We start from the raw sequence: 128931 nt of genomic DNA, 5'->3' as shown, positions 1-128931 counted from the left end.
GAGGTCAGAGCATTATTTTACATTGCAGGTTGTTTCCAATCTCGTCTGACTGAAGAGGTTTTTCAGTTGCTCACACAGCGTTCTGACACGCTTCATGGAAATGACATTCCCACTCCTCTCCTCTCTCTAATGGGAGGGAATGTGCAGCCATTGGAACTTGGGGGAATATTGTGAGATTTCTACAGTGGTGGAACATGCTTCACTGGAAGCCCCCTCACCGCGCTTTTTACTTTCCAGTTCAAATGTAAAACGACAGTTATTCTACGGATGACTTGTATTGCGTTGATACAGAGGAAACATATCAGTGTTTTCATCCTGCCAAGCTTCTTGTAATTTAGCCTAATTGTTTTGAGTGCCAAAGTTGTTAGCCAGTGACACATAACCAGAGTCATACATAAAGGAAGGCTCTAAATAAAAATAATAATAATTGGTAACAAAAATAACAAAAATATTTCTTATTGAGTGAGATATGGCCTACGTTGGGCCTATGTGAATCCTATAAATACTTTTGAAGCACATCTCCTAATCAAGATATCACTTTTCCTTCCTTGCTGTGCCTCCAAAATGCTTGGGAGAACTGTTGGAATCATATCAATGGAATAGTGTTGTTTGGCATGAAAACTAATTAAAAAGCCAGGTAGGAGTTTTGACAGGGTAGAAACCGAAGTGTTAGTCAGTGTTTTCCAGGGCAGCATAATCACATTTGATTAATGTTACAGAACATGCCGTTGCACAAACAACATGCTGATCTACACCACCACTGGTAGCAATGAGCTAATGCTTGCATTAGAGCTATGTCATTTAGCTAGCAAGTTAGCGTTTAGCATTAGCAATAGCGTTATTATATTGGGAAGTCCAGTACGGAATGTGAATAAATTCCTTTGTTATGTCAAGATCACAACTTATTTATCTCAATATCACGACATAACAAAAGTTGTTTTGTCAAGATCACAAGATAAACTCTATAAATAGGAGTGTGGATACATTGATGACAGATTGATAGTATGGCTGAGGTAGCAGAGCCCACGGTGGATCAGTGCATACGTTTTTATTCATTGCTACACTAAGGGATGATACATTTCATGCTAACATCATGCTTTAATTTGTGGTTGGAGCTCATTACCAGTTTATAAGTTAGAATGTTAGCAAGCTAAATGTCCCTTACCTTGAGCTAAAAGCTCATGGGGCATAAAAGTCCTCATGGGGCATTTTAAACCCTGAACGATGCCTGATAGGCAGCACTGTCTCCCCGGCTGTGTGCCACCATTAAAACCACAGCCAATCGCATGCAAGAAACAATGCAGCTAGTCGAGAGAGTGAGCTAGCCATACTAGGGAGTCTTGTTAGCTAGCTAGCTTGTTATCTGTGCTGGTTGTTAGCTTGCATAGCTAATATGTGTATAATTGTAAGGGAAACTTCATGTTTTATGCATAATGTTTAGATTTACAGAGTGGGTGAGCTCCATTCCAGACATGTTGATCATTCAATTCCAGCCTCAGAGTTTGATCACATTTAAACCAACCTCAGATACTGACAAGTCAGGATGCTGCCTGTAGGCTGTCTGCAAGGTGCCTTACATATGAAACATCCTGATTTATCAGCCTCTTGAATCTGATCAGCCTGTCAGGAATGGAGCTTACCCACTGTAAATTGTAATATTATCCACAAAACATGACGTTTCCCTCATAATTACATATCAGTTATGGAAGCTAACAACCAGCATAGATAACATGCTAGATATCTAGCTAACAAGTCTACCTAGCTAACTAGCTAGCTCACAAGACTAGCCAAATTAGCTGCGTTGTTCCCTGCATGCAATTGGCTGTGGTCTTGGGGGCGGCATGCAGCCTGGGAGACCACTGCAGCCTGGGAGACCACGGCTGCCTGGGTGACCACGGCTGCCTGTCAGGCATCGTTCAGGGCTTAAATGGCCCCGCATTGCAATCAACTCAGCCACAGGGCTCCTTGATGAAGTGGTTATCGGGTATCTGAACAAATTAATGGATGATGCGTGATACTTTTGATTATCTCTTGATCTCGACAAAACAACTTTTGTTATGTAGTGGTCATGAGATAAATAAGTTGTGATCTTGCCATAAAGAGGGAACTATTTTTTAAATTCATATGTCCTCTCTAGACTTCCGTACTGTGGACCTACTTATGAATTGACTGCATGCTGAGGGAATAAACAACGTGGAGGAACTGTGTGCTGCCTGCTTGAGTGAAAGGGTCTGGGCTTGGTGTGCGTTGCCAGGGAACTGGAAACAAGCAGTGTGTCGCGGCAAAATATTCTTACTCTGTACATTTTATCTTGAATTTTCTTTTAGTCGCACTGGTGCACTCAAAATAAAACTCCAGGTTGCATATAATATTTTGTTGCATATGCAACCAAATTGGTCGCACTTTAGAGCGACCTGAGAGCATAATTCCCAAAGGATATGTGGAGGGAGAGAGTTTTGCCACCCAGTGAGAAATCTGTGGGTTTGGTGAACTTGACATGGATATGCTTTTTGCATCATTGTCCTGGACATGTCCCTTGATTGAATTACTTGGTGCCAGGCAGGCAGGAGCAGCCTTGATGTATATGCAGCAGGGGAACATTCTGTAACTAGCTTAGTCATTAGAGACAAACCCAAAGATAGAGGGAGGGGACAACCATAAAAATAGAATCACTAATTTCATTTCTATGGGGACAACGTTACCACTCACATTGTATATGAGCTGTGCTAGGGAATACTCTGCTACAATTTTAAAATCAACAGAAGCCACGCATTTACTGATTGCAGTCAATCAGTTCTCCCTCCATCTCTCTCCTGATCTCTTTCCCTTGCTCCCTCTCTCCGTTGGATGGCGTGGATAGAGGAAGCGTCAGTGTCCAAGGTGGAGGAGAGGCGTGTGTCAGAGGAGAGTGGACGGCCACCCCAGCTGGAGTCAATATTTGCTTTAGGAATCTCAATAACAGGCCACAGTCATCTGCATCTCTGATAATGGACAACCATATGTCTCTGTTGACCCAGTAGACTAGGGTTCTCTCTCGCTCTCTCTTTCCTCCCTCTCTCTTTCCTTTCCGCCTCTCTTCTGTCTTTCTCTCTCCTCTCTCGTTGTCCTCCCCCATCTCTCTCTCTCTCTATTATGAACGCAACATGCAACAATTCCATTGATTTTACTTAGTTACAGTTCATACGAGGGAATCGGTTAATTAAAATAAATTCATTAGGCCCTAATCTATGGATTTCACATGACTGGGAATACAGATATGCATCTGTTGGTCAAATATATATTTTTAAAAGGACTCGCAATGGGCCTCTGGATCTCCTCATGGTATTTTTGTGCATTCAAGGAGGCAGTTTATGGTAGAGAAATGAACATAAGATTCTCTGGCAACAGCTCTGGTGGACATTCCCGCAGTCAGCATGCCAATTGAACACTCCCTCAAAACTTGAGACTTCTGTAGCATTGTGTTGTGACAAAATTGCACATTTTAGAGTGGCCAAGGTGCACCTGTGTAATTATCATGCTGTTTAGTCAGCTTCTTGATATGCCTCACCTGCCAGGTGGATGGAATATCTTGGCAATGGAGAAAAGCTCACTAACAGGGATGTAAACAAATTATGGAACATTTCTGGGATATTTCAGCTCATGAAACATGGGATCAACACTTTACATGTTGCGTTTATATTTTTGTTCAATGTACATTCATAAAACCCGTGATATGACCTGCATGTTGTGCTGTGACCTCAGTTGCCATGGCAACCCAGCCTGTGATGTCCTCTCTCCTGGTTGAGTCAGCTGCATCTGGGGGCAGGGAGAAGATGACAGTGCAGCCTCACTGGCATCCTCACCCACAGCTCAGGTGATCTTAACCCATGTTTTTGGGTTGCCTGTATTCCATGGGTTTGAGCTTCATGGTTTCAGCCAGACTGTTCTCTCTCCCGCTCTTTCTGTCTTCCTCCCTCCCTCTGTGTGGTGAGCAGCTTGCCTGTCCTCAGGCTGCCCTAGGCCCTAGGCTCAGGTGCCTGTCAGCCTCAGTTTGAAACGGCTCCCTTTCAGCTATTCGTCATGCCTGCCTCAACCCCTGCTGTGCCAGCATGTGCCCAGTCCGTTCCATCTTAGCGCATCCAGTCCATTTTAGCCAACCAAACTTAGTCCAGCACAGCGCATACACATTCCCAGTAAAGCCCAGTTCCAGTCCCAACCCTTCTTCTCTCCACTGTTCTACCAGAGGGGCCTTAGCAACAACCTCACCACAGGCAGCAGTCCCTTAATGAGAGGGGATTGGCCCAGTGGGTTCCTAGAGTGGGGGCTAGAGCGGGGCTATAGTAAAGGCCTGTTTGGGTCCATTCTTGACTGGCAATTTGTTAGGCGCAGTCATCAAGAAGGTAGAAAGAGACAGCTAGCATAGTAAGTGTGGCAGGCATTTTGACCCCTTTCTGTTATTCCCAATGCTCTAACCTGACTGACTGACTATCCATCCAGCACCAGATTGCTCTACCTGCTTGGCACTCTGAATTTCAAATGTCTCCAATTTCCCCCCTGTCGGGTAGCATGGAGGGAGGGAGGGATGTCTGAGAGCGTATGAATGCCTCCAGCAGGGGTTCTGTTCTAGCACCCAGGAATGGGGGCCGGCAAGGGGAGCGTCATGCCTGTAGTGTGTGTTTATTTGTTGACTGCTTTCCCATTTGTGGCTGTGTGGCCAGTCTGATTGTCCTCTGCCTGCTACAGTGGTCTGGTTATTACTACTCCTCTGTCCACTGATGCTGCCTTTGTCTCTGTCTTTCTTATGTAGCTTCTTAATGTGTTGTGTTGATGTTTTGTCTCAATTTACTTTTTCCATTGAGTTTTTATTAGTTTCATTGGGCTGTATAAGTCAGCCTTTTTCTACGTCTCTTCGCTGTGGTTTTCCTTAACCCTGGCCCCAGCTATGAGGAGCGTGCGCTTTACCTGGAGGCCATCGTGCAGAACCACCGGGAGGTCATGACCTTTGAGGACTTTGCCTCGCAGGTCTTCTCCCCTTCAACCAGCTACTACCCAATGAGTGGGACAGGTCAGAATCCTACTCTGCTCCTCCACTTCCTCCTCTACTCCACAGCAGCACACCTGTTAGCCCTCCTCTTCAGACCCCTCCATCTCTATGTCCTGGTCCTTGTCTCCTCACACCCACACTCTGATGAATATCAAAGGCAGCAGGGCCAAGCTCTCTCCACACTGTCTGAGCAGCAGCATCAAAGACTTTACCGTGGCTCAGCAACTTAGTCAGGCCCTGCTCCTTGTCTCTCCGTGTTCTGTTTCATCTCACCCCCTCCTCTGTTTTTATCTCCCCCTCTCATTTAATTAGCCCGACAGAAATATACATGATTGAATGTGGGTTAAACCCGGTGTATGTGATCAGTCCTCTTATCAGACCGTTCATACCTGTACCAGAGATATGCAGTCTGCTAAACACTGGGTTCACACTGCTGTCTCCCAGAGGTCAGGAAGAGGGGAGACTGAGGGGGACTTCATTAAACAATGTCTCCTCTTCCTGCCCTGGCTTGGCCTAGATCTGATGGGTCTATAACAACAACAACACCGCTAACATCCAATCAGTACAGCGATGCTCTCATGCACTGATACAATTGGAAACCTGTGTACTTTTATTGTCATGACTGGAAACTTAATCTGTTATTGTGTGTGTGTCTTGGCTACGTGCGTACGAACATGTCTCTATGTGTGTATACGTGTGTGTATGTTGTGTGAGTATGTGTGTGTGTGGTCCAGATTTCAGCGAGCAGTCCCAGAAGGCAGGGTTGATAAGCAGACTGGCAGAGGCAGGAGGTAGTCTGATAAGCAGACTGGCAGAGGCAGGAGGTAGTCTGATAAGCAGACTGGCAGAGGCAGGAGGTAGTCTGATAGGCAGATTGGCAGAGGCAGGAGGTAGTCTGATAGGCAGACTGGCAGAGGCAGGAGGTAGTCTGATAGGCAGACTGGCAGAGGCAGGAGGTAGTCTGATAGGCAGACTGGCAGAGGCAGGAGGTAGTCTGATAGGCAGACTGGCAGAGGCAGGAGGTAGTCTGATAGGCAGACTGGCAGAGGCAGGAGGTAGTCTGATAGGCAGAGGCAGGAGGTAGTCTGATAGGCAGAGGCAGGAGGTAGTCTGATAGGCAGACTGGCAGAGGCAGGAGGTAGTCTGATAGGCAGAGGCAGGAGGTAGTCTGATAGGCAGAGGCAGGAGGTAGTCTGATAGGCAGAGGCAGGAGGTAGTCTGATAGGCAGAGGCAGGAGGTAGTCTGATAGGCAGAGGCAGGAGGTAGTCTGATAGGCAGAGGCAGGAGGTAGTCTGATAGGCAGAGGCAGGAGGTAGTCTGATAGGCAGAGGCAGGAGGTAGTCTGATAGGCAGAGGCAGGAGGTAGACTGATAGGCAGAGGCAGGAGGTAGACTGATAGGCAGAGGCAGGAGGTAGTCTGATAGGCAGACTGGCAGAGGCAGGAGGTAGTCTGATAGGCAGACTGGCAGAGGCAGCCTGATCTATTAATGTAATTACAGTCAACTCCCTTTACTGCAGAGGTGTAAAAAAACGAAACTGACCTCTATTGACCTTTCATCAACCATAATACTAAACAGGGAGTATTCTGTAGGGAGAGGGGAACAGGGAGAGAGGGGATGAGAGAAAGGGGAGAGCGAGAGGAAATGGGAGAGAGAATCTTGTGTGTGGGGCATTCATCTGTTCTCTGCTGGTGTGTGTTATTTGTAGTGGAGCAGGAGAAGGATAGCTGGTTGGGCTGATTGAGTCCTCTTTGTGATTATGGGATCATAGGTTAGTCTGACCAGACAATAAATGATTATTTTCTCTTATTGTTAAATGAGGATTGGTTTCACAGCGTGGTGCATCCGCTGTGTCTGATGAGAGCAGACATAACAACAAGACCTACTTTAATCACCCTCTTTAATCCTGTGGAAATGAATTTGGAACATCTATACAAATTGATGAATATACAAATAGATGGGCAAACATTCTTTTTGGGCTTTTTGGGCTAGCTCTGTCTGTCGTGACCGTGTGACCAGGACGTGTTATTTTGGAATCAGCTGGTCCTCTACATCAGCTGTTTTTAGCCACAGTACCACACCACAGAGATGCAGGGCAATTTCAGGAATCACTCTAGGTCTGCATGCAGACTTCACCTGGCAATCTTCTAAACAAGGGGGAGGTTAAATCCTAGTACACACAGATACAGGTGCTCACAGCTTCTTCCAGTGATAAACCAGGCATTTTTCTGAGAAGTGGTTCTTTATATATTTTTTAATGTCTTTTTTGTCAACATGTTTTCCTGTATTTACAGCGGCCGAGTGGATAGTGTACAATACATTTATGTTCTCTAATATTTAGTCTGTTTATATCCTGTGTATGGTTCTATGCATCAACACATGGCCACTGATATATAATCACAGAAGGCTGCTTAGTTTTGTCCCTTTGTTGTGTCTGTGACCTCAGACTTAAAAAGCTGCTCTCATTGTCACCCTTCTCAGATGTGCTGGTGTCTAGTAATACAGTGATTGGCTGTTGCCCTCTCATGTGTCTTTGTCGTGCCTGTGTCTCATGTTTCATATGCTGCTGCAGTGTGAGTGTGTGTGCTTGTCAACACCCCTGCTTAGGTTCATTGCTCCACTAATATGTCATCCATGACGTGCAGCGTGCCGGCGTTGGCCGGGGATGGTTTGGGACATGGAGTACCCTTGGGCCAAGCTGGACTGTAAGACTTCTGCCTGTTTCCTCTACTAGGCATGATGCCCATTGCCCACCCTCCACCTTAACCTGACCTTCACCTTTGACACCACAGCTACACCATCTCAGAGACCATCAATCATACTAACCTGCACCCTGACCCCGGACAGTTCTAATATCCCACTTCCTCCTGCATGAGTCATCTCTAACCTACAGTAGATTACCCCCATCCTCCCCGCTGTGGCCCTGCAGTGTGTGTCTACTGTCCGTGTTGTTTATGTGGTTTGAGTGTTTGTTCACACTGATATGTTGAAGTTTCTTTTTTTGGGCCAGGGGGATGGACTCAGTCAGGGTCTCAAATTACTGTAGAGAGTAAGAATAGCAGAATACACAAGGCGCAATTTGGAAATGTGGTTGTGCATCAGCAGTTTGTCAGTCACTCAATTAGCCCATGTCAGTAAAAAATATTTAGATTTGTAAGTTATTATAGTGGCTTAGTAAACTTAGGGCCCCCATTTTCAATTTTGTTGGTCGGTCTCACTCAGATATCATAATAAAACCCGCAAACATTTCTCTCCACCCTATAGACAAATGTGTAGAATTGCAGGGAATTAGCTGTAAAACTGCAAATTGTCCTGTCTGCCCCATGGAATGAGTAGAATTGCATGAAATGAGTTCTAATATTGTAACATTTTCTCTACTCACCATGGGAAAATGTGTAGAATTGCACGATTTAACTCCAAAAGGTAGAACTTTTCTTTCCACTGTCAAGAGGAGGGCTGCTTAAATATTTTGCTTGTAATTTGGTGGAGGGGGGGGGTACCCAATTGTCATACTTGAGTAAAAGTAAAGATTCCAGAAAATGACAAGTGAAAGTCAGCCAGCACAATAATACTTGAGTAAAAGTATTTGGTTTTAAATATACTTTTTTTTAATGTATATATTTTACCAATTAAAATGTATTTTTGATACTTAAGTATCAGAAGTAAAAGTATAAATCATATCAAATTCCTTATATTAAGCCAACCACACAGAAAGATCTTCTTTTCTTAATTTACTGATAGCCAGGGGCACACGCCAACACTCAGACATAATTTACAAACAAAGCATTTGTGTTTAGTAATAAGTCCACCATATCAGAGGAAGTAGGGATGACCTTGATAAGTGCATGAATGGGACCATCTTGATAAGTGCGTGAATGGGACCATTTTCTTGTCCTGCTTAGCATTCAAAATGTGATGAGTACTTTTGGGTGTCAGGGAAAATGTATGGAGTAAAAAGTACATTTTCTTTAGGAATGTAGTTTAGTAAATGTAAAAGTTGTCAAAAATATAAATTGTAAAGTACAGATGCCTAAAAACACTACTTAAGTAGTACTTTAAAGTATTTTTACCTAAGTACTTTACACCACTGCACACACACCACTGCACACATTGGTACACAGACCCGCGAGCAACTGAGTTCAGTTTTTTTGTGGCCCCCACCCCATCAAAGATGCCCATCCCTGGGTTAAATGAACATAGCTACAAGAGTCAACAATGAGGGAGATTCTCGCTCTTCAAATCTTTCAATGGATCCAGACAGTCCGTGGGACTGAAGAGCTCTCACCCCCCCCCAGACAGGCCTCCTTCTCTGACCCTAAACCACTCTGTCTAGAGACAGCAGCTCTTCACCTTCTCATACCTCTACAGCTTCATCTGATGGCAACAGAAGACCCTCTAACTTTTACTATGTGTCAGAGAGTGTCAACTAGTCAAGGAGCTGCCAGGCACACTGGTTTAAATGACTGTTGATGTCTACTCTACTGTGGAGCAGACTCTTGCCACAACTCTGGAGAAACCTGTGCCTGTATTGGTGTTGCACACAATTTTGTCTATCATGTTTTGTTACATTTTACTGGTCTCTTTATCTCATGGTGTTGAACTGGTTGAGAAGCGTTTCTGATAATCCAGTCTGTTCCTGCTCTATGATCTGTCCAACATATACACATTTTATAATAAGCAGTCATACCAACCTATGTGATGTCAAGTTACAGAAATCATTTACCCCTTTGAATATTGGCTGGACAGATTTTTAAAGGCATGGAACAAACTCAAACCAACTTTCAAGAGGCCCTCTATATTTCTGAAAACTGTCCCTGTCTCTTAACATATTAAATGCTTTATGTCTTGTATGACTTTGATCCTCACAGTGACAATAACCAACGACATACCACCACACAGGCTTTCTGGATGTCGCCGTCATCTCCCTTCCCTAGTACCCTCCCTGACTGACTGTCTACAGCAGGGCTGTGTTGTGTGACTTTGTCTTAATGTGACGCTCTACTGTCTGTTTTTCTTTTAGATGAAACAATGTTAAAGGTGTCATTGCGGTAATTGAAGAAGGTAAGCCCCGAGCGCCGACCAGAAGCTCGTGTGTCACCCAAAGGCCTCGCTCTCCCGTTTACTCATCCTCTCTGGTTTCTCCTTTATTTGGTACTAACACACTTTTTTTACCCACCTACCTACCGCTTTATGAAGGATGGTTGATATAACGCTGTATGGGGTGGTGATATAACGCTGTATGGAGTGATGATATAACGCTGTATGGGGTGGTGATATAACGCTGTATGGGGTGGTGGTATAACGCTGTATGGGGTGGTGATATAACGCTGTATGGGGTGGTGGTATAACGCTGTATGGGGTGGTGATATAACGCTGTATGGGGTGATGATATAACGCTGTATGGGGTGGTGATATAACGCTGTATGGGGTGGTGATATAACGCTGTATGGGGTGGTGGTATAACGCTGTATGGGGTGATGATATAACGCTGTATGGGGTGGTGATATAACGCTGTATGGGGTGGTGATATAACGCTGTATGGGGTGGTGGTATAACGCTGTATGGGGTGGTGATATAACGCTGTATGGGGTGGTGGTATAACGCTGTATGGGGTGGTGATATAACGCTGTATGGGGTGATGATATAACGCTGTATGGGGTGGTGATATAACGCTGTATGGGGTGGTGGTATAACGCTGTATGGGGTGGTGGTATAACACTGTACGGGGTGGTGATATAATGCTGTACGGGGGTTGTATTCTCTGTTTAGCCAGGCTGGTAATTGCGAGTGATGCTGCACGGTTCGGACAATTAGCACCCAACTAAGTAGCAGCATGAGCAATATGTACACACTTCTTTCTGCTTGTGCTTCTGCATGTCACGCCACACGCCTTTGTCTTTCTCTCCCCAGCGGTATCTTCCTTTATCTTTGTCCTTTTTTCTCCTCTTCACTCCTGTCCGAGTGTGGCTGTTGGCTTGGGGCAGAGTGTGACATTAACACCTGCCGTACTGGAAGAAAACGGCTTTGTCATTGAAGCTTTGTTTGAATTGCTGCAGGGGACCAATGGGGATGAGGCCCATTTACTCCCTTTTGTTTTTTTCACCTTCTAGATCTCTCTCTCTATCCTCTCTGTCTCCCCTCCCCTCTGTCTCCTCTCCCTTCTCTTTCTCCCCTCTCTCGCCCTTCTCTTTCTCTCTCTCATTCTCTCACCTCACACTCTGAGTATGAAAGGATCTTAAATGAGAGGCAGGGTGTGCAGGTCTCTGACACACCATGGCCTCTGTCAGTCTAGCTGTATAGGGGGAGCTGAGAGTGGAATGAACTTGCGTTATGATTTACCAGCCAGGCACGGCCAACTCAAGTTTTGGGAGATTTTGTTTCACCCTAGTAACTAATTGTGAATGTTTAGTTTTAATATTCAACTTAAATTTGTGTCATTTCCACATATGATATCATATATGCAACTAAAGTGTTGCAATTTAAAACACGTTTATTGTCATTGTTTAGTGGGTACTGTACCGAGCCCTCTGTCGATAGACGTGTCTGCTGCATGGGTGGGTGCTAGGCAGCATACTGGGGGAGTTAGTAAATATAAGGTCTGTATGGGCCTTTATCTGAGAGGGTTATCTGTGGCCCAGCGGCCCACTCCCCAGCTACCCTGCCCTGCCCCTCTCCATCACGCCATTACTATAGGAGAGGGTGGGGCTTGTCAGGGCCAGTGGGAAGTTGTTTGTTCTAGTGGTGGAATAGTCGAAGTGCAAAGTAGTGGAATTCTGGAGTTAGACTGTGCTTGTAGGGTTGGACTTGGGTTAGGCCTGCCCACACGTTTACTCACAGCCCTCCTCTGTTCTATTCATATGCATAATGAAGATAAACAAACACACAGCCTTAACCCTACCCCTCTCCCTCTGAATGAGTGGAAGTCAGTGATGCTTGTGTCCACTGGGCTGGGTGTGTGTTACTGCAGCCATCTGCTGTCCCTTTTAGCTATAGGAACTTGAGATGCTTCAGAGAAAGAAAATAAGCAACCAGGTGCCATCTTGAGTATAAGCAACCAGGTGCCATCTTGAAAATAAGCAACCAGGTGCCATCTTGAAAATAAGCAACCAGGTGCCATCTTGAAAATAAGCAACCAGGTGCCATCTTGAAAATAAGCAACCAGGGGCCATCTTGAAAATAAGCAACCAGGTTCCATCTTGAAAATAAGCAACCAGGTTCCATCTTGAAAATAAGCAACCAGGGGCCATCTTGAAAATAAGCAACCAGGTTCCATCTTGAAAATAAGCAACCAGGGGCCATCTTGAAAATAAGCAACCAGGTTCCATCTTGAAAATAAGCAACCAGGGGCCATCTTGAAAATAAGCAACCAGGTGCCATCTTGAAAATAAGCAACCAGGTGCCATCTTAACATAGTAGGAAAGTTTTTTTAAACTCGATGCATCGCAAAGATGGGATGGGGAGTTGGGGAGGAGAGAGGAGGGGGTGTACACAATATAGTTGCTCTTTCTGGCTTTTCACCCTCACTTATCACTGCTAGCAACCTCTTTGATTGTTTCTTCGGGATCCACAATGTTTAACAAAGGACACCCTCCACATGATCATGACATGCCTGTCTAGGTTAACATGATATTGTTTTTTTCTGTTACAGTACATTTCAAGTGTTGAAAAATCTATCCTCTTTATGTTGAACAACAAAGACAATTTTATTCTTAGAACCACATGGCTTAAAATATATGTTCTCTTTTTCCTACTCATGCAAGCATGTGCCATCCCAAATACATATTCAGCATCTCTCACTTAGCAGCCTCTAGTCAGCCAAGGCATGTGATGAAGACATGTTCACATTGAATCTGAATGTGTATGCTGCTTGACCTAGTCCCACACGTGTCACTTTTAAAACTGTGATGAACTCAAGGGTCAAGTGGATCAATCTGTACACCTGTTCTGTTTTTGGTATTATAAATTCGACCCTAGAGTGAGTAAGTGGTTTGGGGTGCCGGGGGTGCGTTCACGTGCATGACAGTCAGAGCATGTTGGAGTATGCCATGTCTTAACATCCCCATGTATGCCTGCCACGTCTCACCACTTCTCTCTATCTCTCCCCCCTATCTCTCCCCCTCTATCCCCTCTTTTTTTCTCTCTATCCCCTCTCTCTCTCTCCAGGCTCCCTCAGTGGCAGCACGAGTGCTGAGCTCAGTGTTTCCGTAGGAACGGACCATGTGGACCAGGTCTCTCCCACGATGCCCCGTGCCACAAAAAACAGAGTTTCCGGAAAACTCCGCCGATCAGCCAGCGCCATAAGCAAATCCTCCAACTGAGCTCTCTCGCCCAACCCACCCCCAAAACCTCCCGTTTGGCCTTCACTACCGGTCCTGTTTTAAACCGTCATACCGGCCCCTAATGACTACAGTTTGGGGGTGTGCTTTGTTTGTTTTGTTTTGTGTGTGTTGTTTAAACATTTAAATGGAGCATATTGCACATTTTAATTTGTGGCAATTATTGATTCTTTGATACACTTCCAGTTGTTTTGCTGTTGAACTGCATATTTGAGATGAAGCTATTGATGTTTTTTCCAATGTGGCTGCACTTTGTTTTGGAAGAATCAAAGCTTCCTTTTTAATTTATAACTGATAAATAGCACTACTCAGTACAGTGATAAAACGAGGTATGTATAGCCAGGGACTGGAGTGAAAGATCATGTTAGGAGACTTGAAGTCCACCTATCATGAACATTTCAATTTTGTTTTTTCATGCCATAGCTGTTGAGCTGGTAGTTGACACTGCTGTAGAGGAAAACTCTAAGAGGCTGAAATGCTAGAGAAATGGGAGACTGTCATAGATTGTATTCTTGTGAAGAGAAGCAGCTGCGCATATATAGTTAATATATACTGTAATAAAACATTTCTCATCGTCCATATGCATTTTGATATGTCAGCCTTTTGATTTTCTCATTGACCCCCCTTGTGATCCTGCTGTGTGAAACACTGATGATAGTCTTGCAATGCTGTTGACAGGACAGGGTGATTTTTAAGGGTGATGTTGTTGTTTGGTTTGTTGTTTTGTCCTGGGTCTTGAGCCATGGAAGCCTGTCTGTCTGTCTGGGTCATACTCATCCTCTTGTTGTGGAGAGGAGGAAGGACTGCGTCATAGGAGGTGCTGCTCTAGCATAATGCTGTACCGTACCACAATTCCTGTTTACGGAGTGCTGTGAGTGGGTGCAGTAGGAGTCTGTTTTTAATAGTTATGAACCTGGAGTGGACAATCAATGATGTCTTTCCAACCTGAGGTGAATCGAAGCTTGTTTTTGTTTTTCTATCTCTCTAATGTCCTTTTTAAATGGATTCTGATGGATTTTGTCATGCTTTGATTTATGCAACTCTGCTGGAAATGAGAAAATACTGCATTTGTAATTGTTTAGTGATGTTGCCCTGTGTAGGATTGTTTAACCTGGGTTCATAATCTGTAATCCAATAAATTCCATCTGTCTCTTCCTCTGCTATAATTTTCTTGATGTCTTGTAAAGCTACAAATATGACATTCCAATGTCCCTACAGATGATATTTTGCACTCACTGTCATTGAAAACTAGCATTGAATGTTTTTCTCTTTATTCTTGGATGTAAATTGCTTTACATTTTATTTGATGTGTTTGTTTCAGTGTGTGAGAGCATGCAAAGTCATATTTGAAGACTTCTTTTTGCTGTTGTGTTGTATAATGTATACATGTGCTGTTTAGAGGAAGAAGTAGCCGGAGCCTCAGGTGAATCTTAACCCCGTGTGTGTGTGTGTGTGTGTGTGTGTGTGTGTGTGTGTGTATTTCTGAAGGAGCTTATTGCAGTGCCTGTGTAATATGTCCACCAATATCCATTCCTAGACCCTACCACTGTTAGACATAATTTGATTTATTTAGGGTTTTTTTCATTCCAAGAAGCAAAACGTGGACAGCTAGCTTTGCCTTCCTGTCTCACATCTCTGTTAACTAGAGGGAGAGTGTCCCCCCCATTTGACTGTAAAGGTCAGTGTCTTGTCCTAGTCCTCACAAGCGTTTTATATGAACAGATTGACTGGGTTTGGCCCACTTTGTTTATTTGAGGAGGTGCTCTTTTCTCTCGGAATTGGAAACAAATGCCACCTTCTCTTTCCCATGATGCACCATGAGTAACCTCATGAGGCCGGTGGGGGTTGGGGAGTTAGAAGGCATACCAGCGCTGAGCTCTGGCGACCCTCCTAGCAATAGGCAGGTTGACTCTGTGCTACCCAAGCCCCCTCCTCCTCCCACCCAAACCTGCCGCTTTAGGTTGCCATGGAAGCCAGGTGTTACATACACATGATGGAGGGCTCTACACGAGCTGCAACACTGTCCGTCTGTTGCACTACTTTACCTTACCTGTACATCTCCATTTTCTTTCATTTTGTTCTCTCGTTTTTTTGTGTCTTTCTTTCCCAAGCAGTGATTAATAACATAGGAGGCATGAATGTCGAGTTTGTTTAGAGAGATTGAAGTCTGTTTTGTGCATTTGAAGAATGTATGCAAATACTGACCTGAGTCAGATCAATGCTCTCACTTTCCCAATAGCCACTGTAAAGAACTACCCAGATAATTTTACTGATCTTCTTATGGAGTTTAGATTGTAGATTTGATGTTGTGGATGGGATCCCTGTTATATATGGGAGAATATGGGCCTAAGGTGTTGTTTGGACCAGGGTAAGGATTGTGTCTTACTCAGACTGGTTCAACTCATGTAAAGCAACAGATTTAGTGTCAATTCTAGATTTTGGTTTAGGAATCCTGTACATTGTGTCAAATTGAGGGCTCCAGTCCTTATGAATATACATATATTAATGCCTGTAATATAATCTTTGTATAAGAGGAAGAGGACGATTTCATCTTTACTTGTTAACATATCAAACTGTTTTTAATGGCAGAAGTCATGCTATCTTTATTAGAAATGTGAAAATCGAAAATATTTCATTAAATCAATTTGAAATTCTCCATATTCTTTGTGTGTTGTTTGTTTGGGTCTATTGATTTGAATAGCAGTGGAGCAGAAGTAGATTTCCTTTAAAACTGTCGTTACAGAGATGGGCACTTACCTAACCATGTTATAGTAACGCTAGCCTAATATAGCAGGCCTAGAAAGACACCTAAGCGGAGTTCTCACTTCCGTTTTTCGGGAGTTTTGATGGGGTGGGGGATGACATAATGGTGCTGTTGTTTTTTTACGCTGGCCCAGCAGCAGCAGGGGTAACCTGACCCCTTCCCATCTGCCCCCCTGCTGCTCCAGGAGGGGAGGAGGCTAGGATAATGGGAACTCACCGGAAGGTACAAGTGCAAAATCTACAGCACCTACATTACTTCTGCCCTGGCTGGTAGGATGGCTAGAGACTGAAGACGAGCACTTGGCGATAATTGGAGCTGCGTGAGTGCACCTGCCTATCTGGCCTGAACCTGTTCCTTTGGGTCACATAAAACTTCTGCATTTGTCTACATTATGTGATTGAATATTCGCAAGTTATGAAAGCAGACGAATTATGATATGGGGTATGTGTTATGTGAGAAGAGTCTATTTTGACATCGTCACATGTCAAAAGTTCCACACACTGTATATCCTGTCTGTTTCTTCTCATTAGCAGGAAGTGTGTCTTACACCATAGTCAAGTAGAGTAGACGGACTCTTCCCTAGAAGCCTGTCCTCATCAGTGAACTACATGACAGCATCCACAGTCATGACCCAACAATGATCATTAACCCCTCGTGGGCTGGCTGAAGCCACACAAATTATTCTGGAAGTTCTTTCTCTCTTGTCATGGGGAGTGAATGTGGACCTGGCTGTTCAGAGGCTTAGCCTACACTGTCAGACAGCCATTTAAAAAGGAAAATCGAACTCTTGGGAGTCTCCTTTAGAGAAGACAAATGTCCTTCTGATCTATGGGTGAGTTGGGTGGCCATCACCTCTGTCCTGCTGCCATGTTCTGACCAGGCATTATGGCAATATACTGTATGACTGGAAGCTAAGTGCTCTCTGTCTCTTCTTCATGGTAACCAAACCAGGTCTTCTGAGACACTACTTTATGATCATGTGTGGCATGAATCATCATAGCAAATCATAGCAATGGTAAATTGACAATAAATAAGGCATATTTTCAGTTTCCTACAGGACATTGCAGGCATCAGGATTGTTGTCTATAGTTCAATGAAACCTCAAAAGGGTAGATGAGGAATTAGATCGTAATGTTCAGAGCAGACCAACTTGGAATGTCTCTGTACTTGATGTCAGTGTGTACCCGTTTTAGTCCCTCGTCCAGACACTCATTGTAGAAATGATGCACCCACAGGGAGTAGGCCTGCATCCTGGCTTGAGTGTCCATGGTAATTATGCTATTACTCATCCTTTACTAATTAGCCACTTGTGTAGGCCACACCTAAGTTTGATTTTGAGTTTTAACCTAAATATTTGATTAAATAGGCGAGTGAATGAATGTTGAGAAGCTGAGGGAAATAATGTGTAATATTTTGTTGTGTAAGACAAGGGGGGAAATGGAAAGAATAGGAATGATTTTCAAGACAACTTTAACCTTTTCCCTCCAAGTGTATCCAGAATAATTCAGATTAACATTGTGCCTTTTGAGTTTTTACCCAGATGGATGTTCATTATATTTAATTTACATATTTCAAAATGTCATTGTTTTCTCTTGTAAAGATCAGAAAATTCTTTCAGACAAGTTTAATTGATACTTCCCTATAGCCTGGTACTTTATTTTCTTATTGTAGGTATATCACTGGACGTCAGGGCTGGCAAACATGGGTGATGTAGGCTTGGTATCTTTCAGACAGTCAATGTCAAACTAGAGCTAAATAAATGGTTTCATTTTGAAAATATCGTTTTTATTTCGATGGATAATTGGAGACAACAGTGTACACATACAATCAAAGCGCTATAAAAGCCAACATTTAAGAAAATAACCTGTTCATAGAAAAAGATTGCATCTAAGGTAAGAGCTTTACGTTTTACAAGAGCTGTGGAGATTGAAGATTTAGACCGGTCCACGACAATTATCACAACTCATAATTTTGACATAACATTTGGCTACAACATGTGAACTGCCAGAACAACCACAGAATAATCACACAACACAACAATACATTACATAAGATAATTGCAAATAGAATAAATAAATAAATAAATACATAAATACAACTATTATGATTAAACAATATTGCAACAATTAATAATAAAATATGTGCCCGCATTCTAAACGAAAACAACCATTATTATGTTGAGTTTTTTAAGGCAGTTATACAGCAGAGTTTTGGTGTGCTTATATTCTAAAGGCATTTGTGGTTCTACTAAAGGGAAAGGTTTCGATCGTTTTAGGTTTTTAAGACAAAGTTGATAAGTCTGTCCTGTAATTCATAAGTTAACATAAAGTTTAATGATATACAGAAATTCACAGTCGGTGAATTAAAAGGCTTTTATGGGAGAAAATACCCATATCAAATGAAACAGTTCTTAGGTCTAGAAGCTATTACTTGAGCACCTCTGCAGCTGTCCTAGAAAAATACATTTAACAGTCAAACTAACGCTTTGTTTTCTTTCGATAAACTCATTTGAGAAAAATCGCAAAATATATGCCTATTTTTATATTCAAGGAATGGATAAGCATTCAACAACCAGCTGATTGGCATTGATAGAATACCTCTCATCAAACACACAAATCTAAACACCAAGTTGCCCTGTCTTTCAGTAATCTAGGTAAATAACTTTTTTTCAACGCTCCGGTCCAAGGCACGCGTTTTCTTGTGTTCAGCAAGCCGGGCGCACGGGCATTTGAAGCAGGATCACCTGCCTGTTTTCCGACGGATGGCATTTGTTGATGTGCCTCGTGAGTCCGGGTGAGCTGTAGAAAGTGGCAGGGCAATACTTGCAGGGATACACCTGGGAGCAGTGCATGAGACGCAGGTGTCTCTCCTGGCTGGCCCTGTTGGGGAAATTCTCCCCGCAAACGGGGCAGAGAAGGCAGTCCACGGGGCTCAGATTCAGGGGACTTTGGTTTGGGTTTTCCTCTGAGGATGAGGTGGACACTGGCACCTGCTCTTCCACTCCGTCGCTGTTTTGAAACGCGTGGTCCTTGAACATTTTATTCTGCAAGGCTTGGTGTCCCAGAATATGTTTTCTTAGGTATGCTTGACGCTTAAATCTTTTCCCACAATATTGGCAGTCGTATAAACCATCTTCCGAGCCCGATTCAGACACACCTGGGCTTGGAGTGTCTCTGTCACTCACTCGCTCGGCTCTTGAGTCTTTGGCTTCCTCCGGGATGGTCTTGACAGCGGGGTGCATTTTGGCCATTTCAGATTTGATTCTCTGGGTAGATGGTATCCCTGCTGCGCTCTGCGCTCTTGGTTTGTGCCAGCGCCGGTGAGAGGCGAGGTTAGCCGGGCAGCTGAACATCTTATCACACTCAGGACACCTGTACTCAACTCTCACGATCCTAGAGCACTTGTGCTGGGCTAAAGAAAATGTGTCCGCGTAAGCTTCCTTACACAATTGGCAGACAAACTCTCCTAAAGGCTTCCCGCCTGCCGATGTCTGCGTTCTGGGTTTAAAGTCGACAGGAGCCTCTTTGATTTTCAGACCAAGTACCGGAGACGTTGTCATTTCGTCTTCAAAATGCAGTTTTCTGATGGCTTTGGGTTTCTTGGATGCAGGTTTGCTCTTGCGCTCAGTTTCGGATGCGGGCCTCTTGGTACCGCCCCTGATGACTGTAGCCGGGATGCTGCTGGTGATGCCGCTGCGGTTGCTGTTGCTGGTGCCTATTTTCAAATCCACGGGGGCGAACAGGAGATTATCAAAGCTGCTGTTGGAGGAAGATGTCGGGAATGACTCGGCAGATATTGGCGAGCCTAGATTGAAACTTCTCCCGTAATATATTCTCTCATGGTCCTTGCTGATAGGCCGTGTGGGGCTGTAGAGGGCTTGGTACATCGCCTCGGGGCTGCCAAACTGAACCGCTTCAGCATCCAGCCTGGTGATCGGGGCGTCTGCTGCGATGTCCGGCGATGGGGCTGCACGGTCCAAACAGGACGCAACAGAGACAGGCGGAGATGAGTCCACCTGACTCTGAAAGTTTGGGATGTGATGCTCCTGCTCATACTCATCGGTACGAGTCCTATAGGAAACATGCGCTGATTTCTTGTTTCTTTTTACCAGGAATCCTTTGGGCATCTTTGCGAATGGCAGAAAAGCACTTTGGAGAGGTGGGCGAAGTCTCGGATGATATCCAGGTTTGTGGAATTACAGTCACACCGGGAGCCTCGGTTGCTATTTTATATTTTCGCTAAGCTATTGATCTCTGTGTTGCTGAAATGTTTTCGTCTCTAAGGCATAGCTGCACTCTTTTTATGCCGGAATAATGCTATTGTTCTCGCCCCTTGTTGCCGCATCTTCAACCAATCAGACGAAACGAAGATCCCAGTGGATTTGGATGTGGGAGTGGGAGGGTTCAAAGCCTGTGTTTGATGGATTTCGTTGGAGGATGTGCAGATAGCTTAGCAGATGTAGTTGCGGTTTATTACGTTAATGTGGGCGCTCGGTCCCTCCCCAAGAGAGGCACACGCCGGGCCCTCCTCTTTTTAAGGTCTGATGGTTCTCTATACAAATGCACACGTGCCACGGCTTTGTGGTTCTCCTTTGGGGGCCACTGAGCTGCCAAAAGGAAATGTCCTTCACTAACACAATCATCAGAGTTTACAATTAGGATGGGGACTGAAGAGGGGTGGGGGTGGGGGGTCTGGTTGAGAAGACAAGAAATAAGTTGCAAGGTGTTATTTGCATTTATAGAATAAAAGGCAAAAACATGAACATCTAAAACTTGGGCAAGTGATGTCAGTGTCAATAGTAAAGCAATGGGACACATATTGTTGTATTGTGGCTTAAGGGGACCAAGGGACAACATGTGTGCCAACTGTGTGTGACATTGGCATTGCCTATGGATATTTGATAAGAGAGTTAGTATTTTACACAAATAAGGTAGGACTTCTTAAATAAACATTACTTGGTACGAATGTATTTATTTGGGCACGCGTCTGTCTCGGCAGTTTAACTGGAGTTATACATCAGACATCTCACTGCATACATAAGTAATAAGAAAGGCCTCTGGTCTTGGTACATAATAGCCACGTCTGTCCACGCTGCATATGCAGTTTTCGTTTGAAAAGCAATTTGACCTGTGAAATAGGACTCACGGCCAATCTGGCCCAGGGACAGGCGCGTGCTGTGTGTAATCAGCGCTCCAAACAAAGAGGGCCGCAGCCCGAATGTCAGCCCGCGCGCACCCAGCGCTTCTCGGGTTATTAAATCTGCACCCCTTTTCCAGAACGCCTCTCCTGTCCATGTATGGCATGTGATATGGACGTCAGGTGCAACGATATATAAAAATAAAAAATCTCTCTAACAATCACTGTTTGCAAACTGTTTTTGCTTGATATTGTTCCATTCTTGTTGAAATCACTTGAAACATCATGTTCCTAGTATTCTTCATTTTTGAATTATCAGTTGGCTTTAAAACGTTTATTCTAAACTTTAGGCTACATTTCGAATAAATGATTGTCTCTTGTCTCCTATCTTTAAATCAAGATTGGTTAAATGGATTTAATGAATTCGCTTTTAGTTGCATGTAGGAGGCTATGATAAAACACCTTTTCAGTGAATCAGAATACGTCTTGCATGTTTGAATTCTTTGAACATTGATTTCAAAAGGCAATGTAAATTAAGCAAACGTTGTGTTGTGTTTTGGAGCCTACAAAGTCAAATTCTGTTTTTTTCAGATAACTTATTGTCAGTTTTGTGTATACATTAAATGTAAATGTAGGCCTGTAGGATTTTACAGCCATCAGGTTTAGAGAGTATGCTTACAAGGCCGATAATCCATAGTAGCCTACTATAGGCCTATGTGAATATTTTTGTCTAATATGCTTGCCTGCGTTTCATCATAATATCTTCAAATGAATGAGCATGCGCCACTTGGCAGAGCGTGCGTTCTTTTTCTTTGCAGGGAAGAATGAATCTCCATCATCGGGTATTGGTCTCCTCATTTGCATAAAGCTGCCGTATGACCAAGTCAAATAATTACACAATCCTTAGCTGAGACATGCGCCTTTTGAATGGTTGGCTCTGGTCTGATGCGTTTTCACTTGCTTGTATACAAACCGTTAGCTTTGTGCAATTCAAATTTTGTCTCTCTGAAATTATACACGGCAATGTTTTTGTACATTGAACATTAACGAGTTTAAAGAGAGTTTTTCTCCCATTATCAGGCCGTATTGTTATAAACACTACAAATAACACTACACAATATATGTTAGGTCTATGCTACAGGACAGTCACGATCACATTATAGGCCCGCTAACAGGTCATGTCTTTTGGCTATAGTCCGTGTTTTTTCGAGAACGTTTCAACTGGCAGTTATATTAGTCGTAGTTCGTGGGGCTAGACGCTTTGATGGCATTTTTAACAAGTTCCTCTTTCCCCGTGATCATTTCTGGAGCGCGTGGGCCGGTGTGGTGGCCTTGGTTTCGGCGGACGCACGTGCTTGTTTGCTCAGTGGCGCGCCCTGCCCTGCGCGAGGGAAAACACTGAAGGATCGGAGCATCATTAGCATACAGCTGCCATTCCATCCTTCCTTCCATAATGTAAACTTCATCCGCCCCTAAATAGACCATCGTTAGAACCCGGTGCCCTACGCCCAAACAGCACCCAGACTGATTTAAAGTTGGAAAGGTGATCTTCTCTCTTAAATGTAAAATGACGTTCAGTGTTGTGGGGAATCATTCATGTCCAGAGTTTCTGCAATGTTAGTGCTATTCTTATGAGTAGCTGGTGTAGGCCTATTTAACAAAATATCATTCCTTAATGTGCTGCAAGTGGCAACTTTGAATAAATCACAGACAAAAATAAAATGTCAGACATTGTAATTTTTTACAGCATGATGATATGGGCTTAAAGCATTTACTCAGAAGTAACCTCTTTCTGATTTCATTCATCTCAGACTCAGCTCACAGTCTTCCTATTTTATTGCACCACCTACAGGTGAAGTAAGATTGCAGATCTTGAAGAAAGGGGGCTCACCCTGAATAACTATTGGCTCCCTTTCTGGTCAAATCATTTTGGGTTGCCAGATATGAAACAGAATATAAAAAGGTCTCAAAATCTCTATCAAACCATATTTCTCTTCACATTATCCCGCAGATATCCATTTCAAATTTGTCCATTAGCCCAGTGTCTGAATCTTACACAAACCCATCTTGCTCGAATGCTCCAATGATGTGACTTTAATTTGCACTCATCATGACATGGGCTTCATGAATGGCATTGTCAATCAATGATTGTAATGGATGAGCTGTTGGGCGCTGGTGCCTGTGTGTAATCTGATAAAAGGGAGGTTCCATTCAGCACCATGGACAGGGCTATTGAGGAATCTAGATTTAATCAGAGGCTGGGGTTTCTAAGAACCAATGCAGCAAGGCTTCTAGCTTTTGTCTCCTTGCAGATGGACAACATGTCTGCCAACATTTGACCTATTATATCCTGGAACAATAATTCTAAAGTATTTTCAACAATATATTACAATACCATCGATCTAAATGGTATGTCACTCACAGAATGCAACCGTCTGTATGGCCAACATTTTTGTGTTGGCACTCCTTACAGCACAATAGTAGCTACCATATAAAAATGGTTCCCTGAAACATGATGTCTCCAAGCCCTGGGGCATATTACATTCACTGATCTAAAGCATCAGAGAGCTGCTCAGAAATCACTCCAGTCTATTGGTTGTATTTCCCGCCAGAGCCTTGTCACCAAGCATGCCCTGGAATGTTAAATGCTAATTCACCTCTGAGCCACAGAGGTGGAAAAAGTGATTGTTCTATCTGGGCTGATTAAAATGTGCTGCCCTGTCTCTCCCCTCAGTGTTCACCTCTGTCATTCCCCACATTCATTTCTCTATTCATGAGTCGAACAACAAAGAGCAGGCAGTGCAGCTGTTGTATTACAGATAATAAGGACAGCAGGCGCCAAGATTCCCACTGCAGGTTTCCCCCTGCTCATTCAATTACCTGACAAGAGTTTGAGACACAGCTGCACTATGGAGGTGCAGAGAGGGAAATTGAGGTACACACGCGGAGGCGCACATACGTTGACATGCACACTGACATAGAGACACACACAGATGCTCTCCCTTTACCCATGATTGTGGATGTTCTTGTGTAAGAACATGATGACCTACATGGGCAACTACTGGATGTTGTTTTTTAAAGACTGGATTTATTTTTTGAAGACTGGATTTTGTTTTTTAAAGACTGGATTTATTTTTTAAAGACTGGATTTATTTTCCGCTAAGAACAGAATGTAAGGTGATTTACATCCCATGTCATAAACAACCAACCATAATGGCAGTAGTGACTCAACGTACAGAAATTAAACCAGAAACATTGCTCAAATGGATTATTTTATGAGGTTACCCGTATTTTGGTGTAACTGTTGAATAAAAACAAGATGGCCGCTCAGAAACCTAATGGGCCACATCCTCCCTCGATTGACAAATGGAGCCTCAGAATCCACTCAGCTCTTCATCCTATTTCTCTTTTGTCCAGTGATCCAGGTGTCCATATAAAAAAACATCCACCATCATCCCATTTTATAGCATGCAAGAGAATCAGCTCACAGCTTGATACAATATACATTTACATAAACAATTTAGTACTTTAGCAGACACTCTTATCCAGAGCGACTTATAGGAGCAATTAGGGTTAAGTGCCTTGCTCAAGGGCACACGGTTAGAGGATTCACGGAATCAGGAGGGAATAAGCAGGAAATCCAGAATCCTCCAATCAGGATTTCTGGAAAACTTTATGTAAAATTCCCTAGAACTTTGCAACCCTATTAGGATAGCCTGAGGTCAGTCAGTCCCATCCATGTAATTTACCCTGAGATGGTTACTATACTTACCTTTCTTCTCATCTGAATACTTAGCATTCATTTCTCATTATGATTTACAGGGGAAAACCCACTATCAAATGAGCCTAAATTACTTTTGTAGCTGAGAAAAGTATGAATGTTTTATGTTATTTAAAGTTTGTACTATTGTATTCATGTGACTGTTTATTTAGCGGTTTTGTTATGAATAATTTGTAAATCTGTTCCAAACTTGTAATACTTTTTTAATTAATTGATTTTCCCAGTAAGATGTTCTTGAATTAATGAGAAATGCAACAATAGATTAAATAATTTGAGAGGGAGACATGTAAGCCAATCCTCACACATGCACACAAAAACAAATGACTATGTGTGAAGAGTTTGCAATGTCACAGTTCCCTAACAAAGCTTTTCCAAAATTGAAACACTCCTCATTGAATGGCATAATTAGCATTCTGTCATAATTGTGCTGCTTCCTTGGTTATTAAACGATCCCCCTAATTAGTCACTATAATAGGGTTAATCAGACTCTGCTCATCACACTTATTATTTTCTCTCAGAAAAAAAGGGGGGAAAAATGGTTAATTAATTATATCAGTCTTTTCATCAGCGAGGGTACCATACCTCCCTTCCAAATGATTATCATGTTGTAAATGGAAGTAAGGAGCAGGCCGGACCCAGACAAATTAATTAAGTCTTAATTATGCAGTGGGAGTTGGGAGTCGTTTGCATAATAAGCTAGATCAAATGAGATCAGTCATGGAGCGGCTGGTGGAGTTGCCACGCAGACTCACCCTCCGGATGCTCCGAGGCCCCCTCCACCCTTCTACCCCTACCGTCTCCACCACTAGATTTCTCTGCATGTACTCTGTGACCCTGTAGAGACCCTGTAGAGACTCAGTAGAGACCCCGTAGAGACTCTGTAGAGACTCTATTGAGACTCTGTAGAGACCCTGTTGAGACTCTGTAGAGACCCCGTAGAGACTCTGTAGAGACCCTGTAGAGACCCCGTAGAGACTCTGTAGAGACCCCGTAGAGACTCTGTAGAGACTCTGTAGAGACCCCGTAGAGACTCTGTAGAGACCCTGTTGAGACCCCATAGAGACCCTGTAGAGACCCTGTTGAGACCCCATAGAGACCCTGTAGAGAACCCGTAGAAACTCTGTAGAGACCCTGTTGAGACTCTATAGAGACCGGGTTGAGACCCCGTAGAGACTCTATAGAGACCCCGTAGAGACTCTGTAGAGACTAGGGTAGAGACTCTGTAGAGACCCTGTAGAGACTCTGTAGAGACCCCGTAGAGACTCTGTAGAGACTCTGTAGAGACCCTATAGAGACCCTGTAGAGACTCTGTAGAGACCTTGTAGAGACCTTGTAGAGATACCTGTCAGGGAGCTGGAACTGGTGTTGTGTGCTTACTCTGGTATTACCAGGGAGCTTACCGGTTCAGCTAGTTGGGATTCTGCTAGTATTAGATAGTGATTGTGTCCTCTGACCCTAACTCAATGGTAAAATAAAACCTAGTTTACTAGAAAGCCACTCTTCAAATGTATGTGATGACAATAATAGTGTCATTCTAGAAACATAGAATAGAACAGAGTGAAAGACAGAGACAATAGTCCAGCACAGTACTCAGCTAAGGAAAATCCTGTTACGGCTGTTGTATTGGTGTGTTCCCCTGGTGTTCAGGACAGCCTGTGGTTTCCAGGAGGACAGATAGCTATCCCAACAGAGAAGTTGGGTTCCGTGCAGTGCCTTCTGATACTTCCTTCCAGGGCCAGCCAACTTGACCTGAGCACCATGCCTGGGACCACCTCTATTATCTACCAATGACAGAAGCCCATTGTTAGAGTGACATTACCAAGAAAATGCAGGGTCGAGGATGCCCCCCATCCATCTCTGTCTGGGGGCCGATTGATTTTGACTTGGGGTAGGAGGGATTCCATTCTTATGACTGATGGAGCGGACCCCTTTGACTGTCAGCACATGATGAGCATAGGCAGCGGTATGATGAGGGGTCAGGGCAGCTGGTGGGGGTAACAGGGGTTGGATGGGGGGGTTGCCAGTATCACAAGATTGAGGGGTGCCTGGACAAAGCGCCCCAACCGACCCCCTGAGTCTATCAGCTACCCTATCCATCACCCGCTTGCCTTGTGATTAGCCTAGCGTCCGCTAATCATTTCATCATCAGAGGGATATAATGGTTGTGACAATAGATGCAGGCTGACTGTGAGGTCCTGCTAAGAGTGTCAGCCCACGGGGCTAAGTGCCAGCAGTGGGCCGTATGCCAGCTGTATAGCGTATGTGCCCGTGTGCTTTCTGCCTGGGGTTTCTGACTCCTGAGAGTCTGACGGTGCATGCATGGCCAGATGCTAGGTAATATTTGTCTTTGAACAGTGGTTAACGGTCACACAAGGAAGAGGTCTATTGAGTTTGGGTATTCTGAAACGAACAGCTGCCTTGCTCAGTCCATGTAATCACTGCATTGCAATGGTGTTTTTGTGTTTCACAAAAATACATTTTTCATTGAACATCTATTGACATACACAACTTTAGAGGATTTTAAGAAAATGATATAAAGAAGATCTCCAAATCTCATTACACATGGCAGTGTTCCAGTTTGTCTCCTCGTCCTCCAGTGCTCCAAGAGTCTGCCAGTGAGAGTATGACATTAGTGTTAACCGGAGGAGAGAGGCTGCCCCTGAAAAGTTGCACCCTAATCAGCCTGAGAGGCCTCATTATAACCAGCTCCGGAGCTCCACACGGTATATGGTGTTGCTGTTCGGAATATGGTGTGACTGTTCGGAATATGGTGTGGCTGGTTGGAATATAGTGTGGCTGGTCGGAACATGGTGTGTCTGGTCGGAATATGGTGTGGCTGGTCAGAATATGGTATTGCTGGTCGGAATATGGTGTTGCTGGTCAGAATATGGTGTGGCTGGTCGGAACATGGTGTGGCTGGTCGGAACATGGTGTGGCTGGTCGGAATATGGTGTGGCTGGTCGGAATACGGTGTTGCTGGTCGGAATATGGTGTGGCTGGTCGGAATATGGTGTTGCTGGTCGGAATATGGTGTGCCTGGACGGAACATGGTGTGCCTGGTCGGAACATGGTGTACCTGGTCGGAACATGGTGTGCCTGGACGGAACATGGTGTGGCTGGTCGGAACATGGTGTGGCTGGTCGGAACATGGTGTGGCTGTTCGGAATATGGTATGGCTGTTCGGAATATGGTATGGCTGGTCGATACATGGTGTGGCTGGTTGGAATATGGTGTTGCTGGTCGGGAATATGGTGTTGCTGAAAGGATGTAGTGAGATTACCTTTGGGCTAGGAGTTTTTCGGTACAACATGACTTACCTGACCAGAACAAACTCTGGGCTCTAGTCACAAATCAATTGTGATTAATCTGTCTATAGTTGTGATATTATTATTATATAATAAACACACAAGTTAATATCTTTCAGTATATGTAATTATATCACAATCAATTATGTATTAAATTGATGCTAGTACAGGTAAACAATTAGTCAGTGAATGCAATTCTGGTATGAAGGCACTACCAAACAGGGACAGTCTATTGCAGTGCTTGACTTGGGCAGGAGCTCACTGGAACTGAGTACCGGCACCACCAATTTTCTACTGCTTTAATTCCTACACCTCTTATATAATATTAGCTAAAACGTATTGCAGCTAAATATAAATAGTACCATCACTCAAAATGAGTACTGGCACCTATTTCAGTCCAAGTCAAGCACGGGTCTATTGTAATAACAGGAAATGGTGTAACCTTTTGAGAGGCTACCCAGCCAGCCAGGTGAGAGAAGGGTGAGTTTAGGAGCTCCAAGATCAGGATGCAGCAGGTAACCTGATCTGATGTTGACACAGAGTGGACAGGTGCTCTGAGTCTGACTGAACCCAATTCATATGTGCTGCTAGTAGACACAGGTCAGCCATTAGGCAACTAATTCAGACCTCTCCCCTCTACCCTCCCTTACCAGTCTGGTTGCCATGATACCACATTACAGTAATGCAAGATGGCCTGGCTTAAAAAGGAAAGCTCCATGTTTATTTACCTTATGTTCACAGTGGAGAGTTCTCTGAAACATGAATAAGCAGAAAGACTGGAAAAGCAGAAAGACTATATGAGAACAACAACATAGATTGAAACTGAAAATGGCTTGTTAGTCTCTTGTTTCTAATAACTATTGAATTAACTTGATTCACTTATTTTGGGACAGTTAAAGGGACAACCTCCCAACATTTTAATATGTTTTGTTTGCAGCTCAATAGGCCTACAAATCATTTATCATCATCCAATCATATTCAGAGCCATCAAAAAAGCAACCTGGTCTCAGAGAATTTCGTATTATTCTGTACATAAAACCTAGACACGCCATTTACTATATAATATGTTACGTTTGGTATGGTTACATTAGACAGATGGTTACTTAAGGCAAAAACGGAAGTAGGATGGTTGGTCGGGGTCGATGGATATACGTATATAGCTAGCTAACACTAGCGTGCTGGATAACATTAGCCACTTAACTAGAATTCGTAGCATACCATATGGTTTGCAAATTCATAGCATATTGTACGTTTTGAAAATTTGGAACATATAATACAAATTGTAATTCGTAAAACATATCACACAAAATGGCCGATGGACATCCAGAAATTATAACATGCTATGCGAAACGGAACATATCATATTAAATAGAGTGTCTCAGATTTACGTAAAGAATAGTCCGAAATGCTCTGAGACCAGGTTGCAAAAAAAGATTTAGTCTTGATGGCATAAATAGTTGATGGGATAAACCTTGACAATTGTCCTGATCAAATGTGCTTCCCTCTCCTTCCATTAACAGCCCCATGCCAAATAAAGGTTAACAGGCAGAGACGTGACATCTGCTGAGTCCTGATTGGCTGATGGGGATGCGATATGCTCACCTGTTATCCACACACCAGTGCATGGTAAACACTCCCAGTCCGACCTGTAGGAGAGCCCATCTGTTGCAGCGCATTAAAACCACCTTTTTAACAATGGCATCTGGGAAGGGAAAAGGGCAGATTGTGCCACAACGCCCAATAAAAACAGGCTATGCATGACATTTCGCTCCTAATACAGGACTATAGCTCCTCCCTGTACACTGCCCTTTACCAATAAAAGACTGGCAATTTCAAAGACTGTGGATTACTTTGTGTAAAACAGTCTGTTTTAGGCATGGATATCATATTTGTCTTTGTGGGGATGGGGGAAGATTATATCATTAAAGGCTTTGAAGGGGATGATTCTCATGTTGCTGTCAAATAAACTTCATGTGAACTAATAGCCAATAGCCTTTGTTACAAGAAGGAGAATATCATCCTATTCTTCATTTAGAGTTGACCCATTCAGAAAATCTTACGGTACAATAAAGTCAAACATTACTTTTAAGGGTGTAAGGACGGGCATTTACCCAGGTGCACAGTGTGTGTTTTGTTGACAACTGAATTGTAATTCATGTGGTCCTATAGGCTGAATGTGGGCTCTATTTTACCAAATCCAATGCAAATCTAAGTGCTGGCGGCAGCGCTTTTGGGACAGGGGTGTGCTATTTTCACAGCGGTTATTATGAGCGCAATAACTGGCGGTGGTGTGAAAAGGACGAGTTTTGATGAATAAACAATTTGTAGGTGTGAGGAGGGCTTGGCCACGCACTGACCAATCAAGGCATTCCATGGCTTAGTGCCACTTTCAAAATAACTGGGAAGTCGGAAAGACTTCAGTATGTTCAAGACAACTGGGAACTCGTGGGAAAAAAACATGCTCGGACTGGGAAAATCGCTTTGAATGGTCATCCAAATCGGAATTCCAAGTCAGAAACCAACTTTCCGACCTGAAGATCACTGCCGTCATGATTTGAGTACCATACTACCGCCTGCAAGCGTTTGTCCCAAGTTCTGTAGGTTATTGACAGTCTTTGCATTGCCATCAACTCCAATTCAGCTGGGGGCACTGGGGGCAGGAATATTGCAACCTGGACTCAGAGGTACACATAACATAGTAAATGTACATCCGGGACACTCCAATTAGTATGATATGTTACATTTCATATGATATGTATTAATCAGGACCTCAGACTAGGGTGAAGGTTAACCTCCCTACAGGACAACGACCCTAAGCACACAGCCAAGGCAACGCAGTAGTGTCTTTGGGACAAGTCTCTGAATGTCCTTGAGTGGCCCAGCCAGAAACCGGACTTGAACCCAATTGAACCTCTCTGGAGAGACCTGAAAATAGCTGTGCAACGACGCTCCCCATCCAACCTGACAGAGCTTGTGAGGATCTGCAGAGAAGAATGGGAGAAACTCCCCAAATACAGGAGTAATCGCTGCTAAAGGTGCTTCAACAAAGTACTGAGTAAAGGGTCTGAATAATTATGTAAATGTGATATCAGTTTTTGAATACATTTGCAAACATTTCTTTTTGCTTTGTCATTATGGGGTATTGTGTGTAGATTGATGAGGGAAAAACAATTTCATCCATTTTAGAATAAGGCTGTAACGTAACAAAATGTGGGAAAAGTCAAGGGTTCTGAATAATTTCCGAATGCACTGTAGTTGCAAAGGAGCTAATTAGTTAAAATGCTAAAGTTATTTGAGATGAGATTCGAATCATTCAACTTTTGGGTTACTAGACGTGTGTTATATTCATTGAGAGGCTATGCTTGGTTGTTAATCAAATTAAAAGAAGTGGGAAAACACATTTGTTTTATATGTTTCTAAATACGAGGTTTACGGAGACAAAAACCACATCTCTCTTGTTGCATGTGCCAATCAAACCAAATCAAATTTTATTTGTCACATACACATGGTTAGCAGATGTTAATGTGAGTGTAGCGAAATGCTTGTGCTTCTAGTTCCGACAATGCAGTAATAACCAACGAGTAATCTAACCTAACAATTTCACAACAACTACCTTATACACACACAAGTGTAAAGGGATGAAGAATATATACATAAAGATATATGAATGAGTGATGGTACAGAATGGCATAGGCAAGATGCAGTAGATGGTATAGAGTATGGTATATACATATGAGATGAGTAATGTAGGGTATGTAAACATTATATAAAGTGGCATTGTTTAAAGTGGCTAGTGATGCATTTTTTACATCTGTTTTTCCATTATTAAAGTGGCTGGAGTTGAGTCAGTATGATGGCAGCAGCCACTCAATGTTAGTGGTGGCTGTTTTACAGTCTGATGGCCTCGAGATGGAAGCTGTTTTTCAGCCTCTCGGTCCCTGCTTTGAGGCACCTGTACTGACCTCGCCTTCTGGATGATAGCGGGGTGAACAGGCAGTGGCTCGGGTGGTTGTTGTCCTTGATGATCTTAATGGCCTTCCTGTGACATCGGGTGGTGTAGGTGTCCTGGAGGGCAGGTAGTTTGCCCCTGGTGATGCGTTGTGCAGACCTCACTACCCTCTGGAGAGCCTTACGATTGGGGGCGGAGCAGTTGCCATACCAGGCGGTGATACAGGCCAACAGGATGCTCTCGATTGTGCATCTGTAAAGGTTTGTGAGTGCTTTTGGTGACAAGACAAATTTCTTCAGCCTCCTGAGGTTGAAGAGGTGCTGCTGCGCCTTCTTCACCACGCTGTCTGTGTGGGTGGACCAATTCAGTTTGTCCGTGATGTGTACGCTGAGGAATTTAAAACTTACTACCCTCTCCACCACTGTCCCGTTGATGTGGATAGGGGGGTGCTCCCTCTGCTGTTTCCTGAAGTCCACGATCATCTCCTTTGTTTTGTTGACATTTTGTGTGAGGTTATTTTCCTGACACCACACTCCGAGGGCCCTCACCTCCTCCCTTTAGGCCGTCTCGTCGTTGTTGGTAATCAATCCTACAACTGTAGTGACGCAAACTTGATGATTGAGTTGGAGGCGTGCATGGCCACGCAGTCGTGGGTGAACAGGGAGTACAGGAGAGGGCTCAGAACGCACCCTTGTGGGACCCCAGTGTTGAGGATCAGCGGGGTGGAGATGTTGTTACCTACCCTCACCACCTGGGGGCGGCCCATCAGGAAGTCCCATACCCAGTTGCACAGGGCGGGGTCGAGACTCAGGGTCTCGAGCTTGATGACGAGTTTGGAGGGTACTATGGTGTTAAATGTTGAGCTGTAGTCGATGAACAGCATTCTCACATAGGTATTCCTCTTACCCAGATGGGTTAGGGCAGTGTGCAGTGTGGTTGCGATTGCGTTGTCTGTGGACCTATTGGGGCAGTAAGCAAATTGGAGTGGGTCTAGGGTGTCAGGTAGGGTGGAGGTGATATGGTCCTTGACTAGTCTCTCAAAGCACTTCATGATGACGGAAGTGAGTACTGCGGGACGGTAGTCATTTAGCTCAGTTACCTTAGCTTTCCTGGGAACAGGAACAATGGTGGCCCTCTTGAAGCATGTGGGAACAGCAGACTGGGGTAAGGATTGATTGAATATGTCCGTAAACACACCAGCCAGCTGGTCTGCACATGCTCTGAGGACGCGGCTGGGGATGCCGTCTGAGCCTGCAGCCTTGTGACGGTTAACACGTTTAAATGTTTTACTCACGTCGGCTGCAGTGAAGGAGAGTCCGCAGGTTTTGGTAGCGGGCCGTGTCAGTGGCACTGTTTTGTCCTCAAAGCGAGCAAAGAAGTTGTTTAGTCTGTCTGGGAGCAAGACATCCTGGTCCGCGACGGGGCTGGTTTTCTTTTTGTAATCCGTGATTGACTGTAGACCCTGCCACATACCTCTTGTGTCTGAGCCGTTGAATTGCGACTCTACTTTGTCTCTATACTGACGCTTAGCTTGTTTGATTGCCTTGCAGCTACACTGTTTGTATTCGGTCATGTTTCCGGTCACCTTGCCCTGGTTAAAAGTAGTGGTTCACGCTTTCAGTTTCGCGTGAATGCTGTCATCAATCCACGGTTTCTGGTTTGGGAATGTTTTAATAGTTGCTGTGGGTACGATATCGCCGATGCACTTGCTAATAAACTCGCTCACCGAATCAGCGTATTCATCAATGTTGTTGTTTGACGCAATGCGGAACATATCCCAATCCACGTGATCCAAGCAATCTTGAAGCGTGGAATCAGATTGGTCGGACCAGCGTTGAACAGACCTGAGCACGGGAGCTTCCTGTTTTAGTCTATCTATAGGCAGGGAACAGTAAAATGGAGTCGTGGTCAGCTTTTCCGAAAGGAGGGCGGGGGAGGGCCTTATATGCGTCGCGAAAGTTAGAATAATAATGATGCAGCGTTTTACCAACCCTGGTAGCACAATCGATATGCTGATAGAATTTAGGGAGTCTTGTTTTCAGATTAGCCTTGTTAAAATCCCCAGCTACAATGCCTCAGGATATGTGGTTTCCAGTTTACATAGAGTCAAATAAAGATTGTTCAAGGCCATCGATGTGTCTGCTTGGGGGGGGGGGATGTATGCGGCTGTGAGAAGAGAATTCTCTTGATAGATAATGCGGTCGGCATTTGATTGTGAGGAATTCTAAGTCAGGTGAACAGAAGGACTTGAGTTCCTGTATGTTGTTATTGTAAGGGTTTTCTTCTGGTGAAAGAGAGGCGGACCAAAATGCAGCGTGGTGGTTATTCATGTTTTTAATAAAGACGACTATACATGAACAGACTATACATAACAAGAAAAGTGAAAACCTAAACAGTCCTATCTGGTGCAAACACAGAGACAGGAACAATCACCCACAAAACCCAACACAAAACAGGCTACCTAAATATGGTTCCCAATCAGAGACAATGACTAACACCTGCCTCTGATTGAGAACCATATCAGGCCAAACATAGAAATAGACAAACCAGACACACAACATAGAATGCCCACCCAGCTCACGTCCTGACCAACACTAAATCAAGGAAAACACATACGAACGATGGACAGAACGTGACAGAACCCACCCCCCCAAGGTGCGGACTCCGAACGCACAACCTAAACCTATAGGGGAGGGTCTGGGTGGGCATCTGTCCGCGGTGGCGGCTCTGGCGCTGGACGTGGACCCCACTCCATAATTGTCTTAGTCCACCTCCTTAGTGTCCCTTGAGTGGCGACCCTCGCCGCTAACCTTGGCCTAGCAAACCTAACAACGGGCCCCACTGGACTGAGGTAGCTCGGGACCGAGGGGTAGCTCAGGCAGGTTGATGGATCTACCAGATCCTGGCTGGCTGGTGGTTCCGGCAGATCCTGGCTGACTGGCAGATCCTGGCTGACTGGCGGATCCTGGCTGACCTGCGGATCCTGGCAGATCCTGGCTGACTGGCACTTCTGGCGGATCCTGGCTGACTGGTGGATCCTGGCAGACTGGCGGATCCTGGCTGAATGGCGGATCTAACTGATCCTGGCTGACTGGCAGATCCTGGCCGACTGGCGGATCCTGGCCGACTGGCGGATCTGGCAGATCCTGGCCGACTGGCAGATCTGGCAGATCCTGGCCGACTGGCAGATCCTGGCCGACTGGCAGATCCTGGCCGACTGGCGGATCCTGGCGGCGCTGGGCAGACTGGCGGCACTGGCGGCGCTGGGCAGACTGGCGGCACTGGCGGCGCTGGGCAGACGGGTAGCTCAGACGGCGCTGGGCAGACGGGTAGCTCAGACGGCGCTGGGCAGGCTGGTGGCACTGGCGGCGCTGGACAGACTGGTAGCTCAGACGGCACAGGGCAGACGGGCGGCACTGGCGGCGCTGGGCAGACTGGCGGCGCTGGGCAGACTGGTAGCTCAGACGGCGCTGGGCAGACTGGAGAAAAAGGCTCTGGCAGCGCTGGACTGAGGAGCACTGGTGCCTCTGGAATGAGGGGCTCTGGCGCCTCTGGCATGAGGGGCGGTAGCTCTGACAGCGACGGACAGGCGGGAGACTCTGGCTGCGCTGGAGTGGAGGAAGGCTCCGGCAGCGCTGGACAGGCGGGACGCACTGTAGGCCTGATGCGTGGTGCTGGCACTGGTATGCCGTGCATACTATGCCAAACCAACAGCTTTCTTTCTACTCTGTCCAATACATCCTCCACACTCTCAGACTCAGCACTCTGCTTCGCCGACAGCTCCAATTCCATCCATGGCTCCGCTCAGGGTCCTTTTCCGTCAAGGATCTCCTCCCAAGTCCATTTATCCAAATAGTGCAGCCTCTCCCACTGCTGCCTCTGTTGCTTCTCCTGCTGCTGCCTTTGCTGCTGTTGCTGTTGCTCCTGCTGCACCTGTCGCTTCTCCTGCTGCTGCTGTTGCTGCTGCCTCTGTTTACCACGCCGCTTGGTCCCTGGTTGGTGGGTGATTCTGCAAGGGTTTTCTTCTGGTGAAAGAGAGGCGGACCAAAATGCAGTGTGGTGGTTATTCATGTTTTTAATAAAGACGACTATACATGAACAGACTATACAAAACAATAAAAGTGAAAACCTAAACAGTCCTATCTGGTGCAAACACAGAGACAGGAACAATCACCCACAAAACCCAACACAAAACAGGCTACCTAAATATGGTTCCCAATCAGAGACAATGACTAACACCTGCCTCTGATTGAGAACCATATCAGGCCAAACATAGAAATAGACAAACCAGACAAACCAGACACACAACATAGAATGCCCACCCAGCTCACGTCCTGACCAACACTAAAACAAGGAAAACACATACGAACGATGGACAGAACGTGACAGTTATGATCACACTACGTCTCGTTAATCATAAGGCATACCCCCCCCTCCACTCTTCTTACCAGAAAGATGCTTGTTTCTGTCCGCGCGATGCATGAAGAAACCAGGTGGCTGTACCGACTCCGATTGAGCCATGTTTCCGTGGAGCAAAGAACGTTACAGTCTCTTATGTCTCTCTGGAATGCTACCCTTGCTCGGATTTCATCAACCTTGTCAAGAGACTGGACATTGGCGAGTAGTATGCTCGGGAGTGGTGCACGATGTGCCCGTCTCTGGAGCCTGACCAGAAGACCGCTTCGTCTGCCCCTTTTACGGCGTCGTTTTGGTTCGCTGGCTGGGATCCGATCCATTGTCCTGGGCAAAACATAGGATCCACTTTGGGAAAGTCATATTCCTGGTCGTAATGATGGCGAGTTGACGTTGCTCTTATATCCAGTAGTTCCTCCCGACTGTATGTAATAAAACCTAAGAAAAAAAAAATTACTGCATAGTTTCCTAGGAACGCGAAGCAAGGCGGCCATCTCTGTCGGCGCCGGAAGTTGAGTGCATATGGGCACTGTGCATCACAGCTGGATAGACTGCACGTCCATTGTCAAAATCCATGCCATAACCAACCATAAGACCAGCTTTCTGATGGTCTTAAATATCCACTCTGGTGCTTACTGAAATTTGCACATGTTTTAAGAACAAACCTCAGATATTGCCACCCCTGCATAAGCGAGCTCATTAAAGACAACTAAATGACCAATCCTGATGCTAAGGTTGGAGAATAAAAGAGTGTCGGCTTTAAAGGTGCAATATGCAGAAATTGCTCTGCCCTTTCATGGTTGCTAAAATTCTAGTAGTTTGCCTAATTTCAGTTTACATGACAAAATGAGCAAGTATAGTGTAGAAGAATCATTGTACCATCTACACCGCTGTGAAATATGTTGTTTGAAGCTGGTGTACAAAACCCAAAAGTAAAAGATGTAAAAACAAAACTTAAATCAAAATCTAATTAATTTATATAGCCCTTCTTACATCAGCTGATATCTCAAAGTGCTGTACAGAAACCCAGCCTAAAACACCAAACAGCAAGCAATGCAGGTGTTGAAGCACAGTGGCTAGGAAAAACTCCCTAGAAAAGGCCAAAACCTAGGAAGAAACCTAGAGAGGAACCAGGCTGAGGGGTGGCCAGTCCTCTTCTGGCTGTGCCGGGTGGAGTTGATAACAGAACATGGCCAAGATGTTCAAATGTTCATAAATGACCAGCATGGTCAAATAATAATCACAGTAGTTGTCGAGGGTGCAACAGGTCAGCGCCTCAGGAGTAAATGTCAGTTGGCTTTTCATAGCCGATCATTGAGAGTGTCTCTAGAGAATTGAAAACAGCAGGTCTGGGACAGGTAGCACGTCCAGTGAACAGGTCAGGGTTCCATAGCCGCAGCCAGAACAGTTGAAACTGGAGCAGTGGCACGGCCAGGTGGACTGGGGACAGCAATTAGTCATCATGCCAGGTAGTCCTGAGGCATGGTCCTAGGGCTCAGGTCCTCCGAGAGAGAGAAAGAGAATTAGAGAGAGCATACTTAAATTCACACAGGACACCGGATAAGACAGGAGAAATACTCCAGATATAACTAACTGACCCTAGCCCCCTGACACAAACTACTGCAGCATAAATACTGGCGGCTGAGACAGGAGGGGTCAGGAGACACTGTGGCCCCATCCAATGATACCCCCGGACAGGGCCAAACAGGAAGGATATAACCCCACCCACTTTGCCAAAGCACAGCCCCCACACTACTGGAGGGATATCTTCAACCATCAACTTACCATCCTGAGAGAAGGCCGAGTATAGCCCACAAAAATCTCTGCCACAGCAAAACCCAAGGGGTGGCGTCAATCCAGACAGGGAGACAACGTCAGTGACTCAACCCACTCAAGTGACGCACCCCTCCTAGGGACGGCCTGGAAGAGCACCAGTAAGCCAGTGTCTCAGCCCTTGTAATAGGGTCAGAGGCAGAGAATCCCAGTGAAGAGAGGGGAACCGGCCAGGCAGAGGCAGTTCATAAAGAACATGAAACAAAAATAGCAGCCATAGAACAGATCTACCACTTCTTAGGCTTGCTTTCAAATAGAATGATAGATCTATAACTCACATTTCAATGTGAATTTGGTCCTGTCACCCAAAAAGTTACATAATGCAGCTAACAGTTCGAAATTGAAAACTAGCATGCGTTTGACAATTGCGCTGGAGTAACACCAGTCGAAAATAGAGTACTTTAAAAGCCGAAAATAGAGCACTTGTCAAATAGACTGTGGAATTGTACCTGTAATGGCCGTTGGTGGAAGAAGGTGAGGACCAAGGTACAGCGTGGTACATGTTCATCATTTTAATGGTAAAGCTGAACACTATACAACAAGCAACAAAAGAACAACGAAACAGTTCCATCAGGTGCAAAACACACTAAACAGAAATGAACTACCCACAAAACTCAGGTGGGAAAAGGCTACCTAAGTATGGTTCTCAATCATAGACAACGATAGACAGCTGCCTCTGATTGAGAACCACACGGCCAAACAACAAAGAAATCCAAAACATAGAAAATGAACATAGAATTCCCACCCTAGTCACATCCTGGCCTAACCAAAATAGAGAATAAAAACCTCTCAATGGCAAGGGAGTGACAGTACCAAAGACTTGTCATTGTAGAACTGTGTCCTCTTGTGTTAGATTGTTTTTTCAGAATAAGTTCAATGTGTGTAGATGTTGGACACACTAATGATCACTGTTCAGTCAGTATACGTTGTACAATCAAATTCTAAAGTTAAATATCACACAACTCATTTCAGCCTCATCTCATGGTAAATCTAATCCTAAACCTTGTAGGCTAAGCCTACGTGCACTGAGTTCGGTCTGATATGTCAGCTTCCTGCATTTAGATGGGTTAAAACTCACACACACAGAGCTGTACATTTCAGTGTAGAGAAACACACTGTAACATTCAGATACACACAAACCAAGATAACAAGGATGGCCGTGTCTGTCAGTGCAGGGGATTCTGAAATCATTGAGGTTGAAACAAACCTTTCTGAGGATTCGGCAAACTACTTCAATATGAAGATAAACAGAGCAAAAAAAACCGAGGCATTCCAAAAATCGGGTAAGAGAGCAATTGCACTTTAGCCTACACTATTGTGTTTGTTGGCTGCTAAAATGGGAAGGTGGAATATTTGAACCACAGTCCTTGCATCCCCAAAGCTTTCTTGCTATAGAAGGTCCAGATTCGCTAGCATTGTAAAATGGATGTGCGTTGTAATATTTTCCGACACATCGCTGTTCTTTCTTCTTTTCCTTGTATTTGTGTCAGTATTGATTTCATTGTCAAAAAATAAATGAAGACTAAAAACCATGGGCTGGTTGCCCAGACACAGATTTAAAGACCTGGATTAAAAATGTGAATATCCTTTGTTTTTTAGGTGAAATACTAGGTATAATCTGGGTCTGGGAAACTGGACCTATGAGTTTTTGAAGTCAGTAACTCCACTCCAACCATGTTCACTGATACAGGGGCTGTGTCCCCAAATGTCACCATATCCCATATGTGGTGCATTACTTTTGACCCAAGCTCTATGTGCCCTGGTAAAAAGTAGTGTACTACATAGAGAATAGGGTGCAGTTTGGGGCGCAGCCAGGTTAAATGTGTGTTGGTCCTCAGGTCCTGCAGGTAAAATGCTCTATATACTGGTTGGTGTCAGCTTTGGGCTGATGTGTGTTCTGCAAGTCACTCTGAACATCTCCTTGCGTCTTGCCCACTGTGAGTTGAATTACTTCTGTTTATAGTGCGCTTTTAGAATGATACACTCTATAGCTAGATAGCAAAATGAAGACATTAAAATATACAGATTCATTAAGCAGGACAGTAATGTGTAATGTAACCTTTCTGAAGTTCTCAAATAAAAAGCATATGTTCTGTCCACTGATGAAATAAGAAACACACAGCTTCTTTCAGCAAACTCAACCACAGCTTCTCTGTCTTATTCCAGCTAACTTCTTGGAGGAACAGATACAATGGTTAGAGACCAGTTATAACAACCTTACTGAAGAGAAAAAACAGCTACAGATCAGTTATTACAACCTTACTGAAGAGAAAAAACAGCTACAGATCAGTTATAACAACCTTACTGAAGAGAAAAAACAGCTACAGATCAGTTATTACAACCTTACTGAAGAGAAAAAACAGCTACAGATCAGTTATAACAACCTTACTGAAGAGAAAAAACAGCTACAGATCAGTTATTACAACCTTACTGAAGAGAAAAAACAGCTACAGATCAGTTATTACAACCTTACTGAAGAGAAAAAACAGCTACAGATCAGTTATTACAACCTTACTGAAGAGAAAAAACAGCTACAGATCAGTTATAACAACCTTACTGAAGAGAAAAAACAGCTACAGATCAGTTATAACAACCTTACTGAAGAGAAAAAACAGCTACAGATCAGTTATAACAACCTTACTGAAGAGAAAAAACAGCTACAGATCAGTTATAACAACCTTACTGAAGAGAAAAAACAGCTACAGATCAGTTATAACAACCTTACTGAAGAGAAAAAACAGCTACAGATCAGTTATAACAACCTTACTGAAGAGAAAAAACAGCTACAGATCAGTTATAACAACCTTACTGAAGAGAAAAAACAGCTACAGATCAGTTATAACAACCTTACTGAAGAGAAAAAACAGCTACAGACCAGTTATAACAACCTTACTGAAGAGAAAAAACAGCTACAGATCAGTTATAACAACCTTACTGAAGAGAAAAAACAGCTACAGATCAGTTATAACAACCTTACTGAAGAGAAAAAACAGCTACAGATCAGTTATAACAACCTTACTGAAGAGAAAAAACAGCTACAGATCAGTTATAACAACCTTACTGAAGAAAAAACAGCTACAGATCAGTTATAACAACCTTACTGAAGAGAAAAAACAGCTACAGATCAGTTATAACAACCTTACTGAAGAGAAAAAACAGCTACAGATCAGTTATTACAACCTTACTGAAGAGAAAAAACAGCTACAGATCAGTTATTACAACCTTACTGAAGAGAAAAAAAAAACAGCTACAGATCAGTTATAACAACCTTACTGAAGAAAAAACAGCTACAGATCAGTTATAACAACCTTACTGAAGAGAAAAAACAGCTACAGATCAGTTATAACAACCTTACTGAAGAGAAAAAACAGCTACAGATCAGTTATAACAACCTTACTGAAGAGAAAAAACAGCTACAGATCAGTTATAACAACCTTACTGAAGAGAAAAACAGCTACAGATCAGTTATAACAACCTTACTGAAGAGAAAAAACAGCTACAGATCAGTTACAACAACCTTACTGAAGAGAAAAAACAGCTACAGACCAGTTATAACAACCTTACTGAAGAGAAAAAACAGCTACAGACCAGTTATAACAACCTTACTGAAGAGAAAAAAACAGCTACAGATCAGTTATAACAACCTTACTGAAGAGAAAAAACAGCTACAGATCAGTTATAACAACCTTACTGAAGAGAAAAAACAGCTACAGATCAGTTATAACAACCTTACTGAAGAGAAAAAACAGCTACAGATCAGTTATAACAACCTTACTGAAGAGAAAAAAACAGCTACAGATCAGTTATAACAACCTTACTGAAGAGAAAAAACAGCTACAGATCAGTTATAACAACCTTACTGAAGAGAAAAAAACAGCTACAGATCAGTTATAACAACCTTACTGAAGAGAAAAAAACAGCTACAGATCAGTTATAACAACCTTACTGAAGAGAAAAAACAGCTACAGATCAGTTATTACAACCTTACTGAAGAGAAAAAACAGCTACAGATCAGTTATTACAACCTTACTGAAGAGAAAAAACAGCTACAGATCAGTTATAACAACCTTACTGAAGAGAAAAAACAGCTACAGACCAGTTATAACAACCTTACTGAAGAGAAAAAACAGCTACAGATCAGTTACTACAACCTTACTGAAGAGAAAAAACAGCTACAGATCAGTTATAACAACCTTACTGAAGAGAAAAAACAGCTACAGATCAGTTATTACAACCTTACTGAAGAGAAAAAACAGCTACAGATCAGTTATAACAACCTTACTGAAGAGAAAAAACAGCTACAGATCAGTTATTACAACCTTACTGAAGAGAAAAAACAGCTACAGATCAGTTATTACAACCTTACTGAAGAGAAAAAACAGCTACAGATCAGTTATTACAACCTTACTGAAGAGAAAAAACAGCTACAGATCAGTTATAACAACCTTACTGAAGAGAAAAAACAGCTACAGATCAGTTATAACAACCTTACTGAAGAGAAAAAAACAGCTACAGATCAGTTATAACAACCTTACTGAAGAGAAAAAACAGCTACAGATCAGTTATAACAACCTTACTGAAGAGAAAAAACAGCTACAGATCAGTTATAACAACCTTACTGAAGAGAAAAAACAGCTACAGATCAGTTATAACAACCTTACTGAAGAGAAAAAAAAAACAGCTACAGATCAGTTATAACAACCTTACTGAAGAGAAAAAACAGCTACAGATCAGTTATAACAACCTTACTGAAGAGAAAAAACAGCTACAGATCAGTTATAACAACCTTACTGAAGAGAAAAACAGCTACAGATCAGTTATAACAACCTTACTGAAGAGAAAAAACAGCTACAGATCAGTTACAACAACCTTACTGAAGAGAAAAAACAGCTACAGACCAGTTATAACAACCTTACTGAAGAGAAAAAACAGCTACAGATCAGTTATTACAACCTTACTGAAGAGAAAAAACAGCTACAGATCAGTTATTACAACCTTACTGAAGAGAAAAAACAGCTACAGATCAGTTATTACAACCTTACTGAAGAGAAAAAACAGCTACAGATCAGTTACAACAACTTTACTGAAGAGAAAAAACAGCTACAGATCAGTTACAACAACCTGACTAAAGAGAGAGACAAGTTCACTGAGCTGGGTGAGTAATAAAGTGTCAAGTGTGTGTGTGTGTCAGTGTTAAAGACCTTTCTTCTGAAACTTGTCAGTCTATTCATGTTCAGAGAAATTAATGCTATTCCATGCGAGAAATTGCCAAGAAACTGAAGATCTCGTACAACGCTGGGTACTACTCCCATCACAGAACAGCAAAAACTGTCTCTAACCAGAATAGAAGGAGGAGTTGGAGACCCCAGTGCACAACTGAGCAAGAGTACAAGTACATTAGAGTGTCTAGTTTGAGAAACAGACACCTCACAAGTCCTCAACTGGCAGCCTCATTAAAATGTACCCACATAACACCAGTCTCAACGACTCTAGGATGTTGGCCTTCTAGGCAGAGTTGCAAAGAAAAAGCCATATCTTTGTCATTATGGGGTATGTTGAGAATTATTTTTTTAATTCAGGCAACAAAATGGGGAACAAGTCAATGGGTATGAATACATTGGACACAACTACTATTGTTCTCAACTTTCTGTGTGCTTGCTTTTTATTTGTCATCTGTTAATATTGAAGTCAATAGGATTTGTTTTTTTAATATACAGTTGAAGTATATTACACGTAGGTTGTGTAACCTACACTTAGGTTGTACACTTAGGTTGTACACTTAGGTTGTAGTCATTAAAAATATTTTTTCAACCACTACACAAATGTCTTGTTAACAAACTATAGTTTTGACAAGTCGGTTAGGACATCAACTTTGTGCATGACACAAGGAATCTTTCCAACAATTGTTTACTGACAGATTATTTCACTTATAATTCACTGTATCACAATTCCAGTGGGTCAGAAGTTTACATACACTAAGTTGACTGTGCCTGTAAACTGCTTGGAAGATTCCAGAAAATGATGTTATGGCTTTAGAAGCTTCGGATTTGCTAATTGACATCATTTGAGTCAATTGGAGGTGTACCTGTGGATGTATTTCAAGGCCTACCTTCAAACTCAGTGCCTCTTTGCTTGACATCATGGAAAAATCCAAATAAATTAGCGAAGACCACAAAAAATTAATTGTAGACCTCCACAAGTCTGGTTCACCCTTGGGAGCAATTTCCAAATGCCTGAAGGTACCATGTTAATCTGGACAAACAATAGTACGCAAGTATAAACACCATGGGAACACGTAGCCGTCATGCCGCTCAGGAAGGAGACGCGTTCTGTCTCCTAGAGATGAACGTACTTTGGTGCAAAAAGTGCAATTCAATGCCAGAACAACAGCAAAGGACCTTGTGAAGATGCTGGAGGAAACAGGTACAAAAGTATCTATATCCACAGTAAAACGAGTCCTATATCGACATAACCGGAAAGGCCGATCAGCAAGGAAGAAGCCCCTGCTCCAAAACCGCCATGAAAAAGACAGACTACGGTTTGAAACTGCACATGGGGATAAAGATCGTACTTTTTGGAGAAATGTCCTCTGGTCTGATGAAACAAAAATAGAACTGTTTGGCCATAATGACCATTGTTATGTTTGGAGGAAAAAGGGGGATGCTTGCAAGCCGAAGAACACCATCCCAACCGTGAAGCACGGGGGTGGCAGCATCATGTTGTGGGGGTGCTTTGCTGCAGGAGGGACTGGTGCACTTCACAAAATAGATGGCATCATGAGGCAGGAAAATTACGTGGATATATTGAAGCAACATCTCAAGACATCAGTCAGGAAGTTAAAGCTTGCTCGCAAATGGGTCTTCCAAATGGACAATGACCCCAAGCATACTTCCAAAGTTGTGGCAAAATGGCTGACTCAGGTACACCAGCTCTGTCAGGGGGAATGCGCCAAAATTCACCCAACTTATTGTGGGAAGCTTGTGGAAGGCTACCCGAAATGTTTGACCCAAGTTAAACAATTTAAAGGCTTTGCTACCAAATACTAATTGAGTGTATGTAAAAGTCTGAGCACTGGGAATGTGATGAAAGAAGTAAAAGCTGAAATAAATAAATCTCTGTATTATTATTCTGACATTTCACATTCTTAAAATAAAGTGGTGATCCTAACTGACCTAAGACAGGGAATTTTTACTCTGATTAAATGTCAGGAATTGTGAAAAACTGAGTTCAAATGTATTTGGCTAAGGTGTATGTTAACTTCCTACTTCAACTGTATATATATCTTTTTCTTTTTACCCATTTTTCTCCCCAATTGGTCTGTCCTATTGTTGCAACTCCCGTACGGACTTGGGATAGGCGACGGTTGAGAGCCATGCCTCCTCGGAAACACAACCCTGCCAAGCCGCACTGCTTCTTGACACACTGCTCGCTTAACCCGGAAGCCAGCTGCGCCAATGTGTTGGAGGAAACATTGTACAACTTGCGACCGAAGTCAGCGTGCATGCGCCAGGCCCGCCACAGGGAGTCACTAGAGCGCGATGGGACAAGGACATCCCAGCCGGCCAAACCCTCCCCTAACCTGGACGACGCTGGGCCAATTGTGCGCCGCCTTATTGAGCTCCCGGTCGCGGCAGGCTGCAGCACAGCCTGGGATCGAACCCGGGTCTGTAGTGACACCTCAAGCACAGCAATGCAGTGCCTTAGATTGCTGCGCTGCTTGGGAGGCCCAATAGCAACTATTTCACAACCAAGATATTTGAAGTGGCTTTAAGATATCAAGCACACAAAATGCACAATTGCGCAACGGCCATTTATCAGGGGGTGCTGTAGCAAGGGTGCACCCATACTTCATGCGGCTATGGCTACAACTTCAACGTTTTATATTTTATATGTTAATGCATGACTACTAGCAGTGGGTGTTATAATTAGTGTTAGTGTTTGAGTTTTTGTTTCCTCATTTGTTTCCTCATTGGTGAACAAGCCCCAAAATAAATGTGCCTATGATATTAGTACGTACACATAAAGATGTAGACAAATGAATCTCTCTTGAACAATGAAATTCAGAAAATGATGGAGCTCTGTTTTAACAGTGAAATATAACAACAATAACCTATTGTCAACTCACAATTCATGACAGTCGCTGGATTAGGTTGTACATCAAAATATCTTGAATCATGCATTCCTGCTTGGACATGTTAGATGTTAGAAACAACATATTTATTGAATAGCCTACCATCTCAGTAGTCCATTACACAGTCTAAAGCAGAACGCAGGATGTTCCCCAATGCTGGAAGGGGGGCCTCGAGTGAAAAAGTTTGGGAGCCCCTGGTCTAAATATATTTTCTATTGAGTGACGCCAACTGAAAAAGTGGCACTGGGGAAAATGTTAGAGACCTGTCAAGGGGTGTGATTTTCAATCTAGAATAACAACTAATTTGGATTTTGGGAAGAAAATTATGCGATAGAATGTTATGCAGAAAAATATGTTGGTAGTACAAGGCTATGGTAGTTGGCTAGTTGGTAGTACAAGGTACAAGGCTATGTTTGTGCAAATAGAAATCAGTGATTTATGTTTACTATAGGCTAATGAAGCAATCAAAATGTGATGTGACTAAAATATGACTAAAAATAAAGGGCATTAAGCTAAAATGGCCCACTGTTTTCATAATTTTGATAATAACTAGACTAAATCATTATTCAAATGACAAAAAAGTGACTAACACTGAATTATATTTTAGTCAAAATTAGTAAGATTAAACTAAATCTAAAAAAAAAGAGTGCTAAAATTAACACTGGTGTGTGTTGGATCAGCTAATAGCTCATGCACACTCCAACTGGTAGAAAGCACTTTCATGTTTTCATATTTTCTCCTGATCTCTGTGTGAAAGAATGGAGGACGTTTAACACCAGCTTGTACTACATCTCCAACGACTATAAAACTTGGGAAGACAGCAGACAGGACTGTCTGAAAAGAGGAGCAGACCTGGCAGTCATAAACAGCGAAGAGGAACAGGTGAGTGAGTGAGTGAGTGAGTGAGTGAGTGAGAGAGAGAGAGAGAGAGAGAGAGAGAGAGAGAGAGAGAGAGAGAGAGAGAGAGAGAGAGAGAGAGAGAGAGAGAGAGAGAGAGAGAGAGAGATTGCCGGTTGTCAGTTCAGACCTTCAAGGTTCAAACCAATGATCCTCAGGCTACAGGTCTCATCAAAACTTCCCTGCATTCAGTGAAGTTGTATCATGACGTAACTGTTGCTTTCTTTCTTCCAAGGTGTTTATCAGTCAACTGAACACCAAGCCCTGGATAGGTCTGACTGACAAGGATTCTGAGGGGACCTGGAAATGGGTGGACGGAACCCCACTGACCACAGCGTAAGAGATCGTAACGGTTTCTCATAACATCCTTTTTTAAATGTATTATTAAACCATCGCTTGACCAGACTCCGGCACGGTCAAAGTATTTTTAACACATGATTTGGGATGAGTTGAAATGTAACATCAGTATGGTTTGTAGGTTTTGGTCTACTGAAGAGCCTAATGATCGAGCTGTGAATGGAGAGGACTGTGTCAGCCTTTATTACCATACCCAGCCTGCATTGAAGAACTGGAATGACCTAGCATGCAACACAGCATTTATGTGGATCTGTGAGATTGTAAATGGCTGATCCACAGACAAACAGACACTCAGATTCTGTAAATACACACATGCAGGGAGACACACACACACACACACACACACTACACACCCACTCACTCACACACACAGCTTTGACTTTTTAGGAGGTAAGAATGTATACACACCCTTAGAGATAGCTTTTTTTATACATGTATTCTTGTTTCTTGTTTATAATACATGAATTACAGATGTTATTTGGCATTTTAAGTATTTGCTTTACTGTTATTAGCCATTACTGGATTGCATTCACTGTGGAACCATTTTCACAAGTATGTGGTACATTTCCATAACGCAGTACAAAACTCCAAACTGGTCACACTTGTAACGGAGCCGGTCTTTCATTAAAAACTTGTCATTGTGCATTCATTTGGATTGTAAACATCTCTCACCACATAACCATTGATTCAACATATACGTTTATTGTGAAATGTAATGAGAAGATTGATTTAATCACCAGATCACAACATAATGATACAGTATCTTTTTAATTGACTCGTTTTAACTACTAGTTAATGCAATAGCAAGCAATGCAAGATACGTGTTTCAAATGGACCTTAGAAGTGCTGATAGTAATATGCTACAGTTCTGTAAGTTACAGTAGATTACACAGTTTTCACATTAGGCAATACACTTACATTTCCCCAACAAAATTGACAGAAATGCGTAGTCAAGGGTGTGGTCAATGAAGACATCCTCAACAATCAGTCATGCAAAAAAACATAGGTGTACTGTCTGTAATCAAACAGAAGAAATTAAATGCAACAAATTAAATGAATGAAAATGAAACATAACGTTTAGCAAGCATTAATTTGCATCAAACAGGGTTTTGTGCATTTGGCCATAAATTCTCATCCATATCACAGTGAATTGTTCATGCACCTCGGGAAAAATATTTTGGCATGGTGAATCCAAGCTTGACATTGGTCTGCATTGATGTTGTCGCATGCCTCATCAATTGTCAATAGAAAGGGTGGCACGCTCATGGGGATGGTGATCGTACACCTTCCACCTCCATGCTGCAAATAAATCCTCAATACGGTTGAGGAAGGAGAGTTTGGGGGCATGTACTGTATAGGGTCACGAATTGAGGATGGGCCCGTAACCATGCCTGAACCACCTCTGCATTGTGGAACCTGACATTCTACCACACAATGACATAAGTTAATCCTTCCCCTTGTTAGGCCTGCTCAATTTCATTGAGAAACACAATGAGGTGTGCAGCTTTATAGGATACAAGTATAGCTGCGCGCATGGATATGTGTCCAGGCACTTCAACTTTGTCCAGGCACTTGGACAATCGCCCGTTGGCCAATGAGGTTCCGCACACGGCGCCGAGTATTCATCTTCATCAACAAAGACATACAGTGCATTCGGGAAAGTATTCAGACCCCTTGACTTTTTCCACATTTTTTTAGGTCACAGCCTTATTCTAAAATTGATGAAATAAAAACATTTCCTCATCAATCTACACACAATACTGTAATGGGTGTGTGCTGGTGGCAGGGAAGTCAGGCGCAGGAGAATGAACTTGGTACAAACGGAGTCCTTTAATAAGTGCTCACAAAACTCAGAAGACCAAAATATACAAAATAATAACAGTGGGCACAAAACCCGTCGCACACCAGAACATAACTTGCACATAACATACAATCAAACAATCACCGACAAGGACATGAGGGGAAACAGAGGGTTAAATACACAACATGTAATTGATGGGATTGGAACCAGGTGTGAATGAAGACAAGACAAAACCAATGGAAAATGAAAAATGGATCAACGATGGCTAGAAGGTCGGTGACGTCGATCCCCGAACACCGCCTGAACAAGGAGAGGGACCGACTTTGGCAGAAGTCGTGACAAATACCCCATAATGACAAAGCAAAAACAGGTTTTTAGACTTTTTAGCAAATGTATTTAAAAAAAAAAATTTTTTATAGCAAATGTATAAAAAATAAATTCAATTTATTGGAGATGATTTGGAGAGGCACACATCTGTCTATATAAGGTCCCACAGTTGACAGTGAATGTCAGAACAAAAACCAAGCCATGAGGTCAAAGGAATTGAAAACATTTCTGCAGCGTTGAAGGTCCCCAAAAACACAGTGGCCTCCATCAATCTTAAATGGAAGAAGTTTGGAACCACTCTTTCTAGAGCTGGCCGCCCGGCCAGACTGAGCAGTCGGGAGAGAAGGGCCTTGGTCAGGGAGGTGACCAAGAACCCATTGGTTACTCTGACAGAGCTCCAGAGTTTCTCTGTGATGATGGAAGACACACCTCAGTAAAAGGCACATGACAGCCCGCTTGGAGTTTGCCAAAAGGCACCTAAAGGACTCAGACCATGAGAAACAAGATTCTCTGGTCTGATGAAACCAAGACTTACAAGTGTGACCAGTTTGGAGTTTTGTACTAAGAGTTGTGAAAACTTGTAAAAAACAGTACCACAGCGATTAAAACAAACTGTAATGACAGTACCCACTACACGACAGCCCTTCTGCTACCGCTGTTTCCTCTCAGACCACTCCTGTTCCACACCAAGCTTCATTAAACAGATGGGCATTCAGGACGATGGTTAAAGGCATCGATAACATTACAGTTGTTGGGTGTAGATATATTAGTTCAATTCAAAGATATTCATCCCATAATATGCAATTCTGCTGGCCAAGTAGCTCTATGAGTGTATTACTATAAGTTATATGGCACAGATGAGTATTATTGTACATCAGTCAAGGGAGATCTAATGAGAGAGATGGTTGGGGTGGAGTCTGAAGGACTAGCCACACTGAGCTCTCTACTGCTGCTGCCACTAATGAGGATAATTTCCACAGTACTGACATTACCGTATCTGAGGGAATGGAGTGTGTGGAGTGTGTGTCCTGCTTTGAATGAATTACAGTAAATTGACAACTATCTTCAAGTAAAATGTTATTTGTCACATGCGGCGTATACAACAGGTGTAGACCTTACCGTGAAATGCTCACTCTCTCTCTCTCTCTCTCTCGTTCTCTCTCTCTCTTTCTCTTTCTCTTTCTCTTTCTCTTTCTCTTTCTCTTTCTCTTTCTCTTTCTCTTTCTCTTTCTCTTTCTCTTTCTCTTTCTCTTTCTCTCTTTGTTTTTTCTCTTGCTCTCAGTCTGTCACTCATCCTTGGCATCTCAATCTGTATTTGTTAGCCTATAATAATTGTATTTGTGACTCATATCCGTTATATCAGATTCTAGTTTGTGCAAGGTAATTAGCAGAGGAAGGGAAGCCTCCACACCATGAGGAAACGTCTCATGACATCATCAATTAGCATGCCAAATGAAAGGAACTTTTAGTTCCGGTTGGTTCCTTCAGAGATGAGTGTCAATAAAGGTTAGGAGAATGGAGGCGGTAATGGGAAGACAAAGAGAGGGAAGGAATACATGTGTGAGAAATAGAGGGGGCGAGAGAGAGAAAGGAAGGAAGGAGAGATGGAGGGAAGAGAGAGAGTTAAGATTGGATAGACTGTGTCTCCCCACAGGTTTCTAATCTCTAATCAGCATTGACTAACACAGACTGCTGTGAAAGGTTCTCAGTGCTAATGCAGGCTGCCATTCATATGGAGCCTCTATATCCAGCAGGGACCAGTGGATGAGCTGAAGAGAGGAGAGGATTAACAAGCACTCGGGCAGGGAGAGGCACACATACACACACACACGCACGCGCACACACACACACGCGCACACACACACACACACACACACACAGTCTTTCAGATAGACTCTCTCTCACTCTCTTATTCTCTCTATGTGAAGGGACCAGTGATTTCTTTTGGACCATGCAAGTATTTACAGACTCCCAGTGGGCATTGCACCCTCTACTGCTGTGATTTGGAACAACAAGCAAATTGAAAATGTTGCAATTCAACGGCATGTTGCAAATAATGACATAAAAACATACAAAAAGTTAACAACAGTGTTTTATTCTCTTTGTGCCATGATACGTATGATACACTAAAATACAAACTAGTCCATTGATATGTGGTATTCTTCTAAGTATGATAACATTTTGTTAAGAAATGTCATGCTCTAGACGACATGCTCCGCCTAACACTTCCCCTTTGGTCAGTTTGTTACATTTTTCTGTAAGTTAAACACTGTTGTTGTTGTATAGACCCACAGCTCACCAGCTAGTCTCCAGATTCTGTCCGCCTGTCATCGCTGCCTTCCTCAGTATCATCATAGTATTTCCCCTCATCCTGCTCCTCGTCCAGACAGCCTTTCAGAACCCTCAGCTCTGATGGAGATACATATCAAAACATGTCAAAGGTCAGTGTTTGACTGGAAAAACATCCTTTCTTACATATTGAGTCCCTTATGGTTAGTATCTGCAGCTCTGACTCACCCTGTCTGAGCGTTGTGAGACGGGTGGACGCAGATGTCTCCCACAGTGCATTGTGGGAGATGCAGAAGTAGATTCCTGCATCTGAGAGATGGAGATTCTGTATCTGCAGCCAGGTAGAGACTGTGTACACTACCGGTCAAAAGTTTAGAACACCTACTCATTCAAGGGTTTTTCTTTATTTTTACTATTTTCTACATTGTAGAATAATAGTGAAGACATCGAAACTATGAAATAACACACATGTAATCATGTAGTAACCAAAAAAGTGTAAAACAAATCCAAAATATATTTTATATTTGAGATTCTTCAAATAGCCACCGTTTGCCTTGATGACAGCTTTGCACACTCTTGGTATTCTCTCAACCAGATTCACCTGGAGCGCTTTTCCAAAACTCTTAGCTCCGGTTTGTCCCTTCAGAGATGAGAGTGTCAATAAAGGTTGGGAGAATGGAGGCGGTAATGGGAAGACAGATCTCTGAGGGCTCTAACACTCCTGGCTGTAATGCAGAGACCTTACAGCCAAACACAATGTCGTTCCCAAGTGTAGTTGGACAGGTGTCTGGGGGCTCTAACACAATGTCATTCCCAAGTGTAGTTGGACAGGTCTCTGGGGGCTCTAACAAGATGTCATTCCCAGTGTAGTTGGACAGGTCTCTGGGGGCTCTAACACAATGTCGTTCCCAAGTGTAGTTGGACAGGTCTCTGGGGGCTTTAACAATAACTCGTTCCCAGTGTAGTTGGACAGGTCTTTGGGGGCTCTAACACGATGTTGTTCCCAGTGTAGTTGGACTGGTCTCTGGAGGCTCTAACACAATGTCGTTCCCAGTGTAGTTGGACAGGTCTCTAGGGGCTCTAACGCGATGTTGTTCCCAGTATAGTTGGACAGGTCTCTGGGGGCTCTGGAGATGCGAGGGGCTGTGCAAGAGAGGAACAGCATATAGACATGTGAGCTTACATTCGGGCTGTTTTGACACAACATATCCACATGGCTTTTCAGAAATGTAATAATGTAGTGAATTAAAAAAATAGGATCTATAGTTAAGCGCTAAGTTATAAACCTATAAACCATGTAACAGCAACAATTTCTATACTGTATTCATGGTCCATTAGCTTCTACCTGACTGATGCTATAATAATAATTGATTATAGTCACCAGAGTAGCATGGTCCCTGTCCAGTGAGCCTCAGAGTGGTCCCTTTCCGGCTGGCTGCCTCTCTCAGCTGACACAGGTTGGTGTAGGTACATCCATCAGAGCCACACACAGAACCATGTGCCTCACACACACACTTAAGTTCTGGTTCTCCCCTCCCACGGCCACTCCCCCTCCGTCCTCTCCTGGTTCTCCTCTAGACGCAGCCAGCTACGGTGCTGGAGAGGCACCCCAAGGATCGGACTAACACACACACTCACACAGACACACACAACCCCACCCCAGCCCAGGCCATAGCACCTGCATCCTACAGCAAGCACACACACACACACACACAAATGCTCTCCAAGTCAAACACAGACAGAGCAATTTCTTATTAGAAACTTACAGAGAGAGGAGACACCAACGTATATCCAGCACCAAACTGCAGAATGGTTGTTTCTGTAGAGTCAAATCCCCTGACTCAGTCCAAAGCTCGAGAAAGTTGGTCCGGCTGTTAAACTGTGAAAGCCTGTGGTTCATGGGGCGGCAGGTAGCCTAGTGGTTAGAGTGTTGGGCCAGTAACTGAAAGGTTGCTGGATCGAATGCCTGAGCTGACAAGGTAAAAATATGTCATTCTGCCCCTGAACAAGGCAGTTAACCCACTGTTCCCCAGTAGGCCATCATTGTAAATAAGAATTTGTTCTTAACTGACTTGCCTAGTTAAATAAATAAAAACATGTGTTGTTCTTCTCTGAGCTGAATAATAATGTTCCCTTTTGTATTTAGTGCCAGGCTTTGTTTGGGCCTCCTGGATTGTTGGATTTTTATCTGTGCTTGTTCCAAAAGTATTTTGTTTACCTTTCTCAAATATTTCCCCTCAGTTCATGTTCCCCCAGTTTTAGAGAAAGCAGTTGAGGTGTGAGGAAATTGTACCCCCCAAATTCTCATCTCTTCTTTTCTCCCTCTTCTCTCCTCCGTCACAGTGTCTGCCTCCGTCACAGTGTCTGCCTCCGTCACAGTGTCTGCCAGTGTTCCTTGGCAAGGCAGGACTGCCGCAAGGGTTTCAAAAATGGCACAACATATTATTTCATATAGGCATTCATGTGGGGATGCCTCCACTCCTTTATATCTGTCAACTGCACAGACCATAAGGACCTTACAGATGACACACTGAAACACACATCTACAATAATATGACATCTAAAAGTAGATTTTATGATGAAATCCTTTCGGTTGTATCATCCCTCTCTCTCCCCTTGTCTCAGAGCCACACTCTCTAATGGGGCAGTGGGACATTGCTGGGTCTGGCAACTTTTCGTGTACGTCAGTGAATCTGTCTGCATTTTGGGAATAGATGGGAAAGAGTGTTATTTAATATCAGTTGTACTGTGCAATTTTGAAACATGTTTTTTTTGTTTTTTTTGTTAAAGAAATTGTTTTAGGCCTACAAACAAAGAGGCATTGTTCTGCCTTGAGGGTTCGTGTTTCATTAGCGAAGACCGACTGGGCACAGATGTCAATTTAATAATGTTTATTCCACATTGGTTCAATGTAATTTCATGGAAATTACGTGGAAACAACATTGATTCTATCAGTGTGTACCCATTGGGGAGAGTATCAACAAGCTTATAAATGTATTGTGGTGTGTGTGTGTGTGTGTGTGTGTGTGTGTGTGTGTGTGTGTGTGTGTGTGTGTGTGTGTGTGTGTGTGTGTGCGTGCGTGCGTGCGTGCGTGCGTGCGTGCGTGCGTGTGTGTGTGTGTGTTCTTCGATGGATTTTTATAATTAGCGGGTATCGGCCTTAATCTGCTCTGCATGTTCTACGTTGTACACTGAGGATATTTTTGCAGAATTCTGCATGCAGAGTTTCAATTTGGTGTTTGTCCCATTTAGTTAATTCTTGTTTGGTGAGCGGACCCCAGACCTCACAACCATAAAGACCATGGGTTCTACAACTGATTCAAGTATTCCTAGCCAGATCTTAATTGGTATGTCAAATTTGATGTTCCTTTTGATGGCATCGAAGGCCCTTCTTACCTTGTGGATAAACTCCCATATCTATTGGGCGAAATACCACAGTGTGTAATCACAGCAGCAAGATTTGTGAGCTTTTGCCACAAGAAAACAGCAACAAGTGACGAACAACCCATATTTTTATTTTTATTTATTTTCCATTTTGTACTTTAAGTATTTGCACATCGTTACAACACTGTGTATCGACATATTATGACATTTGAAATGTCTTTATTCTTTTGGAACTTTATGAGTGTGATGTTTACAGTTCATTTTGTATTGTTTATTTCACTTTTGTTTATTCTTTACTTCACTTGCTTTGGCAATGCCAATAAAGCCCCTTAAATTGAAATTGGATTGAGAGAGAGGGAGCGAGAGAGAGAGAGGAAGGGTTGAATTGTTAGACTTTTTTCTGAAGTTTCCATGCCTTAAATGTGGGCATAGATAGGTACATCTGGACTCTGGCCAATAGTGCCCCAAGCTCTCTGCCACCACAGTCACTGTACTGTCTAATAGTCAAAGGCGTGGTTTCCATCGAGTGATTTCTGACGTCGGAGCATGTGTGGCTTCCTTGTTTGACGCCATTCACGTATCAGTGCCAGGAAGTTAGCGCAAGTGGTCCGTAGATTTTCTAACTGAACGGGGTGACTTTACAAAAATAAAAGTCCTCTCTGATAAATAGAAAATAGACCGTATTTCTGTAAGTCAAATATTATAATTTCTGATAATACAATTATAACATCTTAAGTCTACACGAAGAGAAAGCTCTACTGCAGGAATATATGTTTAAATAGTCATGAGGAGGCACAAAAAAGTGAATATTATTAAATCCAGTAAACATGGCTTTTATTTTGAGAAAAAAAAACAGCTATACGCTACCGGATGTAGTATCTGATTGTTCTGACTTAACACAGCTCCACGTCTCTCTCTGAACAGGAAGCGAGAAATATGTCAAAACAGGACAGGGAGAGACGTCCCTTGTTTCAGGTGATAGCTTAATTCTGTCAAAGCAGTCCTTTACACACTCCTATATTCTTCGGACGTCTTCCTTCCCGGGAATACAATTAATTTGGTGTAAAGGACGTACAAGTAAGTATTTTCATTCATTAATGATTTTCTGGGTGAATGGCAGTGTTAGGATTTATCCAGTGATGACAGCTTAGCAATAACTAAAATCAGAAGAGTTGAATGAATGTTTACTTGTTTACTGCCGCTATAAACTGTATAATGGATGTAAGACTTTAGTGGCGGATGACTTATTACAGACAGGATTGAGAGAGTCAAGCATAACATAGCAGTCCAATGACATTTTATAACTGACTGATTATGCTGATGTGTCTCCTTGATGTCAGGAAATGCACAAAAAAAGGCCAGGAATCAGTCATATTCCAGATCATGTTCAATGCATCTACAGTGTAATCTGATATTAGGGACACTGGCAATGTTCAAGAGGATCAAAACCGTAATGTCTCATGGGTAAATTGTGACTGACTGACTGACTGACGGATCTACAAATAATAATGAGTAGTTATTTATGATGTAAAGTTATAAATAGGTTTGTAGATCGGTCAGTCAGTCACAATTTACCCATGATACATTATGGTTTTTATCCTCTCGAACACAGCCTCTCTTTACTGCACCAAATGTTATCTTTTCATCCTCTATATCCTGGTCGAACAGGTGCACTGAATGGTGACGTGGGACTGGGTGGGGTGGGGGACTGAAATTGAATAGCCGAACCGCATACCTCTTAAAAAAATTCTAGCTTGACAAGCCCTCCAGGTTTTATGGGTTGCTCTCTTAGACAAAAGGTAACCTGGGCTGTTCCTGAAATACTATTACAGTCTAATGAAAATCAGATGAAATCAAAGTTTATTGGTTGTGTACACAGTTTGTGTTACATCACAAACAAAAATATAAACGCAACATGCAACAATTTCAAAGATTTGACTGAGTTACAGTTCATATAAGGAAATCAGTCAATTGAAATAAATTCATTAGACCCTAATCTATGGATTTCACATGACTGGGCAGGGGTTCCGCCATAGGTGGGCCTTGGAGGGCATAGGCCCAGCACTTGGGAGCCAGGCCCAGCCAATCATGAGTTTTTTCCATGAAAGGGCTTTGTTACAGACAGAAATACTCCTCTGTCTGTAATACCAACACTTTACGTTGGGTTTATATTTTTGTTCTGTGTAGCTCCTAACAATGCAGTAAAATGTCAAACAATTCAAATGTATGGGAAAAAATACAAGAAATTAAGAATGGTGGGGCAAATCTGATTTAACAAGCCAAATAGCACTGTAGCAGTAATCAAATGCAATCTATACGTATGTACACTGGGAGAAATTACACAAGATGAGCAGGGAACATAAACTCTCTTAAGGGTTAGTACATTCCTATAATCACACCATGAGTTGTTCATCATAAAACATGCTCCTCCTCCGCATTTGTTTTTCCTGCAAAGCTCTAGTCAGACATTGATCTTTAGGATTTCAATAAGGTCGATCTGAACACGTCTCTAGTATGTTGCTGTGTCCACTAATGTTGTTGTCATGTGTGTTGCTGTTGTGTGATGTGTTCTGTCTTTGTAAGGCAGGCATTCAGGATGGCACAGAAGGTCCTGGTGACTGGGGGAGGAGGCTACATCGGCAGCCACTGTGTGGTGGAACTGATTGAGGCAGGATTCTGCCCCGTGGTCATAGATAACTTCAGCAATGCTGTCCGAGGTAAGTGTAGTTTGCCCGGCGTAACTTTGAGAGTGATAGTGATGTAACGCACGTTATCTGTTTGACAGTTACTGTTTGTTTTGGGTGAGAACAGTTACAGTAAAGGTGTTTCTGTTTCTGTGTGTTTCTGTGTGTGTGTGTGTTTCTGTTTCTGTGTGTGTGTGTGTGTGTGTGTGTGTGTGTGTGTGTGTGTGTGTGTGTGCGTGTGCGTGTATGTGTGTGTGCACATGCATGTGTGTTGATCATTGTTCCACATCCTGATGTTTTATGGAGGAGAAGGAGATGTCCCTGAGAGCCTGCGGAGGATAGAGAAGATCCTGGACACCAGCATTGAGTTCCATGAGCTGGACCTGCTGGACCGCCCAGGCTTGGAGAAGCTTTTCAAACAGGTTAGAAACTACACTCATCCCTGCTGAACAGTGTTCCAATGCATTTGCTTTAACTAGGCACCAGAGTTTTACTCTTCAGGTCATGTGTTCTGGGACTGCTCCTGGCCCTATTATTAGTTTTGCTCAAGACATCACTCACCTTTGTCTTTATTAAGTGTTTACTTGTTTGTCTCTGTCTTAATGTCTTAACAGCATTCATTCAGTGCTGTAATGCATTTTGCTGGTCTGAAAGCAGTGGGTGAGTCAGTTGAGCAGCCATTGAGGTACTATCAGGTTAACCTCACTGCAACCATGAACTTGCTTGAGGTAAGTTAGAACACCCCAATCTCAGCTTGCCTTGCATCATTTGAAGTGACCTATTCTGTAATGGCTGCTTTCCGAGAACTGCTACCTAAGTGCATGGGTGCCGGTGTGTATTGATTGTCTTTTACTTTATGACCAGCTACTAATGTTTACATGATGCTTGCAATAATCTCAACCAACCTCGGGATGTTAGTCTGTATGCTTAAGCGTGTGTGCTTTAGATTGCTGTCTCAACGGCTGCTGTCCGTGTGTGTGTGTGTCGTGTGTGCATCTGCATGTCTCCCAGGTGATGCAGACTCATGGCGTGCACAATCTGGTCTTCAGCAGCTCAGCCACGGTGTATGGAGACCCCCAGCGGCTTCCCATAGATGAACAGCACCCTGTTGGGGGGTGCACCAACCCCTATGGCAAGACCAAGTACTTCATAGAGGAGATGATTATGGACCAGTGTAAGGCAGAGAAGGTACTGTACCTACCCCAGGCTCTCTATTCTTCAACACACACCCTGACCATCTGTCACATACATCCCATGCATGATAGATGTCCTGAATAACAGTTTGTATAACAACGTGTATAATGATAATAATGTCCATACAACTTAATGTATTCCCAGGACTGGAACTCGGTGCTGCTGCGGTATTTCAACCCCATTGGGGCTCACGCCTCTGGGCTCATCGGAGAAGACCCTCAGGGCATCCCCAACAACCTGCTACCCTATGTCGCCCAGGTAACCACAAATAATGTTTATCCACCATGAATGATGTGGTATCCCACTTTGAACTATTGCTTTTCTAATTTCTGTTATTTTCACCGGGATGTAGTTTTGTACTCTGAACAAAAAATATAAACGCAACATGTAAAGTGTTGGTCCCATGTTTCATGAGCTGAAATAAAATAACCCAAAAATGTTCCATGCGCACAAAAAGCTTATTTCTCTCAAATGTTGTGCACAAATTTGTTTACATCCCTGTTAATGAGCATTTCTCCTTTGCCAAGATAATCAATCCACCTGACAGGTGTGGCATATCAAGAAGCTGATTAAACAGCATGATCATTACACATGTGTACGCAATGCCACAGATGTCTCAACTTTTGAGACTTCAGGAATGTCCACCAGAGCTGTTGCCAGATGATTTAGTGTTAATTTCTCTACCATATGCCACCTACAACCTCATTTTAGAGAATTTGGCAGCACATCCAACCGGCCTCGCAACCGCAGACCACGTGTATGGCGTGGTGTTTTGCGAGTTGTTTGCTGATGTCAAGGTTGTGAACAGAGTGCCCCCATGGTATCAGAGGGGTTATGGTATGGGCAGGCATAAGCTACAGACAACAAACACAATTGCATTTTATCAATGGCAATTTGAATGCACAGAAATACCATGACGAGATCCTGAAGCCTATTGTGAGGCCCATTTTCTTTTAAGGTATCGGTGACCAACAGATGCATATCTGTATTCTCAGTCATGTGAAATCCATAGATTAGGGGCTAATGAATTGAATTAAATTGACTGATTTCCTTATGAACTGTAACTCGGTAAAATCTTTGAAATTGTTGCATTTTTATATTTTTGTTGAGGATAATTGACTTAACTTTAGGTGCTGTGGCTCTCTCTTCTCTAACCTAGGTTGCCATTGGTAGAAGAAAACACCTCAATGTGTTTGGGAATGACTACGACACTATTGATGGAACAGGTAATGATGACTGACTTTATGCTTAAAGAAAAAAGAGGGTTGATTGATATTCAATGCTGTTTTCAATCAATCAGTCATAACCTTGTCTGATGGTAAATGTCAAATCATATTTATTTTACAGAAATGCATCCAATTGTGAATAATCCTTCTTCTCTTTAGGGGTGCGAGATTACATCCATGTTGTGGATTTGGCCAAAGGACACATAGCTGCTCTCAAAAAACTGAAGGACAATTGTGGATGCAAAGTACAGTATACAGGCTGGCTTACCTGACCCCACTGTTACATGTTTCATGTGTCCTGTCTTTCCTCATTCATTCACAATTGCTCTTGTCTCATCCATTGTCTTATAGAAACGTGACATTTTCCCCTCATCTCCATCTAGGTGTATAACTTAGGAACAGGAACGGGTTACTCTGTGCTCCAGATGGTAAAGGCTATGGAGAAGGCCTCAGGGATAGAGGTGAATGACTTGACCCTCTTTTAAAAACTTCAGAGCCTTCATCCATCAGTATTCCTGTATTTTATATGTATTACTTCTTAATTACAGGGAATGGAATACTTTTTAGGTCTTCATGTGTAGAAAGCAGCTACTTCAAGCGATACCTGTCTGACCGCTAATTTCAGACCAAACAATTTCACGTGGGGGTGGTTGTACTGTTATGATTGTCTTTGCCACAGATCATGTACCTGATTGCCCCCCGACGAGGAGGAGATGTAGCGTCCTGCTATGCTGACCCCCGTCTGGCTGAGAAAGAGCTGGGCTGGAAAGCTGACTTCAACCTGGAGAGAATGTGTAAGTAAACCTTTATTGAACTACCTACCACTTGCTGTAACTGTTACTCTGAGTTTATACATCATTTGTCATCACACCACGACAGCCCCAGTCCTCAACACAATCCTGATTCTACAGAGCATAATGTCTAATGTATAATAATAATACGGGGCGGCAGGATGCCTAGCTGTTTAGAGCGTTGGGCCAGTAACCGAAAAGTTGCTGGTTCTAATCTCCGAGCCAATTAGGTGAAAAACTGTCAATGTGTCCTTGAGCAAGGCACTTAACCATAATTGCTCCTGTAAGTTACTCTGGATAAGATAAATGATCTTCTGCTAAATGACTAAAATGTAATAATGTCATGCCTCTGGTAATGTCTTCCAAGGTAAGGACCTGTGGCGCTGGCAGTCCAAAAACCCAACCGGATTCACCAGTAACGGCCGTCTTCATGAGTAATCTCATCGAGTACCTTCTTCACTTCCTCCTAAATTACTGGGCCAAAGCAAAAAAAAATATCACATTCACACATGAAGAGACCTCAAGACAAAATGAATGATTTATATTTCATAATGATTTAATATTATGTTGTTGATTCCTTATAGCTACTTTCACTAAGACTATTCTCTAATGCTTAGATAAAAAATACCATGTCTTATCTCTGTTTGTCTTGTCATTTATACATATTGTCATAGACATGTTCTGTAATTATTTAATAGTTGACTCTATAGCCATAAAATGGGGAAATAAAGAAATTGTGTTTTGATTTCATTGGCGACCCTGGTAAGAGTTTATGTGTTGGTGGAGAGTATTTCTTGCTAATACTTTTATTTATTTAACTAGGCAAGTCAGTTAAGAACAAATTCTTATTTTCAATGACAGCCTAGGAACAGTGGGTTAACTGCCTGTTCAGGGACAGAACAACAGATTTATACCTTGTCAGCTCGGGGATTTGAACTTGCAACCTTCCGGCTATTAGTCCAATGCTCTAACCACTAGGATACCCCGCCTCCCGGTAATAAAGGAGTATAAATATAGGAGTAATAAAGGCCAAGTTCACTAATTTTGTTGAACAATATTTATTTGTTATTTTTATTGATTATTTGTTTTAAATTTTGATTTATCAGGGGACGCTGCAGCACCTTCAGCACCATACTTCCTGTGGCTATGGTATAGGCTATGTTTTTGAAACAAATAATCTGTTCAAATTGTGTTTTAAACAAAAATTAGGAGGATCAGGTATTTTGGGAATGTTACTATTTCAATACTTTCCCATTTCAAGGCCGGAAAAGGCGAGTATAGTCTCTAAAAGGGGCACTTGTACTTTAAGTGGCTCCTTGGCCCTCGGGCGCTCAGTTAAACACCCACGTCAGCACTGCCGTTTTTTCTCGGTCTATAAACGGGTTTCGGTCTTTAGGGCTGAGCAGGAAGTGGAGCGAATGTGTACCCCGAACCAGTAAAAGAAGGAGTAAAATTGCCAACTAAAAATTTTAAAAAATGGCAATGGTGACAGAGATGGGGGCGAATTTGGCATATCGGGCAACGGGCGAACCAAATCACCTGTGAGTATCGATACCTTTGTCGTGGGTAGAGCATTGGCAGAAGCAGAGAGCGCGGGTAAGCAGTCTAGCCTATAGGGCGTAAGCGGGTCCTGCGGACATCGCTCGCCTGAGGAAAATGCACTAGGTTCCGCAGCACGGAAATTCTCTTCGCTGCTCATAGCCAACTGAGCTCTGGAGTTTGGGCATGAAAGGGGTGATCAATGGAACCAAAATCGGGTGTGAAGGTGATGCGGTCCGTTGGCACCTGGGATATAACTATGATTCGTATTTGTTTGTGCATGATCGATTGAAGTCTACCATAATATCTCTGTTTTACTGTAATTCCATTGTGCGGGAGCTGTAAGTGGGCGTCTCTCCTGCGCTCGCGCACAGGCACTGAAGCTACCCGATTTTATTTCGATGCGCTGTAGTAGCCTATTATTGTTCACAGTAATTTTAAGATATGGATGCGTAAATGCTTTTGAATTAAATGGTATATTGATTTATATATATGGGAGGGAATTAGTTCGTTGTTTTGATTTCTAGGGTATCCACTCCAACCGGGCGTTAAGTGGGCGCAGTGCTGCATGCAGCTCTTCGTGTATTCCATATATTTATTACGAAATGCTGATTTTTAAAAAAAAAACGTTATCAGCTAATTAGATATAAGTAATTAGGGATAAATACATGGCTAAACGAGAACATTTTGACATGGTTTTAAACAACCAAAACCTACAATAAATCCACAAAGCAAATATACCCACTGTGTATGAGAGCAGCACACATTCATAATGTCTCATTACTGTCATTTTCTATTTGTGAAGAGTTTTCTGGTGAGGGTTTATATTCTCCTGTGGGATGATTGCAGGGTTTCGTTACCCGATGGTGTCAGTGAGTCGGGTGTAGCCCCTCAGATAATAAAGCGCTTGATTGACGGCTGAGGCAACCACTCACGGTGCAGTTTGGGGACTAGTAGGCTGACTCTCTGAAGAGTTGGATCAATGACGTATATAAACCCTGGATTGTATATTTATGTATTGGCCATTGAGAGGCTTTGAAGCCACGAGTCGGCCATATTGGCACTCCCTAGTAGGCCTAGTCCTCCATAGGAATGAATGGAATACTGCAGTATTTCAATTAAATGTTTCAAAGACTTAAATACATGTACTTTTGTCCATCTTTTTTTTTGCTGTGGTGGGGACAGTAAGCATTCGTAATCTAAAAAAATATAATCCTTAAAGGAATTTAAAAAAATATAATTTACAGTTATTTTATTTGTATGTTTAGCTCACATAATATAGTTTAAAAGTATGGATTAAAATTAATGTTGCAAAAATGAATGTAGACATTAATAAAGTAATTACTATAGCTTTCAAATATTTTTTACAAAGTGGGGGAGTGCCAAGATAGAGGCACAGTGGCTTCAACACAGCGCCCCACTAGTCATCTAGTGTGTATATAAATCATTGAGTTGGATTGGCTCCACCTAGAAAACAAAAGGCAGTCAGTGATGGTTACACAAGAGGATGAGAGTTGCACATTTTGGGGTGTATAATTGTTTTCATAATAATTAATTGAATTCACTTTTATTTCAGTTTATCCTGGTGGTGTGAATTCATATTTGTATGTTGAATGATTTTACAATCCAGATCATGTGATCAGTCTCAACAATTTTCCTCTTTATTATAATTTTTGTGTGACATTATATTCACCTGTCACATATGTCTGTTGTGTGTTGCAGACAGGCCCAGCGGTGGTACCATACGGACATCACAGCCAATCACCAGAGCTATCTGCTGAAGCAGTTGGATAATCAGAGGCGTCAGGAGCTGTTCTGTGACTGCAACGTTCTGGTGGAGGGCCAGCTTTTCAAGGCCCACCGCAATGTCCTTTTCGGCAGCAGCGGCTACTTCCGTATGCTGCTTTCCCATGGGGCCGATGACAACGCTGAGCCGGTCAGCACCTCCTTCGAGGTCTTTAGCCCCGACACGTTCACCGTCATCCTGGACTTCATCTACTCTGGACAGCTGGACCTCTCCAGCCACAATGTGATCGAGGTGATGTCCGCTGCCAGCTACCTGCAGATGAACAACGTCATCAGCTACTGCAAGGACTTCATCAAGTCCTCCCTGGAGATCAGTGCCAAAGAGGATGATGTCCACTACCTCAGCTTGTCTGAGAACAGCTATCCTCAGGCAGGTAGGGAGGACAACGCCATAGACCACCAAGCAGCCACCTCCACCAGCCCTCCCTCTGCCCTCTGGACCCACGACAGCTCCAGGCCCCAGTCCTCCAGGTACCTGGTGAAGGAGTTGGACCTGGATGCTGCAGTCCTGAAGCAGGATCTCAGCTCCCCTCAGCCCAGCCAGCAGCACAGCCCTGAGGTGGAGGTGCTGCCGGATGCAGAGGAGCCCCAGTTTGCCCGGCCTCGTGCGGAGCGCAGACGGAAAGGGGCTGGCAAGAGGAAACCCTACTGCATGCGCTCCTCAACAGATGAGGCCCTGGCCATACAAGAGGCCCGGTCACAAACGGCACAGAAGGCAGACGAACTGTATGCCACTCTACCTACCATTGTGGGTGTTGTGGGACTCTTTAACAAAGGTGAGCGCGGTGATATTACTATTGACCCTTACTAATTATTAGGTTCTTAGGGTTAAAACAGGTTGTAATTAATGTCCCCCTAATCTCACTTTAGACCCTAACCCCTCCATGCGCTTCAAGTGCCCGTTCTGCACTCACACGGTCAAGAGGAAGGCAGACCTGAAGAGGCACCTGCGCTGTCACACGGGCGAGCGGCCGTATCCCTGCCAGGCCTGCAACAAACGCTTCACCCGCCTGGAGCACCTTCGCAGCCACTTCGAGACGGTGAGTCATCTAGGGCTAAAACATGGTGGGCAGATTTACAGGTGTAGACATTCTATTAGTGTTTTTCCTGTATAATTTCTCAATTTGTTTCCCTGATTGATGCTCTACAGATCCATCAGGCCAGGAAGCTGGTGTGCAGGAAGTGTAAGCGTCAGGTGACAGAGCAAAGTGGGCGGGTAGTGTGTGAGGGCTTGCGGCGCTACCGAATGTGTACTGAGTGCATCCAGGAGACGGGCTGTGAGGATCTGCCTATCGATGGCCTGGAGGGGGCTAGCGAGGAGCCTGCCCTGTTGCTGGGGGTGGATGGGGAGGAGGAGGATGGAGACACACAGAGGAGTTGGCTGGTAACCGATGATGACGACCTGGCAGAAGACTCAGGAGCTGACCTTATCATCCAGGAAGTGGAAGACAGCGATGAGGAGCTTCAGTGAAAGTGTGTGTGTGTGTGTGTGTGTGTGTGTGTGTGTGTGTGTGTGTGCTTGCCTGCTTGCTTGCTTGGGCACTTTTGTGTATGAGTGTCTGCTATATTTCTCAACGTTTATTGTCAGTGATTATATATAAATAAGCATCCACATTTTTAATGACTATTCATTGGAGAAAGTTATGTTGAATAATAATTGTTTATAACTGTAAATATTAGAATTTGTAATATAATAGACTGCTTTTATTCTGAACAAGACGTTTTCAAGCTTGTATTTTCAGTTTAATATGAAAAGAAAAAGTTTTTGATATTCAATGTACAATGTTACCATTTTGTTTGTCAGCTTTTATCTTTCTTTGCATCAAGAATATTAACATTAATATTAACAATATTATTTCCAGCCAAATACTCCTCACACCTTTAATGTTAGTGAGGATTTTAAGGGACGTCAAAAGGAAGTCAGTGGTGTTTATATATGTTTGCCAATGCCTTTCATGTTAAGTCAACTACAGTGGACAGTGTTTGCACGTTTCTGTGTAGAGAATGTTTTACTCTTTAAATTTTTTACTATTAATTGTTTGTTTTTATTTACAAATGAATTACTACACATTATTTTGACCATGATTATTGTTGATGTATCATTCATGTTTATTTATTATCTTTTATACTTATTTTACACACATAAAATTTATATTTTTATAAGAATTCCAAGTTGACATTGTTTTATTGATTCATCAGGAAATGTCTTTCAATTTGAGTTTGATTATCAATGGTGGGGTCTAGGGCCATATTGCGGCTGTTCTTTGCTCACAAATGTTTTATAATGTTGTAAACCATTTGAACCAAAGTCAAAATAAAGGTTACGAGATAGAATAAAACGTTAAAGACACTACAGTCACTCCCGTTCATGATGTAACTTCGCTTTCCAATATCCTTTTCAAAACAATTTGAGGTGTTTCAAGTCAACTTTACACCTGGTGCAAATGTAGGCTATATCTGGGCTGGTCAGTAGGTGTCAGTAATGTACTACTTTTTTGTGGAGTAGAGGACCAGCAGAAGAAATTGTTGTATGCTGATGCGGTGAAGAAAGTACAGTAGGATGGGTCAAAAGGTGAGGAATCCTGAGAGTATACGAGATTTGACTTCAGAAGAGTTACAGGGTGTGTTGAGTGGTGGTGTCCCGTCCTCCCAGGCCATTGGCATGGTGCAGGAGCAGATAGGGTCAAAGTAGTGGAATGGGGTAGTGAGTTTTTAATGAGTGTAGGTGTTAACTGCAGAGAATAACCTGGGTGTATGAGACATTACTGCAGAAGACTTAATGGGGTGGTGATTAGAATTTTTAGGAAATAGTGGTATATAGGTGTAGGGTTAGTTGGTGGTGCATTTTTTTCCTAAGAACAGGAATAATGAAGATAATTTAACGTAGGTAGGCCGGGGCTGGCCTCACACTTCAGTACAGTAGGTGGCGGTGTATGCACCTTAAAGTTGGATGCTATCTGCCAACCCAATCCCAAAGAAGAAATGTACGTCACTGCTAAGGCTGGACGAACATGGCGGCTGTCATGAGATTTGTCAACAGAAGCACCTTTGGTTCTAGAATGGGTCATCAATGTTTATCCTTCAGTTGTTCAGCAGCAGTGGCGAAATCAGTAAGTCCGTGTGTTTTCTTTCTTCAACATCTCTCCAGTGCAGTGGCTTGTTATTTTAAATCATTTTTTTATTTGATAAACACAAGTGCCTGTTATTACCCTAATTTAGCTAGCTAAGATTACTACAGGACTAGCTAACTGTTGGTTAAAATTAATGCTAAAGACCGCTTTTAAAATGTGTGTGAAATACTCTATTTTGGTATAACGAGCAATGTCATAGCCATAATGTGTGTGTGTGTGTGTGTGTGTGTGTGTGTGTGTGTGTGTGTGTGTGTGTGTGTGTGTGTGTGTGTGTGTGTGTGTGTGTGTGTGTGTGTGTGTGTTTACTTGTAGTTAGCTACGTGTACTGTCTCACACTTACCTCTGTTGTTGACAGGTTCAGGTTGGTGCATCTGCAGGGAAGGCTCTCCCACAGAGGGTAAAGATAGTGGAGGTTGGACCCAGAGATGGGCTTCAGAATGAAAAGGTGTAGTAGTATTCCACATTATTAGGATTTTATGCTTTTTTTGCTGAGTTCACCGGTGAATTACATCTTTTTTTGTGGTGCATTGAATAGAGCAGGTGTGGCTGGGTGGGTGTCGCTCAAACTCATGAGGAACCAGGAAGTATTTTTACAGTTCTGGGGAACTGTGGCAAAATTCACCTGTTGCAGATGTTATTGTCATAACTCATGTCTCTCTTCTGCTGTCCCTGTTAGACTCTTGTCCCTACTGAAGTTAAGATTCACCTGATTGACATGCTCTCAGAGGCAGGCCTTCCTGTCATTGAAGCCACAAGCTTTGTCTCTCCAGAATGGGTCCCACAGGTGAGCTTACTAGAGTGTTTTGTTTACTCAACAACATGTCCTTTCACAATGTATATTCCAGATCATCACTGAATATCGGTGTCCATGTGACGACCATAGTTTGCTTTACAGATGTGTATAATGGATACTGTATTCATTCAACTATGAAAATAGTTGCAATTGCATCATTTGTGATGTGTCCTGTCCCTCCTGATTGACAGATGGCCGACCAGGTAGAGGTGATGAAGGGGATCAACAGACGGCCTGGTGTGTCCTATCCCGTACTGACCCCCAACCTCAAGGGCTTCCAGGCAGCTGTACATACCTCTGATTGGCTCCATGCACCTGTTACTGTGCTTACTGTGTTACCTCAACATCAAATAGACACATAACAGAAACACAGAGATGTTTGAGTAACTCATGTAACTCAGTAACTTAATAATTCCATCAAAGCTAATTATTAAACCATTGTAAGCACTGTGGTATTTTTAGACTGTAGGTATTGAGCAAGTATGTTGCTGGTTACTTTCTCAGGTGAAGGCAGGAGCAGCAGAGGTGGCCATATTTGGCGCTGCTTCTGAGCTGTTTAGTAAGAAGAACATCAACTGCTCTGTGGATGAGAGCCTGCAGCGCTTTGAGGAGGTCACCAAAGCAGCCAAAGAGGCCGGTGTGCGAGTCAGAGGGTAAGATTGACAGACAGACATAGGGAGAGGCAGAGGAAGAAAATGGGAGCGGTCGTGATTTTCAATGGGAAAGTCTGTCAAATGCTGTAGGGTTGTTTACAGTTCTCTAAGACGTCATGTTGTTTGACTCCAGAAAATAGTCTCACCTCCTAGCTCTGTTCCCTCAGGTATGTGTCATGTGTGCTGGGATGCCCATATGAGGGCCAGGTGTCACCAGACAAAGTGGCTCAGGTGAGTTCCTCTGACTCAGACCAAGCCCAGCATTCTATTACTTGGCACTGAGAACTGTCTCTTCATCTTCCCATATAAATGTAATTATACTCCAAATAGATGTTATTAACAGTGTCATAGAGGTTTAAACCTGCTTGAAGATTTCACCTGTTGCTTTCTCTAATGCAGGTAGCCAAGCGTCTGTATTCCATGGGTTGCTATGAGATCTCTCTGGGCGACACCATAGGTGTGGGTACACCGGGCGGCATGGCTGAGTTGCTGGAGGCAGTGAGCAGGGAGGTGCCTGTTGACGCCTTGGCAGTCCACTGCCATGACACCTATGGTCAGGCTCTGGCCAACATCCTCATCGCCCTGCAGGTACTGCACAGTAAGACCTGAAACTGAGTGCAATATAGAGGACTCCTCTGATTTGGTGTATAAAAAGTACTGCAATACTTTTGGTATGAAGATGTTGTTTGTTTTTGCAGATGGGCATCAGCGTTGTGGACTCATCTGTGGCTGGCCTGGGCGGGTGTCCATATGCACAAGGCGCTTCTGGGAATGTGGCCACAGAGGATGTGGTGTACATGCTGCATGGACTCGGCATTCAGACGGTGAGAATTCACCTCTTCCCACTCTTTCTTTATCAGTCTCCCTCTTTCACTTCCTCCCTCAGTCCAATAGTCTGGCAATCTGTTACGAGAAAATGTTCTACTTCCTGTTTATTGAAAAATGAATTGTCTTCAGTGTTTACTTTTAACACAACACGTTTGACCTGGAGGAGTCCCAGTTCCCTTTTTAAACTGGTCAGTACACATGTAAAGTTCCCTGTTTCAGTGTGGGACTCTGTTGTCCTCCTTCTCCCTCTGTCTCAGGGAGTGGACCTGCCCAAGCTGATGGATGCTGGAGCGTTCATCTGTCGTTCCCTGAACAGAAAGACTAGCTCTAAAGTGGCCCAGGCAACCTGCAAACTCTGAACCTGGCTCTACGAAGGCCTATAAGAGGGATGTCACAAATGATACCTACAGACATGGCCAGAAGGCATTACCAAGGCAAGGCACACACACACCTGTGCCACTTAGATGTAAAATACTTTGATTTAGCTGTAGGTAAAAGCGGTTGTAAGAACTGTGTGTGTTCAGTTATTTGATATAAGTCAAGTACCTTTCTTATAAATGAAAACATCCAAATAGTTGGAAAGCCTTGCTCAAGTGGTGCCTTCTCATTCTTCTCATGTCCTCCATACACCTGGTGCCTTGTCCTCTCCCTCTGTGTGTTACATGATCATTGCAAATGCACAAACGGTTCATTCAGAGTAAATTATGCTGTTGAATATGTATCTCATACCAAATTTGAATCAACAGAAAGTTAAATGAAGGTATTATTGACAGTTATTGTTGTATTGACCATTTGGGTGTACAAACAGCCTTGTCCTTATTTGTCAATCTTCATGTTCAGCCAGCTGTTGGAACTGTGGCTAAGGGATGAGTAATGCCAGTATATTGCAGTAGGTATCTAAAACAGACCTTGATGTTTGCAGAGTGGAATAGAAAACAGATCTATTGATGATAATCAACAAATTGATTTATATTATGGGACAGGGAGTCACAGGATTTAGCCATTGTGTTGTCATGTTTGTTATTGTCATCTTCCAAATCTTCCGACTATCCTTACTTGAAAACCACTTGGGATTTGCAAACCTACCATATTAGGGCAGTAAAGTCCGTCATTCCAGCAGTTGGAATAGAATTTTAATGTTTTCGTCTGTTTAATTCTTGGTTTTGGTGTGTCTCATTTGTGAATGTAAATATTTATTGTAAAAGGTTGCACTTCTGAAATGACGCTGTTAGAAATGTTTATCATAAATCTAAGGAAGCTAAATTCTTTGCTGTATTTAAATTTAAAAAATACTCTTCAATGAATGTGTTATGCATATTTAATTGAACAAATGGCATTGTGCATTTACACAGCCAGTGTCTGTGACACAGCTACGGAAGTGTAGCCGAAATATGACATGATGAAGCATGACACTGCCTACCCAACCAGGACATAGAGATGAATCACCTAGAGTTCTGGTGAGTTTATAACACTAGACTAGTTGAGGAATCCACATTGGTTGCGGCAGGTAGCCTAGTGGTTAGAGCATTGGGCCAGTAACCAAAAGGTTGCTAGATTGAATCCCTGAGCTGACAAGGTAAAAAGCTGCCGTTCTGCCCCTGAACAACCCACTGTTCCTAGGCTGTCATTGTAAATAAGAATTTGTTAACTGACTTGCCTAGTTAAATAAAGGTTAAAAATACAGTGGGGCAAAAAAGTATTTAGTCAGCCACCAATTGTGCAAGTTCTCCCACTTAAAAAGATGAGAGAGGCCTGTAATTTATCACTTCAACCATGACAGACAATATGAGAGAAAAAAAATCCAGAAAATCACATTGTAGGATTTTTAATTAATTTATTTGCAAATTATGGTGGAAAATAAGTATTTGGTCAACAAGCAAGATTTCTGGCTCTCACAGACCTTTAACTTCTTCTTTGAGGCTCCCCTGTCCTCTACTCGTTACCTGTATTAATGGCACCTGTTTGAACTTGTTATCAGTATAAAAGACACCTGTCCACAACCTCAAACAGTCACACTCCAAACTCCACTATGGCCAAGACCAAAGAGCTGTCAAAGGACACCAGAAACAAAATTGTAGACCTGCACCAGGCTGGGAAGACTGATTCTGCAATAGGTAAGTTGCTTGGTTTGAAGAAATCAACTGTGGGAGCAATTATTAGGAAATGGAAGACATACAAGACCACTGATAATCTCCCTCGATCTGGGGCTCCACAGAAGATCTCACCCCGTGGGGTCAAAATGATCACAAGAACGGTGAGCAAAAATCCCAGAACCACACGGGGGGACCTAGTGAATGACCTGCAGAGGGCTGGGACCAAAGTAACAAAGCCTACCATCAGTAACACACTACGCCGCCAGGGACTCAAATCCTGCAGTGCCAGACGTGTCCCCCTGCTTAAGCCAGTTCATGTCCAGGCCTGTCTGAAGTTTGCTTGAGAGCATTTGGATGATCCAGAAGAAGATTGGGAGAATGTCATATGGTCAGATGAAACCAAAATATAACTTTTTGGTAAAAACTAAACTCGTCGTGTTTGGAGGACAAAGAATGCGGAGTTGCATCCAAAGAACACCTACTGTGAAGCATGGGGGTGGAAACATAATGCTTTGGGGCTGTTTTTCTGCAAAGGGACCAGGACGACTGATCCGTGTAAAGGAAAGAATGAATGGGGCCATGTATCGTGAGATTTTGAGTGAAAACCTCCTTCCATCAGCAAGGGCATTGAAGATGAAACGTGGCTGGGTCTTTCAGCATGACAATGATCCCAAACACACCGCCCGGGCAACGAAGGAATGGCTTGTTAAGAAGCATTTCAAGGTCCTGGAGTGGCCTCGCCAGTCTCCAGATCTCAACCCCATAGAAAATCTTTGGAGGGAGTTGAAAGTCCGTGTTGCCCAGCAACAGCCCCAAAACATCACTGCTCTAGAGGAGATCTGCATGGAGGAGTGGGCCAAAATACCAGCAACAGTGTGAAAACCTTGTGAAGACTTTCAGAAAACGTTTGACCTCTGTCATTGCCAACAAAGGGTATATAACAAAGTATTGAGATAAACTTTTGTTATTGACCAAATACTTATTTTCCACCATAATTTGCAAATAAATTAATTTAAAATCCTAAAATGTGATTTTCTGGATTTTTTTTCTCATTTTGTCTGTCAGTTGAAGTGTACCTAGTTGAAGTGTACCTATGATGAAAATTACAAGCCTCTCTCATCTTTTTAAGTGGGAGAACTTGCACAATTGGTGGCTGACTAAATACTTTTTTGCCCCACTGTATATAATAATTCATTCATGGCACTCCAAAACCAATCAAAGGCAGTACCATTGAGATACTTGTAAACCATAGGACGTACTGTACAGGAATCGAATCGGAGTCTTCTATGGACTAAGGGCTGGATTTAATCTGTATCGCTGAAGTTCAGTGTTACAGCGTGATAGAAATGTAAAGGCAATGTTCCCATGTTAGCGGAGACTGCATTCACAGTAAACGCTGCATATGTCTGCTCAGTCGAAAATTTAGATCACGCAATCTGTAACGCTTAAGCGATACTGATTGAATGGAACCCTAACCGTCATCTCAGTGGTGTGAGGTAATGGCTGAGTCATGTTCTGAGAGGTTGGGATTTTGCACTTAATGTAAAGCAAGTGATACAGAACAAACAGGCAGTGTTTGTCTTCCACACCTAGTAGTAAGCGACAAAGAACCTGACGGAGAAGCTGGACCTGCTATACTGAGATTCCTTTAGCTTGCTTACACTTCAGAGTCCCAGAGAAACATTCAAATAAATGTTGTCCTTACCTGGTTGATATGTATGAGCCAACAATAACTTGGACATAAACATCAGAGAAATTCTGACTTCTAAATGAAAATGTACCCTAAAGCAATGGTATGCCAAATACCAAGACTGTGTTGGGAACATCTATTCACTCTCTGTGCATGTGTGTACATTAATGAATGAAACATCCCGTATAAACAGGACTTCATTGCCCTGTGCTGCTGGCTTGGTCCTGTATGTCACATGGGGCTGTTTTAAGGTCCTGATTAGATATGTTCTGATCTAGTCACTCAGGCTAAGTCAGACAGAAATGGGGCCAAATATCGAATATTACTGAATACCGAGTTACCTGAAGAGTAACTTTCCAGATAAAGTGAAACAGGAACAGGAATGAAGTCCACTACTGTAATATGAATGATACCAAAGTAAAATAAATGTTCATATTTTATTTATAAAAAGGAATGTACAAAACAGAAGTTTGAAGCTGATTGTGAAGGTTCTGTTCCTGACAATGTGAGGCTATCAGGTGTCCACACCATTGTTCACTGAGAAACATTGTTTTATCCACTTTTCTCTGTAGTCAGATTTTGTGCTCCAGCTTTCCAAGATGCCAACATTTACTTGCATACGTGGACTTGATAAATTAAACATCAGCATTCCTTGTCTCTCATTTGAATCAACATAGGCCTTGGATGAGGAACATTTGTGTACAAACATGTACAAACACAGACAATCTGTTGTGGCATTACAATATAAATATGAGAGGAACCATGCAGATGTAGTCTTGTAATAGAGTAAAACAATTTAAAAAGTGATTAAATGATAGAGGAGCTTCTATTAGAATGCATGCTTTAAATAAAACAAAATAAATGATTAATTATGTTGGTGCACCATCGCCAAGTAGTGGTAAGCCACTGTCCAGTTTAGACTAATCTTGCACCAACACTGTCAAAGCAAAGATATTTGTTATCATTCTGTTGTCTCATATCGAAGTCATAAAACAGAGAGTATACAAATGTCTTTGAGGCAAGAAACAACACATTTCAGTAATTAATAAGCAAATCTCTGAAATGCATTTTCTTTCTAGTAGTCTCTGTTTCTAGAGCACCTTAGCACACCTCCAAAGTATTGGTGATGTGGGTGAAATTTCATGTCTGCTGAGCGCAAACTTGACCGTTGTGAAAATTCTGTGCAACTTCCAGCGTGCATTTAATGTGAACGCTGAGGCTGTACCCACTTTAAGTTACAGGTTCAGACGGTGGTCAAGAAGGCTACTGTGGCTATTTGATCATAATGTAGGGCTACCAGAGTGGCCTACCATCAAAAACAATGGAGAAAGTGCGTCTCATAACATTTTAACATTGAAATAGCTGTTCTATCATTCACCCTACAGTAGCAGCCAATGTGTGATGTTCAATGTAGCCCTACATTCCATGAGACTTAAAAGAAAACATGCAGGGCTTGACATTACCTTGTCCTTCAGACAATGAGGTGACTGAAAAGGTTATTGTATTGTTTGATGTAAGAAACCACTTTACAAAATAACATGCAGTATTATTCCCATAACATTATTTCAGAGAATCAGAAAAATGATGTTACCCTCTGCTGCCTATTGGCTACTTAGCTTAGTCAAACCTGTCTCAAAATACAACACTGCCCCTTTAAGACAACAACAAAAAAGCTCATACTCCACTCGTATTTTCAAAGAAATGTACACGTTTTGTGCTCTTGTATGAAGCAATCACTCCCCCATTGCTGACTACAAATGATTTAAACTGGGCTAATAACTCACTAACTAGCAAAGGATATGAACAAAATGTGCACATGTGGCTACAAGCAGCTCTCGCTTTGATAAATAAAAAAGCGCATCTACTCACGACCGCTCATGCTGTAAACACAGTCAAGTTCAAAGCGAATGGCACAGATCCATACATGGCAATGATCAATTTGCATTTATAAACTGGGTGGTTCGAGCTCTGAATGCTGACTGGCTGAAAGCTGTGGTATATCAGACTGTTCTAATTACATTGGTAACCAGTTTATAATAGCAATAAGGCACTTCGGGGGTTTGTGGTATATGGCAAATATATCACGGCTAAGGACTGTGTCCAGGCACTCCGCATTGCGTCGTGCATAAGAACAGCCCTTCTTATGCACAATGTATATTGGCCATACACCACACCCCCGCAGGCCTAATGTCTTAAATAGGCCTACTGCAGCTCTGATTGGTTATGCCACACCGGTCTGTGTAGAGTACGGTCTGAGTCATGCGTGTCAATACAATAGAATCCTACTCCGATGCGTTTTGCCTACAAAAAATTTATTGCATAGTGACAGTAGTTTTGCATGCTAACTCTTGCATAGTTCATTTTGTTTCGCTATGTTGCATTGAAAGGGAAACGTTGATAGTAAAGGGAAATGGGTTGGAAGGGTTGGTTATTCAGTCTGGCAGTAAGAGTTTAGTTGTATAAAATGGAATGTGGCTCGCGACAGGCTTGTCTAGCCCCAGGGTCATGTACATCAATACAAAGCCTTGCTCCATGGCAGTATAGGGCAGTAATAGCTAGGGCAGTAGAGACAGAAAAGTCTGTCTCTCATACAGGCTTGACCAATAAGGTGAGGCCTGGCTCCATAGGCCTTCATGTTTGGTTCAGTCTTGGGATAGAGTGGACATCCACTCTAGGACAGGTTAGGGGCAGAAGCATGCATATGAGCCGGTAAGGTGGCTTGTAGGTGGCCTGGAACCTGGGGATTTAAGGATTGTTTCTCCAGCCGAGACATAGGTAGAGTGCTGCAGTCGCTGCAGGAATTCTCCTTGTTGTACCGTTCATGCAAGGCCAAGGTGCGCTCTCTTCTCTTCATCTTTTGTGCTTTGCGAGCGATGCCCTTGGAGACGAGGTAGATGATCTCACAGACGTTGAGCACGATGCAGAGGGCCGAGGCGCCCACCATGAAGTAGGTGAAGACCTTCTTCTCTGTGGGGTGGCCGATGTAGCAGTCCACCTGATTGGGGCAGGGGCTGACCTCACATTTGACCAGCCTGGGCAGGTAGAAGCTGTCATAGATTTTGTGGAGGATGTAGAGGAAGGAGATCTCGATGCCTGTCTTGACGAAGAGGCTGAGCAGGTAGGTCCACCAGAGGCCGCCATGCTTTTTGCCTGTGTTCTCGTACAGCTTGGCCTTGTTGCCATGCTTGGCGTGGTACTTTCGCTCACGTTCATCGCGATACGCCACATGCATCACCACCATCAAGGAGGGGCAGGTGACGAAGATGAGCTGCAGGGCCCACAGGCGGATGTGGGAGATGGGGAAGTAGTGGTCGTAGCAGACGTTAGCACAGCCGGGCTGCTTGGTGTTGCAGTCAAAGTCCTTCTGCTCATCGCCCCACACGCGTTCTGCCGCCACCACGTACACCATTACCCTGAACACAAACACCACAGAGAGCCAGATACGGCCGAACGCAGTGGAGTACTTATTCACCCCACTCAGGAGGGCTTGGAAGGTCTTCCAATCCATGATTGGGGCTGGATGTTGACAGCCCACCTTTTTAGAATGAGCTTTCTTTAGTTTGATTACTATGGATTACTGGAGCAACCTGAGTAGATAAAAGAGACGATGGGGGAGAGAGGCATCAATATATGGTATGGTATGAATTAATTTCACAAACACTTAAAGATTGTTGGGTGTAGGGCTATTACTTTGATGTGCCTTTTATAGAAACCAGAAGTATAATATCTATTTTTTGAGAAATTAACTTGAATGCACTGGCATTTTGTTTCCCCTTTTCAATAGATTTGTCATTAGTATATTTCCACATATCCCACATGTTGACATGCATATAAAGTGAACTTTGTCAACAAAGATCACCTTTTATCCTTGTAATATTTACCTGAGAAGGTTTACACAACCAAAAGGTTTACACACAGGTACAGTGCATTCGGAAAGTATTCAGACCTTTTGAATTTTTCCACATTTTGTTACGCTACAGCCTTATTCTAAAATTGATTAAACCATCCCCCCCCCCTCAATCTACACACAATACCCCATAATGACAAAGCAAAAACAGGTTTTTAGAAATGTTTGCACATTTATAAAAAAATTAATAATAATATCACATTTAGATAAGTATTCAGACCCTTTACTCAGTACTTTGTTGAAGCACCTCTGACGCACCTCTGCACACCTGTATTTGGGGAGTTTCTCCCATTCTTCTCTGCAGATCTTCTCAAGTTCTATCAGGTTGGATGGGGCTATTTTCAGGTCTTTCCAGAGATGTTCGATCGGGTTCAAGACCGGGCTCTGGCTGGCCCACTCAAGGACATTGAGACTTGTCCTGAAGTCACTCCTGCGTTGTCTTGGCTGTGTGCTTAGGGACGTAGTCCTGTTGGAAGGTGAACCTTCACCCCAGTCTGAGGTCCTGAGCACTCTGGAGCAGGTTTTCATCAAGGATCTCTCTGTACTTTGCTCCATTCATCTTTCCCTTGATCCTGAATAGTCTCCCAGTCCCTGCCGCTGAAAAACTGCCACCACCATGCTTCACTGTAGGGATGGTGCCAGGCATGATGCTTCACTGTAGGGATTCTTCCAGGCATGATGCTTGGCATTCAGGCCAAAGAGTTCAATCTTGGTTTCATCAGACCAGAGAATCTTGTTGCTCATGGTCTGAGAGTCTTTCGGTGACTTTATGTAGAAATTAGTAAAAATAAAGAAAACCCCTGGAATGAGTAGGTGTGTCCAAACTTTTGACTGGTACTGTTTGTAAATCAGGTATTTATTTGTAATACATTTGCAAACATTTCTAAAAACCTGTTTTGTCATTATGGGGTATTTAATTTAATACATTTTAGAATAAGGCTGTAACATAACAAAATGTGGAAAAAGTCAAGGTGTCTGAATACTTTCCGAATGCACTGTAAATGTGGCAATTGATCAATTCGAATTTTGGGGGGGAAATTACAATTGAGCAAGGTGGGAATGCAAATGAAGGCATATGCTGCTATAGTAGGTATTGGTTTAACTTGCTTTACCACACACCGACCTAGCTATAACAGTTGGGATGTCTGTGATATTGGATAAGTATGATTTTCCTAATAAATCAGATGTTTACTGTTTGGCTGTACAGGGAAGGACATCAGTGCCCATCATCTTTCTATTTTCTATTTTTTTCTTTGTTCCCCTCATTGCTCATGCCTGCTTAAAAATGTTACATGTTGGTATAAAGCCAATGTGAACTGTTCCAACATTATCCCCAAAAAAGGAATGGATACAGTTCAACGTACAGGCACCATGGTTCTTCATCAAACTAGCTTTTACTCATAACCTCTTCTATTGCGCATTTTCAGGTGGCTGTATAAACGTTTATGATACCTTGGTACAATGTACGGTAAATCTCCGAATTTTGTCAAACAACGTCAATTGAATATGTGACGCATGTCAAAACGTAGGCTACAATTCAACATCAACGCAATAAAACAATACAAATGCCTACACCCCATGCTCAACTCATTCACACACCAAAAGTAAGTAACAGATTTTTTTAAATAGATAGCCAACATTTCACTTACTTAACAAATGTTAATCCGTTGTTTGTGCTTTTGTTCATAAATCACTTCTTTTTTTTCTGTAGATTTATCTTGGGTTAATTCGTTTTACGCAGAGGTTTAGCCCGCTCTACAGGTAGAACGTCGTTGTCTTGAGTAATGGGTCTTTGGAGTATGCCTGTGGGTGGGGGAAAACATTCTTGTAGCTTTAGGATTTACAGATTTCTTTCGCTGGAATACACAACTCTTCGCTCTTTTATGATCGGTCTGATGCATCCACTAATCACACTAGTTCGATAGATATCTGCCTCCTGACAGTCCAGACTTGTGAACTTGTCCTTCACATGGCATATTATATGTAAAATACAATAAAAACACATCTGGTTTGTCTAATTATTAAACTATCCTGTGTTATTCCCTTACTAGCACAAAAGCAAATAGACCCATTTTATATAGTTTACTGTGTCCATCAATTAGAGCTCAGATATTATGGTTAATGTCAGGTGATTCTTAGTGACAACAATGGATTAGCCTAATAATGTGTTGATGAAAGAACTACAATATTGCATACTCAAACCAAATTTTAAAAAATGACTAACACAATAAATAGTTTCAATGCAGTCCTTTCTTCCAGTTAAAATGTGTTCCAGAAGGCCTCCAGCCCTCCACTAAAGTAAGAGACCACCACACCCAGAGGTGAATAACAGTTGTTGTTCTTCTGCTGTTCCTCACACCCGATTGGTGGAAAGTATCAAAGGTTTACCTGGTGCAAGGTAGCTCTCTATTGTGGGATGAAGAGGTGGGGCATGGCAGGGGCACTCTCAAATCATCAAGGGAATTAATCCTTTCAGCTTTTTCCATAAAGTCAAAACAATTACTTATCATGTTACCTGTTACTTACGGTATCTTCTGCCTGTGTGAAGCAGGATGGGAAATCTGACACCACTTGAAGCTGGGATGTCACTCCTTCCATTTCATTTGCTCTTCCGACAGTCCAACTCCTGGCTGAACCCTACATCACAGCCACTAACAATGCATATGCCTGGAATCATTACATCATAACGCAGCATAAATCTGTAGCACATTCAGATATCGATTTACAGACATGTTCTCTAACACTAAATATACAAATACATATTTTACAGTTATAAGGAAGGTGAAATCTTATAGTTAGTCATTTTATAAATTAATTATACTTTATTTAGAAAAAATCTATATTTATATTCATACAGTTTTGTTAAATAGGAAATACAGTGCATTCGGAAAGTATTCAGCTCCCTTCCCTTTTTCCAAATGTAGTTATGTTACATCCTTATTGTAAAATGTATTAAATACACATTTTTAATCATCAATTTACAACAATACCCCATAATGACAAAGCGAAAACAGGTTAAGAAATGTTTGCAAATTTATTACAAATAAAAAAACTGAAATACCTTATTTACATAAGTATGCAGACCCTTTGCTATTAGACTTGAAATTGAGCTCAGATGCATCCTGTTTCCATTGACCATCCTTGAGATGTTTCTACAACTTGGAGTCCACCGGTGGTAAATTCAATTTATTGGACATGATTTGGAAAGGCACACACCTGTCTATATAAGGTCCCATAGTTGACAGTTCATGTCAGATCAAAAACCATGTCATGAGGTCAAAGGAATTGTCCGTAGAGCTCCGAGACAGGATTGTGTCGCTTCCCAGATCTGTGCTTCATTGAAGGTCCCCAAGAACACAGTGGCCTCCATCATTCTTAAATAGAAGAAGTTGGGAACCACCAAAACTCTCCCTAGAGCTGGCCGCCCGACCAAACTGAGAAATCGGGGGGAGCTTCAGAGTTCCTCTGTGTAGATGGGAGAACCTTCCAGAAGGTCAACCATCTCTGCAGCACTCCACCAATCAGGCCTTTATGGTAGAGTGGCCAGACGGAAGCCAAACAGCATAGGCAGGGGTCCCCTCGATGTCCCGGGTGGGGGGGGGGTGGCATCAGCCAGGGGACCAGAAACCACCGGCCTGAGGAGGGAAACATGAGAGTGAGGAGGGTGAGATCCGGTAGTTGACAGGGAGTTATATCCGATAGGTCACCTCATTGACCCTCCGGAGGACCTTGAAGGCCCCACAAATCGGAGGCTCAACTTCTGGCAGGGGAGATTCCTAGTGGAGAGCCAGATGAGATCAACAGGATGGAACACGGGAGCCTCACTGCGATGGCGGTCCGCCTGATCCTTCTGACGACGGACGGCACGCTGGAGCCTCCCGTGGGCGATGTTCCACACGGCTGATATTCCAGGACACACTGGAAGGGAGTAAGCCCGCTGTAGGAGTGACGTTGAGTTGAGCCTATTCCACCCAGGGAAGGAACCGGGCCACTCCCCCTGCTTTTCCTGGCAGTGACTCCTTATGAACCTACACCGCTCCTGGTTGGTCCTCTCCACCTGCCCGTTACACTGAGGCCAGTACCCGGATGTGAGGCTGACCATGGCCTCCAGCTTCTCCATGAAGGCTTTCCAGACCCGTGACTTGAATTGGGGACCACGGTCGGAAACTAAACTCAGTAAAAAAAGAAACGTCCTCTCACTGTCAACTGCGTTTATTTTCAGCAAACTTTTCAGCAAACTGTGTAAATATTTGTATGAACATAACAAGATTCAAACATCTGAGACATAACCTGAACAAGTTCCATATACATGTGACTAACAGAAATGGAATAATGTGTCCCTAAACAAAGGGGAGGGGTCAAAATCAAAAGTAACAATCAGTATCTGGTGTGGCCACCAGCTGCATTAAGTACTGCAGTGCATCTCCTCCTCATGGACTGCACCAGACTTGCTGTGAGATGTTACCCCACTCTTCCACCAAGGCACCTGCAAGTTCCTGGACATTTCTGGGGGGAATGGCCCTAGCCCTCACCTTCTGAGCCAACAGGTCCCAGATGTGCTTAATGGGATTGAGAACCGGGCTCTTCGCTGACCATGGCAGAACACTGACATTCGTGTCTTACAGGAAATCACACACAGAACGGTGGCATTGTCATGCTGGAGGGTCATGTCAGGATGAGCCTGCAGGAAGGGTACCACATGAGGGAGGAGGATGTCTTCCCTGCAATGCCAAAAAGCTCAGTCCGATGATGCTGTGACACACCGCCCCAGACCATGATGGACCCTCCACCTCCAAATCGATCCCGCTCCAGAGTAACACTCATTCCTTCGACAATAAACGCGAATCCGACCATCACCCCTGGTGAGACAAAACCGCGACTCGTCAGTGAAGAGCACTTTTTACCAGTCCTGTCTGGGCCAGAGACAGTGGGTTTTTGCACATAGGCAACGTTGTTGCCAGTGATGTCTGTTGAGGACCTGCCTTACGACAGGCCTACATGCCCTCAAGCCAGCCTCCCTCAGCCTATTGAGGACAGTCTGAGCAGGGATTGTGTGTTCCTGTTGTAACTCGGGCAGTTGTTGTTGCCATCCTGTACCTGTCCCGTAGGTGTGATGTTCGGATGTACCGATCCTGTGCAGGTGTTGTTTCACGCGGACTGCCACTGCGAGGACGATCAGCTGTCCATCCTGTCTCCCTGTAGCGCTGTCTTAGGCATCTCACAGTACGAACATTGCAATTTATTGCCCTGGCCACATCTGCAGTCCTCCTGCCTCCTTGCAGCATGCCTAAGGCACGTTCACGCAGATGAGCAGGGACCCTGGGCATCTTTCTTTTGGTGTTTTTCAGAGTCTGTAGAAAGGCCTCTTTAGTGTCCTAGGTTTTCATAACTGTGACTTAATTGCCTACCGTCTGTAAACTGTTATTGTCTTAACGACCGTTCCACAGGTCCATGTTCATTAATTGTTTATGGTTCATTGAACAAGCAATTATAAACAGTGTTTAAACCCTTTGCAGTGAAGATCTGTGAAGTTATTTGGATTTGTACAAATTGTCTTTGAAAGACAGGGTTTGACATTGAGTACATACAGAACATAAGTAGACATAGTTGGTGACGTCCTGCGCCAAGGTGGGCCACCAGTATTTATCTGAGAGTGATTGGATGGTGCGGGTGATACCTGGGTGTTCAGTGGCGAGGGATGTGTGTGCCCAGGTCAACAGCTGATCTCTCATCCCCATGGGGACGTACATCCACTCTGGAGGGCAGATGGCAGGAGCGGGTTCCCTCTCCAGAGCCTGGATGATGTCCACATTTACATCCCAAAACACGAGGCCAAAGATACAGGAGGACCGCTTGATGGGCTGGAGGACACTCACAGGACCCTCCACTGACGTGGAACCACAGGGTGCAGGAAAGATGGTCTTCCGGGATCCTGGTCCCCAGGCGGAGATTCTCATCTTTGACCAAGAGACCTTGAGTTTATGGAGTTCGAGCCATGGGAGGCCAAGGGTGACTTTGTGTGTGGGTACGGTGATGAAGAAGGGAAGGCTTTCCTGGTGCTTGGGTCCCACGTGAGGGTGAGTGGGGCTGTGACCTGAGTAATTGTGCCGGATCCCAATGGTCGCATATCCAGGGCTTGGACAGGAAAAGAAGAGGAGAGAGCGTATGAGGTTAACTTCAGGGAGGAGGCAAGGGCCTGGTTGATAAAGTTCCCTGCGTCACCGGAGTCCACTAGAGCTGTAAAGACAACACCTGAGGGACAGCCCGCCAGTGAAATGGGAACCAGAAAGGGTTTGGTGTTAACGATAATGGAAGACTTACACCTACACAGCTCTGCTCTTGTGGAACCTGGGTTAGGACGCACCGCGATGAGAGCATCCAAGGATATGTTGATATATCTCGACATGCCAACTCTGTTTGGACCTCTTCGTGCAGTCCACTGCGGAATAGAGTGCGGAGCACCGGCTCATTCCATCCTCTGGAGGCTGCCACAGTCCGAAAGGTGAGGGTGTACTCCGCAGTGGTCTGGGCACCCTGCTGGAGTTGGAAAAGTTGCTCACCTCCCCTCTCTGAAGGATGGTCAAAGACCGCCCTGAACCTCTTATAGGAGAGCTCCTCCTCTCCTCTCTCCCAGATGGCATTAGCCCACTCCAATGCCAATCTGGTCAGCAAGGAAATGACCGTGGCAATCTTGGCCCTCTTGGTGGTGGGGACTCCCATCTGATAGGCAAAATAGAGGGAGCACTGGAGTAGGAAGGCACAGCATTTCAATGGAGTGCCATCAATCTTCTCCGGAAGGGACAGTTGGGCATCGCTGACCTAGGTGGACGGCTGGGTAGTCTGGGGGATTGGCTCACTGTGACGACCCATTGTAGGAGGCCCTCCGTCAGAGGTATGGAGAACCTCGCTGGTGGTGTCAAGGCTGTGGAGAACGCGGAGAACCTCCTTCATGGTTGTACCCAGTAGAGCCAGCTGGTCGTGGTGTTGCTGCAGTCGATGACACTGTTCTTCGTCCGTCTGGAAGATGGTGAAATCATCTGCTGCTTCCAGTATTTTTGAGGCAGTATTCTGTAACGAAGACACAGGAAGCAGGTGCAGATGATGAGTTTAATAATAACAAGCATGGCAAGTTACAAAACAAGAGAAGTGTCTGGACATGAAAAACAGAACCAGTACTGCCTGATGACTGAGGATGGTGAGGGCTATATGAAGGGAGAGTAATCAGGGTGGTGATGAAGTCCAGGTGTGCTTAACGATGGGGAGCAGGTTTGTGCAATGATGGTTGCCAGGAAGGGTGATTAGTAGACCAGCGAGGGAGCAGGAGTAGGCGTGACGATTGTGGGAGCACCTCCTCTAAGAGTATGAATTAAGCTGTTTGTGAAGGTTTGAATCCTAAGCAACCTGCATACACATTGTTTGAAGAACAATAAATCAACATAGCTGTAGTAGGTCAAAGCTGTGTGCTGGAAAACATAGTAGAGTTTGGGTGTTTGAGTAGGCATTGTGGTGCTCATGTGAATTTCCTTTATTTTTCGGCTTCAGACAACTTCACTTAAAACGTAGTTTTTTGTTTTTAGTTAGATAATAGACAAAAACATTTTTTTAGACAATAGGATTGAGGTCAGGGCTTTGTGATGGCCACTCCAATACCGTGACTTTGTTGTCCTTAAGCCATTTTGCCACAACTTTGGAAGTATGCTTGGGGTCATTGTCCATTTGAAGACCCATTTGCGACCAAGCTTTAACTTCCTGACTGATGTCTTGAGATGTTGCTTCAATATATCCACATAATTGTCCTGCCTCATGAAGCCATCTATTTTGTGAAGTGCACCAGTCCCTCCTGCAGGGAAGCAACCCACAACATGATGCCGCCACCCCCGTGCTTCACGGTTGGGATGGTGTTCTTCAGCTTGCAAGCCTCCCCCTTTTTCCTCCAAACATAACGATGGTCATTATGGCCAAACAGTTCTATGTTTGTTTCATCAGACCAGAGGATATTTCTCCAAAAAGTACGACCTTTGTCCCCATGTGCAGTTGCAAGCTGTAGTCTGGCTTTATTATGGAGGTTTTGGAGCAGTGGCTTCTTCCTTGCTGAGCGGCCTTTCAAGTTATGCCAATATAGGGCTCGTTTTACTTTGGATATAGATACTTTTGTACCTGTTTCCTCCAGCATATTCACAAGGTCCTTTGCTGTTGTTCTGGGATTGAGTTCATCTCTAGGAGACAGAACGCGTCTCCTTTCTGAGCGGTATGACGGCTGCTTGGTCCCATGCTATTTATACTTGTGTACTATTGTTTGTACAGATGAACGTGGTACCTTCAAGGTGTTTGGAAATTGCCTCCAAGGATGAACCAGACTTGTGGAGGTCTACAATTTTTTTCTGAGGTCTTGGCTGATTTCTTTTTATTTTATCCATGATGTCAAGCAAAGAGGCACTGAGGTTGAAGATAGGCCTTGAAATACATCACAGGTACACCTCCAATTGACTCAAATGATGTCAATTAGCCTATCAGAAGTTTCTAAAGCCATGACATCATTTTCTGGAATTTTTCAAGCTGTTGAAAGGCACAGTCAACTTGCTGTAAGTAAACTTCTGACCCACTGGAATTGTGATACAGTGAATTATAAATAATCTGTCTGTAAACAATTGTTGAAAAAATTCCTTGTGTCTTGCACAAAGTAGATGTCCTAACCGACTTGCCAAAACTATAGTTTGTTAACAAGAAATTAGTGGTGTTTGTAAAATCTGTTTAGAAGCCTCTTGGACCTAGACTTGGTGCTCCGGTACCGCTTGCCATGTGGTAGCAAAGAGAACAGTCTATGGCTAGGGTGGCTGGAATTTTTGACAATTTTTAGGGACTTCCTCTGACACCGCCTGGTCCAGAGGTCCTGGAAGGCAGGGAGCTTAGCCCCGGTGATGTACTGGGCCATACTCACTACCCTCTGAAGTGCTTTGCCGCCGGAGGCCAAGCAGTTGCCATACCAGGCAGTGATGCAACCAGTGGATGCTTTGGATGATGCAGCTGTAGAACCTTTGAGGATCTGAGGACCCATGCCAAATCTTTTCAGTCTCCTGAGGGGGAATAGGTTTTGTCGTGCCCTATTTACGACTGTCTTGGTGTGCTTGGACCATGTTAGTTTGTTGGTGATGTGGACACCAAGGAACTTGAAGCTCTCAACCTGCTCCACTACAGCCTCGTCGATGAGAATGGGGGCGTGCTCGGTCCTCTTTTTCGTGTTGTCCACAATCATCTCCTTTGTCTTGATCATGTTGAGGGAGAGGTTGTTGTCCTGGCACCACACGGTCAGGTCTCTGACCTCCTCCATATAGGCTGTCTCGCCATTGTCGGTGATCAGACCTACCACTGTTGTGTCATCTGCAAACTTAATGATGGTGTTGGAGTCGTGCCTGGCCGTGCACGGGGGTGGCGGCATCATGTTGTGGGGGTGCTTTGCTGCAGGAGAGACTGGTGCACTTCACAAAATATATGGCATCATGAGGCAGGACAATTATGTGGATATATTGAAGCAACATCTCAAGACATCAGTCAGGAAGTTACAGCTTGGTCGCAAATGGGTCTTCCAAATGGACAATGACACCATGCAAACTTCCAAAGTTGTGGCAAAATGGCTTAAGGACAACAAAGTTAAGGTATTGGAGTGGACATCACAAAGCCCTGACCTCAATCCTATAGAAAATTTGTTGGCAGAACTGAAAAGGTGTGTGCGAGAAAGGAGGCCTACAAACCTGACTCAGTTACACCAGCTCTGTCAGGAGGAATGGGCCAAAATTCACCCAACTTATTGTGGGAAGCTTGTGGAAGGCTACACAAAACGTTTGACCCAAGTTAAACAATTTAAAGGCAATGCTACCAAATACTAATTGAGTGTATGTAAACTTCTGACCCACTGGGAATGTGATGAAATAAATAAAAGCTTAAATAAATAATTCTCTCTACTATTATTCTGACATTTCACATTCTTAAAATAAAGCGGTGATCCTAACTGACCTAAGACAGGGAATTTTTACTCTGATTAAACTGAGTTTAAATGTATTTGGCTAAGGTGTATGTAAACTTCCGACTTCAACTGTAGGTGTTCCTTTTGTCCAGGTGGGAAAGGGCAGTGTGGAGTGCAAAAGAGATTGCATTATTTGTGGATCTGTTTGGGCGGTAAGCAAATTGGAGTGGATCTAGGGTTTCTGGGATAATGGTGTTGATGTGATCCATGACCAGCCTTTCAAAGCACTTCATGGCTACAGCCCGTGATTGCTACATGTCAGTAGTCATATAGGCAGGTTACCCAAGTGTTCTTGGGCATAGATACTGTGGTGGTCTGCTTAAAACATGTTGGTATTACAGACTCTGACAGGGAGAGGTTGAAAATGTCACTGAAGACACTTTCCAGTTGTTGAGCGCATGTTCGCAGTACACGTCCTGGTAATCCGTCTGGCCCTGCGGCCTTGTGAATGTTGACCTGTTTAAAGGTCTTACTCACATCGGCTGCAGAGAGTGGGATCACACAGTTTTCCGGAACAGCTGGTGCTGTCATGCATGTTTCAGTGCCAGGTATGAGTGCTGAGATTAGTCCCATATCAGCACTAGTGCATTTGTCACATATTAATGAAAATCATTCTATATGGGGATCAGAACATACAGTATGAGCAACACTCTAATTGTATAAGAGGACCGGTCCAATCACCAGTTTTATACGTTAGCCAGGGTGGTAGACGTCCCTCCCAGTAGAGGAAATTTACCTGTCAGTCTCTGGGACAGGTGACTCCTCTGTTTACATGGAAATTAGAGATCATAAAAGGGATGATATGTGTAGTAAAGGTGAACACAGGGCTGTGAAGTGTAATCGAACAAGTTAGTCTCACTTTGTAATCCAGAAAGGGGAATTTCAGTTGTACAATGAAGTGTATGTTTTTGTGTTCTGTAAAAATTAACTCTGTAATAATCAACCAGGAATCAAGGTTGGACCTGGTCTGTTGACACAGAATGTTATTTCTCTCTATTCAGCCTCAGGACTTGTGGGTCTTTCACTGTGTAGACAAAGAAAATAACACACGTTGGCAGCAGGTAGACTGTACAGGATTCTCTTTTAGTTCTGCCCTAACTCCTCATTTTCCCTGTTAGCACTTGCCCCTGCTGTTTTCACTGTCTAATATAGCGGTGTACTGACAGACACAGAACATTGTAGTTGTTTTCCTGTTCTCTCGGCGTGTGGAGACATGGTGTGCATTCTGTCAGGTGCACCCAGCAAACTGCCTGGACCAGTTCTCGAACTAAAGTGCATAAAATACAGGAAGTGTTGCCAAGGCAGATGTCTTATACACTGAACAAAAATATAAATGCAACATGCAACAATTTCAAAGATTTTACTGACTTACAGTAAGGAAATCAATCAATTTAAATACATTCACTAGGCTCTAATCTATGGATTTCACATAACTGGGAATACAGATATACATCTGACCTTGTATTCCTTTGTACTCCCTGACGAAGGCAATGCAGCCGAAAAGTGTTGGTTTAAAAAAAACGTTGTTTCTATTTAACATGCCATACTAATAAAGGCATTTTAATCAATTACATGAAGAGTGCCCTGGTCCTCCTTTCTTTTTGATGACAGATATACATCTGGTGGTCACAGACCCCTTTAAAAAAAGGTAGTCAGTACCTGGTATGACCACCATTTGCCTCATATAGCGCAACACATCTCCTTCGCGGAGGATGAATGGCATGACAATTGGGCCTCAGGATCTTGTCACTTCATCTCTGTGCATTTTAATTGCTATCGATAAAATGCAATTGTGCTGGTTGTTCGTAGCTTATGCCTGCCCATACCATAACCCCTCCGCCAACATGGGGCACTCTGTTCACAACGTTGAAATCAGCAAACAGCTTGCCCACACGATGCCATATATGGTGTCTGCCATCTGTCATGTACAGTTGAAAGAGTGAAGAGCACACTTCTCCAGCGTGCTGGTGGCCATTAAAGGTGAGCATTTGCCCACTGAAGTCGGTCACGACACCGAACTGCAATCAGGTCAAGACCCTGGTGAGGACGACTAGCACGCAAATGAGCGTTCCTGAGGTGGTTTATAACAGCTTGTGTAGAAATTCTTCTCTTGTGCAAACCCACTGTTTCATCAGCTGTCCTGGTTGCTGGCCTCAGGCGATCCCGCAGAGGAAGAAGCCAGATGTGGAGGTCCTGGGTTAGTGTGGTTGCATGTGGTCTTTGGTTGTGAGGCCGGTTGGATGTACTGCTAGATTCTCTAAAACGATGTTGAAGGTGGCTTATGGTAGAGAAATGTACATTAAATTCTCTGCCAACAGCTCTGGTGGACATTCCTGCAGTCAGCATGCCAATTGCACACTCAGTCAAAACTTGAGACATCTGTGCCATTGTGTTGTGTGACAAAACTGCACATTTCAGAGTGGTCTTTTATTGAACCCAACACAAGGTGCACCTGTGTAATTATCATGCTGTTTAATTAGCTTCTTGTTGTGCCACACCTGTGGAACACCTCCCTCTGCAACTGGATCCTGGATTTCCTGATGGTCCGCACCCAGGTGGTAAGGGTAGGTAACAACACATCCACCACACTGAACCTCAACACAGGGGCCCCTCAGGGGTGCGTACTCAGGTCCCCTCCTGTACTCCTTGTTCACTCATGACAGCACGGCCAGGCACAACTTCAACACCATCATTAAGTTTGCAGATGATACAGTGGTAGGCCTGATCACCGACAACAATGAGACAGCCTATAGGGAGGTCAGAGACCTAACCGTGTTGTGCAAGGACAACAACCTCTCCCTAAACATGATCAAGACAAAAGAGATAATTGTGGACTACAGGAAAAGGAGGACAGAGCACACCCCATTCTCATCGGCAGGGCTGGAGTAGAACAGGTTGAGAGCTTCAAGTTCCTTGGTGTCCACATCCCCAACAAACTAACATGGTCAAAGCACACCAAAATATTCGTGAAGAGGGCACGACAAAACCTATTCCCCCTCAGGAGACTGAAAAGATTTGGCATGGGTCCTCAGATCCTCAAAAGCTTCTACAGCTGCACCATCGAGAGCATCCTGACTGGTTGCATCACTGCATGGTATGGCAACTGCTCGGCCTCCGACCGCAAAGCACTACAGAGAGTAGTGCGTACGGCCCAGTACATCAGTGTGGAAAAGCTTCCTGCCATCCAGGACCTCTGCACCAGGCGATGTCAGAGGAAGGCTTTAAATTGTCAAAGACTCCAGTCACCCTAGTCATAGACTGTTCTCTCTGCTACCGTACGGCAAGCGGTCCCGGAGCGCCAAGTCAGCTTTTACCCCCCAAGCCACAAGACTCCTGAACATCTAATCAAATGGCTACCGAGGCTATTTGCATTGCCCCTCTCCTCTTTTACACCGCTACAACTTTAATAACTCTACCTACATGTACAAATTACCTCAACTAACCAGTGCACCCGCACATTGACTCTGTACCGGTACCCCACTGTGTATAGTCTCGCTATTGTTATTTTACTGCTGCTTTTTAATTACTTATTTCTTATTCTTACCTAGATTTTTATTTAATTACATTTTTTAACTGCATTGTTGGTTTAGTATCTCGTAAGTAAGCATTTCACTGTTGTATTCGGTGCATATGATAAATAAAATTTGATTTGATTTGAAATCTTCTACATGAGAGTAAAATGGGACTGTTTCCTTTTGAATGGGAAATTCAATGCTAAGGGACTTTTCATGGTCTTGATCCTTATCTAAGTGTCTGAACCAAGAAAAAACATTTGAATACTGTCTGTAATGAATTAACACAGGTGCCATCATAGAAAAATTTACTGTATAGGGGCATTTCTCTCACAATGAGTATGGTCTCTTGTTTGTATGTTAAAAATATTCCAAAACATGCATCCTGTTTCCAACAAGGTACTAAAGTAATATTGCAAAAAAAATGGGGCCAATCAATTCACTTTTTGTCCTGAATACAAAGTATTATGTTTGGGGCAAATCCAATGCAACACATTACTGAGTACCACTCTCCATTTTTTCAATCATAGTGGGATCTGCATCATGTTATGGGTATGCTTGTAATCGTTAAGAACTGGGGAGTTTTTCAGGATAAAAAATAAATGGAATGGAATTAAGCACAGGCAAAATCCTAGAGGAAAACCTGGTTCAGTCTGCTTTCCACCAGACACTGAGAGATGAATTCACCTTTCAGCAGGACAATAACCTAAAACACAAGACCAAATCTACACTTGAGTTGCTTACCAAGAAGACAGTGAATGGTCCTGAGTTGCCTAGTTTACCTAAATATACTTGAAAATCTGTGACAAGACCTGAATATGGTTTGTTTAGCAATGATCAATGACTAATTTGACAGAGCTTGAAGAATTTTGAAAAGAATAATGGACAAATGTTGCACAATCAAGGTGTGGAAAGCTCTTAGAGACTTATCCAGAAAGACTTGCTGCCATAGCTGCTTCTACAAAGTATTGAATCAGGGGTGTGAATACTTCTGTAAATTGAATATTTCTGTATTTAATTGTCAATGAATTTGCTAAAATTTCTAAAAACATGTTTTCACTTTGTCATTATGGGGTATTATGTGCAGATGGGTGAGAGAGAAAAATATTTAATACATTTTGAATTCAGGTTGTAACAACAAAATATGAACCAAGTAAAAGTGTATGAACTCTTTCTGAAGACACTGTAAATATCCCCAAATATGTTTACATCCATGTATTTTGAGATACACAGTTTCATCAACAGCTTACAGAAACCCACTAAAATCATCATCTCTACTGGCTTTATGCAGAGTGTATGTATTTTAGAATATACAATGTAATAAACATAAACACAGAATAGCCATACTCATTTTTCAAGCCATGTTTGTGCATATCTAATGGACTAACATCAGTATGACCAGAAAAATACTCTCAAAGTCCATAGAAGAAATTACATATTTTTAATTGTCTGAAAATACATTGCTCTTTGCTTCATCGTTTTCACAACAAAGCCTGATGCAGTCTCTGCCATTCGTAATGAAGGATGAGACAGGGAAATCAACTTCTCAAGGGCATAAGAACAGCAGTGGTATGGGCACAGTGTGGCAATGGTTGAGTCCTTTCATAAAAATTAGCACTGGTAAAGTTGTGAGGTGTGGTAAACAGCGAACAAATAACATAAGAATAAATTACATTTCCCAGCCCTAGCGTGAAACTTTCCTCTGTAAATGATGGATATTTTATTTAAAGTGACTAATTGATTTGTTTAATTACCCGGTCAATGACAGAATGGTAGGTAAACAATTTATCCAGGAATGTCAAGAGCCATCCAGTTCCATTGTAGCTCAGGCAATGAGAAGACAGTCTTGAATGGCAGTGAGGTACTCTCTAGCCCAGTGAGGGCCTGAAGAGAAATGGAAGATATTTCCCATTGCCTCCATACTTATGTCTTCTTTGCATTCTCTCATTCAGTCTCTAATGTCTTTGTCCAGTCTTTACCTCAGGCATACACGACAACGCTATAAGATGGGGCTGAGGTATCCTTGCTGGGTAGCTTTATTGAGGGCAGCTTTAATGAGTTGGACTGCATTCCATTCTTGCCACCAACCACCAGGGAGGTAGCCATGGCCATCTGGCGTGGCTGGATGGTGGAGGAGGGTGAGTTCTTGTGCATAATACGGGTGAAGACCTCTTTACAGCGTTTCCCGACCAGGTACAGGATCTCCAAGAAGGAGAGCAGGATACAAGCCAGACTGGTGACCACCATGAAGATGGTGAAGATCCGCTTCTCAGTGGGGCGAGCAATGAAGCAGTCCACTTTGTTGGGACAGGGCTTCTGCTCACACTTGATGAGGGAGGGGAAGTTATAGCCCTCGTAGATATGGTAGATTAAATACACAAAGATGGCATCCACAGCCATCTTGAAGACCAGGGTCAGGACGTAGGTCCACCACAGCCCTCCACGTTTCTTACCGGTGTTCATGTAGATTTTCTGGCAGCCCTCACCATATTTTAGTGTGTGTTTACGCTCACGTTCATCTCTGTAGGCTACGTGCATTACCACCAGGAGAGAGGGACATGTGACGAAGATGAGCTGCAGGGCCCAGAGGCGGACGTGGGACACAGGGAAGAAGTGGTCGTAACAGACGTTGTGGCAGCCAGGCTGGGCCGTGTTGCACGTGAAGTCTTTTTGCTCATCGCCCCACACATTCTCGGCTGCCACGACAAACACCATGACCCTGAAGAGGAAGACAACGGACAGCCACACGCGGCCGAACGCCGTGGAGTACTTGTTCACCCCACTGAGGAGGCTCTGGAGGAATGCCCAGTTCATTGTGTGTCTGACTCACAATCTACCTCCCTGACGAAAGTTATTACGGAATAATTAGTGCGAGAAACTATTTCAACTGTTGGTTGAGATCTCAGGTAAAATTCTGGAGTGTTCTTCACTTTCAGCGATCTTTAGAAAAAGAGAGAGGAAGTGGGGAAAAGATTAGGCCTTTGAGTATGAGTGAACAAAAGGACTTAAACAACTGGTGTCACCTGTTTTCCCAAGTGTAAAAAGTCATTCCCAACCAAATAACTGGTAGCTATTTTCACACTTGAGGTCTTCTTTTAAAATTAAATTGAATGATAAAGTTAATATATTAAGGATGATAAAAGCCCCCATGTCCTAAAAAAACATGACAGGATTTCTGTTGAGTAGCAAGTTACAGTGCCTTCAGAAAGTATTTACACCCCTTGCCCTTTTCAAAATGTGTTGTGTTACAAAGTGGGAATAAAATGGATTTAATTGTAATTTTTTGTCAACGATCTACACAAAATACGCAATAATGTCATTTGTAAACAAAACAGAGTCAATACATGTTAGAATCATTTTTAGCAGCGATTACAACTGTGAGTTTCTGGGTAAGTCTCTAAGACTTTTCCATACCTGGATTGTGCAACATTTGCCCTAAACAAACATTTTCAGGTCTTGCCATAGATTTTCAAGCATATTTAAGTCCAAACTGTAACTCGGCCACTCACAAACAATCACTGTATTTTTGGTAAGCAACTCAAGTGTAGATTTGGCATTATTACTTTAGTGTCTTGTTTGAAACATAATGCATATTTTTAATATTTTTATTCTGTACATGCTTCCTTCCTTTCACTCTGTCAATTAAGTTAGTATTGTGCAGTAACTATAATGTTTTTGATCCATCCTCAGTTTTCTATCACAGCCAAACTCTGTTTCAAAATCACAATTGGCCTCAGGGTGAATTCTCTGAACGGTTTCCTTCATCTCTGATAACTGAGTTAGGAAGGACGCCTGTATCTTTGTAGTGACTGGGTGTATTGATACACCATCCAAAGTGTAATTAATAACTTCACCATGCTCAAAAGGATATTCAATGGATTTTTTCATTTTTACCCATATGCCAATAGTTGCCCTTTGAGAGGCATTTGTGGTTGAATCTGTGTTTGAAATCCACTGCTCAACTGAGGGACTTTACAGATACTTGTGTGTGTGTGTGTGTGTGTGTGGGGTACAGAGACGAGGTAGTCATTCAAAAATCATGTTTAAAAACTATTATTGCACACAGAGTCCATGTTACTTATGTGACTTTAGCAAATTTTTACTTGTGAACTTATTTGAGGCTTGCCATAAGAAAGGGGTTGAATCCTTATCAACTCAAGACATTTCAGATGTTCATTTTTTTGTAATTTGTGAACTATCCTAAAAACATAATTCCACTTTGACATTATGGGGTATTGTGTGTAAGCCACTGACAAAACATTCATTGATTAAATGTTAAATTCAGGCTGTGACACAAAATGTGGAAAAAGTCTAGGGGTTTGAATACTTTCTGAAGACACTAACTATTGCATTCATAGTAGGCCTAAACATTAATACCGGACACATTTATAGTTTTTATAACACAGTTAGGAAATAAACTAGTTTCCACAGCCTAATTGTTGATTCTAGTCAGTGCTCTGCGGAGAAAAATTGTCTCAAATGCAATCACTGCAATCATCGAAAAAGAACCCAAACTTGATCTCTCGCAATCTTTATATAATAACCTTATAGTACAGCTATTGATTCGAGGGTGGGAATCTAAACAAATAAATGTACTTACACTTCAAAATGACTTTATATAGAAAGGACCATAAACTCCGTCGGGAAAGTTGCAGTTCGTATCGTAATGGAGAAACATAGATTTATCTGTGGGGCGCAGTAAAACCATGAAGATTTCCCAAGGGAATTTACATAACGACGTTACCGTACAACGTTCCATTTATCCAGGTGTGGCTCGTGAACGAATCATCGACCGGAGTGTTTTCGCCGGTCATTTAAATGTTATTCAGAGTGGAGCGGCTGGTCATAGGCTTTATTTCAGACCGTTAGTCAAAAATATCGAGGTTTTTTTTTTTTTCCATTGAAGACCCATAAACTTAAATTATCGAATATATAATGCAACCTCTTAGAAATGTTGGGGTACATTTTGAATGAAAAATCCTAAAAGACACATTTCTAGAGGAAATGTAAGTATTTGTATTCACTATACAGTCCTATACTGTATCAACGAAGAAAACGTTTGATTTACAATTTGGAAAAGGTGACATTGATACATTTGTTTATGTTTATTATAAAACAAGTGTTTATTGTAATATTTACATCACAGAGAAGGTGGGAAGAACAGGGAGAATCCATGTACAGGAGATGAGTCATGGACATGTGTAGTACATGATAAAAACTGAGCAGTTTACCATTCTTCAGTCTGACACTGCATATTTTTTTCCACATACAGTAACACACTCTTCACTCTTCACTCTTCTGTGCTTCAAGTTAAACATAGTCTCCACAGTCTGAAATGATCACTTTCTGCTTGGTCTTGCCTTCTTTTGTTCCTTGTGCGTGTGGTGAAAGACAACATGACATGAGTCTTGGTACACAACTTCTTCACAGTCTGTAACAACCTATAGGACCCTACTTCCCCTCCATGGGAGAATCTCAATTGCCTACTCCTCGCATCCCCTCTCATAGTCTCCTTCTCAAAACCCATTGGAGGAGAAAGTTAAAAGGGTAGGGACCTCTGGCTTTCTCATCCAATGGGTTTGAGAAGGAGACGAGGAGAGGACACGAAGAGTATGCATTTGAGATCTTCCCCAGCATGTCCCTCCCCTCTTACCTCCATGGCTTTTGCCACCTCCATGCCCTCCATCAACCCTCCAAACACCACATGTTTGTTATCCAGCCAATCCGTATTGTCACAGGTGATGAAGAACTGAGAGCCGTTGCTGTTTGCTCCAGAGTTAGCCATGGAGAGCTGACCTATTACACACGAGAGAGAGGTGCATTTATCCTCATGTGATCAGAAACTATACTCTTTCAAATCTGCATATTTTATTTTTTACTTCACCTTTATTTAACCAGGTAGGCTAGTTGAGAACAAGTTCTCATTTGCAACTGCGACCTGGCCAAGATAAAGTAAAGCAGTTCGACACATACAACAGAGTTACACATGGAATAAACAAACATACAGTCAATAATGCAGTAGAAAAACTCTATATACAGTATGTGCACTGAGGTAGGATAAGGGAGGTAAGGCAATAAATAGGCCATGGTGGCGAAGTAATTACAATATAGCAATTAAACACTGGAATGGTAGATGTGCAGTATATATATATATATATATATATATATATATATATATATATATATATATATATTACTGCATATGTGTGAATGTGCAAGTAGAGATACTGGGGTGCAAACGAGCAAGATAAATAAATACAGTATGGGGATGAGGTAGTGGGTGGGCTATTTACAGATGGGCTATGTACAGGTGCAGTGATCTGTGAGCTGCTCTGACAGCTGGTGCTTAAAGCTAGTGAGGGAGATATGAGTGATTTTTCAGTGATTTTTGCAGTTCGTTCCAGTCATTGGCAGCAGGGAACTGGAAGGAAAGACGGCCAAAGGAAGAATTGGCTTTGGGGGTGACCAGTGAGATATACAGTGGGGCAAAAAAGTATTTAGTCAGCCACCAATTGTGCAAGTTCTCCCACTTAAAAAGATGAGGCCTGTAATTTTCATCATAGATGCACTTCAACTATGACAGACAAAATGAGAAAAAAAATCCAGAAAATCACATTGTAGGATTTTAAATTAATTTATTTGCAAATTATGGTGGAAAATAAGTATTTGGTCACCTACAAACAAGCAAGATTTCTGGCTCTCACAGACCTGTAACTTCTTCTTTAAGAGGCTCATCTGTCCTACAGTCGTTACCTGTATTAATGGCACCTGTTTGAACTTGTTATCAGTATAAAAGACACCTGTCCACAACCTCAAACAGTCACACTCCAAACTCCACTATGGCCAAGACCAAAGAGCTGTCAAAGGACACGAGAAACAAAATTGTAGACCTGCACCAGGCTGGGACTGAATATGCAATAGGTAAGCAGCTTGGTTTGAAGAAATCAACTGTGGGAGCAATTATTATGAAATGGAAGACATACAAGACCACTGATAATCTCTCTCGATCTGGGGCTCCACGCAAGATCTCACCCCGTGGGGTCAAATTGATCACAAGAACGGTGAGCAAAAATCCCAGAACCACACGGGGGGACCTAGTGAATGACCTGCAGAGAGCTGGGAACAAAGTAACAAAGCCTACCATCAGTAACACACTACGCCGCCAGGGACTCAAATCCTGCAGTGCCAGACGTGTCCCCCTGCTTAAGCCAGTACATGTCCAGGCCCGTCTGAAGTTTGCTAGAGAGCATTTGGATGATCCAGAAGAAGATTGGGAGAATGTCAAATGGTCAGATCAAACCAAAATATAACTTTTTGGTAAAAACTCAACTCGTCGTGTTTGGAGGACAAATAATGCTGAGTTGCATCCAAAGAACACCATACCTACTGTAAAGCATGGGGGTGGAAACATCATGCTTTGGGGCTGTTTTTCTGCAAAGGGACCAGGACGACTGATCCGTGTAAAGGAAAGAATGAATGGGGCCATGTATCGTGAGATTTTGAGTGAAAACCTCCTTCCATCAGCAAGGGCATTGAAGATGAAACGTGGCTGGGTCTTTCAGCATGACAATGATCCCAAACACACCACCCGGGCAACGAAGGAGTGGCTTCGTAAGAAGCATTTCAAGGTCCTGGAGTGGCCTAGCCAGTCTCCAGATCTCAACCCCATAGAAAATCTTTGGAGGGAGTTGAAAGTCCGTGTTGCCCAGCAACAGCCCCAAAACATCACTGCTCTAGAGGAGATCTGCATGGAGGAATGGGCCACAATACCAGCAACAGTGTGTGAAAACCTTGAAGACTTACAGAAAACATTTGACCTCTGTCATTGCCAACAAAGGGTATAAAACAAAGTATTAAGATAAGTATTTGGTCAACAACAAAAGTTTATTTTCCACCATAATTTGCAAATAAATTCATTAAAAATCCTACAATGTGATTTTCTGGATTTTTTTTCTCATTTTGTCTGTCAGTTGAAGTGTACCTATGATGAAAATTACAGGCCTCTCATCTTTTTAAGTGGGAGAACTTGCACAATTGGTGGCTGACTAAATACTTTTTTGCCCCACTGTACCTGCTGGAGCGCGTGCTACGGGTGGGTGCTGCTATGGTGACCAGTGAGCTGAGATAAGGTGGGGCTTTACCTAGCAGAGACTTGTAGATGACCTGGAGCCAGTGGGTTTGGCAACGAGTATGAAGTGAGGGCCAGCCAACGAGAGCGTACAGGTCGCAGGGGTGGGTAGTATATGGGGCTTTGGTGACAAAACGGATGGCACTGTGATAGACTGCATCCAATTTGTTGAGTAGAGTGTTGGAGGTTATTTGCAAATGACGTCGCCGAGGTCGAGGATCGGTAGGATGGTCAGTTTTACGAGGGTATGTTAAGGAAGCATGAGTGAAGGATGCTTTGTTGTGAAATAGGAAACCGATTCGAGATTTGATTTTGGATTGGAGATGCTTAATGTGGGTTTACAGTCTACAGGTATTTGTAGTTGTCCACATATTCTATGTCAGAACTGTCCAGAGTAGTGATGTTGGACGGGTGGGTAGGTGCGGGCAGCGATCGGTTAAAGAGCATGCATTTAGTTTTACTTGCATTTAAGAGCAATATGGCTATGCACTTCCTCACCACTCTACACATTCATTCACAGACAGACATATTTACAGCTGTACAGGGACATGTCTCACCTGCAGCAGTGTGTTTGAGGACAAAGTTCTCATCCTCAAACTTTCGCCCATAGATGGACTTGCCCCCAGTGCCATTGTGGTTGGTGAAGTCTCCTCCCTGACACATGAACTGTGGGATGACACGGTGGAAACAGCTGCCTTTGAAGCCAAAGCCCTTCTCATGTGTGCACAAGCAGAGGAAGTTCTCTACGGGAGATGTCAGGGCAGAGGAGTAGTAGATTTTAAGGGATGCTGCTTCTATTTAACAGGCATGAAAAACTGCAGACTAGAGAAACTTAATTGGCTGAATCTTTCTAGCTTTACATATGATCTCTTTTGATACAGTCCAAATATTCCTCTAATGACAGGGTTCTATTTTCAGAAATGTCCCTGATACATTATAACAAGGAGGACAATGGATACCTGTGGTCATAGGAGCAATGTCTGCTCGGAGCAGGAAGCGCAGTCTCCCTGCTGGCTTATTGCCAATCTTGATGTCCATGTAAACCTGGGGGTTTGTTCTGCCCTTCTTGGCTGGGGGCTCATTCTGCAATCAATGATAATATATTATTGTGACAGGCTTTTTTTTACAATATAAGATGCTATTACACAATGTACTACACTCACAGAGACAGACAGGAACACACACACAACTTGCATCTGCTGTTGTTGATTTGGCTGATTCTCCAGTGGACTCCGTCACCTCAGCCTCTTCGGCAGTCGTTCCCGAGAACTTTTTCAGCCAATCATCATCTGACCAAACTGAGGAAATGGCATAAAGTTAGCGGTTTTATCACATCTATGGGGTTTCATTACAGGTCAAAGCCATGGGGCAGTTGAAGTATTTATAGAGAGACTAATGCATATCACTCACCTGGACGAGAAGAGCCCTCTTTGATCCTCATAGGTTTGGCGATGTTGACCCGGATGGTTCTTCAAAAGAACTCTGACTCATTCTGTCAATAAAACAGAGGGAAAACCTGCATGAAAGAGAATGGTTCAAACCACACCTTTGAAAAATGAGAGTCACTGTCTCAGAGTACATAGTACCAAAACAGGGGATAATGCAAAGGTCTATTAGTTCAACCAAACTGACTTTAGAAGCAGACAGTGTTTCACTCACCATGTTATCAATAGCAGCAGCATCCTGTGGAAGATGAAGAGGGGGATGAAAGAATCACAGCAAATCAAATTGTATTAGTCACATGTGCCGAATACAACTGGTGTAGACCTTACAGTGAAATGATTACTATCGAGCCCCTAACCAACAATGCAGTTTAAAAAAAATACAGATAAGAATAAGAAATAAAAGTAACAAGTAATTAAAGAGCAGCAGTAAAATAACAATAGCAAGACTATATACAGAGTCAATGTGCAGGGGCACCGGTTAGTGGAGGTAATATGTACATGTAGGTAGAGTTAAAGTGGCTATGCATAGATGACAACAACAAGAGAGTAGCAGCAGTGTAAAAAAAAAAGACGGGGAGAGGGCAATGCAAATAGTCTGGGTAGCCATTTGATTAGATGTTCAGGAGTCTTATGGCTTGGAGGTAGAAGCCGTTTAGAAGCCTCTTGGACCTAGACTTGGCACTCCGGTACCGCTTGCTGTGCGGTAGCAGAGAGAACAGTCTGACTAGGGTGGCTGGAGCAAAACATTACAACACAATCATTATTGTGAGCATTTCACTGTAAGGTCTACACCTGTTGTATTCGGTGCAAGTGACAACTAACATTTGATTTGATAGCCAATGACCATCCACCACAACCACTAGATGGCGGTCCATGCTGAACCCTGAGCCATTACAATACACACACATTTTTTTGCTGGCCATATCCAACATAATATGGCATATTTGCTTAGAGGTTGTTTAAACTTACTTCAGCCAATTCAAATTCAATGAAGGCGAATCCTCTGTGCTTCTCTGCAAAGCAAACAATATAGGGATGCATTCGTAAATTAACTCTGGCCATCTACTCCGATTTCAGAACACTCGCCTGAGCGTGCCAGACAGAGCACAGAATAACTGATGAAATTACAAACAACGTTCAACACCCATTGCATATGGCCGGTATCAGTAAACGTTGGCAAAACACACAATTAAATTGCCAGCAGCAGTTAGTCATCAACGCTCTGGATAACATGAAAACTGCCTAACCAGCTCTGCTTGGGTGGTAAAATGGTCAGTGAGGTGTTCTTATTTGTGTCTGTAAGTATATAAGTAGCTAAGTAAACTATCCAACGTTAGCTTGGATGCCGTTGTGAGGTCTGAACGCCCGGATCAACCCTACTCCTCCGCCAGAGCGTCCAGTGTGCACTCTGAAAGTTTAGAGAGCGAAACGCTCTGAATTTACGAACGGACAATCTGACATCGCTCTAGATTTATATACACCCAGAGCGCACTCCAGATTCAATTTATGAACACACTCATGAGACAAACTTCTGCTCTAACGTTAAGGTTTTCATCTCCAGTAGCAGCTAACTCTGGCCAGGCAGGATGGATGAGTTTCTCTTAACTGTTGCGCTTTACGTTTATGCAAAACACTGAATGGTGAAGGTATTTCCTCTCACCCGTTTCATAGTCTATTGGAATCTGAATATCAGTGATATCCCGCATGCAGCACTTTTTCGTCCACTTGTGTCAACACATACAGTCACGTTAGCTAGCTAGTCAATCAAAGTAGTAAATGATCAGCTAAACTAAACGGTTTCTTAAGTGTCTTTGACTTCGTATTAAAACAATGGGGCTTTAGCTACAACAACCAATAAGTTGCTAAACGTAAGGGAATTCGATCTAGCAAACTTTCGGTTACTGGCCCAACGCTCTAACCACTCTAGGCTACCTGCCGCACCAACCATTCAGCCACAGCCTGCCCACTGTCTGATAGTCAGCAGCGTTTCACAGTGAAATGGATATTTTTCAAGAGAAATGCCATGGCAGCCGTAGTGTAATTTAGCAGTAGCCACCCGCGTTTCGGGAAAATCACGAACCATTGACCCCTGCAAAACTAGTGATTGGTCCATTACAACCAAAGCCCACTTTCTTCTGTGGATTTTATATGGCGGTAGGCAACCAACTTTAAAGGTGCATCACCGCCACCGACTGGACTGTTAACCACAGACAGGGAAGGTCTAATAACCCTACCCATTAATTCTAGTCTCATTAAAAACGAACTACACAATTCACTTAAACTTAGCTCTGGAATACCATTACTCCTTATTAAATCGAATTACAATATCTCCCTTTCCCTCCCATTGAATAGTGCTGGCACTGAAATATGACATGTTCCACAGTTTCCATCTCCTCTTGACAGTGATCACACTTCCCAGTTGGATGATTTCCTAACAATTTCAATATGCTGTTGAGCTTTGCGTGTCAGTCTCAGCCTTGTGATGACACTTTCCTCCCTTATCGCTTGACCCGAGGACGTCCCCATCCCCACTTTTTCCTGAATTGTATACAGGGGTCTTCCCTTTCCCTCCCTGTTCCACAACTCGACATTTGTTTTTAACCACAGTTCTTATTAACCCCATGGCTTCTGAATTTACTGATTGACATTTCCATGTCAACATTAGGATGTTTGAGAGCCTGCTTGGCGAGAACATTCACCTCCTCATTCTCCTCTACATGAGCGGGTACCCAGAGGAACCTCACGAATACCCCCATCTGTCTCAACCTAAACCCGGCACTGAAAAATCTCATACAATACATTGTCTGCTCTGTGATACAAATTAATTTAAGCTAATCAGTGCTGAACATGAGCTGATGACTAACCCTGTCTGGCCTCACCTCCCCCACCCACTCTGTAGCCATGAGTATGGCCAGGAACACCTTTGTGTATACAGATAAATTATCCGTTGCTCTTTTTGTCACAGCCATCAGGAACACTAAAAGCTGCACCTGTGTTCCCCATTTTAGGGTCCTTAGATTCATCAGTGAATTTATTCAAGAAAGCATAGTACTGAGTTCTTAAATGTTTACTGAATCTCCTCTTTCCTCACCAGCTCTTACCCTTTCAAGCAACCCTAGGTCTAACATTAGCTGAGGGAGAAACCAAGGTGGGATACCAAAGCCTGCCACTCTGGTGATCCACTTTTGAGCTCTGGTGCCACCCAGTTTTGCCATTTAAAAATGCTGCCTTAGGCATAACCAGGGGTGTAATCATTATTCTAAATAGTTGTAAAACATTCTGTTTTGCAACTAAAACAAGCTTTTCTATTGGACAGATTCAGGTACTGTAGGTCCCTCCCTGTCTGCTGAACCTGTCCAATAGAAATGCTAGTATTCATTGCAAAATGTACTGTTTAGCATGATTACACCCCAGTGACACTCCACCAAGCTGGAATCATATGGCCTCGTCAACTCATCAAAATTGTCATTTTTTGTCACCGTTGTTGGCATAATAGTGGTCTCAGTCCTCAATTCCCAAATTATATTTACTTTATGCTCCCCAGTCTGCGAAGGTAGCTAGTTTAATGTACCATAATCCTTTGGTTTTGTGAAATGAATTAATAATTTGACCAAAATTGAATATTTCTTCAACACTTCACTTGAGCAATGCGATGTGTACGCACTATGGGGTTACGGTAGTATGCGAACTTTAGTGGAAAAGAAAAAACAAACAATGTGGTAAACTTGATATATTAATCCCTTTATTGAGAATAACATATACCAAACCACCCATGATAACATGATGGGATAGAGGAATCCAATTTTTCAAATCATTAAACAAAACTTTCAAACAAAGAACTAAGAGCAAAGCTCATTTTCCTTATAGACAAAGGTTCTGTCCTGGCCACAAAATAAAGGGACTTAGTTAGAAGAATTCCATTACTTTTTGCTCTTGGTAAAGTTTAAAATTGTTACACAACTAGAAAAATTAAGTATTGTAATATTTTTCTCATTAATGCTCAAGTACGTTAAAAGGTATTCTTTATAACCTTGTTATTTTTTACATTTTTTGCATAGGATTTTGTAGAAGACCCAGGCATTTGCGACCAATGTAGTAATCTCTACCCGTCTTTTCCCAGTTGCCTGTGTAAAAAAAAAGGCAAAACAAGCATAGGATGAGAAATATAATTATTTTTAAACATTTAGTAAGCGGTCTTTACACATCAGGAGGTAGTGGCAGCAGCGGTTGTAGTGATGACTCCCACTTTCTGTGTGGCATCCTTCTTTGCCTGGTGGGCCTGGAGCACGGCAACAGCCTCCTCCACCTGCACAAACACACAGTGAAATAGGAGACAGTCAGAGATTTGGACAAAACTATAACTCTTAGATCCCTTCTTATGATCTTATTCTGATATTATCCTGTTGCTGGTACTTTGGAGCGCAAGGATTCGTTGGACTCCAGCATGTGCAGCAGCTCAGAGTTGTCGATCTCAAGCAGCATTCCAGTGATCTTCCCTGCCAAGCTGGGGTGCATGGGCTGGATCAGGGGGAACAGGCGCTCCCCTGAGAGAGAGAGAGCGAGATGGAAGGTTAAGAATGGTTCTCACAGGTAAAATGATACTGTATAATTGCACCTTGTTGCATTGATGTTCAAAATCCCTCCAAAGGGTCTAGACTCTAGAACTTCCAAGGAACAATATGACACACCGCCAATCTGTTCCAGCACTCACTCACCAAGCATCTGCTTCTGCTCCTGAGGCGGTGCAGCAGCCAGCACAGAGGCTGTGAGAGGCTCCTGACCCTGCACATCTACAGCTAGTTGAGACTGAGAATAGAAAGACAGGCCACAAAGAGTTTAAAAACAGGGCAGTGATGAATATACAGTACTAGTCAAAAGTTTGGACACACCTACTCATTCAAGGATTTCAAGGACTTTATTTTTACAATGTAGAATAATAGTGAAGACATCAAAACTATGAAATAACACATATGGAATCATGTAGTACAAGAAAGTGTTATAAAATATGTTGTTTTTGTTTATTTGAGATTCTTCAAAGTAGCCACCCTTTGCCTTGATGACAGCTTTGCACACTCTTGGCATTCTCTCAAACTAGCTTCATAAGGAATGCTTTTCCGGTCTTGAAGGAGTTCCCATATATGCTGAGCACTTGGTGGCTGCTTTTCCTTCACTCTGCTGTCCAACTCATCCCAAACCATCTCAATTGGGTTGAGGCCGGAGATTGTGGAGGCCAGGTCATCTGATGCAGCATGCCCCTTCTTGGTCAATTAGCCCTTACACAGCCTGGGGGTTTGTTGGGTAATTGTCCTCTTGAAAAACAAATGATAGCTCCCACTAAGCGCAAACCAGATGGGATGGCATATCGCTGCAGAATGCTGTGGTCGCCATGCTGGTTAAGTGTGCCTTGAATTCTAAATAAAGCACAGACAGTGTCACCAGCAAAGCACACCCACACCTCCCCCTCCATGCTTCCCGGTGGGAACTACACATGCGGTGATCATCCTTTCACCTACTCTACATCTCACAAAAGACACGGAGGTTGGAACTAATGTCCATGTCCGTGATTCCTGGCCCAAGCAACTCTTCTTCTGATTGGTGTCCAGTAGTGGTTTCTTTGCAGAAATGCAACCATGAAGGCCTGATTCATGCGATCTCCTCTGAACAGTTGATATTGAGATGTGTCTGTTACTTAATCCGTGAAGCATGTGTTTGGGCTACAATTTCTAAGGCTGATAACGCTAATGAACTTATCCTATGCAGCAGAGGTAACTCTGGTTCTTCCTTTCCTGTGGCGGTCCTCATGAGCCAGTTTATCATCATAGCACTTGATGGTTTTTGTGACTGCACTTGAAGAAACGTTCAAAGTTCTTGACATTTTCCGGATTGACTGACCTTCATGTCTTAAAGTAATGATGGACTGTCATTTCTCTTTGCTTATTTGAGCGGTTCTTGACATATGGACTTGGTATTTTACCAAATAGGGCTTTCTTTATACCACCCCTACCTTGTCACAACACAACTGATTGGCTCAAATGCATTAGGGAAAGAAATTCCAAATTAATTAACAGGTGTGCCTTGTTAAGTTGAAATGCATTCCAGGTGACTACCTCATGAAGCTGGTTGACAGAATGCCAAGAGTGTGCAAAGCTGTCATCAAAGGCAAAGGGTGGCTACTTTGAAGAATCTCAAACATAAAATATATTTAGATTTGTTGAACACTTCTGTTACTACATGATTACATGTGTTATTTAATAGTTTGTCTTCACTATTATTCTACAATGTAGAAAATAGTAAAAATATAGAAAAACCCTTGAATGAGTAGGTGTCCAAACTTTTGACTTGTATTACGTATGCATGTATGTATACAGTTGAAGTCAGAAGTTGACATACACCGTAGCCAAATACATTTAAAGACGCAGTTTCACAATTCCTGACATTTAATCCTAGTAAAAATTCCATCTTGGGTCAGTTAGGATCACCACTTTATTTTAAGAATGTGAAAAATCAGAATAATAGTAGAGAATGATTTCAGCTTTCATCACATTCCCAGTGAGTCAGAAGTTTACATACACTCAATTAGTATTTGGTAGCATTGCCTTTGTTTATCTTGGGTCAAATGTTTCTGATAGCCTCCCACAATAAATTGGGTGAATTTTGGCCCATTCCAATTTATAGAGCTGGACGGAGTCGGGTTTGTAGGCCTCCTTGCTTGTACACGCTTTTTCAGTGAAGCAACCCCACAACATGATGCTGCCACCCCCATGCTTTACGGTTGGGATGATGTTCTTTGGCTTGCAAGCCTCCCCCTTTTTCCTCCAAACATAACAAATGGTCATTATGGCCAAACAGTTATATTTTTGTTGCATCAGACCAAAGAACATTTCTCCAAAAAGTACGATATTCGTCCCCATGTGCAGTTGCAAACAGTAGTCTGGCTGTTTTATGGCGGTTTTGGAGCAGTGGCTTCTTCTTTGCTGATCGGCCTTTCAGGTTGTCGATATAGGACTCGTTTTACTGTGGATATAGATACTTTGTACCCGTTTCCTCCAGCATCTTCACAAGGTCCTTTGCTGTTGTTCTGGGATTGATTTGCACTTTTCGGATCAAAGTACGTTCATCTTCTAGGAGACAGAACGAGTCTCCTTCCTGAGCGGTATGACGGCTGCGTGGTCCTATGGTGTTTATACTTGTGTACCATTGTTTGTACAGATGAGCGCGGTACCTTCAGGTGTTTGGAAATTGCTCCCAAGGATGAACCAGACAATTTTTTTTCCTGAGGTCTTGGCTGATTTCTTTTGAGTTTCCCGTGATGTCAAGCAAAGAAGCGCGGAGTTTGAAGGTAGGCCTTGAAATACAGCCACAGGTACACCTTCAATTGTCTCAAATGATATAAATTAGCCTATCAGAAGCGTCTAAAGCCATGACATCATTTCCTGGAATTTTCCAAGATGTTTAAAGGCACATTCAACTTAGTGCATGTACATTTCTGACCCACTGGAATTGTGATACAGTGAATTACAAGTGAAATAATCTGTCTAAACAATTGTTGGAAAAATGACTTGTGTCATGCACGAAGTAGATGTCCTAACCGACTTGCCAAAACTATTGTTTGTGAAGACATTTGTGGAGTGGTTGAAAAACTAGTTTTAATGACTCCAACCTAAGTGTATGTAAACTTCCGACTTCAGCTGTATATGAGTTTCATGGTTACCTACACCAGATAGGTGCAGTTAAATGTGTTGTTTTACAGGGTCAGCCATGGTAATACGGCACCTCTGGAGAAAATTAGGGTTAAGTGCCTTGCTCAAGGAGACTTTTCACATTGTCGGCTCGGGTATTTGAACCAGCATCCTTTCGGTTACTGGCCTTACGCTCTAACCGCTAAGCTACCTATCGCCAGGTTAGTGAGTTTTACCTGCTGTGAGGCGATGGGGTGCACCACCTGGGGGTTAGTGTTGCGTACGTTTGTGGAGTACTTGTAGGACGTCATGGCCCGAGGGGCAGGGACTCCCATGGAGGGATGAGGACCCATGGCCTGGCCAGCAATTCCTAATGGTAGGGATTAAACCAAGTATGTATGAGCCAAGCATATGAAGTTTGATGAGGTATTATTTCCACAATGTCAATTGTAATCAGAAGTACTGAGGCAATCCAGACTTACCAATTCTCTGAGCTCCAGAAGGCCCCATGCTTCGGGGGCCCTGGGCGCTGGCATTGGGAGTCAGGTGTCTCGGGTTGGCACGTGGACCAGGCTGGCGCAGGGAGTTGGGCATTCCCTGGAACCCACCTAGGAAGGAAGGTGGAGGCAGGGTTATTATTAGACAGAAGTTAAAGTCCCCATAATACAGTATGTCACCAGCACATGTAGTACTTAAACATCGCCTGGATATACAACTCATGATAGATTGTCATTGTGTATGTCATCTCTAACCCTCACCTTGGCCTCTGCCACCCTGCTGCTGCCAGCGGGGGTTGTGCCTCATCTGGGCCAGCTGATTGGGTGCATAGTAAGTGGTCCTGTTCTGGGCCTGACGTGCACACACACACAATGTTGCACAACATTAAAGTTCTCAATCTTACTCTACATAAAAAAAATACTGATTCTTACTGGCATTTGCACAGCAGTCTATCATATCAACTGGCAGAACCCTGACATGGCTGTTGTGAAGGGCATTTCCAGTAAAGCACACAACTTTCAAACCCGCTCTCCTTTCAACACTAACCTGTGGCACTGCAGGCATGAAGTATCCGCTGGCGGGCTGGAACTGGTTGATGATGGCGTTGGCTGGCATGGCCCTCATGCCAGCGATGCGCTGCACATACTGGTTAGTGAGGTGGGCTTTTCGCTCTTCTTTGCGCTGAGCCAAGGCCACGTAGATTGGCTTGGAGCCCACGATGCGCCCATTCATCTCAGTCACAGCCTTGGTGGCCTCCTCAGGAGAGGAGAAGCAGACGAACCCAAAGCCCTTGGACCGCCCCTCCTCCAGCATCACCTGCATTGAGAGAAGTCAGTTGTGTTTTTCTGGATAACATACTCCAAATACAAAACTAAAAAGGGGTCATTGTTGTTGTACGACATTGACTTCTGCTGCACTCTCTCACCTTGGCACTGGTGATGGACCCGAATGGGGTAAACTCCTTTCGCAGTTTCTCGTCGTCAATGGTGTCGTCCAAGTTCTTAATGTAAAGGTTAACGCCCTGAAACCAGAAACACAGTCATGACCCACACACATACTCATTCTGGCTTGTTGTCTAATGGGTGGGTACTATGAAACAATATGTCAGGTTGAATGATGGCATTTGTTTCTTATCAGTGTTCTATTAGACATAGTGGTGCCAGAGGAGGTGACTGACCTGGTAACGGCTGATCCTCTCCTGTTTCAACATCTCAAACTTTCTCCTTAGCTCTGCCTGCCGTTCCATCTTCTTCTGAGCACGCCCCACGAAGACGGTCTTCCCGTTGAACTCTAGACCGTTCATCTCCTCACATGCCTGAGTAGAGATTCATTCTTACAACCAGTGTATATGTAGTAAACCCATAAGTTAACAATGTGATGAGTGATTGTTTCAGTATTTTTCCACCAACCTTGAAATCCCACCGACTTGTATTGACAACTGTTGTCATGTGGGTATAATATACCTACCTTGTTAGCGTCCTCATGTTTCTCGTAACTCACAAAGCCAAATCCTCTGGATTTGCCACTGGGGTCAGCCATAACCCTCACACTGAGAGTTTTACCTGCAGGGAGGAAAAGGGAATAATTATGACTCCGGTATATGAGTTTGGAGAAAGGCAAGTTCATGTCTAGGTTCCTTGGGTGGATTTCAAGACTAATGTGAAAAACTAAATGGCTCCACTAATGAGAAAACTCAGTATGACTCTGTGTCGCAGCTTACCGTATTGGTCAAACATTTCCTTTAGCTTGTCATCATTCATGTCGTGTCCAAAGTTCTTGATGTAGACGTTGGTGAACTCCTTTGCTTTGGCCCCCAGTTCTGCCTCCCTCTCCTTCCGAGACTTGAATCGTCCAACGAACCTAAACACAGCGAGAGCAGCGACAACTCTTGTAAAACAGTCCTGAGCAGGAGGGAGAAAGGGACTGTGATCCATCTCTCATGTTTTTCATCTGAGATACATGTTTTCTGGCTTCAAGCTGGTGTTCCCAGCACTGACATTGAGGATGCCCAGACATGACTACTAAATAGAAGGAAGCACTTCGTATAAGACAAGACCACATTGAGTCAGTCAAGGACTTCTCAGGAACAACATTGATCAACCTTCTTGCACGGTTTATGGCACCACAATCAGGAAAACAGAGCATTCATGCTATACACCCAGAACACAGCACACAAACAATGACATTTCCTGGTCCAAGACCTGAAGGATGGAGGGACAGAGGTTCATAAAGAGGAAAGCTGAGGATCAAACGAGCTTGTTGGATCATCTTCCTCACCTCAAACTTTACCTTGCTATGCAGACCTCTCCCAATCCGTGCTCCAGTATTGCATTCCTGCACTCGCTCCATCACTAAAAACACACAAGCGTGGTTAGACACACATACACACGCCAGGCAGGCAGGGTGGACAAACGTACAGACGGACATTCAGCTGACACGGGTGTGAGGTGACCAGAGTGTGGACATGTTTTGTAGGTTTCAAAAAAGTAAGCGAGGTGGTAAAGTAAGCACTCCAGTAAGCACTGCAAAAAAAACATTCACTGTTAGTTGTGTAGTTCAACAAACCACACAGAAAGCCATGGTTTATGGGGACTGAGTGTGGGGTGTTATATGGCTCGTTATATCTATCTACAGGCCTTTTTGGTTCCAGGTAGAACCCCTTTGGGTTCCATGTGTAACCCTTTCCAGAGGGTTCTACATGGAACCCGAAAGGGGTTCTACCTGGAACTGAAAAAAGGGTTCTCCTATACCTATGGGGATGGCCAAAGAACCCTTTGAGTTCTCTCATTCACCTTCATTGTCACCAGAATTTTTTTACTTCCCCCTTAACAAGTTGAATTGTCTTTTGCCTTGTCACAGTATAGGTAAACAGATGAGCTACTACAATCCTTATCAACATCCTAACTGCCCTTGATTGATCTTAACCAGGAGTCTCCAACCCTATTCCTGGAGAGCTACCATCCTGTAAGTTTTCACTCCAACCCTAATCTAGTACACCTGATTCTAATTATTAGATGATTGATAAGCTGAATCAGGTTAGTTACAACTGGGATTGGAGTGAAAACCTACAAGAAGGTAGATCTCCAGGAACAGGGGCTGCGTTTCAAACTCATTAAAGACATACCCTCCTCCACTTACCCTTGCCTTATGCCCTTGGGGGAATCCCCGCAGCCATCTTTGTCATTGGTCCCAATGATTAACCAAGCAAGGGAAGTTGGCAACGTAAGCCCCTCAGCCCTCGTTTTTGATCAAGTTAGCAAGTGTACAATTATGGTCACTCCGGGCCTGAAATTTCCCATAATTCAATTCGCCAAGAAAAGTCAGCCAAAACTTAGAACCAACATTCCCCACCCTCTCCTAGTTAATCAGACACTCACACCTTGCGATCGTTCAGAAGCATGCCGTTCATCTTCTCGATGGCGCGGTCAGCTGCGTCCTGCGTTTCAAAGTGCACAAACGCGTATCCCTTGGATCCATTCTCATCACATACAACCTGTTTGAGAAAAAAAATGTATGCCGTTTAAAAAATATATTACATAGTATGTATACACATAATGTGTATACATGGTTATACAGATGTCTGGCCGGAAACACTTCCATCTTACTTTGCAAGACAGGATGTTCCCAAAGGCAGAGAAGGTGTCATAGAGGGCCTTGTTATCAATGGTCTTGTCCAGGTTCTTGATGAACACGTTGCCCACCCCAGACTTCCTGAGTGAGGGATCTCGCTGTGACCACATGATTCTGATTGGCTTCCCTTTCACCACATCAAAGTTCATGGTGTCCAGGGCTCTCTCGGCTAGAGGGCAGGGGGAGAGATCAGAGGGTAGAGTCAGGGTGTTAACTTACAACATTAAAAACATCTCAACCACTGGGTCCACTACACCATGTTGTTTATGCTATTTAGTGCCCACTTCGAATCATGGACACCACACCACTCTGCATGCTACACCAAATGTACGCCTCCCAATCATTCACTCCACCAAATTGTGCCCTAGTGGACAAGACTAGAAGTTATTCCTGGTCATGTGGACAGAAAAAACTACTGGCCCCAGTTTAAGGCACATTGTTTTAAAGAACCCACACTACTATTGGAGTGTCCTAACTACTAACTAGACCATGTGACTATGGAGTCTGACCCCCGCCTGCCACCACACTGACCAGCTGTTAGGGGAGGGCACACGGCGCTCACAGACACATGCGGCCTGCAAGGCACTTCTGGTCCTAAGTCATCATTTAGGCACACTCTCATAATGAATATAAACAATGGGATACATACTGTACATGTACGGTTATAATTCAAATGGGGCAAATGGCTCTTGAAAATGTGACATCCTTTAGCAGGTTCTCTTTTAGAGGTTCTAATTAATACCAGCCACTATTCATTTTATTTGTCCAAACTACATTTGCTGCCAGTGTGCTGTCACTTCGATTTACATTTCTAGATCTGCCGATCGTTATTTATGTTGTGCCAGTTCGCATTTTCCTGCTGCCCCTCTCATGTCCCCTCATGTCCATCTGGGCACACGTGCCAACCAGAGACCTCCCCTTTGTTCCCGTCACTCCACAGCAACACACACCCGGGCTTTAGAGCTAAACATGTCCGCTAAACAAAACGGAGCTCCCTTGCGTCTGCTGGCATCAGCAGTTAGCTGTGCAATTGTACTTCACACAAACCAGCTCAGAGATGGTGTGTGATGGTTTCTCGTTGTATGTCAAGTTCTGGAAGGTTCCCATGGCCAACCTTGATGAAAATAAATTAGCACCATGTGGAGCTGGGATTGCTGAATGGATGAATAGCAGAAATAGATAAACACATCAAACAAGAGGTGAACTGAATGTAACACACAAAAAACCCTTGAAGTGAACTTCACCAGGTCAATGTGATACTAGAAATGTATTTTGTCATAAAACTGAAAACTGGATATTTTATTCTAGGCGAGGCAGGTAGCAACCCTAATATATTCTGTCAAAATTACCCTTAAATTGAGACTTTATAGGGTTTTAGATATTATAGGCAGGGAATATTTAGGCTGCCTGAGATATTTAGAGAGGAGTCCTGAGAGTATGTGCTGGTGTGGAATGTGAGTTGAGCATTATCTGCCTGCCATTGATGGGAGACACATTCAACAAGAATGTTCAGATGATCAACACCAGGTCTTGAGACTTAAATGCAGCGGTGACAATGCTGAAAGTGGAGATGGTCAGCGACTTCAGACACATGAAGGAAGACTACTCTTCTCAAATGCACTGAACAAAAATATGAAAACACAACCATTTCAAAGATTTTACTGAGTTACAGTTCATATAAAAATAAATATCTGAACTGAATTAATTGAAATAAATTCACTAGGCCCTAAATCTATGGATTTCACTTGACTGGGAATACAGATATGCATCTGTTGGTCACAGATACCTTAAAAATGAAAAAGGTAGGGGTGTGGATCCAAAAACCAGTCAGTATCTGGTGTGAGCACCATTTGCCTCCCACACATCTCCTTTGCATAGAGTTGATCAGGCTGTTGATTGTGGCCTGTGGAATGTTGTCCCACTCTCCTCTTCAATGGCTGTGTGAAGTTCCTGGATATTGGCAAGAACTGGAAGATTGTCTTACTCGTCAATCCAGAGCGTCCCAAACATGCTCAATAGGTGACATGTCTGGTGAGTATGCAGGCCATGGAAGAACTGGGACATTTTAAGCTCCCAGGAATTGTGTACAGATCCTTGCGACATGGGGCCGTGCATTATCATGCTGAAACATAGGTGATGGAGGTGAATGAATGCCACGACAATAGGCCTCAGCATCTCGTCATGGTATCTCTGTGCATTCAAATTGCCATCGATAAAATGCAATTGTGTTCGTTGTCCATAGCTTATGCCTGCCCATGTCATTGCCCCATGGTGGAGGTGGGGGTTCTCTGTTCACAACGTTGACATCAGCAAACCACTCGCCCACACATGCTGTCTGCCATCTGCCCAGTACAGTTGAAACCAGGATTAATCCATGAAGAACACACTTCCTCAGCGTGCCAGTGGCCACCAAAGGTGAGCATTTGCCCACTGAAGTCGGTTACAACGCCAAACAGCAGTCAGGTCAATACCCTGGTAAGGATGACAAACACGCAGATGAGCTTCCCTGAGACAGTTTCTGCAGAAATTCTTCGGTTATACAAACCCACGGTTTCATCAGATGCCCGAGTGACTGGTCTCAGATGATCCCGCAGGTGATGAAGCCAGATGTGGGGGTCCTGGGCTGGCGTGGTGAGGCCGGTTGGACGTACTGCCGAATTTTCCAAAACGACATTGAACACAGCTTATGGTAGAGCAATTAACATTAAATTCTCTGGCAACAGCTCTGGTGGAAATTCCTGCAGTGAGCATGCCAATTGCACACTCCCTTTACATCGAGACATCTGTGGCAATGTGTTGTGTGACTAATCAGCAAATTGTAGAGTGGCCTTTACTGTGGATGGATTATCTTAGCAAATGAGAAATTCTCACTAACGGACATAAACAAACTTGTGCACAAAATCTTAAAGAAATAAGCTTTTTGTGTGTATGGAACATTTTTGGGATCTTTTATTTCAGCTCATGGAACATGGGAACATGTGGCGTTTATATTTTTGTTCAGTGTATGTGGTAGTAGTTGTACTAGACTTTTACTTCCTGACAGGATGCTAGGTTGAAGATGACAAAGGTTAAAAGCCAACTCATCCTTGACCCAACAATGTAGTCGGAGACTTCGTCTGGAGAGTGTGACGGCATAACGAATCCCCGGGAGGCATGCAGAGGCCAAATCATGCGCCGTACCGCATCGCCTTGCCCCTCTCAAATGTTCAAACAATACGGAGAGCTCCGTATTGACATGATTTGTTGATCTCAGGTGGGGGCGGGTGGTCTTGTATAAACATAAACTCACTTCCTTGACAACTTACTTCACAATAGCTCTGCTCAGCGCAAGAAGTATGAAAGCCCTGACGTATGCCTCGCAGTAAACGCTGTACGGCCACTTCAGACGTCAAATTGACCATGCCTTTAAAACAACGGGATTCTAATATCCCATAACTCTTTGCAACAATGGGACTAGCTATGTTAGTTAGCAATGGCGATGGTAACAGGTTTGTGATGTTGTCTAAACCTGTATATTCACAACCTAGACATGACGTTATATTGTGTTTGTGATCAAAATACAACCTCCAGGTAATATTGCCATGGAGTTCTCTCTACACTGGCTCAGACAAGTGATGGCAGGTGCAAAATGAAAACATCCCAAACTGCATAAACAGTCAGCAGACAGACACCTTCATAGAACACAAATTATAACTCAATCCTGCCAGGTCACACTCACCAACAAATACAGCATTCTACTGTAGATGATAACTCTACATTGGATAATGAGAAGAGTGATTGTTGAATCAAGTGGTATATCAAAGCATGAAATTCTGTTGTATTTCAGACTTCTTACAATAGCCACAGGATTGGGGCTTGGACTGACTCCCAATGCAAATGCTGGAAATTCCTCAAGTGTGTACCCTCGTATGGCGTAAATTGGGAGTGGATTTGGGAAAGAAATTGTAAGCCCCTAAAACATGAGTAAAACATTACAGAACCACATGTAGAGAAGAACATGGAGATGTGAATTACACGACCCTTCAACAATTACTGAAGAAATCCAACCATAAATAGGTGTTACATCCAGGAGAAAGGTTTCTGCTTCTACACATACATTCCTGCTATCTATTCAGACTTATTCTTTTCAGATGACACACAATGACATAACATGATCCAAAGAAAGCAGAGAAATGCACAAGTTAATGTTCAGATGTGCCTTTTCTTCCTCTCTGTGTGTGTGTAAGGCAGCAGGGGAGGCGATGGGAATTAATTTCACTGCAGAACAGTTTCCTGGTGGCCCTTTAAATAGGAGCTGAAATGGGTCACTTTGGGTTCCAGCGTTTCCCAAACTCAGTCCTCGAGACCCCAAGGGGTGCACATTTTGGTTTTTGCCCCAACACTACACAGCTGATTCAAATTATCAAAACTTGATGATTAGTTGATTTGAATCAGCTGTGTAGTGCTAGGGCAAAAGCCAAAACGTGGGATCCTGAGGACAGAGTTTGTGAAACCCTGGGTTAGGCAGTGTGGAGCAGTACTTATTCAAAGGTAAATGCAGAACACAGACAGTAGCCTGGCTACAACATGTACAAAGCAGGAGTCTTGGAGCAGATTCTGGTCAATCCTCCAACACTGTCAGATGGAAGAAGTGGGCCATCATTGCTATATGGGTCAAGAGATACTATTCCAAATGTGTACTTCTCCACTCAACGGAGTTGGTGACTGTGCCATGCATGGTTCTGAGCAAGTTTACTTGAGTCCAAAGTGAGGGAAAACATTTATCCTCTCCCATTAATTTTGTTAATTGCAGAGTTGGGGCTTAGCCTACACCTCTTAGATTGCCTTTGTATTGGTATGTTTGCACTAGGTAGTGGAGTCGGGAGGTAACAACAGAGCTCTATATAGGTAACATAGGTGTGAATGATGGAGATATGATCAAAAATAGGTGTGAATTATGTAGATATGATCAGAAGTATGTGGACACCTGCTCATTGAAAGTCTTATTCCAAAATCATGGGGCATCAATACAGAGTTGGTCCCCGCTTTGCTGCTATAACAGCCTCCACTCTTCTGGGAAGGCTATCCACAAGATGTTGGAACATTGCTGCGGGGACTTGCTTCCATTCAGCCACAAGAGCATTAGTGAGGTCGGGTACTGATGTTAGGGGATTAGGCCTGGCTCGCAGTGTGCGTTCCAATTCACCCCAAAGCTGTTCGTTGGGGTTGAGGTCAGGGCTCTGTGTAGGCCAGTTAAGTTCTTCCACACCGATCTCAACAAACCATTTCTGTATGGACCTCATTTTGTGCACAGGAGCATTGTCATGCTTAAACAGGAAAGGGCCTTCCCCAAACTGTTGCCACAAAGTTGGAAGCTTTAAGATTTCCCCTCACTGGAACTAAGGGGCCTAAGCCTGAACCATGAAAACAGCCCCAGGCCATTATTCCTCCTCCACCAAACTTTAGTTGGCACTATGCATTAGGGCAGGTAGCGTTCTCCTTGAACGACACTTGGCATTGCACATGGGGATCTTAGGCTTGTGTGCTGTTGCTCGGCAAAGGAAACCCATTTCATGAAGCTCCCGACAAACAATTATTGTGCTGAAGTTGCTTCCAGAGGCAGTTTGGAACTCTGTAGTGAGTGTTACAACCAGGGACCTGTTGTGAGCTTGTGTGGCCTACCACTTCGGGTATGAGACTTTGATGTTCCTAGACGATCCACTTCACAATAACAGCACTTAAGTTCACTGGGGCAGCTCTAGCTGGGCAAAAATGTACTAACTTGTTGAAAAGGTGGCATCCTATGATGGTGCCATGTTGAAAGTCACTGAGCTCTTCAGTAAGGCCAGTCTCTACTGCCAATGTTTGTCTATGGACATTGCATGGCAGTGTGTTCGATTTTATACACCTTTCTGCAACGGGTATGGCTCAAATAGCCGAATCCACTAATTTGATGGGTTGTCTAAACTTTGGTATATATTGTGTACTTTCGAACGGGAAATCATAACAATTGATACTCTTTAAAAGCAAGATGTGCTTTACATTGTATCCTCTTAGACAGATGCACAGAATAACACGGACAACATGCTCAAATCAAAAATCAAATCAACTCTTCACCGTAATGCAAACAAACACCGATTTTGAGGCATGCTTTTTTTCTTACCGTCCGTGGGTTGCGAGAAATTCACATAGGCATAACCCAGAGAGCGTCGGGTGATCATATCACGACATACTCGAATAGACAGCACTGGTCCAGCTGGGCTGAATTTCTCATACAGCATAGCTTCAGTGATATCAGGGTGCAGGTCGCCAACATATAGAGAAGCCATTGGATAACTCCCCTCATTCGCTGTGTTCATTTCTTGAAGTGCACAAAATGTATGAATTATTCCCTCGCGTTAGCCACGAGAATTGTTAAGAATTGTTCGCCGGGGCAGAATCTGTGCGTAATGAGCCTAAGACGCTCTTTCCACCAAAATGTGACGTGACCTAAAAGTATTCCACGACTCGCTGACGAGAAAAGAAAAGAGAGCTAAAACAGAATGGAATTTCGGCGTATTCTCCTGAAAATTCGATTTGTCCTAAACGTCGGTTTAAGCCCGAGGCCTATTATTAACCCCCCAAATAATGTTTTGCGATTTGAAATATTTTTTAGATTACGACAGCTACTTATTTTTTAGATTTTATGAATTTAATGTTTTTTAAATATTTTTAAAGTTGTTAAAGAACGGTGAGTTACACTCTCACGGTTGTTTTGTTGCTGGGGAAAGAGACTGCGTGGGAAAAGCATGGGCACTATATAGACAGTGCAGTGCGCAGAAGAAATAGACAGGGTCAAACTTGTGATAGGAAAAAAACTGAGCATGCGTTTTAAAAGGGAGCGCGGCGGGTGTTCCGTCACAACTACTCAACACAAATCCCTACAGCGACATCTGGGAGTGACCACAGCTTTTTGCCATTGACCAGGTTTATTAACCCCCCCCCCCAAAAAAAAAAAAAAAAAATCAGTACGACATGTGTAGGGTAACATGGGGTAAAACTACCCACCTAAGATCAATGTATAATTGCTGAAAAAAAGTTAGGATATTTTTTACATTTTATTTTTAGGTGGATGATGGTCATGCTTATGGTAACAAACTATGATGGAAAATGGCTGCAGTTGACAAAACATTTTTTAAATAAATTGTAATTTTTATGTAAGGAGCATTTGATTAGTTGAGGACGATTTATTTGGTCAAGTGTGATTATATCTACAACTTTTTCTAAACGACAAAAAATAAATATTATATATATATATTTACCTCGTTGTTTTGATGGAATGACTTCAAACTGATGAAAAACCGGAATTACCTGTATTATCACACAGAGGGCATCTCACCCCATTAGTGGTGGGAAAAGTACTCAATTTTCATAATTCTACTTGAGTTAAATTTTCAAAATTCTACTTGAGTTAAAGTCTAAAAGTATTTGGTTTAAAATATACTTAGTGCATTCAGAAAGGATTCAGACACCTTGACTTTTTCCACATTTTGTTAAGTTACATCCTTATTCTAAAATGGATTAAATAAATAAAAATCCTCAATCTACACACAATACCCAATAATGACAAAGCGAAAACAGGTTTTTAGAAGTGTTTGGAAATGTAAAAAAAAAACAGAAATACCTTATTTACGTAGGTATTCAGACCCTTTGCTATGGGACTCGAAATGGAGCTCAGGTGCATCCGGTTTCCATTGATTATCCTTGAAGATGTTTACACAACTTGATTGGAGTCCACCTGTGGTCAATTCAATTGATTGGATGTTATTTGTCTATATAAGGTCCCACAGTTGACAGCGCATGTCAGAACAAAAACCAAGCCATGAGGTCGAAGGAATTGTCCGTAGAGCTCTGAGACACGATTGTGGCGAGGCACAGATCTGGGGAAGGGTACTAAAAAATGTCTGTAGCATTGCAGGTCCCCAAGAACATAGTAACCGCCATAATTTTTAAATGGAAGGTGTTTAGAACCACCAAGACTCTTCCTAGAGCTGGCTGCCCGGCTAAACTGAGAAATCGGGGGAGAAGGGCCTTGGTCAGGGCAGTGACCAAGAGCCCAATGATCACTCGGACAAAGCTCCAGAGTTCCTCTGTGGAGATGGGAGAACCTTCCAGAAGGACAACCATCTCTGTAGCACAACACCAATCAGGCCTATATGGTAGAGTGGCCAGACCATGAGAAAAGGCACATGACAGCCCACTTGGAGTTTGCCAAAAGGCACCTAAAGGACTCTGACAATTATAAACAAGATCCTCTGGTCTGATGAAACTAAGATTGAACTCTGGCCTGAATGCCAAGTGTCACGTCTGGAGGAAACCTGGCACCATCCCTACGGTGAAGCATGATGGTGGCAGCATAATGCTGATTCACATCAATGCGCTATGTAGATATCAATAAGTTATATCTGTATCGCCGTAGACGACACCTGTCATCCTTACCTCCGAGTGTTTATTTAAGTTGGATCATCTTAGGTTGCCTACAGCAGTCACATCATTGGAAGACATAGTTTGGACTGTAGCCTACAAAAGCCCACTCCTACGCTTTTCCGCAATCCATCAAACACATTTGGTGTGTCATCATAGTGCTCTCTGACTTGTGGTCAGACTCGATCAGGTGGAACGAACTTAAACTTTTGCCTGTTTTCAATTATGATTTGAATGTCGTTGAGAACAGAGAAGTGTCCAAAAAAATCTAACATCCTTTCTGAATTTCAAAGTAATCCTTGAAGTAATCTAGTTTTTCAAAAGTGTCTAATCTGATTACAATATTTTTGCTGGTAATATAACAGATTACAGTTACCATTATTTGCAATCCCTTACATGTAACGTAATACATGTAATCCGTTACACCCCAACCCTGGCTGTGTGGATGTTTTTCAGCGGCAGGGACTGGGAGACTAGTCAGGACTGATGGAAAGATGAACGGAGCAAAGTACAGAGAGATCCTTGATGAAAACCTGCTCCAGAGCCCTCAGGATCTCAGTCTGGGGCGAAGGTTCACCTTCCAACAGGACAATGACCCCAAGCACTCAGCCATGACAATGCAGGAGTGGCATCTTTTTTTAATTTTTTTTATTTCACCTTTATTTAACCAGGTAGGCTAGTTGAGAACAAGTTCTCATTTGCAACTGCGACCTGGCCAAGATAAAGCATAGCAGTGTGAACAGACAACACAGAGTTACACATGGAGTAAACAATTAACAAGTCAATAACACAGTAGGAAAAAAAGGGGAGTCTATATACATTGTGTGTAAAAGGCATGAGGAGGTAGGCGAATAATTACAATTTTGCAGATTAATAACACTGGAGTGATAAATGATCAGATGGTCATGTACAGGTAGAGATATTGGTGTGCAAAAGAGCAGAAAAGTAAATAAATAAAAACAGTATGGGGATGAGGTAGGTAAAAATGGGTGGGCTATTTACCGATAGACTATGTACAGCTGCAGCGATCGGTTAACTGCTCAGATAGCAGATGTTTGAAGTTGGTGAGGGAGATAAAAGTCTCCAACTTTAGCGATTTTTGCAATTCGTTCCAGTCACAGGCAGCAGAGAACTGGAACGAAAGGCGGCCAAATGAGGTGTTGGCTTTAAGGATGATCAGTGAGATACACCTGCTGGAGCGGGTGCTACGGATGGGTGTTGCCATCGTGACCAGTGAACTGAGATAAGGCGGAGCTTTACCTAGCATGGACTTGTAGATGACCTGGAGCCAGTGGGTCTGGCGACGAATATGTAGCGAGGGCCAGCCGACTAGAGCATACAAGTCGCAGTGGTGGGTGGTATAAGGTGCTTTAGTGACAAAACGGATGGCACTGTGATAAACTGCATCCAGTTTGCTGAGTAGAGTGTTGGAAGCAATTTTGTTGATGACATCGCCGAAGTCGAGGATCGGTAGGATAGTCAGTTTTACTAGGGTAAGTTTGGCGGCGTGAGTGAAGGAGGCTTTGTTGCGGAATAGAAAGCCTATTCTTGATTTGATTTTCGATTGGAGATGTTTGATATGAGTCTGGAAGGAGAGTTTACAGTCTAGCCAGACACCTAGGTACTTATAGATGTCCACATATTCAAGGTCGGAACCATCCAGGGTGGTGATGCTGGTCAGGCGTGCGGGTGCAGGCAGCGAACGGTTGAAAAGCATGCATTTGGTTTTACTAGCGTTTAAGAGCAGTTGGAGGCCACGGAAGGAGTGTTGTATGGCATTGAAGCTCATTTGGTTAGATAGCACAGTGTCCAAGGACGGGCCGGAAGTATATAGAATGGTGTCGTCTGCGTAGAGGTGGATCAGGGAATCGCCCGCAGCAAGAGCAACATCATTGATATATACAGAGAAAAGAGTCGGCCCGAGGATTGAACCCTGTGGCACCCCCATAGAGACTGCCAGAGGACCGGACAGCATGCCCTCCGATTTGACACACTGAACTCTGTCTGCAAAGTAATTGGTGAACCAGGCAAGGCAGTCATCCGAAAAACCGAGGCTACTGAGTCTGCCGATAAGAATATGGTGATTGACAGAGTCGAAAGCCTTGGCAAGGTCGATGAAGACGGCTGCACAGTACTGTCTTTTATCGATGGCGGTTATGATATCGTTTAGTACCTTGAGCGTGGCTGCGGTGCACCCGTGACCGGCTCGGAAACCAGATTGCACAGCGGAGAAGGTACGGTGGGATTCGAGATGGTCAGTGACCTGTTTGTTGACTTGGCTTTCGAAGACCTTAGATAGGCAGGGCAGGATGGATATAGGTCGGTAACAGTTTGGGTCCAGGGTGTCTCCCCCTTTGAAGAGGGGGATGACTGCGGCAGCTTTCCAATCCTTGGGGATCTCAGACGATATGAAAGAGAGGTTGAACAAGCTGGTAATGGGGGTTGCGACAATGGCGGCGGATAGTTTCAGAAATAGAGGGTCCAGATTGTCAAGCCCAGCTGATTTGTACGGGTCCAGGTTTTGCAGCTCTTTCAGAACATCTGCTATCTGGATTTGGGTAAAGGAGAACCTGGAGAGGCTTGGGCGAGTAGCTGCGGGGGGGGGTGGAGCTGTTGGCTGAGGTTGGAGTAGCCAGGCGGAAGGCATGGCCAGCTGTTGAGAAATGCTTGTTGAAGTTTTCGATAATCATGGATTTATCGGTGGTGACCGTGTTACCTAGCCTCAGTGCAGTGGGCAGCTGGGAGGATGTGCTGTTGTTCTCCATGGACTTCACAGTGTCCCAGAACTTTTTGGAGTTGGAGCTACAGGATGCAAACTTCTGCCTGAAGAAGCTGGCCTTAGCTTTCCTGACTGACTGCGTGTATTGGTTCCTGACTTCCCTGAACAGTTGCATATCGCGGGGACTATTCGATGCTATTGCAGTCCGCCACAGGATATTTTTGTGCTGGTCGAGGGCAGTCAGGTCTGGAGTGAACCAAGGGCTGTATCTGTTCTTAGTTCTGCATTTTTTGAACAGAGCATGCTTATCTAAAATGGTGAGGAAGTTACTTTTAAAGAATGACCAGGCATCCTCAACTGACGGGATGAGGTCAATGTCCTTCCAGGATACCCGGGCCAGGTCGATTAGAAAGGCCTGCTCACAGAAGTGTTTTAGGGAGCGTTTGACAGTGATGAGGGGTGATAGTTTGACTGCGGCTCCGTAGCGGATACAGGCAATGAGGCAGTGATCGCTGAGATCCTGGTTGGAGACAGCAGAGGTGTATTTGGAGGGCCAGTTGGTCAGGATGAAGTCTATGAGGGTGCCCTTGTTTACAGATTTAAGGTTGTACCTGGTGGGTTCCTTGATGATTTGTGTGAGATTGAGGGCATGTAGCTTAGATTGTAGGACTGCCGAGGTGTTAAGCATATCCCAGTTTAGGTCACCTAACAGAACAAACTCTGAAGCTAGATGGGGGGCGATCAATTCACAAATGGTGTCCAGGGCACAGCTGGGAGCTGAGGGGGGTCGGTAGCAGGCGGCAGCAGTGAGAGACTTATTTCTGGAGAGAGTAATTTTCAAAATTAGTAGTTCAAACTGTTTGGGTATGGACCTGGAAAGTATGACATTACTTTGCAGGCTCTCTCTGCAGTAAACTGCAACTCCTCCCCCTTTGGCAGTTCTATCTTGACGGAAAATGTTATAGTTGGGTATGGAAATCTCAGAATTTTTGGTGGCCTTCCTGAGCCAGGATTCAGACACGGCAAGGACATCAGGGTTAGCAGAGTGTGCTAAAGCAGTGAGTAAAACAAACTTAGGGAGGAGGCTTCTGATGTTGACATGCATGAAACCAAGGCTTTTTCGATCACAGAAGTCAACAAATGAGGGTGCCTGGGGACGTGCAGGGCCTGGATTTACCTCCACATCACCCGCGGAACAGAGGAGGAGTAGAATGAGGGTGCGGCTAAAGACTATCAAAACTGGTCGCCTAGAGCGTTGGGGACAGAGAATAAAAGGAGCAGATTTCTGGGCATGTTAGAATATATTCAGGGCATAATGCGCAGATAGGGGTATGGTGGGGTGCGGGTACAGCGGAGGTAAGCCCAGGCACTGGGTGATGATGAGAGAGGTTGTATCTCTGGACATGCTGGTTGTAATGGGTGAGGTCACCGCATGTGTGGGAGGTGGGACAAAGGAGGTATCAGGGGTATGAAGAGTATGAAGAGTGGAACTCTCTGGAGAGACCTGAAAATAGCTGTGCAGCTATGCTCCCCATCGAACCTGATAGAGTTTGAGAGAATGGGAGAAACTCACCAAATACAGGTGTGCCAAGCTTGAAGCGTCATACCCAAGAAGACTCGAGGCTGTAATCACTGCCAAAGGTGCTTCAACAAAGTACTGATTAAAGGGTCTAAATAATTATGTAAATGTGTTATTTCAGTTTTATTTTTAATAAATTAGCAAAAATGTCAACCTGTTTTTGCTTTGTCATTATGGCGTATTGTGTGTAGATTGATGAGGGGAAAAAATGAGTACATTCTAGAATAAGGCTGTAATGTAACAAAATGTGGAGAAAGTCGAGGGGTCGGAATACGATCCGAATGCACTGTACGTGTATGCACAGCAGTGTTCTAGAATATTGGACTGTTGGCTTTCATACTTTTCACATTTTCAGAGCAGATCAAGCAACTGTCAACACATTAAAATGAATAGAGGATGCGTACCGGTAGATGCATTGGTTGGGAATTGTGGGGAGGTGCTGGTTCAGGCTGTTTGTACCCTGCAGATGGTGGTCTCAGTGCCATGTAGCTACAATGGGATACTAGACTATTGCATCAGTGTCTTTGGACTATGATTTATGTAACCATAATGCTCACTCCACATTTCATTCTAAATGGCTAGGCTTACTGCTTGCAATGTTTTTCAACTGTAAAAAATGTTTATTTGCAGGACAAAGACTTAGAATGCCTGAAGTGCATCACTTTTCTTTTCTGGTTGGCTAGCAAGTTTCACCATCCAATTATTTCAGATCTAGCCTATAGGAGTGCAAGTTTCACCATGACACGGACTGCATACATTGGGACATGAGAATGATTATAATATGTCAATTATAGAACTCTATAAGCTACAGGCTGGCATTCTCAGGCTATAGGCGATCTGATACATGACACAGATCGGTATGAGGGCATGTAAACCGTAACCAATGTATTCATGAGAATATTCGGCCTACATGGGTAATGGAAACTTCTATGATATCATGGTGGTCTGCAAACAAACGTTTGCATGTGCTCATACATAACAGCATGAACAGCATGTGCTCATACATAACCTAATCAGGTGTAACAGTATAGCTTCCGTCCCTCTCCTCGCCCTTACCTGGGCTTGAACCAGGAACCCTCTACACACATTGACAACAGCCACCCTCGAAGCATCGTTACCCACCGCTCCACAAAAGCCATAGTAGACTCCATAGTCTCAGACTAACTAAGACAAATTTAAGCCACGTTCATGAAAACTACTTAAATGCCCTAGTTTAACAAGTATACATTAAGGCCTACTCCTGACTTAATCTAAACCCTATCTGTGAAACCGGCCCGAAGTGTTTGCTGTCATTCAACAAGAGAAGACTAGTTTTCATGTAGATTTTTTAAACTTGAGAAATACTGCACCAAACATCTTAGCTTGATGTAAGTTTGTGCGACTATGACCTGTGGAAAAATGTATAAATTAATGACAGATTACTTGATTTAGTAAGTGTTTCTATGTTGTTGCTACTGTGGGTCAAGAGAGACATACAACAGTAATATTTCCGCTTTGTTCTAATTTTTCAAGCGAAAGTCTTTTTGGGAGTATGAGAGAGGGGTGAGATAGTGAACGTTTCGACTGTCAGGCGGACCGACCGCCCCGGAGACACCATTGGAAATGCACCAAGATCCAGGAATCTGAAGATTGAGCTGAGGAGGACGCTGCTCTCAGATGCAGAGTAGCCCACGTTTTGCGAGCATGGAGAGGGTAGAGATAGTCAGACTAGTAAAGTGTGCTAAGGAACAGAAGCTGGGTATTGGAGAAAGGCCATCAGTTCTACCAGATAATACAGCTGATGAAGGTGCATGAACTTGGTGAACGGATAGAGGTGGTTATGAGCAGTGAGGAAGAAGGTGAAGAGCCGAGTGCAGAGGGAAGATGCGTGTTGAGGAAGAATGGCACCAAGTACGAACTGTACTCTGCTGTCTCTGATGGCTCAGAAATGTAACCTGATGAGAATAAATTACCTGCGATGGCAGGTGCGGTGAAGACCTCCGAGTCCAAACCTCGCCCCCTATGGTCATGCAAAGGATGATTCTGGCTCAGTGGAAGTGAAGTTCTTGGAGAAAGTGGATCCCTGCCTTTTGGCTGACCCATATGTAGTATCAGGCTGGGTAGAAAATTATTTGAGTACTGTTAAATGAGTGAAGGTAGCTCGAAGTGGACTGCCCAGAGGGAGCGGGCACATCACGTCACGCACCTCAGAACAAGACCTGTGACTAGTTTTGCTCTCCGGAGCATGGTGCCTTTGAAAGGAGTGATTATTGGGGTTGCGTTAAGTGTTGAGGTGGAGTAACTGAAATTGAAGATTCCCTGTATCTGTGAAGCCCGCCGTTTGGTGCAACGCAGACCCGGTGGTGAGCATGGTGGAACTGAGAAGACACTGTCTGTCCTTTTGAGGTTTTGAATCAGTCTTGTCAGTTAAGATTCTTATTTACAATGACGGCCTAGGAACAGTGGGTTAACTGCCTTGTTCAGGGGCAGAACGACAGATTTTTACCTTGTCAGCTCAGGGATTCGTTCTAGCAACCTTTCAGTTACTGGCCCAACGCTCTAACCACTAGGCTACCTGCCGACCCCACTAGGCTTCCTGTCACCCCTATATATATTGTATCCACTCATTAGTTACCGAAAATATAGATGTATGCATTATACAAGCGTATGCTAATCCTTCAGGAGGGCTTTGAGGGAGATAAGAAAAAAGAAAAAGAGCCCTACTAACTTCTAAAAAACCCTACCCCATCCCCTTCCAACATCAATAACCCTACACTTCTATATTTCCCTCTCTGCAACATACTTACACCAATATAACACATGCTCCACCGTTTCATCGACCCAATTCAGACACATACCATTTACATGCTTGCCAACCAGATGTAATGACGAGTTCAATGTCCTAGGTGCAACCGAGCAAACAACACCTCTTCCTTCCTATTCTGACCTTAGAATCTTGGTCCACCGACATTTCTCTGGAGGGCATATAAATACCGGCTCTTGGTCTCAGTCCCATCTCTTCTGCCACACATCTATCAAAATTGCTCTGATCTTACATTTGGCCTCAACTCCACCCAGTGGAGCATGAATATCAATTATATCTAGTTTTAAAGCCCCTTTGCCTATCTGGTCTACAATTTCACTCCCTTCCACACCCAGTCTCTCGATTCTCCTTAATAGCGTTAATGCTTGCAATAGTGCTTGCACTCCTATTAGATTTTCCAGAGGATAAACTACA

At 43.3% G+C, this 128931-nt stretch overlaps 9 protein-coding genes and 1 pseudogene across 17 annotated transcripts in view; 5 read left to right on the top strand and 5 right to left on the bottom strand.

Moving 5' to 3' along the window:
* Positions 1-16015, top strand: part of LOC112262184 (ral GTPase-activating protein subunit alpha-2) — a 213533-nt gene extending 197518 nt beyond the window's left edge. For 3 of the 4 annotated variants that reach the window (XM_042330076.1, XM_042330074.1, XM_042330077.1), the window contains 2 exons: positions 4920-5044; positions 13187-16015. In XM_042330076.1, the coding sequence (XP_042186010.1) occupies positions 4920-5044; positions 13187-13341 (280 nt within the window). In that variant the 3' untranslated portion in view covers positions 13342-16015. Of the gene's footprint in view, positions 1-4919; positions 5045-10043; positions 10085-13186 lie in introns of all 4 variants that reach the window. The other variant, XM_042330075.1, reaches the window with a different exon arrangement.
* Positions 16016-17821: 1806 nt separating this feature from the next.
* LOC112261940 (insulinoma-associated protein 1a-like) lies at positions 17822-20582 on the bottom strand. Its single transcript, XM_042330073.1, has one exon. The coding sequence runs from the start codon at positions 20247-20249 to the stop codon at positions 18828-18830; it is 1422 nt and encodes a 473-aa protein (XP_042186007.1). The 5' UTR covers positions 20250-20582; the 3' UTR covers positions 17822-18827.
* Positions 20583-39279: 18697 nt separating this feature from the next.
* Positions 39280-48856, top strand: LOC112262327 (C-type lectin domain family 4 member F-like). Its single transcript, XM_042330428.1, has 5 exons — positions 39280-40502; positions 46522-46549; positions 47359-47553; positions 47804-47904; positions 48047-48856. Exons 1-5 carry the CDS (start codon positions 40393-40395, stop codon positions 48195-48197), a joined length of 585 nt encoding a protein of 194 aa, XP_042186362.1. The 5' UTR covers positions 39280-40392; the 3' UTR covers positions 48198-48856.
* Positions 48857-56634: 7778 nt separating this feature from the next.
* Positions 56635-62371, top strand: gale (UDP-galactose-4-epimerase). Of its 4 annotated transcripts, none has more exons than XM_024437594.2 (11): positions 56635-56803; positions 58310-58443; positions 58723-58832; positions 59025-59138; positions 59422-59598; positions 59749-59862; positions 60764-60830; positions 60990-61075; positions 61214-61291; positions 61510-61624; positions 61989-62371. In XM_024437594.2, the coding sequence occupies exons 2-11, from the start codon at positions 58323-58325 to the stop codon at positions 62057-62059; spliced, it is 1053 nt and encodes a 350-aa protein (XP_024293362.1). In that variant the 5' UTR covers positions 56635-56803; positions 58310-58322; the 3' UTR covers positions 62060-62371. The 4 variants fall into 4 exon arrangements, with proteins under 4 accessions (XP_024293362.1, XP_024293361.1, XP_042186006.1 ...); XM_024437593.2 differs by having other exon boundaries at positions 58720-58832; XM_042330072.1 differs by having other exon boundaries at positions 56636-56803; positions 58314-58443; positions 58717-58832.
* Positions 62372-62908: 537 nt separating this feature from the next.
* Positions 62909-67132, top strand: zbtb8a (zinc finger and BTB domain containing 8A). Its single transcript, XM_024437591.2, has 4 exons — positions 62909-63162; positions 64883-65742; positions 65837-66006; positions 66117-67132. The coding sequence occupies exons 1-4, from the start codon at positions 63098-63100 to the stop codon at positions 66435-66437; spliced, it is 1416 nt and encodes a 471-aa protein (XP_024293359.1). The 5' UTR covers positions 62909-63097; the 3' UTR covers positions 66438-67132.
* Positions 67133-67933: 801 nt separating this feature from the next.
* Positions 67934-71671, top strand: LOC112261937 (hydroxymethylglutaryl-CoA lyase, mitochondrial). The gene is made up of 9 exons (XM_024437590.2): positions 67934-68076; positions 68453-68542; positions 68774-68881; positions 69082-69177; positions 69395-69543; positions 69711-69774; positions 69943-70131; positions 70242-70367; positions 70629-71671. The coding sequence occupies exons 1-9, from the start codon at positions 67978-67980 to the stop codon at positions 70728-70730; spliced, it is 1023 nt and encodes a 340-aa protein (XP_024293358.2). The 5' UTR covers positions 67934-67977; the 3' UTR covers positions 70731-71671.
* Positions 71672-76447: 4776 nt separating this feature from the next.
* Positions 76448-80736, bottom strand: gjb3 (gap junction protein beta 3). 3 transcript variants are annotated; one of them, XM_024437586.2, is made up of 3 exons: positions 80450-80736; positions 79711-79864; positions 76448-77741 (listed from the first exon to the last, which is right to left on the bottom strand). In XM_024437586.2, exon 3 carries the CDS (start codon positions 77660-77662, stop codon positions 76826-76828), a length of 837 nt encoding a protein of 278 aa, XP_024293354.1. In that variant the 5' UTR covers positions 77663-77741; positions 79711-79864; positions 80450-80736; the 3' UTR covers positions 76448-76825. The 3 variants fall into 3 exon arrangements, with proteins under 3 accessions (XP_024293354.1, XP_024293357.1, XP_024293356.1); XM_024437589.2 differs by having other exon boundaries at positions 80588-80736; XM_024437588.2 differs by lacking the exon at positions 80450-80736 and adding an exon at positions 80286-80430.
* Positions 80737-93014: 12278 nt separating this feature from the next.
* On the bottom strand, positions 93015-94438 carry LOC112261933 (gap junction beta-4 protein). Its single transcript, XM_024437585.2, has one exon. It carries the CDS (start codon positions 94406-94408, stop codon positions 93575-93577), a length of 834 nt encoding a protein of 277 aa, XP_024293353.1. The 5' UTR covers positions 94409-94438; the 3' UTR covers positions 93015-93574.
* A 2387-nt stretch (positions 94439-96825) lies between these two features.
* On the bottom strand, positions 96826-102670 carry LOC112261934 (annotated as a pseudogene).
* Positions 102671-104887: 2217 nt separating this feature from the next.
* LOC112261932 (polyadenylate-binding protein 4) lies at positions 104888-119762 on the bottom strand. Its single transcript, XM_024437584.1, has 14 exons — positions 119117-119762; positions 112950-113143; positions 112722-112837; positions 111065-111204; positions 110812-110906; positions 110522-110659; positions 110270-110365; positions 109891-110160; positions 109605-109695; positions 109329-109454; positions 109083-109216; positions 105883-105973; positions 105581-105711; positions 104888-105473 (listed from the first exon to the last, which is right to left on the bottom strand). The coding sequence occupies exons 1-14, from the start codon at positions 119310-119312 to the stop codon at positions 105372-105374; spliced, it is 1920 nt and encodes a 639-aa protein (XP_024293352.1). The 5' UTR covers positions 119313-119762; the 3' UTR covers positions 104888-105371.
* Between the last annotated feature and the right edge of the window lie 9169 nt (positions 119763-128931).

Source organism: Oncorhynchus tshawytscha, linkage group LG11 (genome assembly GCF_018296145.1).
Source record: "Oncorhynchus tshawytscha isolate Ot180627B linkage group LG11, Otsh_v2.0, whole genome shotgun sequence".
Taxonomy (NCBI): Eukaryota; Metazoa; Chordata; class Actinopteri; order Salmoniformes; family Salmonidae; genus Oncorhynchus; species Oncorhynchus tshawytscha.
Note: the sequence above shows the minus strand (reverse complement) of the source record. Positions and strands in the feature narration are given on the sequence as shown.

Excerpts from the sequence above, each read along its gene's own strand:
- LOC112261940 (XM_042330073.1), bottom strand. The coding sequence starts at position 20,249 with ATGCCCAAAGGATTCCTGGTAAAAAGAAACAAGAAATCAGCGCATGTT.
- LOC112262327 (XM_042330428.1), top strand. The coding sequence starts at position 40,393 with ATGCTCTATATACTGGTTGGTGTCAGCTTTGGGCTGATGTGTGTTCTG. Across the intron at positions 46,550-47,358 it reads TAAATGTGCCTATGATATTA|CTCATGCACACTCCAACTGG; the intron begins GTACGTACACAT and ends ATCAGCTAATAG. Across the intron at positions 47,554-47,803 it reads TAAACAGCGAAGAGGAACAG|GTGTTTATCAGTCAACTGAA; the intron begins GTGAGTGAGTGA and ends CTTTCTTCCAAG.
- gale (XM_042330072.1), top strand. The coding sequence starts at position 58,323 with ATGGCACAGAAGGTCCTGGTGACTGGGGGAGGAGGCTACATCGGCAGC. Across the intron at positions 61,076-61,213 it reads AGGACAATTGTGGATGCAAA|GTGTATAACTTAGGAACAGG; the intron begins GTACAGTATACA and ends ATCTCCATCTAG. Across the intron at positions 61,625-61,988 it reads CTTCAACCTGGAGAGAATGT|GTAAGGACCTGTGGCGCTGG; the intron begins GTAAGTAAACCT and ends ATGTCTTCCAAG.
- zbtb8a (XM_024437591.2), top strand. The coding sequence starts at position 63,098 with ATGGCAATGGTGACAGAGATGGGGGCGAATTTGGCATATCGGGCAACG. Across the intron at positions 65,743-65,836 it reads TGTGGGACTCTTTAACAAAG|ACCCTAACCCCTCCATGCGC; the intron begins GTGAGCGCGGTG and ends ATCTCACTTTAG. Across the intron at positions 66,007-66,116 it reads TTCGCAGCCACTTCGAGACG|ATCCATCAGGCCAGGAAGCT; the intron begins GTGAGTCATCTA and ends GATGCTCTACAG.
- LOC112261937 (XM_024437590.2), top strand. The coding sequence starts at position 67,978 with ATGGCGGCTGTCATGAGATTTGTCAACAGAAGCACCTTTGGTTCTAGA. Across the intron at positions 68,077-68,452 it reads CAGCAGCAGTGGCGAAATCA|GTTCAGGTTGGTGCATCTGC; the intron begins GTAAGTCCGTGT and ends TGTTGTTGACAG. Across the intron at positions 69,178-69,394 it reads TCAAGGGCTTCCAGGCAGCT|GTGAAGGCAGGAGCAGCAGA; the intron begins GTACATACCTCT and ends TTACTTTCTCAG.
- gjb3 (XM_024437586.2), bottom strand. The coding sequence starts at position 77,662 with ATGGATTGGAAGACCTTCCAAGCCCTCCTGAGTGGGGTGAATAAGTAC.
- LOC112261933 (XM_024437585.2), bottom strand. The coding sequence starts at position 94,408 with ATGAACTGGGCATTCCTCCAGAGCCTCCTCAGTGGGGTGAACAAGTAC.
- LOC112261932 (XM_024437584.1), bottom strand. The coding sequence starts at position 119,312 with ATGAACACAGCGAATGAGGGGAGTTATCCAATGGCTTCTCTATATGTT. Across the intron at positions 110,907-111,064 it reads GGAAATGTTTGACCAATACG|GTAAAACTCTCAGTGTGAGG; the intron begins GTAAGCTGCGAC and ends TCCTCCCTGCAG. Across the intron at positions 110,366-110,521 it reads AGAGGATCAGCCGTTACCAG|GGCGTTAACCTTTACATTAA; the intron begins GTCAGTCACCTC and ends TTCTGGTTTCAG.